The following is a 144,179-nucleotide window of genomic DNA, read 5'->3' as shown; positions in this document are numbered from 1 at the left end:
CGAATACGACCGTAAAAATCCTACCTTACTTATGGTACACAATGTAAATTATCTAATAAATGTGAAAGGACGGGAAACTCCCAACCCTGAAAACCTTATTTGATACAATTGCGGATGACACTGCGGGAGAGGTAGTGATCAGTCTAATAAACCTTTTACAAGCAGACTGCACGTGGTCAGCCCGGCCCATATTTGGCGTCTGTACGTCCACACCATCCCCAGGGCAGATACAACGTTAAACCGCCATATTGATCGTTTGTTCTAAGAGTGCGGTGGCGGAGAGTGAATCAGCTAACTGCGATGGACGCGGCACTCCTTTCCCAGATAGGTACAAGCCTGGCACTCCCGTAGGAAACGAGCACCATCTACTCGTTTGCTTGGAACACTACTATTCTTGTTCAGCCACTGCTAAAAGAACACCGGAGTTCTGGCTCCATGTTCCCGGGGTCCGGTGGTGGCTTTGTACGCAAACGGCCTGTGTTAGATCACCTATTATTCATTCCTAGACCACGTGATTTTTTTACTTGTTACGAGACGACATAGAAGCGACAAGTACAAGATTACTCTTAGTTTAAGCCTCCGACGACGAAGCTGCGGGTGGGAACAGCCAGCGACAGATTTGCCATGAACTCCATGTCAATGTTCTTTTTGAATCATGGTTCCTCTCAAGTTTTCCCTGCCCCCCCCCCCCCCACCCCTCGTAATATCTTTAGTGTAGGTGCTGGGTAATCCCTACACTGTTTCCACGTCCGTCCCGTCACGGTTCCAGAGGCGATTGTATCAAGGCTTACGGATTGTGAAGCAGCAAGGTCTCATTTTTCTTGTCCTCTCATCTCGCACCTACACTGCCCCTGTACATTACGGGGACCTTAACAGTGAAAGTCGACCTCGATAATGGGGCAATGTTACGAGACGACGTAGAAGCGACCAGTGGGACATTCTTGTTGGTTCGTGCCCCCGACTACGATTAATCTGAGAGTGGGCACAGCCAGCGCATGATATGGCATGGTCTCGCTCATTATTTTGCATCATGGTTCCTCCCATCTTTGACCTGGCGTAATGTAACAATCATAAATTTTGTCGCAAGAAACACTCTAGGCAATATTTCTCAGAATAAAGGTGGTAGCATTTCATCTAGGTAGGTTTAGGAGCGGGACATAACCGATCAACACGTTTTCCTAGCGTTGGGCATACACACAAAGTGCTTAGCTTGTAGTTATCGTGGAGCAGAGAATCTCACAACGGAGGTGAAGCTTCCTGTGGCGGATAGATCTTGTTCTCAGCTTTAAGGCGAAAGACTCCAGAACACCACTATAAGAAAATCCGTGTCTTTGCCAACCGGAAAAAAAATGCCGCCGCCGTAAGGCTCCGTTCAGACTACCGACCAACAGCCATATCGTGAGCTATGGACGTAAACAAACGGCGTTTCACGCAGCTCGGTTGGCTGCGACGTGAAATGACATCATTCTTGAAAGATATTACGACAGTGGCGGCAACAGTCGGCACCCGGCCTAAAGTGTAAATAAAACCCGGGCGTTGAAGCAGGGTCTCTGAGTAGCACCAGTATGCGCTTCTGCTGTGCTATCTGCACACGTTGGCAGCAGTACAACGAAAGTAGCTGTTCTATTTTTCATGGTACAGAACAATTGGGGGATTACCGTAAAAACCCGCGTATAATACGAGGTTTTTTTCCAAATTTTACTATGTAAAATTTTTGCCTCGTATTATATGTGGATCCCAAAGTTTTCAGCAGAAAATTTGCACTTTCGGTTTCGGTTTCAGCGGAGGGTGGGCCTTCTTGCGGTGGCGTTAGCCGGCTGCTGCTTCTGTCAGCCGGCGCCATTTTGATTGTTTTGACCGCGCGAAGGATCGGCACGTTCCCCGCAACTCTATCACGATGTCGGGTGCACGAAGGCAGTATTCAACGGCAATACAAAGAAAAGTTATTTTATGCGCCGAGACCATCAGTTTAATTGCGCCGCAGGACGGCAGTTCGGCGTCACCGAAGGCAGCATTCGCGGGTGGAGAAAGCAACTGGTGCTTGACTGGATAAAGTCTGTGTGGTGTCGGCGGCCTGGAGCACTGTTGGGGGTTCCCGTCAGCGCTCATGTTGGACGCCTTTCGCTGCCACCTGGACGATGCCGTGAATAAGTTGTTGCGCGAACCCCGCATCGAACTCATTGTCATTCCAGGAGGAATGACATCCCAGCTGCAACCGCTAGACGTTTGCATCAACAAGCCTTTCAAAGACTGCATCAGGTCCTGCTACCAAGAGTGGATGAGGTCAGGAGACCCGTAAGTGACAGCTACCGGATGGCTGACGCGGGCTTTTCCAGCAGTGCTTTGTGTCTGGATCGCGGATGCGTGGGCCACCATCCCAGAGGAGCTCGTCAGTCGCTCTTTTAAGAAATGCGGCATCTCGAACGCCCTTGATGGCACTGAGGACCACTTTCTGTGGGAAGGCATTTCCAACAAGGCGACTTCAGAAGACAGCGGCAGTGAACCTGACGATGACTGAACGGACGTCGGGAGACAGTGCCAGTGAAAACTGACAATGACTGAAGGATAACTGCAGTGCAAATAAATGTTTTCTGTGCTCTTTACCTCGTATTATATGCGGATGAAAACTTTTTTTTCTGATTTTGCTGTCCCCGAATTACACCTCGTATTATACGCGGGTCCGTATTATACGCGGGTTTTTACGGTAGTGAGGAATCGTGAGCTTTCAGCGGCAGATGCGCCCGCTTCACAAAAATCACAAAACGAGTATTTCGAAATGTAAACTTTGCAGAATAGTGCGTACTGCTCCGCACCTGTACGTGATAGGCCATGAGTAAAACAAGAGCACACAAGCCACGCAGATTTACAACGAAAGCTCTGCTGTGCGCCAGTCTGCTTGCTGATTTATCAAAGCTTCAAGACGAAGAAACGAAAGCGAAGATGGAGTGTCTTAACCGGTGCAGCAGAAAAGAAGCGGGTGGGCGTTTTTTCACCAAAAACAAAGAAACAAAAACGAAGCAACAGACGCAAATGCGACGTTTTAATACAAAACGTAATGGGGATTACCGAGCTTTCGACATTAAATAACGCAAGCAGACAAGTGCTCTGAAAAATTTGTGTGTCCGACCGGTGCACACAGACGTTACGGTAGGGGCGTGGTGCTAAGTAGTTTCACTGGAGGATGCAGTTACGGCCAAGGGGGGATACATAACTCGCGGCACTAATGGTCATTCGCTCGGTATGCTCTTATAAGTTGTACTTGGAAGCCGTTCGTTGAGGTACCAACTTCATGAATATGCAAAAATATTACTTTCCTGTAACGCAGCCGCAATAGTGTGTACTGTAGGTTCACTCGTTGAAAAATTGCGTCCTGCCCTCAGGCAATGAGCGAAAGGGCATGGTGGTTCACTCAAAATAATGTCTTCGTGTTTTATTTTCGGTGCTCCAAATGCATAGTTAACTGTCGAAACTGTTCAACACAATGGATACGCCCACTTACGCTTGCTCGTCGCCGTAGGTGACGCTGCACGTGGCGGCCCCATTTTGGTAGGGACCCGCTTCGTTGATTTTTATGCAGACAGGCTCACCCCCAAAGTAAGGATCATATGCGTAGTTTCTATATATGACATACCATGTCTCAGTAAAAGGGAAACACTAAAACAGAAATGGGGATCAGTTCAGCGACACATTATTTATTTATTTATTTATTTATTTATTTATTTATTTATTTATTTATTTATTTATTTACAGGTACCCTTAGGAGAGAAGCAATATAGAGGGGAGTGGGTTTTAGCATTCTTGAATAGTACTCCTTACAGTTCATACCAAGCAATCATGCAAAAAGGAAGAATCGCGTGAGAGCACAGCATTAAAAAATTGCACAAATTCTGTGCACAAAAGGTCAGGGATGACAAGAAGACAACAATGCTTTTACACCAAAGATCAAGTCAGCACAAGATGAAATTGGTATGCATTCATGGCTATTGGAGTGGTTTTCATTACCAATAACTCATCGGAAAGCATCCTTGTTTACCATACTCGCAATTGCTGCCGGGAGGCCGTTCCAGTCACGGGATGTTCGTGGAATAAATGAACATGCGTATGAACGCGTTTTACTCATAGGGATGCGTGATCACGACGTGATGATACGTAGTTTAGGGGAGACATCGGGTTATTGCTTACTTCTGGAATATAAAATATTTTGTGGAGTAAGCACAACCGGTTTAATTTGCGCCGGGTAACTAAATCAGGTAAATTGAAGATAGCTTTCACATATGATATCCGGGCGGTGCAATGGAACTTGGAGGGAATAAAACGAGTAGAGTTATTTTGAACCATTTTAAGTCAATTGGTTAAGTGTGCTTGGTCTGGGTCCCATATCACAACTCCGTATTGATGTTTGGTTCTAACTAGTGTTTTATAATGAAGTAACTTCATGAAGCACTATGGGAGGGAGTGGTCAGAGCAGAGTTTCGCCTAATATATCCCAAGGTCTGGTTTGCGTGATTTATAATGTGATCAATGTGGAAATCCCTGGTTAAGTTGTCGGATATATGGACCCCAAGATATTTATAATTGTTTACTACTCCCAATTATAGGCATTTAATGAAGTAAGAAAGTATGGTGCTCGATGTACGTGTTATCCTGATTGCCTTACATTTCGCTGTATTTAAATTCATAAGCCAATTTTCGAACCAAGTGGGAATGTTATCTAGGTCTCATTGTAGTGCATGCATGTCATTTTTATTGGTAATTTCTCGAAAAAGAACGCAGTCGTCAGCGCACAAGTAAATGTTGGATTTAACGCAGTTGGGTAGAAGGTTAACATGTATAGAGAATATTAATGGGCCAAACACGCGGCCTTGCGTAACTCCAGAAGTGACAGTAATTGAGGGAGAGTCACGGTAACAAACTGCTACAGTTATGAAATACCGTAATGAACTACACGTAATGAAGTATCGGGGACTCATTTTTATACAAGGAATTTATATAAGGCACTATGGACTACGTAAAACATGTGTACTAAGATATAAGGGACATTGCAGGCTTATAATCCTCTTCTAGTACAAAAGATTTTCCTTGAATCAGTGGCAGTTTGGAGGGATACGAACTGAAATGTTTCGCTCTGATTAGTCAAGAATCACGAATGGAAATACTAAAGACAAGCACTCAAGACCTGCTTTCAAATAAGGTAATTTACGCGTTTAGGGCAAGTGCACGTCGCACGGCTCGGTACATTGACTCCCAATGTTCCGGCAACACTTTCCAGTTTCCTTCAGACTCAAAGGTAAATTCAGAGCTCAGGCACAGACACCGATTTATAATTACGTTCGTACCACCGGTGCCGGAATGGACGCGGATGTTTGCAGCAAAAGAAATAAGAGCTGTAACTTTAATTTTGACAGAAAATATTTGTTTTAATGTTCATCATTCCACAGTGCACAGGAATACCAGAACGACGAATGCGTAGCAGGCATCCTGAAGCCCAAACAAAAAGAATAGTAAAAGACTCGGTTTGGTCATCGCTACGGACAATCATAAAATAATCAAGGACACTAACTCTTTGGCTCAATATTTGTTGGGCGAGCTCTTTTTTAACTCCCTCCGATTGGACTAACAATTTACTCACGTCAGTTTCATCCTGGTATGGTCCCAGCGCCGGGTTATTGTCAGGGTATTTGTGGCTTGAGCCACGACGTCCTGAAGTTGACGCAATAGAAAGCAAAACAAATGTTAAAACGGAACCCCAGCTTCTTGCCATCCCTCTGCTCATGTTGTTGACAGAGATTTGAGTGCGGGATTGTTCGATATGATTCTACTCGGGGAACATTCTGTCTTATGTAGCTGACTGATTGGTCTATTTTTCTTTCTGCCTACCCGCACGTGGCTAAGTGCACCTATACATGATAACATCGACACTAAATCTGGCACATCGGTTAACCAAAACATAATTTGATAAGGGCACTTGTTCCCTCAACAGGGTTGTTTGAGCAGGTTTGTAATACGACGGGGCAATTTCATCTGACACTACGTTTCCGACCCTTCCAAAAACAGGAAACTAGCTTTAGAGATAACAATCGCACCTTCCTAAATAACGCTGAGGAAGTAATTTCCGTATTTAAATCATCCGCCTGTCTGTACGCTGTTGTAATTTCTAACATGTTTCATCAGGGAAAATGCGATGCCGGATGTCCTGCGAGTACCTTTTGAAAAGTATGAATAACGGGCATTGCTTGGTTCCTTTCACTCTAAACGGAAATGTTTATATTGTGACACCCTATCTTCTTGCAGTTTTGTCGGGGCATTGGCAGGCCAATGTGTTTTCGTTTCTGACTGAAGACGTTTGATTGTTAACTATAAAATCTACCTTTGGACTCCACCTATTCGGTCCCAAAGTTGCTGTTTTAGATGCTGGTAACTGAACCAGTGGAACTTTTCTTTTCTTACAATTGTAAGAAAAGTTGTCTATAGACATTAAAATGCCATAAACATGAAAAGTTCGGCTGGCGAAATATTCACCCCTCACCACAAGCCACAGCAGTATTGTGCACCAATCAGCACAAAACTGCTGGGTGCTCAATACTGTGCACCCATCAATATTGTTGAATACAAAACTCCCCGTGTACTGAGGTTCAAGGACCCAGCGGCTCAGTCCTACTGGAATCGTCATGCAGGCAGCGGTGCCGCATTGAAGAGGATATTAGAACCACTGTGGCATGATTACTCTGCAGCCTTCAAAAGCGCGATTTTTCGTAGAATATCTATTTCACTGCTAACTGCTTTTTGCTACTTTGGCTATGCAACGGCCTCAATCTAAGGTGTAGATCTCTGAGAAGACATATTGAGTGGGCGAATTTTTCTTCAGCTTAGAAGTTTTTGAGAAATGTGTATAGCTTCTGTTTGCCGCCGTGCGGATGTACTTCGGGCGGATGTCAGTATTTGCTTTGCCGAAACGTACTTGCCTATGCGTTTTCGCGAAACGTTTTGAATAACTTTAATGGCTTATCCAGGTATTGTGTCTGGCCAGAGGCTTGTTTTCTGTTCCACGTGCTATTTCATGAAAGCAGTATGCAGGTATTTCTCACCGCTTGCACCCAGCGAAAGCGCAACCACAACCTTTCCCCTACCATAAGCTTTGTTACTTACACAGAGGGGCCCCTTATTGATAGATTTTTCTGCAAGACTATTGGTCAGCCTGAAAGCTCTTAAATGCTTCCAGACACCCTTTACTACTGCAACAAATCCCACCACCCAAGATGGCCATCACAACAGTTGGCACCCAAGAAAGCCACACTACAGAATTGAACATCCTATGATGTTCAGCTGTAAAATTTGTCCCACAACTTACAGTTCACATGTTGTATTTCAGTAATAAAAGTAGGTTGAAATCTGCTTCTGTTGCATGATCCTCCTTGTCCACACATTACATGATGGGATCCAGTAACCAAGACCGTCGTCTGAGCACATTTTAGCCAAATAAAGCTGCAAAACCTGCGAATAATGAAAATAGAAGGCGGTGCCGGCAACACGATGTGAAAATGTACGTTTTTGATGACGTCAGTGAAACGCGGCCTACCATAAGGACGGGGCTCGATCTCTCCTATGGCGTCTGTTTTTCTGATGGCGACAAAAAAACCACCGAAGGCCACGATTCCGCGTTAACAGCCACCTAAAGCGAGTAAATTGACCCTAGCCTTTCACTGGGGGGCGCCCTTAAGACCACGTCGAGCTTCCCCGTGCAAATACCTATAATTTGTTAAAACCAAGATTGCTTCCTAGCCGTTTTCTTAAACAACTGACCACCCTTACATGTCTTTTATTGTCGTTATTACGTAATAAAATTTTGTGTTTACGGTGAAGCGCACTGCACAAGCAGGTTTCCGTCGTCTCTTTCTACATTTGGCAAATACTGGTAACACACGCTTCTGAACACTTGCGGACTTGACGCCGATGAAAGCGCTTGGGCTTGTTGCCGGTATGGTACCACAAGCACACCTCCGGATACGGAAGCGTGGAACGCAATAAATGTTTCAGTCACAAAAAAATAAAAAAACGAAATGAGCTCCTGAAAAGACCACATAGAGGAGCAAATTTTTTTTCGAATTCTCAATTTTATACTTGAGGAGCGAAATTCATTTAGCAAATGGTAAACCTAGCTCAAACTTGTAAATTACTTCCTGACTGACCGAATACCTTTCGTGCCCAGAGCACCAGAACCCCACGCGCACAGTGAAAAGATGCCATGCATATCGAATGCCTTACCGAATTAGCGGGACATCTGGACTGTCCTTCGATTTATTCTTGAGGTTACTGTTAAACCTCCCAGTTTTTATGTGAATTTGGTAGGTATTGTTTTGAACAATTTCAGCTATGTCCCAACCATGACAAAGCAAAACACCTTGCGTGAAATAGAAGTGTGCGGTATTCCCGCTGACATGGACCGAACACTTGCTTGGATGCCGTTTACCTTGTGAAACACTGTGAAGACGACTACATATAAACCCGCCAAATACACTCTACTGCACAAGCACACGTTTTTCTGTATAAAGTGAAGGGTCCCACAACAATGTTGTCAACAGTGCTCCGATGAATTCAGATTTTTGCCACCAGCGCCGACATCATTCAAACTGACTTGGCTTAAAAGTTCCAGTTTGCGACACACGGCTGTAGTTTCTCTACTGTTCGTTTCTTACAGCTGCACCTGCCTGCAGTTTTTCCTTCGTTTCACGGTTTCGAAGGGAAAATCTCTTCTAAAGTGTTTCGTTTACTTTGTTTCAATGGGTTTTGTTTTAGCTCGTTTCTTCCGTTGAATATAAAACACTATTCTTAGGAGGAAAATCACTCTTTTTGACCGTTGTTCCTCCATTTATGCAGGAAAAAGGCTTTAATCATGCTTCGTCATTTGACAAGTATAACACCGTCATGCGTTTGACGCTCTAGAAGGAAACACGGTTGCGAATTGTGTCGACGACAGCGGACACACGAAGCGGGGCACACGTTACTGAAATAATGTACGCGAATACAATAACGATCACTTCACAGTAAAAATTAGCCCATTTCAGTTCAAGTTCAATTACGACATCAAAACAGAAATAGAAATAACTAGATAACTAGAAATAAATAGAAATAGAAATTCCCACGTATTTCTACACCTGCTTTCGTTACGACTTCACATATATACAGAGTAGCGTGGCATAAATAGCAAGGCCTTCATTAAATAGGACTAGAAAAAATTGCCGCAGGTCCGTACGTGCCTCGAATTATATAAACAATTTTAGTTTTTTGTTTTTTTAATACCAACCACAATTTTTTCACAATACGGACAAGAATGTGTATAAAGTCATTTTTTACCCGGAGGTAGTTTCTTGTGTACAAAAAAAATATGTGTGCACCATAACATACAAGGGCTGGCTGATCCTTCGAATTTCGTGTTCCCTTCTCTCTCGCAAAAAACAGTCACACCCGCCGCGGTGGCTCAGTGGATAAGATGTTGCGCGGCGGAGCACGAGGTCGCGGGTTCAATTCCCGGCCGCGGCGGCCGCTTTTCTGATGGAGGCCAATAGCAAAAACGCCCGCGTGTACGAGATATCCGCGCTCGTTAAAGATCCCTAAGTGGTCAACATTAATCCGGAGCCCTCCACTACGGCACGCCTAATCGCCTGCGTTGGGTCGACGCGTTAAACCCCACAATCAAAATAAAAAATAACTGTCGCTGCCACTTTTCGCTGGTGGTGAGCGACAGACAAACAAAGTCGAAAACACCCCGGTACAAAAAAAGAAAAGAAAAATCTACATTCCTCCGAAGAGGCATGTCTGGGCCCACTTCTTCTACCCGGACATAGCCTCTGGTGCACCAGGAAAGTAACCCAGGAAGCGAAGCGTAGGAATTTAGTTTAGTAATAATCTAGGATCCGTGCTTAGTATTATCACATAAGAAACGAAGAAAAACTACGTTTTTACCCAGAGCTCATTGATTCTAACGCATTTAACGTTTCGCCATAGCCAAGCAGAGATGAGGCGCCAAAATGCTAGCGTGCCATGAACCCAAACTAGAGTAACCATTTATTTTCGCTAATTTCTTGCACCTAACTAGCGTCGCGTGGTCAGCATTCATCGATGATGGCTCAGGGCCACCACCGTCTCCCCTGATGATTTCCCGTGAACGACAGCACAAGGCTGTAGTTTGGGGGGTGCCGCACATAGAACCCTCCCTTTGAGACGAAGGCCTGACGAGGAGCCCGCGTAGGATGGCGCAATGCAAAGTGTACTCCCTTTTAGTTGCGATAACGACGGGTGGTGGTGTTGAGGCTGGAATAGTTGTTCGGTGTGTAGATGGGCCGCAGGGCAGAACGGATGAAAGCGGGCTTAAGGCGATCGATGGAATGGAGTGACACGGCCGTTAACTCGAAGTGCGAACGTCTTGTGGGAGCGTAAAATTACCAGATTGCGGCCGGTGTACGTTGATTTGGGTGGCCGGTGGGCACTTTTGACGCGAATGAACACAAATTGGATGTCAGATAGGCTTGCCTAATTAAAGTGGGTATAGAAAAACCCACAATGCCGACGTCCGCAGGAACACATCCTGCGTGTCCCGGCTCATATGGGCTTGTGCCATAACGAGCACGCTTTCTACGCAAGGATCAGCCACAGGCGAAGCATTAAAGGAGCCATGTAGACAAACCACAAGTTTGGTTCATTCGAGAGATTGCCTCCTTAAATCATACTGACACCACTTTTATTGCACACTTCACTCAAATAGGCTATATAATTAGGAAGAAAGGGAATGGCAATGCGACCCACTAGCTCATTTCCGCAACAGAACCTATGATGTCTTATGCGCCCAGTTGTGGAATTCGCTGTTACGAGTTAGGCACGGCTTATAAGCTTGCCGAGCGAGCTATTTGGGCTTAAATGCAATGCATATTCATTTTACAGCAGTACGAATGGTGCGGTAAACAATGAAAGTTATGAAAATACACGTAAGCAATGAGTACCGATGCGCCCTGCTGTTGGAAGTCGGCGCACTATGCGGGTTTCAGCTGCACAGAAGTCCGCCGCATTGGAATTGTCTTACATGACACTGGCCGATTGGCGTAAGCGACGTTGTCGTACGTGACCCTGTTTGTTGAGGATACCCCATGTTTCACGAAACGAATACTTTATAACAAAAACAATCCAGGTGCAAATACAGTAAAAAACAAAGCAATGGCGGACAACGGTCCATGGATGACTATGGTAGCGCCATCTGGGAGGACTGACGGCGAGCACGGCTGCAGGGCCGAATGACGCAGTAGAAGTTCGTTGGAATACGCGCACTTAGGACTTCACTGCTGATGTCCCGAAAACACACGATTTGGAGGGAGAATCAAACTTTAACCAAAATTGATTAATTTCTCATTGAATGTGGCATTATTTGCTGCCGGATAAAAGCTATGTGCCCTACAAAAAACAAAATCTTTCGAATAAAACAAACTTGCTTTTTATCCGCATGGTCCCTTTAAAAGCGCACTGCGCCCCTCCAGTACCAGCCACCGCAAGCTTACCGAAGCGGTATTAGGTCACGATAACCATCACTTCGCGGCACTGGAGCCATTTGTGTTACGTTTGCACACAACTGTAGAGGTCGTACCATGCCACACATCTCACAGAATGTACAGTCATGGACAACTGAAATACAAACCGCGGAACGCACGGCCGAAGATACCGGTGCGGTCACCTGGCAGCGGCCGTGGAGGAGACACGGACATGCATAGTTCAGATGTCGGGAGCGAGGGTGCATGTCCCACCGCGATATGTTGCCTCGCTCGCATTCTTTCCTTGTCGCCATGCCGCAAGAGTAGTCTACTGAAAGTACTATCGCCGCCGTATTTGAAGGTGTTGGTCGTGCGGCGAGCAATGCGGCCGATAATGGCTCGCAGCTGCGGCCAGTGTTCGCGTGAGAAACACATGCACGCTCTCGGAAGGCGTACTGTAGAGTTAATCATGCTTTCCTGAAGAAAACCAGTGCACAGAAATAGAGAAAAAATGTGGTTGATCCTTCTTTCATAGGAATCGGTAAAACACGAAAGTGAAATGTCGCTTCACAGGAGCATTTCAATGTTTATTGTGCATCGATATGAACTTGCACTTCGCTATTTGTTTTTCGTTGGTATGGCACCGTTAGACGCATCAACATTATACCGTGGATTACACGCGCCTGAGCATTGCGTAAAGCCGATTGAAGCCCCAGGCGCTCGCCAAGCGTGCGAACAAAACCGAACGGGTTGTCACCGAATCGTTTGGGGAAGTCACAGTACCCTACAGCGAAAGGAGCTTGAATTGCGTGTCGGCAGCAGTCTTGTGGGTCTGCTTGGCGAGCGACGTCCTGCTGGCGGGTCGCTCAGTCAAAGGTGCGACCGCATTGGTCCTGCTCCGTTGAATGTACGACAGACACTTCCGTTGCGATGAGCTCAGCTTTGGAACGCGGCGGCGGCGTGCCGCAAGCTGAGCGGCGTTCCACATAGGCTGTGGACAGATAAACATAGCAGCTTCCGCTGCTACACGCTGCCCTATCGAGGCGTCAACTATCGGCGCTCATTAGCGTCATGACGTTGTAGTACTTCGCTTCAGCTCTCCTAGACGGCAGCACCATCGGAAAGGACAAGTTGAAGGGAAGGGCATAAGGCGCGTTCGTACAGCCATCCGGGCATGACTTCATGGCTCAGCCAGCGTTTCACACCTCCCGTTGCGGCCAGACGGATCGTGGGCTCGAAACCTAGTGCCGCCGCGCCAATGGAACCCTGTCCAGTGATGTCATTTCCGTGACGGATATAAATTCAGTTAAGTTCGTGTACACCGGAATAAAACACTTTCGGGTTACAAAAAGCATGCCGCCTAACGTCTGATGGCACTGTATTGTTTTGCGTTTATGGTGCATGGGCTGGAGAATTGAACAATGAGCTGGCCACCAAGCTGACGCCTGTGTAGACGCAATCATGGTAAGTCATTTCGCGGATTCAGTGCTTGTAGGAAACAATTATTATACCACCAGAATTCGTTCCAAGAATAGATGTTAATGGCAAGAATTGTGTGGGCTGGATAATTACTGGCAGAATTCTAATGTTCACAATAATTAAGACGTTAGGCAGCTCCAAACATTCTAGAGGACAGTTGTCCTTGAACCACAATGTATCTCCCGGGATTCGTTCGTGTTTTTTTTTGCGGGCACCTCATTACTTGTAGAACCAGTGGGCGTGACCCAGGTGTGCACATGGCTGTTTGCTCAAACTACTGCACCACACATGCAACGCAATATATGTGACACAGGCACAGACGGGAGCGGGCGGTCTTGTGCGCCGAGCACGCAGTGCCCGCACTGATCTCGCGCCGCATAGAGAAAAGTTGTTTTCACCGCTCTTGCGGCATGATGCCAAGGCAAGCATGCGGGCGACAAGACGGCGACATATCGCAGTGGCACACACATCCTCGCTCCCGACATCTCAACTGCGCATGTCCGTGTCTTTTCCACGGCTACTGCCAGGTGACTGCACCTGTATCTTCGGCCATGCGTTCAGCGATTCACATTTCAATTGTCCATTACTGTACTTAAGTATTTCCTAGTTTGAATTTAGAAATCGCGACTCTCATAGAATGTGCATGACCTTAGGTTATTTTGAAGCAATGTCTGCCAGCCTACACATTCTTCATTTGAAAAAAAGCATGAAACTACATGTGGTTGAAACAACATGAACAGACACTCCAAGGATATTTTTATGCACTCTGCGTGGCTTTGTTCCTACCTAATAGACCAGGCTAATATTACTGTTGCTTTCTAGCTTCTACATGTTTCTTATCTGGAGTTCATGAAAGTGTGACAAAATAAATTTTCTTGGGTTTTATGCACTGAAGCTACATCTGAGCAATGCGATGCACAGTAAAGAGGGCTCTCGAATATTTCAAACTTCTAAATTTAAGGAAATTGCAAGATTCATAATTCAACATGTTTTCGGTACAAATAAATTTTATATTTGTGTTTTTCAGGCACTAAGGTTGTGAGTTTTACCATATTAGAGGAGTGCAGGTTAATATAAAACGCGTGCGAATTATTTACGGGGTAAAATCACGAGAGATGGTCATTTCGGTTCTTCCTCGTTATCAAAAAATCTCCCAGCGTTTGGATAGAACCTGTAAACTGCAGCACAACGCCTCAGCCGCTTAGCTACACCGATGCAGCCCGCATTACAGCCACAGACCTAATTCCGGGGAGAAATAACCGCTTTGTATTGTTTAATATTTTGAGATGTGCTGATTCGCAACCCACTACAAAATTCCACCCTGAATATCATCCTATAGAAACCTTCGATCTGGGACTGAATTAAAGCAATGCGGCAAGTTTCGATTTGAATATTCCAGTTAGATTGTGTTTCACTTTAGGAAAAGTATTTTTGTGAAGGAACGAATCATTCCTAAAACTGACATTATACTTAAGCATTTCTTTAGCCTGACAGAAAGATAATTGAACGTTATGTTCTTTGAGCAGAATCATTATGAACTAAAATGTCGTTTTTGTCTATTCCACAGTAAATATCAAATTCTTTGCCAGCACGCGTCATGCTTCCGAAACATGCTCGCAATGATACATTTTACCGAGTGCAATTCCGTGTCGACTTCACGAAATTAGTCAGTTTTGGTTCGAAGGGAATGGGCACTAAGGGATCTTTGAGTGAAGTGAATAGAAATCACCTCAAGTAACTGGAGCACGGCCTCCATATTCTAAAAGTCATGCAGTCTTACCTTTGATTTTACCCCCTACATTTGGCACATGCGCACAATGCTGACTGTAGAGATTCAGCTTACAGAGTTGAAGGCTCCGAAACTCAGGAATGATGTCAATGGTCCGCCGCTTGCCTTGCCCTTCGGGTGGGTTGAATTTACCCATGTGCCTACAAAAATGATAATGGCCGATTAACTTCACTTGCACGGAACTACCTCACCTGGTTCTATATATGTAGTGCCAACAAAATTGGAGCACTACACTTAATTTAGTGAGGCGGTATGCTCAACAGCTCAGTGCGATTATTGAACTAAGAAATATTGGTTTACTTGGTAAACTTAAAAAAACCTCCCAGAGAACCTTGGGTGGTAGAGCAGCCAACTCTACCTGCGTTCGTTACTGCAGTTAGACCACTGCGACTACAGTACAAGCTTTTTAGTTCGAACTCCGCACGTATATTTCATTGTAATTTAGCAGTCGGTCAAAATCGGTCACGTATAATGGTCCGGGGAAACGAATATAAAATGTCTGGAGTTACTAAGAGCTTTACGATGACACTGAAACTTTTCAAGAATACTGTGCAACAGTAAAATGGGAAAAGTTTTATATATCTAGCATGCGCATAAACTCAGTGCCAAGAAGGTGTAAAATAAAAAGCACAGTCCACAATGCCACATGGTGCCGTTTCTAGGAACCCATACTGCCAACGTATCTTTGGACACATGAGTGTATTTAAGTGCGAGCGTCGATGCAGTCCGACCGGCGTATCTTGTGGATCTCGCGCGCCATGATGTCATCGCGCGATTACCCCTGCGCAGAACTATGCGCGGTGGAAAAGACATTTCGTTATAACGAGTGTGTGCACCGGCCCAGAGGCCCTTCTTTGTGCGTGCTGGCAGAGACAGCTACTGACAACTGAGCCGGACACCACCCCTTCCAGAGCGAGCCATGGCACGCTTGGGCCTTCTAGAAGGACCCTCTGGTATTAGGAGGCCATCTGTGGCGCCTGTCTACCGCCACACGGGCTGAGCCGTGGGAGCCCCTGTGGACGGAACCCGCCTTCACGCACGGATCCAGAAGAGAGCACCGGCGACTGCAGCTGACAGCAGCCAGCGCCGGCCATGAATGCACCACCCCAAATAATTCGGGAAGGACCACCCGGTCTTCGAAGAGCGTCCCAAGCACCGAACTGCCACAGTCAAGCATCAAGTGTTGTGAGCGGCAAATAAAGCGTTGTTTTGTTGAAGCACTGCTTCACCGTATGCTCCTTGCCGGTAGCAGTGAGGTGAACTGCTACACGTTTTACCACCGGTCTACACAAGCTCGAGGTACCGGCCGTTTTCTTTCGTACACGGCCACTACAATAAACCACTTAATCAATTTTCAACCGTTACCAAAGGGTGAATATTCCACACTCACTTAACTCTCCAAATTCTATAGTGAGCCAGAGGGCAGCCGGGTCAGTAACACATGTTGAGTGCGATGAAAAATCCACCATAAGTGCTAACAGTGCCTGCCACATAGTGGTTGCGGTGATACTGTCATGCCCGCTGAACACCCGCTACACCCTCCAAGAAGGACCGCTAAGAAGATCGGCGTATATCACACATCTCGGAGGCTCCACGATGACAAAATTACTGCACTTGCGTACCAGTTCAAAGGGCGATGCAACGATTTCAAGTTTCAACATTAGGAGCTTTATGCACTTCCCGGTGACACCCGAGACAAAGTCTCGAAAAGTAGACGAGCTTTAGAGGCTTTTAGTATGTCAGGTTGGTTCGCCCTGTGACCCATCAGGACGAATTGGAAAAGTGTACACCCCCCATCCCTGCGTCATACCTGAAAATAGCGTAGCGGCTTGCATAGGCGACAATTGAGTTCCTCATATCGAATCTCGGTGGGTGCGCGGGCACGATCTAAAGCAATTTTATGCGCACAAATATATTCAGCTAATCTATACACGGTTTGCAGAGCGGCGGCCTAGGCGCAGCCACGTTGAACGATGTGATGTCACTCGACATTGCTGGCCTTTTGGTACGCATTTCTCGCCGTGACGTCCAGTGAGCCGGGACGCATCAGGCAAGTGCCGGGACAGCTTTATGGGAGGAATCGTGCAGTTAGTTTGAAGCGTCGCTGTGAATGAGGACTTACTTGGCGTGTAGATATTGTGTGCCTACCTTCAGAGACTACTCGGTGCCGAAAAAAGGCCCGTTAATATTCCTAAACTGCTGTCGTCCATGGCGCTCATCCCCAGGCTCCTGTTCAAGCGTTTCATAGTTGTTTGACGGCATTTTCTTATTTCTACGTACACAGCAACCATGAATACGAGAGGCGGCAGCATGCCGCCTCCGGCACGACGTGAAAACCCCTCCCCTTACCACTTATAAAGGCTGACCTGGAAACTCCAACCTCAAGTGAGGTTAGACTGGAAGAAAGCAAGATCGCTTCCACTTGGCATTGCTTCCCATCTTCCCACTTATACAGATAACGTCTTCACGTCCCTTTGCATCGGTCAAACAAAATGACGGAAGCTCGCACGAACGCGTGAGGCTAGAAGGTAGTGAAACCGTACACAACCTGCAACGTTCATGGAAGTCCCCTATTGCAGCCGCTTTCCTTCTCCATCGCGCCGCAACGGCCTTTACTCCATCATTGTTTCTGTAAGTCTGAGCTGCCTTCATTTCCTGGAAGGGATAATCATTGGACATCACCTTGGAGGGGCGTACGCTATGACGTGTCGTTCTTCTTCCTAGCAAGTGTTGCCACGATTTCTGCGAACGCTGGAGGTTGTTTTCGACAATCTTGGCCAATATTCCCGAGGGGTATTCTTGGCTTTACAAACGTGCGCCGGGGACGCTGGGCGGTCACCATGACTCCAGCGCTCATGTACGCAAGCTCGGCGATTTCTTGGTATTTTTTTAACAGCGGAGACGAAAAATTAAGATTACCTAAACAGCCTCGAGCTAAAATAGCCCCGCCTCCTAACGCTCCTTTATAACCGGCCCCACTTTGCCGCCCGGCCCTTGCCGTGTCGCGTTCACGCAAGTCAGTCCTCCACTTCAACAGGCTGACGACCGCTGATATTCGAGAACCGGCTTTGAGCACCTGGTTGCCAAACATTTATCTCATAAGCAAGTTCGGAGTCGTACGCACACGAATTATTAACAGCTTTGGGAATGCCGTCGAAGCTGCAGCCTCCGGCGCAACGCAACTGCCGCTACGGCTTAGCTGTGGTTGCGCCAACGTGCATAATACAGGCCTGCAGTGTAACGACACATATGCAATGCTCACTGAAGCCAGGGTCATGACCTCGCCCCGACTTGTAAGAATGGACTAACGGAAGTACCGAATGGCGGGGCTGCCGTCTTTCCATCCCGAGTCGCAGTGCCGTTTACAGCATAAAATTAATTGTCTCCTACCTGGACCAATGACACTGAGGCTATTACTTTGACCATGGCCCTCTCCCTCAGCTCAAGGCAAAGCCCTGTCGGCACTATTCGACTTTCACTAGGACATTGATCTGTCTACCACGTTGTAGTCTTCCCGTTATTACAAGAAACTTTTAGCCCAATGCCCTGAAGCAGGACTTTATTTTTATTTTTTTCTCTTCTCCTACTATTCTTAAGTACGCCTACTACATTTTCTCTCCCCTCCTTCTCCTGAAGAGTAGCATGTCCGCGACTCAATCGGCAAACCTCTCTGCGGTTTCCTCTTAAGTAAAAAGTATCTCTCTCTCTCCCTTCCCCTCTCTCTCTCTCTCTCTCTTGACGAGCGCGTCCACGAGTACATTGATTTCGGAGAATTAGAAGCAGACTTCTTCAGGAGCTATGAGTTGGACGAAAAAGTCGTCTTAATCTGCAAGCAGGTCTACTAGGCCACCTTGTCAGACTCCAGTATACTTGCTGTCACCGGGGGGGGCGCAGCCGTCTTGCCACGCTGGATGACGGCGAAATCAGGGCTTGGCGCTCCTGTGCTCTGAGCAGCATCTAGTGAAGGAACCATGGAGGGTGATATAGCGGAGAATGGTATAAAAGTGAAGACATTCCGCAGTTCTCAACTATTGCCCACATGGGGCGTCTGACAAACCTAAAGGATTAACATGATGCAGAGATGGGGAAACAAGTCTAGATATGTATGTCTTTACAAAATTTTGAGGGGCGTGAATAAAACGGGCTTTGTCGTTTTTTTAACAAAAATATAAAAAAATTGGAAAAAGAGGATTCCGCACAGATCAGTAAAATATTCGACATGCTTCCTACAACAGAAGCCCTGTATGTTTCTTTAAACGCGAAAAGTGACAGGAGTTGCTGGCGACTACAGTAACGAAACCAAATTAAGGCGGCCCTGAAAGGAAAATGAGTAAACACATTACACATAGAAACTTATTTGGGTTGGACTGGGATTTGAACCCAGATCGCCTGAACCCCAGCCAAGTGCGGTAGCTACAGCTCTAACCCAGTACCGCGCCAGCATGGAACAAGAATTATCCGGATGCGTGCCGCCTCAAGGGTGAACTTGACGGAACCGCAAAAATGGCCCAGCAGTCAAGAAGTCTTCAATATTCGCTGGGTGTCACCTTTAAGCCGCCTAAAGAGCCAAGTACCCGATGGATTTTTTTTTTGTTTACACTGAAAGGAACATTGCGCTGCTTCACAAAATTTTCACCAGAGCTTCCCCTCTCCAATGTGCGCAATATTCTACGTCCATTATTGATTTCAGGAAGCGTTTCATCACTGCAGATTGGTCGTATTACAACAAATTTTCCCGGAGAAATGTCTTTGTTAAGTTACCCTGGTAAAAAACATTAAACCGTGTTTTTTTATAATGTCTTCTTTATTTTCTTTTGTTCTTTTTCCAAATACTCTCATCTGCAGGAACCACTCAAGGCTGAAGCCTACATCGAGCGCCCAACTGCAACAATAAAAAAACGACGGTCTTGTGATTCACTGAAACTTTGCCTGATCTGATGGCCAGGACTGGCTTGTTTTAGATGAAGAACGCTTGCTAACAAGTGCACCGGCGGGTCTGACACAGTACACCACAGCTGCATCAGTGTCTCCACACGTTAATCGCAGAGGTGCTAACTAAAACTTCAAATGGTTTAGCATCACAGGGAGATGACTGTTCAGCCGGAAAACATTTTTTGTAACTATTTTCTTGCATCTTGTCCTAGCAACGTTTGGTGTAACGTCAAAGATCCATTTTGATACATTTTTACCCTCGTGTGAAACCATGCAATCTCCACCACTACTGGCCGCCGACTCATTTTAAGGCGACAGCATTGGTTAACTATTCTGGTCGACAATATCATGTCTACAGAACCAAACTATAGCCAACGGATACTGCAACAAAATTACACCATCTTCCCGTGGGGAACCATGAGGAAGATGCGAAGTATCATGGGGGTTCTGTGTAGGTTCCTTTATGTTGCCGTTATGTTATTTTATTTATCGGAGCACGAATGGGAACGTAGTGTGAACCCCCATGTAGAGACATAGAAATGTAGAGAAATGCAGAGAAATATGGAGACAGCGAAGAGACCGACACACGCGTTACCTGATCGAACACCTCCTGGTTCTCGTCTTTCTTCATTGCGTACTGACGCTCCTACCCCACTGCCCGCCCTCTTATTCATCTTATCTGGTTGAGCTGCAAGGCGCGTGGCGCTTCCCGCCACAGCTTTCCCGTGGGAAATTCAACATCCTCCTTTAAAGTTTTCAGTTCGTCATTTCCGTTCATGTTCAGCTTCACGTGCCTTCGTTGTATCAGTAGCTTGTTGATGTAGTTTGAAGGAGTGAAGAACATAAGGCGCGTTCGTAGCACATGCTCCCGTTTCCCTATTGTAGCGCAGTGGGAAGAGCGACACGTACCTCCCTTACGGCCAGAGAGTCGTGGGGTCGGGTGCCGCTTATTTGTTTTTATAGTGAACTGCGCTGACGTCAGGTCAAACGCTGACGGGGCTGAAGAGGCGCGCCTGTGCAGTAGAGTGCGGACGGCGGACAACTACAACTACAAAGGAGGGAGGTACACAGCCCCGAGCCTGAGATGCTTCGCATCTAAAAATTGTCAAAGCACGCCACACTAAATATACCCGACTCCTCAAAGGCTCGGTGTTGTCTGCATGTTAAAAGTCTTCTCCAACGATGTTTCTTTCAGGTGCCTTTTCTGTCCAGGCAACCGGACACTACCTACGGTCGCCCCTCTATGCGTGTGGTATCGGGGCGGCCAAGCGTGAGCAGGAATTCCACGCTCACGAAAGTCGGGCCTCTTCACGTATTCTGGGTGAACAAAATGCAAGGAAACTCCCACTAACGCGTAAGGCTTGAAAGTAGTGAAGCTGTACGCAACCTTCACGATCATTAGAACGGTTTAGGTCTCCGATGGCAGCCGCTTTGCTTCTTCATCGCACCAGGAACGACCTATACTCCTTCATTATTGCTGTAAGTGCGACCTTTCTTCATTTTTTGAAAGTGATAATCTTTGAACATCACCTGGAATGGCGTACGCTATCACGTGTTTTCTCGTTTCAGGCAAGTGTTGCCACGATTACGGCATACGCTAGTCTTCTTTGTACCGTGCAAGTGTTCCACGCTTACGGGGAACGCTAGAGTTCTTTCGCCAAGCTTGGCCAATCTCCTGTAGCAGCGGCGGTCCGCGACGCCGAGACGACGACGACGACGAAGGTGGAACTCCCGTGCGCCTCGTGGGATAAAAATCAGTTCGAGCTAAAGGCTGTCGCGGCTGGTTGTCTCTGCGCCGGTCGCTACATGAATTGGTGACGTGGACGGAACTCGCCTATTCTGACCGCGCCATGTCGGACCCTTAGGCCTCACCAAATAATGCGGGCCAACTACAGCCCGGCGGTGGCCACGAAGCAGCTCCGCCTGCTCACGCTACAACCGCGGCTGTGCACAGCACTACTCTAACCCCGTTTTGGACTCGAAACCCGCAAACATAGTTCAGGCAAGTCGAAGCGTGCTTTCGTCTGCATCGCATCATTAGCCAGGAGACCAAATACAACAGCGTCACGACCTCCTTGCCAGGCAGCATCACGGATTACTGTGCTGACATCCTGGATGCCCCATATCCTGGTCAAGTCTACGACCACCTCAAGGCTTCGATTATCCAACGCAAGTGTGAGTCGGAGGGCAGCAGGCTGCAGCAGCTTCTGAACACCGAGGAGCTCGGTGACAGGCGACCCTCGCAGTTGCTACATCGCATGCGGCAGCTATTGGGCGATCGTGGCCAGGACCTCAACAATCCACTTCTTCGGGAGCTCTTCCTTCAACGCCTCCCCCAGAACATGGTATTGGTACTTGCGGAAGCCGCTGACATGCCACTCGACCAACTCGCGTAACTGGCTGACCGCATCGCGGACTATTCCCGGTCCCCAAGCATCGCCGCAGTCGCCGATACGCCCTCCACCTCAAGGGACTACTCTAGGCTTGGTCGACTTGAGAGCCGCATTGATGAAATCAGCCATTAGCGGTCATCCCTCGCACACCTCTTGCACCGACGCCGACGTGCATCCCGCGACTGATGGTGCTCCCTATCCACATCCCGTTCTCAACACCGCTCCTCCGTAACGCTCGGTGAGCCTGGCCCTTCGGGCGTCTGTTGGTATATTCGTGCATTTACCGCTGCCACCCAGCAGTGCAGCCAGCCTTGCTCATAGACGATTAAACTAGGAGACCGGGCACTGGCGGCAGCAAGTGAACCCGGTCACGCAGTAAGGTGCCTCACCTTACGTCACCGTACGTTACGGTGACACACCTTACAGTAAGGTACGTCACCGACAAGATTGCCGGCCACCGCCTCTTGGTCGATACGGGAACAGAGGTCAGCGCCATACCGGCCGCTTCTCTAGACCGACGACGGCGAGAAATGGCGTCTCCGTTAATCGCCGTCAACAACTCGCCGATCAATACCTACGGCCAGAAGTCGTTCACAGTCAATTTTGGCCTACGTCGCACCTTCCGGTGGCTTTTCAAAATTGCCCACGTCAAGCAGCTCATTCTCGGGGCTGATTTCCTGGCTTTGTACAATGTAGCCATGGACGTGCACTCTGGACGCGTCGTGGACATGATGACGATCCTTTCGATACATGGCGTTCTCTCCTCTGCCACGGGGACCGGACTTCAAACTTTTATGCGATATTCCGTGCACGAAAAGATGCTTGCAGATTTTCCGGCGATCACAAGACCCCACACGGGAGAGTCCCCGGTGAACCACACCATCACCCACCACATCGTCACAAACGGTTTGTCCCGACCTCCTTTGCCCGCTGCGCAAACAATTAGGCTCGACAACACTTATTTATTTATTTTTGCAGGGTGGCAGGCCCGTGCGTGTGCACGTGTACCGCAGTTACTGAAGTGACTGAGACTTCACAGGGGTGCACGAGTACGTTTTACACTAAATATATTTACGGCATCAACAGGACGAGATTACATGGAGACAGACCAATCTTGACAAAAACAGACAAGAAAAAAAACTCTATACGGACATCGGCTTTGTGCGCGGAGGCACTAAGTGGGGGACGCCGTACAATTGGCGCACGTGCAGGCTTGGCGGCTAACGCACGGCATTAACTATACTAGCCACGAAAAACAAATACACAATAGGGGGATACAGAGACCTCCTCTCTGGGGAGGCATACACATTAACCCTAGGCAACAATAACAAAAAAAAAACCCGCCCGCATCTTCGCACGGGGGGGAATCGAGTAAATGCGTCGCAGAGTGGTGGGGGTATCGCGTGAATGTTGCGTAATTGGGTATGGTTTGGGAATGCTTAATTGTTATTTCGTCTTAATTATTCTTATTTATTGAATGAAGGAGAAGCGAAGGCAAGGAGTATAAAGTTAAAGTCTGTCTTTATTGCTTGGTGCCGTCAAGCAAAGCGTCAAGTCAAGCGAAAGCCAAGCAAAGACGCCCTCGACTGAATTCCGAACGCGCACTCCGCCGCTTATATACACACCGCCCGCGTTCGAGGGAGAGGAGCACGGGGGAGAGACGGGCATGCGCACACTTCCGTACACAAGCGCGCGAACTTTCGACGCACCCACCACGCCGTTATCACGTGTACACGCCCTGCCCCCGTTACTGTTAAGCGCGACGCAGCGCACGGGTAGCAACGACGCATGCGCGCACAGACGCGCTCCCCCCGCACCGCCGCAGCTGTTGTTGAGAGCGACGGAGTGCACGGGGTACACGCGCTCCTCCCGCACCGCCGCACCTGTTGTTGAGAGCGAGGAGGGTACGGGGGAGAGACGTGCACCTGCGCCTCAACGCGACGCGCATGCGCAGTGAGCGTGTCGACGGCGCCGACAACATCGTCGAGTGACATCGCGAGCCTAAGAAATGCTCCGCATTTAAAACATACCAAGTACACAGGCTGTAAGCGACACAAGGAACACCCTAGGAGGAGGCAGACACCTTAACCATAGGCGTGCGTATGGATAACTGCACGTTCAATGACCGAAAGCCATGGCAAAGTCGAGTCGGCTTCGCCGGGCAGCCGCTTACGCTTTTCGGAACCCAGGGTGCGGAGTCTCGTCGGCCTTCTGACCTGCGACGACAAGGCGAACTCGATCCCGTCTACGAGGCGCTAGGTTGCCGCAAGCCTACCGACGGACGTCCGCTAAAACCGCGTCACCCCCGGACCCGGCCTGGCCGAACGTTGGCGACAGGGACCCCCTGTCTTCGCTCGAGCGCATCGTCTCACCGGAACGCGTTGCGCCATTGCTCGTCGAGTGTTCGAGCACATGCTAGAACTAGGCATTGTCCGTCCATCATCAAGCAACTACGCGTCAGTCGGGATATGGTACGAAAAAAGACCCCGGTGAATGGGGGCCATGCGGGACTACCGTGCCCTCAACGCGATCACTGTGCCGTGCCGGTACCCGCTCCCGCATTTTCAAGACTTCACCGCGAATTTGCAGGCTGCAAGAAATTCAGCAAGGTGGACTTGGTCAGCGCCTATCAGCAGATACCTGTGGAGGCAGCAGCCATCCCGAAGACTACCATCGTTACCCCATTCTGTCTCTTCGAATATGTCCGCATGCCATTCGGCTTGCGTACCACCGCCCAGACCTTTCAACGTGCCATCGACGAGGTTACCCACGGTTCAGATTTTGTCTTTGCCTACCTCAACGACCTCTTTATCGCAATCACATCACATTCGAGCACAATGTGCACTTGCGAGCCCTTTTCACTCGCCTTTACGAATATGGGCTCGTCATAAACCCCGAAAAGTGCGTCTTTGGCGTGCAGACCATTGACTTCTGGGGCCACTTGGTCATTCCACAGAGCATCAGACCTCTCGACCGGAAGGTTAATGCAATTTAGGGCTTTCCTTAGCCCACCTCGATTAAGAAGCTTAGAGAATTCTTCGGTCTGCTAAACTTCTCTACCGATGGTTCATTACCAAATGTGCCGAACTGCTCCAGCCCCTCACTGATCTAGTGACCACCAAAACATGACCTTCAGAGCACCTCGAGTAGAGCGATAAAGCACCATCCCCCTTTTATGCCGCGAAAAATGCCCTCTCCGACACCGCTATGCCTTTAAACGCCGTTGCTGACTCTCAAATTTTCCTTATCACCGACACCTCAAGCGTCGCTTTCGGCGCTGTGGTTGAGCAGTTCGTCCCCATTTGGCAACCGCTTGGTTTCTACTCCCAGAAGCTGAAACCTGCTGAGACAAGGTACAGCACTCTCGGGCGCGAGCTACTGGCTCTCTATCTTGCCATCAAACATTTCCGGCATTTCCTGAAAGGCAGGAACTTCGACATCCCTACGAATCACAAGCACGTGACGTTGGCCTTCCCCCGCAACCACAGCTCATACTCGTCGCGTGAGATCCGACACCTCTCCTTCGTCTCAGAGTTTACTTTCAATCTCCGCCTTGTCAGCGGCCCGATCAACACTGCGGCTGACGTGCTGTCTCGCGTCAAACCCCATTCGTCGTCACCCCAACCAATTTCCATTGAAGAGCTTGTTTCTGCACACAAAACAAGACAATGAGCTCCCGCAACACCGCTCTGACTGTTCCAAACTGAGTTTCACAGATGTGCCGTTGCCGTTTACCGAAGGCACAATCACATGTGAGACATCAAACAGCATCTCCCCACCTTATGTTCCACCGGCGTTTCGTCGAGCCGTTTTCGACGTCCTGCACGGAACGAGTTTTCCCGGCATCCGAGCAACTCAAAACCTCGTCACAGCTTGGTGGTTCTGGCCCTCCATGAATGCCGATGTATGCCGGTGGGCACGATCCGGCCTCCAGTGCCATCGCGTCAAGGTAACAAGGCGCACAGTCACTCTTACGTCGTCATTTCATCCACCGGTCAGCCGTTTCGCGCACGCGCACATTGGCCAGTCAGCCCCCTGCCATCGTCACGATGCGCCACCTACTTGTTGATGGGCGTGGACCGCTTCACGTGCTAGCCTGAGACAATCCCCATCTCTGATATCAGAGGCGAAACAGTCGCCAAAGCCTTTGTCGGTGGAAGGGGGTTCGTTTCGGCTGCCCTGCTGTTGTCACCACTAATCGTGGGCGTCAGTTCCAATCCGCCCTGTTCAGCGCTCTGGCTGCCATCTTGGGAGTATGCCACATTCACACACACCTCCTACCAACCGTCTGCTAACGGGATGGTGGAGCGTTTACACCAGCAACTCAAGGTAGCTCTCACCACCTATGAGCCAACAGAACATTGTGCCGACCACCTTCGCCTCATCGGACTCGGACACTCGGCTTTGAAGACTAACCTGCGTTGCACATCAGCTGAGCTGGTGTACAGCTGCCCTCTTGGTCTCCCAGGTGACTTCCTCACACCTCCGCCTACCAATGGACCTTCGGACCCCGTCGGTTACGTGGCTGATCTCTGTCGCCTTTCCGAGCAATCCGACCCGTGCTTCTTGGACAGCCCAGCGACCACTCCGTCTTCGTAAGCCAGGACCTTTAGTCCTGCACTCATGTGTTTGTGTGTCACGACGCTGCCTATCGTCCTCTCACTCCCGCTTTCGATGGCCCGGGCCATACCGCGTCATCGAGCGGCACCCGAAGACTTTTACCCTCGGCATCACCGGCCGTCAAGGCGTCGTCGCCGCCGACCGAGCAAAGCCCGCATACGTGACCTCTCCCCGACCCAGCCAGACCTTTCCCGCCTCACCTACCATGCCCAGGAACTTACAACTTTAACCGTCGAAAACTGTCACGTGGGCATAAGCAACAGCTTGTGGCTCTACGGGGGGGGGAGAGCCCTGTAGAGGCCCGGGTCCACTGCTCCGCGACAACTACGACGACAAAGGCGGAACCACGAGGCGCACGCTCACGTGCGCTCGGGCTGGGGGAATAGAACGACGTGCCCTAATATTGTGCCTCGGCCTCCCAAGGTGCGCGGCCAATAACATCTTGTATCTGGAGGCACGCATGCCTTGTCTAGAGTCGCGGTTTCAACTCTTAACTGTGCTGACTGTTATGAGGGTTTTTGAATCGCCACAAAGCCGATTTATTTCTTTCGTTGCTGGTAGCTCGGCCGGCACTGTTTTTCAACTCTTGGTGGCCTCGGCACATTCGTCCTCAGTGTGGTTACGCCCATGCAGTATTTTGTCTATTGAAAATCAACATTCCGGCAACAATGCAAATTCCCTGTGAGGTCCCTCCAGCGCCTTTAACTTTTCTAACAATCTTACCAATAACGCCAAAATGCTTTCGTCAAGGCTACTTACACGAATCCTGAACGACCATTTGGCAAGATTGAATGGTTACGTAATTGTGGCAACTGATGCATCGCAACGTGAGGAGAGGGCAGGTGTGGGCATTGTTAGTCCACAGCTTAACTGGGCAGTCTCGCTGCGGTTACCAGACTTCACTCCAATATTTCAAGCCTAATTTCGAGCGGTAGTACTGGCTTTGAAAGAAGTTCCTCTGCAGCCCTCGAGTATAGTTATAATTACTGACTCTCTATCGGACTGTTCTGCCTTGGCATCGTCTGAAAATTCACTCCTGATACGTGCATTCAACGTTCTGGTGTCTTCCCATTTGCGGGACATCTGCCTCATTTGTGTTCACGGGCACAAATGTTTATTCCTTAATGAAGAGGCTGATTCCTTGGCGCGATCGTCGATAGATGGCCCTTCGGTTGATCTTTGCCCTCTTCCGGCTAGTGTAGCAGGAGTAAGGTTATGTAGATATCAGCGCCTAGTGAGTACGCAGGAATAGGCCATCATTATTTTCAAGATTATTTCCATTTAAAACATAATTGCAATCCCCGTTTTTGTGAATCTGGTCAATGCGAGGTCACATTACCAACCTCAGTTGTAGGGTCCCCCAGCTTAACTTCTATATGCACAGGTCTGGCCTCGCCTCCTGCACCCTATGTGCTATTTGCGGTGGACAATAGACACCAGATCACTTCTTATTACATTTCCGAAGTTCCTCAATGATCAGACAACGTCACCTTATCAGGCCATTACAACGAATTTGGCTTCCTACCTTCATGCCCGTACTACTTTCGCTAGAGGCCACATCACTTTGATATTGTCACAGAGGGGTGGCTGCAGCCATTCATGAATATGTTTCCGAGACCAGGCGTCTGCACTGCTATCCTTTATTATTAGGGTATATTTTATCAAATTCACCGCAACTTTCCATTTTTAGCCAATTCCTCCTCCTAATCTCGCGCTGTCACTGGATGACAACGGATAGGTACCTACTTTTAAGTTGTGAGCGGGCTAATTAGTCCCCTTTTTGCTCGATTCCTGGTTAATCCCCCGCGTGAGTAAGCGCCATAAGACGTGGAACAACAACAACAACAACAAATGAGGTCGAGCCCGAACGCTGTCACGGGGTGGTTGTCCCTGCGGCGGTCGCGACTCTCCCTCAGTGGGTACTGTTCGCTTGCAAACGTGCGCCGGGGACGGTGGGCAGTCGTCGTGAGGCACGCACGAACGAGCGCTCGGTAATTTCTTCTTTTTTTTTTACTGCCAGGCGTTTGCCACAATATAGGCTAATCTCCCGAAGTGGGTATGCCTGGCTTGAAAACCGTGCGGGGAGGGACGCTTGGCGGTCGTCGCGAGCCAGCACACACTACCACTCGGATTTTTCGTGCTCTTTCTACCAGCACCACGGTAGCTGCAATCTTGGCCAATCACCCTAAATGGGCATGCCTGGCTTGACAAACGTGCGCCGGGGACCCTGGGCGTACGTCGTGAGAAAAGAACAGACGAGCGCTCGGCATTTTCTTGGTTGTTTTAACTGCCGCGTGGTAGCCGCCATGTTGGCCAACCTCGCCAAGCGGGCATGCTTGCTTAGACAAGCGCGCGCTGGGGACGCCTGATTGTCGTCATAAGGCACGCTCACACGAGCGCTCAACGTTTCTAAAGTTTTTTACCTGCCGTGCATTAGTCGCAATCTTCTGCCAATATTCCTGAGTCGGCACGCTGCGCTTGACGAGCGTGCGCCGGGGACGCTTGGCAGTCGTCGCGAGGCATTCCCACACAAGCGCTCGGCTTTTTCATTATTTTTCTAACAGCCGGCCGCTCGCCGCGTCGCACGCGCTCCTATGCACGCGCTCGGCATTTTCTATGTATTTTAAGTGCACGCCGGAAATATTACGATTTGCTCAACAGCTTCGCTGTTACAATACAGGATGTTGCGGCCTGCAGGTGGCAACATCACAGGAGTCTGCCAGTTCCACAATTACAACAAGGCTAGTAGCAATGTCGCCGCGAAATGTCACCTTTACTTTTTGATTCCAATGAGGGTGTATACGGAGTCGTAGTAACGAAAAAAAGGAACAGACACATAGGTGAGATATATGGATAGTAATAGAAAGGATACCAGTGGCTTCCGCAATTGGACACTGATGCTTCCGAAGTCGCTGGATTCTAAGGAGTGCTTGGGTGTCTTCGTATCTTTATTTCCAGACATTGGCGTTTCCTCTACACGTATTGCTCCGAATGACACTTGATCCTTGTTCTATATTTGGGAAAGTGGTTCCCTCTAGTTTTTACTGGTGTGTTTTTCACTTTAAACGTGGTTACCTTATAAACATGCACGAGTTTTCAAGTAATGTGTTACCATTTCTCAAAAAGGATCCCAAAACTGCAATCGTCGACATGCATAACCCTGTGCATGTAATTATGTCATAGTGTTCGGGCTACATTTGGCCCTCAGCGAACAACCAATGGTAAACTAAATTCATTCTTAGCTCTTAGTAAACCAGATACTAAACACCTCCAATGTACCCTCGTCCCGTTGAACTCTAGTTTGACAGAGGAGGATGTTTTTGAGTATCACTTCCAATCAAGAGTCTCTACTCTGGCCAAAGGTTAGTGAGATTGTTATCTAGGCTGCTGTTAATCAGATGTTACTAATCTCTTTGGTTCACAGGGTTCCGGTAAATGGCCCTGTCAAAGTGTCAGCAGTTGCTTTGGCATGCCGGTGCTCTGAACTTCACTCAAAGGTGTGCGACGTTTGATGTGACATGTGTTGGAAAACAAGTCGTAGATTGATGGAGCGCCCTGTTTATTTTTACCGCAGATACGCCAAACCATAGGTGCGCTGTCACGAGATGCTGTTCGTTTATCACATGACATCGTGCAGCGCATCCCGCTTGTTTAACGTGTAGGCGGAGTACTTATTGCACAAGGGGTACGTCATTAAACGCAACACGCAGTCAGGTTTTACTACAGCTGCTACGCTCTACACCAAGCGCATGCCGACCCAGTCCCAGTTTTAGGCTCATGCTGTCCCAGTTTTACGCTCAGTAGCGTGCAGTGCCGGTAGGGGAATGCTGTTAGAGTGTGAGTGCTGGCGCAAAAAAAGTAGGGAGCCATATGGTGGATTAGCGAAAGTACTAGCCTCTATGACATAATGTTTCAACGGCGTACCACACATGAGTGACGGGAAACAGATATCGGTGAGCTGTTCAACTTGCATTGATTATATTTCTATGCTTTGTTTCAATGTTTTTTTCCTGTTACCGAAATGATACGTACGGATATAAACCAGGGTGCCGAACCAAAACTGAACCAAACAAGAAAACCGGAACCGAAGCGGTATTGTTGCCAGAACTGAGCCCTAACCCGAACCGTTATATTTTTAGCACGCTGAACCCGAACCGGAGCTGAACCGAAAGAAGAAATAACGGTTATCGGTTCACGATGAAGCGTTTCAACCATGTGCTTTTGACGATGGGCGGTAAACGCCATTCGGGGCGTTTCACTTTCACGCACGATTACCTTTCTAACTTCACACGCACTTTCCTTTTCTTATAACTTACACTATCAACGCTCTCTTCGTCATTACAACACGACAAAAGATATGTGCACCAATGCTGCAATGGTGTGCTACTGCTGAGGGCGCTAGCAGAATGCATGGCTGATCAAACGAGCTGTCACACTCTCGGCAGCCTGCAGGCGATATGAAACATAGACTTTGCCCTTCCCTCGCTGCGTCTGGTTAGGAACAATCGAGCAGCAGGATTCCTGCACTGTGGAACGGCTAAGGGCAACACCGAAAATTCGCAGGGTTGTGGCATTTCTCAATTTGTTTTAAAAATCCGGAAAGGGCAAATACTTGATAAATGCGACACTCAAGAGTTGCTCGGTGGCTGAGCCATTGGTTCGTGGCAAAAATGATGCAAGTAAGATCATCGCACCGGGCTGCTTTTTACCTGACGTAGTCGAAAGCGAAAACTTCCATGTGTCCAGATTTCGACGCGCGTTAAAAATTCCCAGGCGGTCTAAACTGCTCCGCCGCCCTGCAACATATGGTTTGCCTTTTGGCACATTAGTATCTTCGAGGCATCAAACGCGTCATCATTTTTGAGAGGAATTTTTCCACGGGAAAACAAAAAGCAAGAGCCCCTCTTGTGGTTTTAAATTATTCTGAGCTGACTTCCCGCCTGAATCATTTCTCCTCTCTTTTGTTGCGTGCACCCATTTAATAAGCAAAACACCAAAAGGTAGGGTCGGCTCAAGACATCATTTCTATGTCCAATATTTATCATATCCAAACGTGTGATCCTGGCGAAGGCAGCGGGCACCATGGGGACTGACCTAACAGTCAGTTTTATAGAGGATAGTCTTTACTAGGCTACTTAAACGCAAAAATTGTGGTCTGTATGTCTGTGTCTCCGTCGATTCAGCCGTCCAGCTAAAAGTTGAGAAAATTCTTGAACGAGACAAATAAATCGGCAAAACAATTTTCGATGTACTGAAGCTGGAACAATGATTTATACTGACTGCATTTAACTAGAGAACCCAAGCACGAGGCAAAGAAGACACACACATGACACTCGCTAGACTTCCTTGTTTTCCTAGTGAAATGCACGGAGTTAATAACCAACTAGCCCAACTTTCTGCATCAATGCTTCATACTTGTCCGCATTTTTCAGCAAAGAGAAAATTTTAGGATATTTGAAGCAAAACAGCAATAGGTAACTGGTACTTGAGGTGTTGTTTTAATTAGAGAAGACATGGTCGTAATTTTAGCGAAAACAAACGAGAAATTACCGTCAAAACAATATTTTGATTATGACATACCAAAATGGGTGGCGCTGTTGCCTTGGGTTCCAGGGGCGCAACAGTAAGAAAAGGTCACAAGTGCGAACACGGAAAATTTGAATTCCATTCAACAAATCGTAATTAGGTTTATCAAGGCAGGACCGAGGGCAACAGTGCTAGAGGTAAGCGGGGAAGAGAGGAGAGTTTGTACAGGAGCGGCGTATGACTATCGTCTTTCGGTGAAATTTCCAACGAAGGTATGAGATACATGGTCAATTTTTCGGGATGCGTAGAGTGGACAACTGTGCAGTTCTTCATATATGGAGTTACGGTAACACATATAGACATAGACATGTTTGCCTATGGCACCCTCTTTCGCCGTTTGTCCGAAACTGCACCCCCCGACCTTGCAGATGCTACGTACTTCGTGTTGGACAAAAAACGGTAGTAAAGAAGGTAATGACCCATGCATAAATTCGGGCCGCTCCCGCACTATCACCTTTACCCAGCGTTTTTACATTGTGATTGTCCTCTTCTTTAGACTTTTTCGGCGCTGCTTTGTTTTCGGAAATGCGTTTTCACTGACTAGTCTGGCTCTGCTCTGCTGCTACGGCTACTGGGTTCCGGAGGGGAAATATCGGTGTCGACTAATTGAAGAGTGCCTTCCCAAAACAGTTCTCTCTCGTGCTTCACGCTTCCAATCACTGTTTCAGTTTGCAATCGCATAAGCTGTAATGAGATTCCGCACTGTACGTTAAGAACAAGTGTTGTTGTCTGCTGGAACGTGACGTATTCATTGTGATTCATAACAGCTTTGTATTAGCTAAAATGTATTATAGTGATTAGAGGAGCAATGAGTAAATGAACGCTAACTAAATCTTAACTTGACCAAAGGTTTGGCTCACATTCTCGAAAAGGCGACTGCAAGCCAATTATCTTAAGCGTACAAACAATCGAATTCATAGGTACCATTGACTCGGCTGCGGTAGGAATTCTTTTCTTATGCTACAACTGAAGAAAAAATATACACCACTGGTATTTAAACACGTCCTCTGCTAAGATACTGAGGTGACGCGGCGGTGAGCACGCGTGACACTAGGGGTTTTATGTTCAAGGCGATGGACCCTGAGAGGAGGGCGTTTTAAAAACAAACAGATGAAGCGGAAGGACGTATACCCCACAGACAGTCATTACCCTTGGTGCTATTTTTTAGCCCCAAGGAAAACATGAGGGTAGGGCGGGGATCCAGCTTGTAAATCGTCAGTCCGTTTTCTGTTATATCTGGCATAATGGCTTGCTGTTGAATTTAAAAATGCACAGCTTTTACAGAATAATACCGGTATTTTAGATTTACCAGGCTTGAATTTATTTGTGGTCGCTTTAAACAACGATACCTTTTTCCCGAACCGGTTCTCGAACCGGTTCAAACTTGCTTACCGGTTCGAAAACTGGTTCGGGTTGCGATTTAGTCGAAGCGGAACTGAATCGGAACGAAATAAATTCACCCAAACCCGAACCGTAACCTGACCGGTATTTTTTGGGTTTGACGCACTGATATAAACAAAATATTTTCTTTTCGATTGTTTGACACAAAGGTAGCGTAAGAGCAACCTGTTAATATCTTTTTCGGGCATCGTTTTTGCGTGAAAAGTTTCTTATTTATTTGGTGATTATCATGGTCCCAATTTTGCATTTCGAGTTTCAAAAAAAGTGTAAAAAGTTTAGCTTCAAAACAAGTGTGCTGCCTTGTTCGCATTGAGCTCTTCCGACTTCAATCGTGCAAAACGTTGCGTGACACAGTTATATAGTTAAGTGACTGTGCTTTCAGGAATTTTGAGCAATTCGTCGGAGACCGTTGTTTTTGAAGCGAGATTTCATTGCGCATTTTCGAACCATTTTTTGCTATGTTTATAACTGTTCCGCATAAAGGTAACCTTTGGTACATAGGACAAAGAGGCGTAAGTTTGATTGATTGTGGGGTTTAACGCGCCGACGCAACGCAGGCGATGAGGCGCGCCGTAGTGGAGGGCTCCGGATTAATTTTGACCACCTGGGGATCTTTATCGTGCGCCGAAATCTCGTACACACGGGCGTTTTTGCTTTTCGCCTCCATCAGAAAAGCGGCCGCCGCGGCCGGGAATCGAACCCGCGACCTCGTGCTCAGCAGCGCAACGCCTTAGCCACTGAGCCACCGCGGCGGGTAAAGAGGCGTAAGTTTAAGTACTAATGTTCTGGTTGCGCTTATACGTGCCGCTTAAACGTCGCTTAGAGCACTAAATTCGACCGGAGACTAAAGATTCTCTGCAAAGGGCGATTGCTTATTCCAAAGGCCAGATCTAGAATTTTTAGGGCCACGTCTTGGCCGCTTTGAATAGTTATTGTACTTACATTAGGGTGCAGTTTATATTACCTTTTTTTTTTAACTCGTTCGCCTTCCTTAAGTACTATCTAGCCATGACTTTTGTTCTCCTCTCACGATGGCGTAACTTCCGTGGGTTGTGTGATATTCTAAATATGATGCATTTTCCTAGTTCTTTGAAATTCAATCCAGTGTTTCACTTTTTGCGGCTGAACAGGACATGTTAGCTGTAGTACAACTGTGGTTCCGGTTAGCATATAAAGTTAAACTGAAAGGCAGAACGCTGAAGAGAACGTTAGAGCACGAGACGTTGTGCGCTTTGGTAGCGGCAGCAGCATGTGTTTATAAGAAATCATACGAACTGAGAAAACTGCAAAGAAGCACCAATAATTAAAATCCGACGCAGCGAACATTTCTCACATTGAAGCGAAAAATAAAACATCACACGTGCTGATTTTTTCAGCGCGTGTGAGAGGTTCCCAAGGGTAGAAATATATCAAAAGCACACCACCACGGAGCACTTTATAGGCCACATGTACCTTGGCTGTGTAACCCCGTTTCCTCTTTAAAAAATATAGCGCCCTTACGGAAAGAAATGAGACTCTTCTTGATTATGCAAGATATATGAATCATTTGTCATATTGCCAAGTGTAGGGGGAAAGTGTTTATTCTATCGCTCACTACGGGAGTCATTGTGTGCTCCGCAGGTTTCCCGAGCACGGCCTTCCGTGTGTCCCTCTGGTATTTACTAATTTGGGATTTATAGTTATTCGCTTTTTTTAAGTTTTTACAACGCTACGCTGAGGCAGGAGCACAAGGTTAATAGCGACAGCTGTAAATCTTACTGCCAGTGGGGTTGCAGGGCGGTTAACTACACATGTTTTAGTGACGCTTGCGATGGATCGCCGCGTCTGTGCATGCCAAGCAACAATAGTGGCTCGGCATAAATCGAGGCAGACGGATGTGTTTTGATGTCGTTACAATGCTCAATGAAAAATTGTACGCCCGCACTAGACGTCGTCCGCTACCGTGCTTCTCAGTTGCCAGCGTAATGGCTTTTAAACCACGAAGCGGCAAACGTGACGTACGCAACGAGAAGTTCCCGCACGTCTCCAGCTAGAACTCGCTTCACCGTGAAGTGGGAGGTAGAAGGGGAAACCGTGCTGGTAGACTCGCTAACGACAATAGTGAAGTGCTAAGTCTACTCTATTGCCAATTCTTACGGCATGTCAAGTAGCTGCAGACTGAATGGATCAAACGGAGAGCCAAAATACAACTGGACAGTTCTTGAAAAGCGAAAACTCCCGTGTGTTCGAGATTTCAGCCTACGTTAAATATTCTCAGGGGTGCCAACTTAATCTGGAGAACTTTCCTACGATGCCCCTCATCGCCTTTGTAGCGTCGGCGCGTTAAAGCTCACGGTCAGAACTGGACATGTGCGGTTTACCAATTTAGCATATATTAAAAGAAGTGTCACCTTACACACCAATGGAATAAAAATATAAATATAAATGCATCCTCATAAATACACCGCGTCACATCAAGTGCGTTTTAGCACATCGCACATACTTCACAGATGAAAGATTGCACATATTCAATTTCCAAATGACGAACATCACGTGTTTGTTAAGAATCTAATATTTTTATAGGAAAAAGTAATAGGCACCTTGCTAACGGACTGGCTGTACAACCGAGCACTCTCATGCATTTCTATAATATTATGTGGAAGAGTTACCGCGTCTTTATGATATACTGGGTGATCAAAGTTAAATCTATATGTATTTTTTTTAAATCAGGCACTTAGATTTACTTGAAGACCACCTCTACATTACGGTTATAAGCCCAGGGGGAGACAGTATGAGGTGGTAATTATTGATGTCGGTCTCTTCATTACTAAAATATTATAACTTTTTAGTGGCTGCAGTAAGCAGGCATGTTTGTATTGAAAAGTACGACGCAATCGTGTTTCCCTGCAGTTTCATTTGGCTTAATTCTTCTAGCGCATCCGTACTCCGAGCTATTGAACTGCGAAGTTTTTGAACTGCGAAGATTTCGCATGCTAGACAGCGACGACCGGCGCAAAGTTCCACCTCCCTTTGACGTGCCGGCCGTGTACTGTATTAAGTTTCACAACGAGGTGGAGGCATAGGCAAAAGTGATAGCTAGCACACTTTAAGTCTTAGCTGGCGTTATCGCAATCTCCAGTACTCGGAACTTAAACAAATAACAAAAGGCAGGAGTTTTGCGCCGGTCTTTACTGTCTAACATGCGTAATCATGCGAACGGCAATTAAACTGCGCAGTTATGCTTCCAGTTAAAATTGCCGAACCGCAGTATAATCTTCTTAAAGGCATGAGGGCGTTAAATAATGGCGGGCAAGAATTACCCTATGAGGGTGTACAATTCAATGTGAACAAGTTATACACATTACAGTAATAAATACGCATACGGTAGTTTGGTCAAGAATGACAAAAAAACAAACGAACAAAAAAAAATGCTTGAATTGGGAATTTGAGGTTTAGGAGAACAAACAACTTGGCAAAAAATATACATACAGTACGCTGGCAGAACACATCTACAGTCACGGGTTATTAGATGGAATGAAGTGGGGACTCCAGTTTTACGCAGAATTATGTGCAGTCTGGTGTGCAACAAGGGTCTCGGGAGGTGATTCCTAAGTGTAATTGCATGGGGAAAAATGAATCGTTCATTGCGGAAGTACGACCACTGATTTGTGCAGTGGGATTGGAATGTTTAATGCGGGAAGAAGTTCTGTTTTGGGGATTTAGAAGTTCGTGTCTTAAATGCGGGCCGAAACAACAACTGAGCAGAAGGCATAGGCATGAGTTCAAGTGGCGTGACGCAAGAGATGGCAGTTGGACTGAGTGGTTGAGTGCGGTGACGTTCATTTCTCTAGAGAACTGCGAGTTTATAAAGCGAGGTGCGCGCTTTAGGGCTGATTCTAGTTCATTAGCGATATATGCCGGGGATAGAGTGTCCAAATGGACGAGCGTATTCGAGCTTTTGACGTACATCTGTTACGAATGCTAGTTTTCAAACGTCAGGAAATGCACATTTCATGTGTAAAACAACAGCTCTTCACCTGCCTCGTCCGTATTCTCTCACATACAGTTGCCGAAGTCTTCACAGATGCCACCGCAGTAAACGAGGTGCTCGAAAGTCGGTGGAGGTAGTATAATCACCCAGAGTGTTGGCTAGTGATGGCTGAAGTGCAGCACGAGAAAGGCCCCGCACATGTAAAGCGTGAGTTGCAGAGCTCTTTCCAACCCCGTCGCAACCTGAAGTCCCATCCCCAGCATGCGCTGTCCGAGACTTTCCGTGTGCAACAAGCGGTGGCGCACGACACTGCGGTTCGTCGTCCATTATTGCCACTTCCCGGTACGAGACCTTACGCTGACCTTTCCCTCCATTCGCGGCCGACAAATACCAGAGCAACGTCCACCCCAAGGAAGACCGACGTGCGGGAATGTGCGGAGTGTCTTCTGGCATGTGAACCTGCAAGACGTTGGCAGTGCCTACCGTAGGTGCCTTACAAAACGACACACAAAACCATGTTTGCAACAGCATCTTCGCAAAAACGAATGGACCGTGTGTGAGATTATGAACACCACGAAGGCGGATTAATACCTCGAGGCTTAAAATGAACATCACACTCAAACAATAGAGGACGTGTGGTGGGCCGAAAAGGGGCGTTACTTTCAGGCAACATCACCAAAGGATCTTAATCAGAGAAGGATTACGCCAGCTTAAGAATACCGCACCGCAGACTAGGGAACATCATCCGCTATACATTCAGGTGAAAGTCACAGATGGCGATTGATAGTAAAGGCCATTGACGGAGTTCAGTAACCCTGCGTAGCATTTAAATGCAAGGTATAAATTTACAGATATACTTCCTACGCTTTATATGAAGTGTTAATGCTATGAAAACGGTTTCATGTGCTTTCATAAACAAGCTATAACCCACATGTTTATTTTATCGATGACTGGCGGCATATTATCTTTTAGTCCCGTAGAGGTTGTTGTCTACTCGTCAGTGAAGCTTTCCAGCACATGGTATAGAGGTGACAGAGACTTTAGGCGACACTTAGGAAGAAAGATTATTTCTCTCGAGCGTGAACGGTGTCTGTCTCAAAAAAAAATTTGCCGTCTCCCAGAGGACTCGGCGTCTCCCACTTGCGTCTCCCACTTGGCGTCTCCCACTTGCGCCTGCCGCACTTCGGCTTCTCAAATGAGACATCGGCAGTGGCACCATAACACTAGGCAAAGCTTCCTCGGCCGTGACCGAAGTGACGACAACCAGCTTCAAAGCGGCGCAGGATACGGTTACATATGTGTAAAAAATTTGAAACTTTTGTCTGTATTACCTGACATACAAATTATCCACTCACTTACGTTATCCCAGCGTGCATACTTATATTATGGATAACAATTACTTAGTGTAAGTCGAGACGGGTGTGTATCGCCAGCCGTAATAAGACAAAACATTTTACTACGCTGTTCGCGGGGACATGTTGTATCGAACTGAACATTCTCAAGTCCCAATTTTAGTTGAGCGAGCAGAATATTTGGGTGCCTATCACTTTAAGACAGCAAACCAGCCGCAATCTTGCCAACTTCAAAGTTGCTGCCATGTTGAAACACACGCCGCTCGCTTTAGTTGCCTAAGGTTGGAGAAGCTACTATTGGTATAATCTTTGTTAATTCTTGCCGACAGAGCTACTCATCCGAACAGCTGACGCGTGGCGGCACCCCAAGCGACCATGCATGCAGTGCGAGGTGATTTTTGGAGTCTCAGTTCTTTACCAGCGAAATGAAGCCCAATGAATTTTGTGCTACGCGATGTGAGAGCCAAAGAGAAATGGAGAAACTTTATTGTACACCACCGCGAGCTGTGTCACAAGGTCTGAGCTGGCCAAAGCCAGCTCTCAGCGATAGTGGTAGGGTATGAGGGGACGAATTGAGTGGACAATATTACAGAGAGTGATATTAAGTGTCAGTGGTGACGCAGGCATGGCATCGTTGAGAGACGTGTTAAAAAGGGAGATAAAAATATACGAACAGGGCGAGCATGCGGGAGAGTTCAGACGCGGGCCACTGAACCCGAGAAAATGTGCCGAGAACATTTCTGTCTGAGGATGCGGTAATATTTTACAATAGCTGAAGAAGCCAACATTAATGACAAAAAAGCATAAGAGGCCCTTCTGAGGAAGGTTTCTGGCAACCCATTGTGTGTTGGGGCGGGAAGAGGAGGAGCACAAGCGGGGAGCGGTGAGAAGACTATAACGGACAATGGTACAAATGTTCAGAGTTTCCACTGTTCTGAAGCTATGCCTACTGGAGGCGTCTGACGAACGTTAGATGACTGACATGATGCGAAGTTGGGTGCACAACTCATGTCTGAAGCGTACATCAACGTACAATTGCAACGTTACAAATCGACACTCTTTTGATTGCTTCAAAACTTACCAGACAGTTACGTGAGCTTCAGTCAACGTTGGGAAGAGTAACAGAAGGGATCGCTTGAGTGGTCCGTTCCAGATATACCCTGTTCACCGTTTTATTGTCACATTTGCTCTAATGGGTCAGAACTCACCCCGAAGGCCACGGTGTTAGCGGGGTTTCTTTAGAACAATTTCGCAGAAACAGGATATATTTGATCAGCCTTGAAGGGTAACAAACAGTGTAGCAATTCAATCAACTTGTTTGAAGGGTGGAAGTTTCGGTGATGGCTAAGGCTCTGTCCTTCTCTTTCACCGCAAATGGGTGCTCAGGTCAGATGATGAGGAAGCAGCGAGGGGCGGAAGTAATAAACCAATGACAGTTGTCGCGTACAAGTTAGTTTCCATAGCTTGCTGCGTCCGCGAACATAGTTTGCCTAGAGATGGTCTATATTTTGCTAGAATTACCAGCCCGAGATATGCGCCGCTATAGGTGATAAATAGGGTGTATGAAAGGATATATTCACATTCCTGTGATGAGTTGCCGTTGATCGCTCCATTGCATGAGTGGCCGGGGGGCGTATTCCCAAACCATATCCCGTAAGGGCCCAGGCCGACCACACCCCCTTAGCAGGGGCGCAGCCAAAGAGATTAGAAAATTGCAATTTTTTAACCTCCTTGGACGCAGCACCGTGACGTCTCTACCTATATGTGCGCGACTTCATGCGAGGTGGATTTTTTTCTTTTTTCCCCCTCCCCTCGTTTCGACTGCTTGGCAGGCGGCCGATGGTTTCGCTCCGTGGGCGGGGCTGGTATGCGGCGCTGGGGAAGCTGACGCACATGTGGTAGAAGCGAACCTTTTGCACCTTTGCCCCTGATCTCTCCGCGCTCTTCTTGCGCACCTGCAAGTTGACGCTGACCTTCGATCGTGCTCCTAAATAAGCGCTCGACACGGTGCTCGAAGTGCACGCGCGCGGATGGACGCTTTCACGCGCATGTGGCAATTATACACGGTCCGGAAAGCAAACAGCCTCATTGAAAGTTCATTCTACAGAACACAGAAGGGTATACAATTGAGTTGGGTGCTCTTTCACTATATACACAGCTCAAAACACGATTCGGTGCTGCAGGTAAGGATTACAAGAAAGGCAGCCAATTACCCATGACTACATTTACAAACTGTCCTACTCTTGCGAAATATTACAGCTGCATGAGCCGCTACATTTTGGCACTTTCATGAGCACTATTACCTTGAATATCGTTAACATTAACTTCATTGCATTATTCTTTATCAGGAACAGTGCCACTAAGGAAAACATTGACATTTTGTTAACAGCAATGGAAGGTGTGAATCGTTCTTGCAAGGGTGATACATTGATAAGAAAGACACCAGCTGAAACGTACACGTTTTACACTCGGTCATGAATTCTGCATAATTTACACTGTTGGTCATAACAATTTAGGCAAACAATATCGAAAATATATACCAACCAAGGGCTAAGTAATACTTGGATTGTACAGCAACTGAAGTACTCGAGGAGTTTGATATGTCTTCTGTACAGGGCTATTGACCACAGTCTCTTCACTGAAGCCACCAGGCCGAGTTTGACATCAGTAATCATGCGTGCTACCACTCACGCTGTCGCCAATGTCGATTAGTTATTTTTAACAATTTTTGCTTCATGCACACAGATTTTGCTTGCATAAGTTACGTTATTTATAAATAGACAGCTCCAGCAGGATCCCAATGGCGCTGATGCCCTTCCTGTAATCGGGAAGGCACACTAAATCGTTACCACTTAATTTGGCTATGTCCATTATTCGACCGTAATCGCCACCAGCTTTTAACTCTAGGTCCCGCCCCTGCGACTGAACAGGAACATATTAGTCGGGTCCGTGACGATCCCACCGCACTAGAAGCAATTACCGAGTACGCCCTTGAAAACAGACTCTACAAATTGGTGTAGCAGCCTGGCCGACTTTCCCGTTCGGTATACAATGTGAACTGTCTGCAGCGTGCACTGTTTTCAGTGTGAACCGCATTGCCCACAGTGTGAACTGTACATTTAAGTGTGAACTGTGCGTTTTGCTGCCACTGACTGACTTTAATGTGTTCATTTTGCGATTAGGACCCCAAGACTGCAACTGTGTTCATTGTGCGAATTGTGACCCTCCCCTTTTCTCCTCATCCTTGCTCCCCCAGGGCCCCATGGCCTCTCATTTAATGCAGTGTTACACTCACTCAGATACGTATATTCTTTTCGCTGGGACTAATTAGTAGTTGCCCGTGAGCTTGAAGTCACGGTAGTCGCAGCAGAGATAAAACTAAGAAAAAAAGTTATCTCATTGGCGCACTATTTTTACGATAGTGATCTCGGAGTCCAAATAGCGGCAAAAAATTGTCACTTTTAGAGATCCACTAATGGGTATAGATGAGCAGTTTGTGTCTGTTTCCTGCGACGCATTTTTAGCTACCACATATATATATTTCTGTACGGTCTGGCCTTTTAATTCGCCAGCATTGTGTCTCAGCTCGTGCCTCAACTGTAAACCACACACACGCAAAAAAGTATACAAATGTATAAACAAGAAATAGCGGGAATAAAAATATAAATAGTACAACACAATTTGCCCGCGGAGCGAAACCATCGGCCACCCGCAAAGCAGCCGAAACGAGGGGAGGGGGAAAAAAGAAAAAATCCACCTCGGATGAAGTCGCGCACATATAGGTAGAGACGTCACGGTGCTGCGTCCAAGGAGGTTAAAACATGCAATTTTTCAACCTCATTGGCTGCGCCCCTGCTTAGGGGGTGTGGTCGGCCTGGGCCCCTACGGGATATGGTTTGGGAATACGTGGCCGGGAGTTGCACCAGCAGCAACAGAATGAGACAAGAGTGGTGTGCTCCACTCATCGTGCTTGAGTAAGGAAGTATCCTGGAGTGTGATGTGCCTGCATGAGCTCTTCCGAAGCATTGTGAAGACGCTGTGCCAATAGCCTATGCATTGGGGAATTGAAGGGAAGAATCAGGCCGGCCATTACCCTTTTAGAATGACGCTCCTCACCTTGCTGAGGGTTTGCTTCATGTGAGGTGGTATGTGGTAAGAGAAATATCTAATACATGGAGCAAGCGTACCCGTTCATGCTTAGGAAGATTTGCACAGCTTCGTTTATTTCCATTTCTGTCTTTTCGGGGGTCTTATCCCAGGACTGACTTGTTTTAGTTGAAGAACTCTGTGTAACAAGTGCGTTGCCGTAACTGAAACAGGACACTACAGCTGCTTGAGTATCTTCTCGCGTTATTCGCCGAGGTGCTAACTAAAGTTTTTGTGTCTTTAGCATGGTTTTTAGACAACAGTTTAGTCGGAAACCTTTTTTTTTGTAAATTTGTCTTTTGACATCTTCTCTGGGTAAGGTTTAATATAACGTCTAGGACGCCTTTTTTTGCGTTTTTGGCATATATGTCTAACGGCAAACTCTGCCACTGCTGGAGACCGACTGATAATAATTCCAAAGGGTTAGTTATGTGTTGGTCGACAACCCGACGTCTACAGAACAATAATATGGCAACCGAATGCCACGAAAAATAGTAGTCGAAAATGGCAGGCTAAATACATCGAACTTCTCAAAGGCTCGCTGTTGCCTTCATTTTGAAAGCTTCCTAGAGCGATGTTTCTTTCAGGCGCCCTTTTGATCAAGGCAACCCGACATCGACTACGGTCGCTGCTTTATGCACGTGGGGTGGGGGCGGGCAAGCGAGAGCACGAATCAAATGCTCAGCAACATTCAGGCCTGTTCGCTTCTTCTGGAAGAAGCATGCAGGCTTGCTGTCTGCAGGTGGCGCAACACCTGCAGACAATTACCGCTAAGCGACATCCGCGCCGCGTTCCAGCAACGTCCCCGCAACGTCTCAAAATCGTTCCCGAGAATGTTAAGTTCACTTGTTGGTGCCGGTCACAGGTATGTGCTGAGTCGTAGTAACGGAAAAACGAAACAGACACAATAGGTGAAATATGATTGCGATATTCAAAGGATATGTGCCGGTTCCGCACTCGGAGACTCATGTTACCCAAAACGCTGGATTCTCAGGACCGTTTAGGTGTCCTCATATTTTTTGCTAGACATCGCTGTTTTCTTGGTAATATATTTCTCCGACAGACACCTGATCATGGTTCCATATTTGGAAAAGTGGTCCTCTTGGGTATTTGTTTTGTGTGTTCCTAACCTTCAACATAATTTTCTTATAAAAATAAAGGTATTTCCTTCGAATATGTTGAACTTTCTGAAAAAAATATGACAATACTGCAGGCGGCAATGTACACGAACATTTGGGTGTAATTATGTAATACCGTTCCGCCTACATTCCGTACACAGCAAATATTCCAAGGTGGCCTAAATTAATTCGCCCTTCTTAGCAACTAGGCTACTAAACCCCTCAAATATACCTTCGTCCCGTTGAACTCTAGTTTGACCGAAGAGGACGTTTGGTAAATATCGCTTCTAATGAAGAGTCCCTACTCCGAACAAAGGTTAGAGAGATTGTTATCTAGGCTGCAGTTAATTAGAAATTCTTATTCTTTCTGGCTAACAGAGTTTTGTGCATGGCACTGTAAATCATCCGCCATTGCTTTGGCATGCGATGATCAGAACGCCGCTCAAAGTTTTACGACATTTCAGAGCACATGTGTTGAAAAACAAGTCGCATATTGATGGCACGCGATGTTCAATTTTTACCAAAGATTCACCAGCCCCTAGGTTCGCTGTCACGAGATGCTGTTCGTTTATCATATGACATCCTGTAGCGCCACCTGCGTGTTTAAGGCACGTACGGAGTGCTTTCCGCAGACGTTCTTCAGCATTAGATGCAACTGCCAGTCAGATTTTACTACAGCTGCTTCGCTGTGCATCAAGCGCCTGCCGAGCAGAGTCATTCCCAGTTTAGCGCTCAGTGGCGTGCAGTACGGATCAGAAATGCTGTTGGAATGTGAGTGCATGCGTAAAATAAATAGTAGCGAACCATTCATTTATTTGGCGAACGTAGTAGCCTTTAGTACATATAATGTTTCAGCCGCGCACAACACATGACTGACGGGAATCAGATATCGGTAAGCTGTTCAATTTGATTTGTTTTTACTTTTGTGCTTTCTTTGAATGCTTTCTGTTCGTACCGAAAGCATGCATGTGGATATAAAAAATATTTTTATCTCGGTGATCTGACACTAGGATAGCGCAAGAGAGCAGTTAGTCATTTCAGGCCATTGTTTTTGCGTGTGACGTTCCTTATTTATTTGTGGATCATCATGGTCCTAATTTGGCCTGTTAAGTTTCACGAAAGTTTTTCAAAACTTTAGCTTTAAAACCAGTGTGCTCCCAAGCCCGCATTGCGTGCCTCAGGACTCAAACACGAAGCTTTCCAACACAGTGAACTGGCTATTGCTTTAGGAATCTTGAGGTAATTCGTCGGGGAGCTTTGTTTAGAAGCGGTAATATGTATTGCGCGCTTTGGGAACACTTTTTGTTATGTTTGTAACTATACCGCATAAATGGTGAAAATTAGTACATGGGGCTGTTTCATCAGAAGGCGTGCGTTGCGCTTACAGGCCGCTTCAATGGGATGCGTGGCACCACTGAATTGTAAAGGAGCCGAACGGTTTTATGCCTGGCCGATAGCTTATTCAAGAGGCCAGATCTAGAATGTTTGGTGCGCAGTATCACCCGCTTTGAAATGTTATTCTACTACCATTACCTGTGCAGTTTGTTACCAAATTTGCGATATTTGGTCGCGTTCGTTAAGTACTCCATAACTGTGTCATTTTCTATCCTCTCAATACCCAGAAACCTATTTATTCTACGATAACGTATCTTCCGTAGATTTACAGGACTGCCCAATAACAAACAAACACAGAGAACAACTTCTTGATATCCATAGAAATTATCTCGTAAGAAGGAAACCAGAGCTAATAAAACATACAAAAGCATTAAAAATTTTAGAAGAAATGACAATACTACTTAACTCTAATATTCAACAATACTAACCCCTCAAATATTTTGTCACAATTTCACACACACGCAGAAACAAAGTCAGCGGCCAATAACGCGATAATACCTTTTATATCTTTTGTATTTATCATTGTTCTGTAGTGAGTCATTTTCTGCGTAATTGTTTTGTTTAATTACCTTTTTACATATTTTTTAATTTTAAATCTAAACATCCATTTTTAATGTATTTAATATTCAGTTTATGAGCCCGTTTAATAAAGTAAGGTTGTGGGATATTTTAACTATGATACATTCTCCCATTTATTATAAATTCAGTCTAGTGCTGCACTTTTTCCGGCTGAACAGGACGTTGTAGTTGTAGTACAACTGTGGTTCCGGTTAGTATATAAGTTTATACTGAAATGTAGAAGGCCGAAGAGAACGTATGAGCACAAGACTTGTTGCGCTTTGGTAGCGGCCGCTGCATGTGTTTATGAGAAATTAAAAGAACTGAATCAAATTGCAAAGAACCCTTATTAACTTGACTCCGGCGCGAAGAACATTTCTCAAATAGAAGCGAAAAATAAAAACTCGCACGTCCCGATATTTGAACCCGTGTCAAGATTCCTAAGGCATCAAAATATAATCCCAGCACAAAACCACAGAGAGTCTTGTAAGCAACATGTAGATTCGGTGTGATACCCCATTTTCTCTTAAAAATATGCAGCGCGCCTGAGGAAAGAAATAAGGCTCTTTTTGATTATGCAAGATATCTGAATCATTTCTCATATTGCCAGTGGTAGGAGGAAAGTGGTTAGTCTCCCGTACACTACGGTAGGCATTGTGTGTTCTTTACGTGTCGCGAGCAAGGCCTTCCATTCGACCTCTGGTATTTCACAATTTGTAATTTATAGTTTTTCGCTTTTTGCATTTTAGTTTTTACACCACTACGTTGAGGCCGGACCACATGGTTAATAGCGAGAGCTGTAAATCTTCTCACTGAAACTAGGCTTGCAGGGCGGTGCAATGCACACGTGTCTTGGGAGGCTAGCGATAAACAACCATGTCTATGCATACCGCGAATAATAGTGACTCAGCATGAATCCAGGCAAACGAATGTTTTTTTGATATCGTTACAAGGGTTAATGAAAAATGGTACGTCCGCACTAGACGTCTACTGCTGCCGTGCGCCTCAGTCGCACGCCGGTCGCTGTAAAAACCGCCAAGCAACTAACGTGACATACGCAACGAGAATTTCGCGCACGTCTGCAGCACCGATCCGCCGCACCTTCAAGTGGGTGGTAGAATGTGGTAAGCATGCTGATAGGCTCGCCAGCAACGATAAAACAGTGCAAAATAGACTGTTCGACCAGTTTTTATGTCGTGTCTGGTAGTCAAAGCCTGAATGTATCGAACGGAGAGGCAAAATACAGCAGGACAAGCGCTTGAAAAGCGAAAAGCGGAAACGCCCGTGTGTTCCAGATTTCAGCCCACGTTAAAGATCCCCAGGTGGTTAAAATTAATCCGAAGCCCTCCACTACGGTGCGCCCCATCGCCTGTGTTGCTTGGGCACGTTGAATCTCACAGTCAGAACTGTACAAGCGCTGACTTACAATTTTTTTATTGTAAAAATGGTGCCACCTTATACGCCAATCAAATAAAAATGTAAATATAAATACGCCATCATGAATAGGCTCAGCCATTTAAAATGGTTCCCCGCACTTCGCACATCATATAGAAATGAAAGATTGCACAATTTATTCAACTCCCAAAAGACCGACATCACATATTGGATATGAATTTATTCTTTTTCTAGCACAACGTAATAGTCACCTTGCTGACGGACTGGCTGCCCCATAGAGCAATGTTATGGGTTTCTGTAATGTAATGTGAAAGTGTGACGACACTGCTACAATATATATATATATATATGTATATATATATATATATATATATATATATATATATATATATATATATATATATATATATATATATATATATATATATATATATATATATATATATATATATATATATATATATATATATTGTAGGACAGAGACGTACGGGACGAGGGATTCCGTAAGGACACATATCACAGTTGCAGTCCTTATTGCCAGTGCTGTTTGGCGTTTTAACAGTGTTTTATAGTGCTGAATGAGGTATTTTTCTGTCTTATATATATATATATATATATATATAAGACAGAAAAAAAGTTTGGCAGTCAAGAATACCTCGGAAAGCAAAGAGGAGGATGTAGTAGGTCATTGAAACACATAAAGAATTTGGAAAGAAAGAAAGAAAGTGGAGAAAAAATGCCCCCCAGGTGGGATCCCAACCCACGACCTCCAGAATACCGGTCAGGTGCGATAACCACTACGCTACCGGCGGGGCTATTTTTCCCCTCCACTTTCTGGGGTATTTATATCAATGTAATTTTTTCCTGTGCTTGGGGGTGGTAGCCAGCGCTACTCCGACTTCTCGGCGTGAAGGGGACCTTCTTTTTTAACCCCCGGGCCATGACTCGAGTGTCTACGACATGTCGAGAGTGGTCGACCAGCGTTGAACCCTCTTAAGCTTCCTATGGCACCAAGACTGCCAGAACAGAGGCCCTCGCTATGCATGTAGCGAATCAGAATACGAAATGAGGGGCGCGTTGAAAATAAGACAGAAATAAAGTTTGGCAGTCAAGAAAACCTCGGAAAGCAAAGGGGAGGATGTAGTAGGTCATTGAAACATACAGAATTTGGAAAGAAATAAAGAAAGTGGAGAAAAAATGCCCGCCAGGCGGGATCCGAACCCACCACCTCCAGAATACCGGTCTGGTGCGATAACCACTACGCTACCGGCGGGGCTATTTTTCCCCTCTACTTTCTGGGGTATTAATGTCAATGTAATTTTTTCTTGTGCTTGGGGGTGGTAGTCAGCGCTACTCCGACTTCTCGGGGTGAAGGGGACCTTCTTTTTTACCCCCGAGCTGTGACTCGAGTGTGTACGACATGTCGAGAGTGGTCGACCAGGTTTTCTTGACTGCCAAACTTTATTTCAGTCCTATTTTCAACGAGCCCCTCATTTCCTATTTTGATTTATTTTTCCTTATTTTTCCCAAGCGGTGCGCTGGTTGTCAGATTCCATTAATTACCTGAGCCGACGGGTATGCGTTCTAATTTTTGTCGCCGGCACTCCCTTTGAAAAATACCGAGGCAGTCGTCGTCACACTACCTCCCTCCACGCAGAGGAAAGCCCTGAGGCTTGAAGAAAATATGTGAACAGCCACCGGCATCCAAAAATGGTAATGTAAGGTTGAGGCCGAGGGATCCGGGGAGGTTGTGGACGGTTTACGCGAACAGTGCAAGGAATTGCATCTCCTCAAAGAGGACGTATGACGGCTTCATTGGGCATACGAAGACGCGGAAGTCATTCCCGTTGATTTCCAGGGTCACGTTTTTGTCGTTGCGACTAATGACTTCCTATGGTTTGGAGCAAGGTGATTGGAGAGGCGCACGTAAATTGTCGTCACTGAGAAAGGCATGTGTGAATGTTGCCATGTACATAAACGCGAACGGAGTCGGCTTAGCGCGATGTACTGCTGTCGACGGGCGCAGTGCGGTCAAAGTGCGTCGGAGCAGAGCGGCGAAGTCTAGTATCGAAGCTTGGGATGTCGGAAGCTGGCTGGAGAGAAATTCCCGTTGTACGCGAAGCAGTTTCCCGTAGACGGGCTCTCAGGGCGCTGCCTTAATGTTCATATTAAAGGCGGCGCGAAGACCGAGAGCTACGACCGGCAGTCTCGAGCCAGGTCTAGTGAAGGTGGCACATGATGGCTGCTTTGAGCTGTCGATAGAAGCGCTTGACCATCCCATTGGCGCAAGGGTGGTAACGTGTGGTACGCAAACGATCAAATCCATTGTAGAGCCCGAGGAGATCGAATAGCTGAGGTTCAAACGGCCGTCCTTGACTGGACACGAAGAAATGAGGTGTTCCTAAGCGGAATATCCAGCAGGAGAAGAAAGCAGGGCAACGTATTCTGCGGTAATTCTTCCGCCGTGCCATGCCTCAGGGCATCGAGTGTAAGATTCACTGGTGGTGAGGCAATAACGGTAAGGTCAGAGAGGTGAAAGGGGGCCAATAATGTTCATTCGGACGTCTTGAAACCATTCCGACGGCACGGGGAATACCCAGGGTGGTGAAGTGACGTGCCGGGTGATTTTGGCGAGTTGGCATTGGATGCAAGTACTTGCCCAAGTGCGGCAGTCACGCTGAATTGCTGCCCAAACGTAGCGGTCAGTCACAAGGCGTGCAGAAGCGCGAATGTCGGGATGGATGACTTTCTGATACTGGTTGAAAAGGCTGTGGCGATGCATCGAAGGTGCGTATGGCCTCATTCGTCCGGTGGATATGTCGCGGTAGATACTGTCTGTCGACCCAGGGGCAGTAACTTCCTGAAGCTGAAGAGCCATTCTCAAGAAGCTGCTGGAGTTCGGCGTCCGTTTTCTGGGTGTCGGCAAGGAAGTCAGTCCTCACGAGTATGAACTCGACAGCGGAAACACGGGAGAGCGTGTCGGCGACAACATTTGTCCTTCCCGCTGATGGGCTAGATGTCTGTGGTAAACTTGCTAACAAAAGGCCGTCGGTTCTACTGCACCAGTGGTAGCTTATTACGGCGTTGAGGGACGCCATATGGGGAAGGATTGGGTCCCTAGATAAGTGCGGTGCTCTGCCTTGAGGCTGTGGGATAAGTGCGGCATCGCCTCGTAGGGGGCAAGCAGCTCTCGAGTTACCTGGCTAGGTCGTGTCCGCGAGGCCGAAGTTTTATTGGTGAAGCAGCCACACGACCAGGGCGGCGTATTTTGGGCAACAGATTTTCATTTAAAAGAACGCTAACGGTCACCAGGTTTTGTCGAGGCCCTGCATGAGAAATGTGCTGACGGCACACATAAACTTCGCGAATGACCCTATCCGAGGAGTTCCGTTTTGTGGCTTTCAAACGATATCTTCGTTCTGTCTCGAGGCTGAAAGACAACGTTTGCTAACATTCATGTAAGATCCCTGCGCTTGTAAGCGCTAATGTGCTCGTACACGCTGATCCACTCATCAATGTCCCCCTCGTCAGTACCGGAGAAATGACGGGGGTCACAGTGCTAAGATAAAATTACGAATAGCGAAGTCCGTACTCTTTCTTCATCGGGAGCCATGGCAGAAGAACCGATGGAACATGTACTACGCACTTCCACCGCTTGTAAAGCGTTACCCCCCGCATCATCAAATTGCTACAGGGAAGGGAATGTAAATGCGAGGTTCGCAGTACAACACTGCTGACACCATGCAAGGCGAGCTATGCCAAAGTCAAGATACATACGATTGTAATGAGTGGTAATGAAGATGGGGCAAATCCCAGCGAATTGTGTCAGATTTTCAAAATCTGTCTTGATGTCCTTCTCACATAACTCATAAGCCCACCCAGTAAAACAAACTCACTAAAATCTTTGCACTACACGTTTGTATGTACGTATATACTACGGGTAATATACAGCCACAGCCGGGTGTCTTCCTGTTTCGGACAATTTCTGAAATTAGTTATACGCATTGATAAGTGTTAGCCGTCGAGCAAAGACAATGCGTATACATGAATGTTCCTGTGACATAATATCGGATGTCTGCAAAAAAATTTCTCCCCCTTCGAGTGAAACGATTGCGCACTGCTTCTGTAGAGATAATCAGAAAGATATGCTTTTCTAGAGATAATCAGAAAGAAACGGTCTGCACCTTCACTTTAATGGGGCCCCCTTTCTACTTTCTGGAGGTTTCAAAAAATTTAAGGAAGCTTAGTTCCATAGCATAGGAGGCAAGGCAGCTCTCCGTCAGCAGAAGCCCACAGTAGGAGAGCCAGCTGTGACATGCTGGTCGAAAACATCGTTCAATGTCACACACATTGGATGCCATTTCGTTTCAAGGGCAATGACAGTTATCCGGCCCATTTGATATTGGCGACATAGAGATTCTAAGACAAAACTTGTACACGAATCAGCCGACAAACGGTCATATCCGACCAAAAGAATAGAATAGGCACAAGGCTCACACACCAAACTCACCTTGTACATTTATACAGCCCTACGGGCACGTATTTTTAACGCAATGGTGGAAGAAAGGCTTTATTTTCCGTGAGCGAAGACGTTGCCGCGATGAGATAAGTGCTGGTGTTTTCTTCAGTTTGCATCGCGGTGACTATTTCTTGCGCAAGCGTCTATCTGCTTTGGTGCGCGGTAATGACGTGATAACAGGGCACGTGGAAATTGCAGCGGTCTCCGTAGTGTGTGGCGAGGAATCCTGATTCTCATTTCTCTATTTTGGCTCCGTACTCACCCATCCGGTCGTTTCAACTTCGGCCGGTCTGAAGGATCTTGCTTTTACAACACAATATTCGTATCCTATTAACCAGCGCGTGCTCGGAAACTGCGTACTTAGTACCGTGGTATTTGATGCACCTGTTTGCTTTCAGTGGCAGATTAACACGCAAGCACAAGGCGTGCCCTTTATTTTCTATGGTGCACACAACTAGCACCCTTTGGTTTGCCGCTATCTTCTGTGTGTTGCGCATTACGCCGTGCAAGTAGGGCACAACCACCAGCTTTCATATTTCCATGGCCTCCTTTGGATCCTTTGGTCTCTTTTGATTTATGTATGAAATCACGGATTTGTAGATCGACACTAGGCCCGTATTCGCCTAGCCTGCTAGGCGAACCATCAAGATTTCGTCGGGGAAACTTTTTCCCATCTTGTGACCCCATGGCCGGCTTAACGATGAGTTGAGCACGCGGCTTGCTAACCTAAGATTTACACTCTTCAAATGAGCCGAGTCAAAGGGCAAAAGGACCTTGCCTTACCGAGTTTCTTGTCTTCAGCCCCTGCGATCAGGTCTAAGCAGCTGTGCTAGGTCGACACACCAAATGTTTGGTTCTACTAGTCACTCCAGCCGACCAAGTGCTGGCAATCTGGTGGTACTTGGCGGACTTTATAGTTTGGTGCACGCGAAGCTGAGCAGCGAAATAAGAAGAGGGTGTGAAAGTAGGATTCCAACACGTTTCAACGCGGGTTTCTGGCATTGTCTCTTACTGACGAGTCACCAGTGGGACAATAAATGAGGTTTCTCGACCAAGCGCTACATTTCAGTACCGATCATACGTGCTGCACCCATGCACTTCACGAAGGCAACTACGTTTGCCTTTTCACTAACCGCATTCGAAGGATGTTGAACGTGGGTTAGGCATCAGTTCCCTGAACTCAGCAGTAAGTCGGTCATGCAGTCATTACATGGTAAGAAGTTTTACTTACTAAATTGGGAATCTCCGCCATGAAGGCTATCTGAACGTGGTCGAGGTGCCCATCTGCGAGACCTTGCTTCACATAATAAAGCGAGAGCAACCGAGGCATCCAAAAGAGGCCACGGAAAAATGCCAGCTGGCGGTTGTGCCCTATCTGCATGCGATAATATACAACATAAAGACAGCGGCCACAAAGCAGATCCGACTTGTGTGCTCTGCCTCAGATAAAGAGTACGTGATGTGCTGCCGGGTTAATTGGCCAATGAAAGAGAACAGCTGCTCAACGAACCACCGTAGCAAGTAGGCAGCTTGCGAGCAGGAGGAGGTTTATCGGATACCACAACCGTAAGTTAAAAGCCACGTTGGTTAGAGCGAATGATGTAGAAACGACCGCGTCAGACAGCACGCGGCCAAATGGAGAACCTGAAATCAGTCCACCTAGCCATTCGCAACCGAAACTGCCACGATTGTCAAGAGCACTTCTATTGCAGAATTTCCAGTAAAAAAACCGACAGACTTGCTTGCTTGCGATACATATGATGACGGATGAATATTAATGGCGATCCTGCTGATGCTGCTGGACGAGAAGCACTGAAAGGAAAATGTGGGAGGAGTGTCGAGTAGCCCAGTCATCATTAAAAAAACTGTACGTGGAAGACGAAATATACGTGCAAGCTAAAATCTTTATATGAGTCAACCCTGGTGCGCAACACTTCTGGCCTGTGCTTCTAAACCTGGGACACTTGTTACCTAAAAAGCCTTGTATTTCACCACACTACCCAAATTAGTTCTAGTCGTGTACCAAGCACCAGAGGATACATCCGCGTCCAGTTGCCGCGCCGGCGACAGGCAGTGTGCCCAAAAGTCACGGATTTTCCTTTCAGACCACTTTTTCTGAGCGGCACGCCCTATAAATCATTGATTGATTGTAGGGTTTCACGCGCAGACGCAACGCACGCGGTCAGGCCCGCCATAGTGAAGAGCTCCGGATTGCATTTGTACACATGAGGATCTTTAACTTCCGCAGAAATAATGTACACACGGCGTTTTTGCTTTCCGCCGCCATCAGAAAAGCGGCCCCCGCGGCCAGAAATTCAACCCGCGTTCTCGTGCTCAGCAGCACAACGCCTTAGACACTGAGCCACCGCGGCAGGTGCCCTATAAATCAGTACTTCAGTTTCTGAAATATTCAAGTGTGTTGCAGGTACAGAAAATAGCAAAAAGAAATAAAGCACATGCGCGATTCAGAAATGTTCAGCCTGTCTTCCTGTTTTTGACGAAACTAAAACTTCTCGCACACGCCAATAAAAAGATTTGCAATAACTGCAATAAACGCAGTATGTGGGAAACGAGAGGCGAGTGTGTATTTTTTTGTCCCGAATAAAGTGCTGGACCTCACTACTACCTCAACCGAGAGCTGGCATAAAGCAATTCGAAGCGACAACATACCTGCCTTACTGAAAAATCACGCACTAACTGCAAATACCTTTGTCGGCTTATCTGCTTTCTTTACTAAATATGTCGCTGGAAGACGATAGTCGTCTGTCACCGGTGCGACATAACTCCTCTTCTGCTCTGCTCTCCCAACATTCGTCCTCTTCTCCTCCCCTCCCGTTCATCTACGGATTATTTGAAGTGTGGTTCGCTTTCCACTTTACATTCCATTTTCCCTTATCCCGCCGTCGCAGTGCTCGCTTGCCATCTGGTAGGACACGCGCATCATTTTATCTTTTCTTCCTTTTTCTGGTTGGAAGCGCATGAGCGAGAGCTTTCTTCTTTTTATGTTTTGTTTCATCTCGCCTCTGGTGGAGGCATTATCACCTCTTGTTAAGGCGCCATATTTTTCCATTGCCATCATAAAAACACGTTCGACGTGCATTCCAAATAAGATGATAGCGCGGACAGCAGTGTATGTATGTACCTACACTTTGCCTTGAATGTGCCTGAGGTTTTCCTTACGCTAAATGATGGGGACATGTATGCCTTACGCTGATTGATCGTAGGGTTTAACGCGCCGACTCGACGCAGGCGATTAGGCGTGCCGTAGGGGATGCCTCCGGATTTAATGTTGACCACCAGGGGATCTTTAGCGTGCACCGGAGTATCGTACACACAGGCGTTTTCGCCTCCATCAGAAAAACGGCCGCGCGGCCGGCAATTGAACCCGCGACCTCGTGCTCAGCAGTGCAACGTCTTAACCACTGAGCCACCGCGGCGGGTATGTATGCCTTATGCAAGCATGTTGAGTATCCTAGAAAGGTTGTGCCTATAGAGAGAGAGACAGAGAGAGAAAGCAGTTTAATGATGCTGGCGAGTTCTGTCCAATAGATAGCCGAACATGCTACGTCAAGCGAATAATGACACAAATTAAAAAAAAAAAAACGACGTGAGGTCTCTAGACAGAGTTCAGTAGTTCGAGGTAAAAAAGAAGGAAGTGTTAAAACACACTGGAGGAATGTTCGCTTTGAATTTTAGCAGATATCAGGAAACCGCGAAGCGAGTATACACGTGGTCACGAGTTCCCTAGGTCAGGTTAAAAATAAAAGAAGTGGTAAACACGCACTGGAGAAAGGTTCACGATCAATTTGAGCACAGTTCAGGAAACCGCGGAGCGACCACAAGAGATCATGGCACGTCGACAGCCAACCTAGCAGTCACGGTGATCACCCACTTCATTTGGATGAATTGTTTCAACTTTTGGGTTATAAATTGTTTTAACTTAATTGAGGGACAGGAATACGGACAGACTAGACGTTTTGTTTTTCAGTTACTCCAAGAAAGGCTACTGCCTTGAACCTTCTCCTCTACAACATTGCATTATTATTATTACGCATGTTACGCCCAAAGACATGCGGTTAAAGCTCAGCCAGCGTGCTACACCCCAATAAAAAGTTCCAGTTATCAAGTATTCCCCATGTCCCTCTAATTGGCGTCATAAACGTTAGCTTCATGCCTAATTCTAGGTAACAAAAAGTTCCGTACGCCCAAAATTATTAGATGTGAAGCATCTCATGGTCGGGGCTATGTCCCTCCCTTGTTGTTGTTTCACCATCCACACCCCCACTGCGCATGCTCGGGTTGCTGAACGCCCGGTGGTGTCTTACCCTTTAATGTGTCCTGGAGCGACAGTGTTGCCGGTGTCTTCCTGGGCTGCAACGAGACGAGCACGCTTCCCTCTCCTCCTCACAGCCGTATAAACTAGGTGTGCACACGCGCTGCGCGCTACTCCACTGCGCGTGCCCGTCTCTCCTCCATTCTCCTGGTGTGCACGCGCGCTGCGTACTACTCCACTGCGCATGCGCGTCTCTACTCCATTCTCCTCCTCACAGCCGTATAAACAGCCGTGTAAATCAGGTGTGCGCACGCACTGCGTGCTACTCCACTGCGCATGCGCGTCTATCCTCCATTATCCTGGTGTGCACACGCGCTGCGCACTACTCCACTGGACATGCGCGTCTCTCCTCCATTCTCCTCCTACCAGCCGTATGAACCAGGTGCACTCGCGCTGCGCGCCGTTCGGTCTGCTTCCAACCGCCTTCTTCGCCGTTGCTGCTACGCTGCTGCCACACCAACCAACCCCCTGTGCTGCTTCGCATCCTCCTCAGGGTTCCTCCCACGGGAAAATGGCGTAATTTTATAAATATTTATCGTGTTAACGCTCGCTCCGCCTATTTATCGCGTGTTAGGAAGAAGCGAAGGACCGAAACACTAACCTGATCGCGCCAACGTATTGTTTGTATTTTCACTCAATCATCAAGGCGCACTCAACATTTCAAATGAAAAGTCAGGACTCTGCAATGAAAAGTATATTTTTTAAAGGAAACCTTCGTATGTCTCACTGATGGCGATGTAGTTGCACCAAAACGCAATGCTGGATAGCCTAATTTACGCAAGAGGTTTTCACAAAGGGCACAGGATTATGACGATGAAATCTCAGCAGGACAGTCAACAAGAAAAAACCAACTCCCGTGGTCAGAATGGCGCCCGGGTTCATCGCGTTATGAAGCCGACGTCTATCCGATTCCGCAATAATGGCATCCGGGTCCCTCCGCATTTCCTTTGGATTCGTTGCGCGAGCGTTCCTGCAGCTTCCATTTTGCCCTTTAAGAGCGCAAGTTTTGGACTTTTATTTCACACGTTCTGCACCGAGGACGCGTTGAGTTTTAAACATCTTCCTCTAAAGAAATGGGCTTTGACATTTTATTTGTACAGGGGCTATATATTTCCCCACTAAACTAAGGGATAACCAACATTCACACACGCCGGAACACGCAAGCCCGTCAAAAAAGCTTGAGCTATTGACAACAAAGTATACGTCAAAAAGTTCGGTCGTCAAGGTCAACATCGCGAAATTACACGACTTTTTGTGATCTGTACTGCAACCTTCACGCGGTGTACATAGCAGCATCACAAGCATCCGGCCTAGCAGTTCTACTTCAACACGGGTCAACTTCTGCCGCATCAGTTTCTCGCCGCTCCGCATTATGGTTCCCGTTCTTGTCACAGTGACAACATGGTGGGCCTACGTACTAGAATTGGGGCCAGATAGTAGGCAGAATATTGAATACAGTTTACTTGGCATGGCGCATGCGCCTGCTTCTACTCCACCAACCTACCAGCGCCTTCTCGAACCAGTTCGCAACCTACCTCCCTTACTCGCGTTCAGCACACGGGCTGAAGCCCCGTCTTCAAACCCTTGCATCTTTGCGTAGCTAGTATACAAAAATGTGAGGGAGTAGACCGGTAGAAAAACCCCTCTGCCACTCTAAACAAAGCTGTTCATTCCTTTGCCCGTCACTTTGTAGTCTTAACTACCACAGTTGTAAAAACGGGGATTCCTTTCGTGTTCATTTGATATTTTTTCTGATAATTATCTCTTCATTATTCCGCGGTGTTAGGAAGGAGCTGAAGCAACATTTGCCTCTTAACCAACGAAAAGAAACACTTCTCCCGGCTTTAGAGGGACCCTGCAACACTTTCTTAAACTTTTTTAGCAATTTTAAATGCTTGCAAAAAGAAGTAAACCAACACATCCGGCACTTATATTTGAAGGTCGCAAACTACCTGAGCCAGGAAATGCTGCTTTACGGCCATCAGATCATTTAAAAATATTTTCAAGAGATTTTTTCTCCCTTACCCGGTCTTGGCGTTCTCCGACCGCTGTAATTGTGTCATTACTGCGGCGTAGATGTTATCGGCCGGCTTTCCTTCAGGTGTAGTACTGAACGCATTCCATATCCAATTTAAAACACAAGTCATTAAACAAAGCAGAAACGGAAGACGTATCCTCCGGGACAAGCAAATCACACAGTGCCGCTCCTTGCTGGCAATATCTATAGTTTTCGCAGTGCGTCGAGACGCGAAGGAAAGAGTGAAAGGGTATCGGAAGTGTTGCAGGGGTTCTCAAAAATTACCACCCTTTGTAATATTTGATGCATGCTTTCATTACCCTATACTTCAAACTTCATTACAAGTGGCCGACCTGTATGTGGTCCTTTAAACACGCCGGCATTTTGCTCCGGCAGTGCCTTCTTCATTACGAATCTTATTCTTGTTTCAGAATAGTATAGCGCGCCTTGCCTGGCGAGCTGGTTTGTGGTTAAGCCTAAAAAAGAGCGCCAAACAGACATCTGCACAATTCAAAGCAGAAAAGGAGGTGCTGCGCTACATATACAACAGTTCTCCGCCACTTCAATTACAAGCATCTGATACGAGTCGATATCCCTTATCTCTATTCTTGAAATCTTATATAAAAAACTCTTATCGCGACTGACGTTTCGCTCTTAAACATTGCTGATGCAATTTCATTTTCTTCGCCGCACGGACCATAGTGAAAAATAAAAATGTTCCCGGCACATCGCAGTTGTACTAAACGCAACGAAAATTTTCCTGTTCCTAGAAAGGTTTTAAATTTGAAATAAGCGCCATACTGCAAGCTCTCCCTTCACCTTTAGGTTCGTTCAAGTCACCCCTCAATCTGCTTTTCACCATAACTCGTTGATTGATTGTAGGGTTTAACGCGCCGCCGCAACGCAGGCCATGAAGCGCGCCGTAATGGAGGGCTCCGAATCAATTTTGACCACCTGGGGATCTTTCACGTGCGCCGAAATCTTGTACACACACAGGAATTTTCGCTTTCCGCCTCCATCAGAAAAGCGGCCGCCGTGGCCAAGAATCGAACCCGTAACCTCGTGCTCAGCAGCGCAATTCCTTAGCCACTGAGCAAACCACGGCGGGTACGATAACTCGTGTATTATTGTAATATCTATGTAGTGCCTGCTGCAATGCTTTTGTAGCCCGGCACGAACTAAATCAATACAGCTATACAACACATCGAAATTGTTGCCACTGTAATTTATTTATAATGCTTATAACTCTCCTGCCAAATCCTTGGCAGGGAAGGCAGTACATAGTGAAAAATGATAAATAACTGCTAGAATGGGCACCGAGAAAACAAAGACAAAAGATGCGCTCACGCAAAACTAATTCATAAAAAACGTGACCTAGTAAATTGCCGTGTCGAACACGGGGACGCCTACGCGCACACTACACACGTGAAAACACCCAGCCACGTGCTATACCATTTTTCACGGCGAACTATCCTAAGCTCCCTCTGTTGTAAGCAAACCCACGCTGCACTCACACAAGCTGCACGTCTTTTTTGGGTAAAATGCCATCAATAGTCCACATGCTACAGTTTCCCTGGTATAACCTTAGACCCAAAACACAGGTAACATGTGTGGAACAGCCACAAATCTCACAGTGGTAGGCACGTGCGAACGTACGTTATTTGTCAGCGTCAACTAAGTTCCCGGGTCGAGTCATCGACACACCAGCAGCTTACGTCAGTATACGATATGTAGCAGCTGGGAACTGTACAAGCATCCGCACAAATGTGTAGCACCGGGTGTGCTCTATTTCCCAATCTCGTCTTTTTTGGGTCATCACCTGGAGTAGGCATGCGGTTCCAAAGTTTGCTGAGAATTAGCGGCATTTTATACATCGAGCGGGGGGGGAGGGGGTGGCAGGGGCGAGTAATCTTTGCGGAAAATATTGTCTTCTCATAGCTACTTCTCGTGATAAAGCGCAATCTACGTAGACACCAGCCTGCTTGTATTATCAAAAGCAACAAATATTAGGTGATAAGCTGCCGACTTCTCGGATGGATTGCATCTGGGGTACGGTGCAATAACAACAGCGAGAAAATAATAAGAATACATCAGCGTCGGACCTGTACGCAGCCGATCAAGCTGTATAAATGATCAAAACAAAATGAGGCCCGACGCACCCTGTATAATTATAAGATGCGAAGCATCTCATGCTCGTGGCTGTGTCCCACCCAGCCTCGTTGTCGTCGTCCGCACTCTACTGCGCATGCGCGTCTCTTCAGCCCCGTCAGCTTTCGGGCTGACGTCAGCGCAGTGTACTGTAAAAAGAAATTCTTAGACGGCGCCCGGTTTCGATCCCGCGACTCCCTGGCCGCAACGGGAGGTACGTGGCGCTCTTCCCACTGCGCTACAAACCGAGACGGGAGCATGTGCTACACACGCGCCTTATGTCCTTCACTCATTCAAACTACGTCAAGAAGCTACTGATACAACGAAGGCACGTGAAGCTGAACGTCAACGGAAACGACGAACTTAACTATAATGGGAACTTTAGTCGACCCCATGGCTGCTTCGCATACTACTCAGGGTTCTCTAAGGGAAGATGGTGTAATTATTTTTGTCACCGTCTTCTGCGAACCGTCTCGCCACTGTGGGGCCACAGCACATCAACCAGCTGGATTGCAACTGGTAAAGACAATTCACTCGTTTTGGTTAGCCTTAGCGTCTTCTTCACACGTTTTTACAGGAATCGTGGTGCGCTCTCAAACGCTTTCTCAAAAAGGAGGCTTTTTTGCTCTCCAATTTGTAGAATTTTCGTGGCGCTCAAATGGGTATGCGCCCCTTTTGCACCATTGCCACATTTTTCGGTAGTGCATCACCCTGTGGTTTTGTGCAATTTAGTGCCTGGTATTGCAGTTATCACAAACTGTGACTTTCACCACGCCTTCTTTTTCGATCACGGTCTTCGTAGTGTCCTCTAGAAATGTTTGGGTATACCCGAACCCCCACGGCCTTTAACTTGGTTCATGAGAGCAAACGCAGCAGACAGCGGATTCTAGACTCAGGTGAATATTGCCCCCCTTACATGATTAAGTGTCATTTTCGATGGTGGTAAGGGTGCATGAAAACACAACCTGAAAGCCAAGGAAACATCGTTATGTGATATTGCAAGGTGAACATCTGAAAAGGTATGCGAGAGAAAACAAGTCTCTGTGCGGTAGCTTAAAATTTTTAAATCCTTATAGAAAATTTACTACAACTGAAATACCCCTTCTTATAAAGGGCCTGAGTGAGAAACTTTATTGAGGGGAGATTCAAAACTAAAATTTGTTTACGTTACACTTCACCTAAGATATTCAATTAGGCAAAGCTTCCTGACATCTGAATTCAAGAAGAAAAATTTGATATTACGTTACCCTGTGGCTGTAGCGGCAGACCTTTTGCATTAGCTCAGCCATTTCCGTAGTTCGTGATGGGGACTCGAGGCCTTTCATATGCTTCAGAACTTGGTGAACGAAGAATTTGATGGCTTAGTTTGGGTGATGGCTCGCCACGCTGATGGCTGGCCACGATGGCTGGCCTTCGTAAACACAAACAGCCCTTGGAACGAGTGGATGTTTCTGCGTGGCGCATGAGGTGCCCGATGCTGCTACGATCCGCCTGTTCTCAAATACTGGCCTCGGAAAGGATCTTGAAAGGTAAATTTCGATCAGCTGGAAGGCTGTTCCTGCTGCAGCGATAGAATAGGGACGTTGGCTGGTTCTGTCATAGGCGTTTTCCCTCACTGGCGTAGTGGGCGACATAAGATCTAAGAGATGTTCAGTAGTACTTCAATTTTATTTTAACTAGTTTTACGTGCTGGGCCGAACTGCCCAAGAGACAGAACTTCAGAACATGTTTTCAAAGTTTTGCCTTGCAGGTATGCGAATATAACGCGTAGGTGATGTTCCCTTGGCGAGGTTGCAGTTTCTTCTCACATTCACGGGGTGCTTGTAAGCCCTAGCCGCGGCGACGGCATGGCTTCTCAGGTCGCGCAGACCTCATTGGCGAGGCATCTGAGAGGATAGGCAATTTTGTCTCTCTGTGCCGAAAATGTTGTTATTCTCACCAGGATGGCAGTCACTGCTTTCGTGGTGCGGCGATGGACAGATCGTCTTGCACTGTTTTCCACAGGATATGAGAATTAGCGTCAACTTCCCGAATGGACAGGCTCCGTCCCTCGAGTTGGTAACAAAGTACTTCCAAGTTTTGGGCTCACACAGGACATCATGCCCGTTAGCGTATCGCTGGTCGCCGGTTTGAGGATGAGCAAAATTTATAAGTGCTCATGCAATTATTGATGCCCTCTTTCTCGGAGGATAAATAGCTTTTTTTATTTTTCGATTAACTGAAGCAAGCCTTATATAATACTCTATTTATTGCATCCCGAGAGATTCTGTGCGAGAACGTACACGAGCCTACGTACTTGCGTGTCGCTTCATTTCTGTTTCGCGTGTTCATCCAAGTGCGCAAGCACTGGCGGGCGCCCCCGATGTTGAAGCTCGCACGAAGCTTTCTGGTGAAGCTTTCTGCACGAAGTCTTCGCATGCCTTGTAGCCTTTCGGCATAAGACATATGCTATCCCCACCCTCGTCTGCAGGTCCGGCAAATGGCCTTCCGGCCTGATGACGTGTGCCCACGTTTTGTGTTCGTGAAGCGACATTTTTAATAGAACATGCTCAGCTCTCGCTTGCGACACACACGCAGAGCTCTGTAACAAAGGCTTCATAATGTTCGGGAGAAAATGTAGCGGCTGCTTATCCGTGATCACCCAGTAATGACACAGGACAAGTAACTGCCATTGTTCATGGGAGCCGTAAGACAATATTTTGCCACCTGATTCATTCGAAACGCTCAAGCCGGCTGCTTAGTTAGCCTGGTTCTGCTACAGTGAAGATTGATATTCAGGAAAAAAGGCTTTGATGGCCCACTAAACAGGCAGGTTACGGCGAATACCGCCGATGGTGCTTCCTGCTCTTGCAGGCTTATGTCACGATCCGTTCGGCGGTCAGGTGGAAGCTGCAGAAACTGTTCCCATCTTTGTTAAACCTTTGAGTCATGTTACTAAGCGATGTGATCAGCGTAGTAATCCAACAAGCGCTGCGCACTTTACCCCATGTAGGGGCAATCCAGGAGCCAGAAGCGATAATGTACGGCCCTGCCGTCTGCCATTTCAGCTGTTCTGCCACTCGTGCCCAGGAGGTCCTGCATAACGTCGTCCATTGCCGCCTTGCTGGAAATTTTGGCACATCAACCAGTTGCGGCGAACGGCCGATCCCCCACCTACTGGAGTAAAACTGCGAAAAATCCGGCATAGTCTAGCGCCGCTGTCAACAAGATGGTGCACAATTGACTGAAAAACTTTTTCTAAAAATAGGGAGACCAGAGGTCCGAGCCCGGGTGAGGGAAGGAAGGATGGTAATAAAGCATATCACTGCAGCATTTGTTCACATTTAGGCCTCCTTAAGGCTCAATAGTACGGGTACAATTGAGTCTATTAGTACAATAAGTACAATTGAGTCTATTTAGCACTCGCAGCACAAGATGCACCGATGGCGCCATCATACGAGTCACTTTTCAGCGAATATGTCGCTATTTGCGCGGCTAAGGACGTGTCCAGTAGAGTTTGGTTGGGTTGAGTGTGCAGGGCGGTGAACGTACGGCGCTGATTGAAGGTTTAACATGTCGAGACCAAGTGTTGGAGGTGGGCTGGTAGGCTTCAGCGACAATAAAGGCATCGAGGAGGACGGTCAGGCGTGTACCATTTACGAATTGTCTCCGGTGTGAAGGCAGTGTTAGTGATAACTGTGTTGGTGAAGATCTGGTCACTACGTGGTAAGTGCGGAAAGTTACCAAGGTAGTGTCATGAGCAAACCCCCGAAGGTTTTTGTGCTGAAACCCCCGAACGAGTATGTGCCAAATCACCCGGGGGAGTATGTGTCAAACAGAAAGGTATGAAATGGCCAACATTGAAATGAACAGGGGGACAACAAGAAGAAGAGGATATAGGCAAGCGTTTGGAGAGGGGGAGGACCAGGCTACGCTCCTGGAAATGACCCCAACGTCACCGTCGTCCCTCGGCCGTCGACCCTTGATTTAACTGGGAGAATGAGAAGGACATCGAAGAGAGGGCGAGGAAGACATTGCAGTAGAAGGTTATGGCACAATAGTAAAGAATAAAGTGAAGTGCCGCAAATGCCACACAAGGCGTGCTCAGAGGCTATGACCGGCTACGAGGTAACGCCAGTGTAGCGCGGCCGTCGTGTGATCACCGATGACACGATCACTTCTTGATGCGAAGTGCGTGCTTCGTCTGCCCCTGCAGCTAAACGAGCTGCCCGAGCAGAGGCTCAGCTGCGCTGACGCCACTATCCACAGTCGCGCGCCATCGAAGCAGCAGCAATTCGCCGTCATCGAGAAGACTGCAGTTCATCGAGAAAACTAAATGTCAACGACCCATTTAGGGTAAGAAATTTAACCACGGCCATCGACTACTTAAAGGTCCAGCCTGCCGGTATTCGAGGGGCATTCAGTATAGACTTCATGCTGAATTTTTGCGCAGCGTAAGACTAGGACAGATAGAACAAGGGACACGAAGACCAGCGCAGACTAACAACTGAAAATTTATTTCTTAGACACACATATATATACACACTATCTAACACCCTTGATCACCGCGCATGAGCAGGTTAGTACACTCTCCATCAAAATGCAAAGCATGATAACCGTACATTCAAACTGACTTGATAAGGCGAACTGCCGCCTCGTAACAATATTATACTATCTTGTATTGGTCAGCAACTGTATTTCTTTATCTGACAAAGCTACTGACGGGTGGCTCACGCATGCTCCCTTTATCGCAGCCATGTGCCAAGCTTCTACAATTTCCCTGGTAGTCTGATTAGGGTGACAGAACACAATAGTAGTTTGGTTCAACAAAGGTTCGCACTTGTCTACAGTACATTGCTCACCGTGCTTTGCCAAATGCGTATATGGCCTTCCTTTCAAGCTAGACAAGTGTTCCCTAAGCCTAATATTTACACATCTGCCTGTCTGACCGACATAATGCTGCCCGCAAGTGAAAGGAATCTTGTAAACTACGTTCTTTTTGCATTCTAAAAACCTGGGTTTGTGATTCATCGTGCACTTCCCAGTTTCAGGTCTTTTTCTTCCTTCGTACAATTTATTCACTGCAGGGCACACACTCCCCACTTTGTTCTTTGCTGCGAAAACGACATTTACGTTATACTTGGCTGCAACTTTAAGTTTGTGCGACAGTCCGTGCACGTACGGGATTACTGAAAACTTACTATCTGGGCTATTTTCTTTCGCCTTGCACTCCGACTTTATTCTTTTCAATAGCCTTTCACTCGCAGTCAGCAACACCGATGTCGGGTACCCCGCCTTTTTGAGGCGATGCTCTTGCTCAAGGTATGCTTCACCCATTTTGTGCTTGCAGGTCTTGGTGAGAGCGGCTTTGAAACATCCCATGGCGATACCGTTTTTCACAATCCTTGAATGCCCAGACGTGTAATTCAGGAGTGGTTTTTCCGTGCGTGGAGAGTATTGCCAGCAGACATGGTGCTCTCCAAACATGAACTTCACATCCAGGAACTGTAGCCTGTTTTCCTTCGGCACCTCATACGTGAAGCTTAACCCTTCGCCTCTCACTCTGAAGACGTCCAACACTTGTGCCTTGAACATCTCCAACTCTGTACCCTGGCCCAGTACTAAATAATCGTCTACATATCTGAAGATTCTCAGCACCCTTCCTTCTAAATCAAATTCAGCATGATTTAGCATGATTCAGCAAAAATTCAGCATGAATTCTGAGTACCAACTAGCCCGCCTAACGGTGCTATTCAGTATAGACGTTGAAGACCTATACTTCTCTATCCCACACGATCAGGTCTTATCCTCTGTGAAGGAGTGCATAAATGAGCACAAGGACAACCAAGTCTTTAGGAATGGTTGTGGCATCTCTGTAGAAGCTTTCTGGGAACTGTTGGCCTTTTATTTGAAAACTACTGTTGTGTCTTGTGGGGGTCAGTCGTATGTACAACGCTCAGGGTTTTTTTTAGAATTATCTGTAGCAACCGCATTGAGTGAAAGTCTCTTAGCTCGGGTGGACAGACGTTTGGAGAGTAACCTTACCAGTTCAGTGTTCCGCATATTTCGGTACATGGAGGATTTTTTGGTAGTACGTAACCAAGAAGTCTCCCCTTCCGTAGTCAATGCTTTTAGACCTCTTTGAGAAGGTTTGGCTAGGCCAGGAATTCACCATTGAGGCCCCTTGTGAAAACGTGTCAGTACGTGGATTTGAATGTGAACCTTGAGAATGAACATTTGTGCTGGTGTAATCAGCCTAGGTCCGTAAAGTCGTTATGCGTCGGGGCATTCTGAGTTATGCGTCGGGGCATTCCAAGTTGGTAAAACGAGGAAATGCAAAGCATATGTTGGGGGCTGCTTTGGATAGGTCCTATGTCCATTGCTCAGAACAGGCCTTTGATGGTCAAGTGCGTCGCCTCCGAGATGCCGGTTTCCGAAGCAATGTTTTGTGGTCAGTGTATGAAAAAATGATTCGAGAACTAAAAAGAAGGAAGGATGACGTTCGCATGGTGCAGTTTTGAACGGTAGGAATAAGAGGCGAGCCGTAATTCCCTATCGGCACAAGGTGTCGAATGCGCTGAAAAAAGTTGGTTCCAGGTACAATGTGAAGGTCCTGTTTACAGCACAAAACAAAGTTGGCAGGGTTTGTTCTTTGCTTGAAAAAAGATTGTCCGGTGACCATCACGGAGGCAGGAATGACTGCAGTGTGAAATATGAAACGCGGTATGCCAAGTGCAATGTTGGCTCAACTTGGCTGTGTTGATGAACAGCCTCCCAAAGTTTCCCATATATAGCGGGCGCGGCGTCTGACCGGCATGTCAGCGCCTTATCACAGTGTTCAGCAGCGAAATGGTCGAGAGTACGAGCACACGCACAGGGCTATCTGCTGTATAAGTGTCGTCTGCTATGCTGTTTCCTTGAGAGTGCTACACCCCCTGCAATTGAGTCTGAATGACTTTGCGCCCCACGCTACTTAGCTTCCTTTGGCAGTAGCGAAACGGCCTAGCAAGACAAGAAAAACGGGGCGTGTGTTGCCCTGAGAAGAAAAGCGAAGCAGACGACGCTCCCACAACAGATAGTTATACGCGCGTGCGCGTACCCTCGCCTATTTTCCGGTAAACACCGTGATAAGGCATTGACATGCGGATTGGTCGTCGCTGCCGCTATATAATTAAAAATTTGGGAGGCTGTACTTCCACTGTCTTGCGGTAAGGAATAAGTCGGTCAAACTGGCAGATGCATAAACGTGCGTCTCAGAGGGCATGAACTGTCCCTGAAAGGTGCTATATCGTCGCATTTTGCGGAACATTGCAGCAAATGCCGGCATCGTCGTGGTTGCAGGCCACTTTTCTGTGATACAAAGATTGTGTTCAGGCATGTGCGGCAGTTGACGAGGAAAGTAGCTGAAGCGTTCCAGATAACCCAGAGAGGGGATGATTGTATTAGTCAGGCCTCTGTTGCTTTACACAAGAAATATTTTGCGTATCTTGGTTGTCATTGAGGTGTACACCCAGTGGCAATTGATGATGTAGGTGTTAGGTTTTGTTTTTGTGGGTTCTTTATTGTTCTTTGTGGTTTTTGGTTTGTTCCCATCTGATTATGGGAGCCGCATGCGTGGTCTGATAACTTGGAGGGTATATATTCTGCATCTTTTCTGATTAAACTTTAGTTGTGAGTCAGCACTCGTCCTGTGTTCCCTTCCTTCGTCTCGTCTTTTTTCAGTGTTGCGGATTCTGAAGGTTTCAAAATTCAATTTCACCAACTAGCCCAACTCGCCATTCTGCTGCAACATTAATGCCTTTGGTGAGAACCTTCGCAAGCTCAACTTTGCCCTAGGAAACAGTTCCGGTAGAATGCCCACGCTGCAAAAGCTTCAATGGTAAGTTGGAATCAGTAAAGATAACTTGCTGAGGCCTGCATGACTTCAGCTTTTGAAATGCAGCCCCGATGGCAAGACACCTGCTCCCGGTAAATGAAACCACTTGGTCTTGTCGAGCAATCCTATAGCCTAACCTCATTGCCAATATTCAGTCGGTTTGGCATCGAATTTGTGTGTAAAGCTTTATTTTGCCTAGCCATGCGAAGGTAAGCTGGAAGAAGCCTGCCTTATAGCGCACACGATGAACAGATGAGGCCCAGCGCATCAAGCTAGTCGAAACGTTGCATGTGTACATTTCTGCATTGAACGTATGGATTATGGTAATGACTTCAATTACAAAACTAAGAGACGTTTTAGTTTTGGCAAGCATAGGATATTCTCTGTGCATGTCACTCCTCATTGCGCGTATGTGTTAGCCTTTTGGTGTAACGTTTTGCTATTTTTCAGAGCATACAGGATGTATCTATCCATCAAAAATTATTTGTGAGCAACCCTCCAAGTTTATGCTCTAGGGTATAGTATTGATTGATGGGTGTATTTATTTATTTATTTATTTATTTATTTATTTATTTATTTATTTATTTATTTATTTATTTATTTATTTATTTATTTATTTATTTATTTATTTATTTATTTATTTATTTATTTATTTATTTATTTATTTATTGTACATTATCTCTCAGCGTATGCAACGAAGCCGACTGCAGCAGCATACCATTTTTCGTAACTCACTGCCTATAAATCAAACTCTGCGGCAGCGCGCCACTCAACGACAAAACAGGCTGTCTTTTGCCGGACGGCCGTGGCGATGGCGGGAGTGAATATGGCGCAAAATATTGTTCATCTTTCGTAAACTATCACCAATTCTTCGTCTTCATCGCTTGCGCAACAACGTACGTAGCAGTCGACAATAATGTGCGGTTAGTCGAGTACGTAAAGCATGTCCAAATGTCAATTTTCGCAAAACAGTGCAAGCGGCTACGCCGTCGCGAACAGAACGAAGGCACCCTCCAATCTCAAATTCAAGGGTGCAAGAGCGTATATTACGCGAATTGCCAAAACTACATCTGACATGTTTACACCCCAAAGAAAACCGAAGACCAAAGCTGTCGCGAATTTGTTCATGAAAGACTCGACGGCTTGAAGTTGACTGCCACGGTAAATGGCATGAACTCTGGCGCGCTTCCCGGCTACTCAACTTGAGATAATATCTACCCCCGCAGCCCATTTCTTTGCAAAGCACGAAACATCTAGTTGCGTTTTGCACTAAAAATCAGACGTTCTACTGCCAAGCCCCAACGGAAACCCCGCAGGGAACATCCAAGTGTATAGATCTCAAATTATGCTTTGTACGGGTGATTTTATCGGAACATGACACTGGTTTTGTCATTTTCGGTTATGGACTCTTTTGGGTTGCATGAACTCGTGTTCCCCGCACTTACTGCCCTTTCGGAAGCGTGAACGCACACCAGAAGCATGGAATATACGCAAAAACAGGTCGCGCTTTTGTGCAACTTTGTTACAGAGGGCTGGAAAACAAAAGGGAGATAACCCACTAAACAATAGAGCTTATCACCCAACTGCACACAAAACGCAGCACACGGAGACACGCCTGAGTAAAAAAAACAGTGTGGTCGGCCAGTGAACCGCTGCATCTATCTCCTTTCTGTCATTCTCGGCGCAGCGAATTGCGACAGCGTAAACATCACAGTAAAATCATCAAAAAGCATGAATTCCAGAGCGAAACCCGTAAACAAAAACGCATCCACAACGCCATAACTATCCACCTGTGCGAACTTCACAGAATCGCCACCATACCGCGACGCCTCACACTTATTAGTGTAGTATTCGTTTGTCGCGGGAATATTTTGTAGTTTTTTAACCCAATTTTCCATTCGAAAGCATTGGCCAAAAATAAATCGATACTTCCCTTTTACATTTTTTAGGTATACAAGAGTGAGCTGTTTTATCATTTTTTTATGGCAATTTCGAAATCCATGCTCACCAGTCTACTCCCTTGGAAAGCAGGCGGTGGTAAAGTGTATTCTGTCAACAAGGCGTTACTGCTCTTAAAGCCAAACAGTCACGTAGTGGTTGCCCGATTGCGCAAAAGCGCTTGCGCTCAGCAGCTAACGCACGGCTGTGTTGCGTTTGAGCAATCACCAGCACAAACTTTTCTTCAAGAAATTAGGCCTGCTTCCATGGCTTAAAGACAAAGGTTTTGTGGCTTTAATGAACAACAGATATTTAAGTCTGTTGCAACGATTGGCGAGACGTCTGTTGAGCGACGAGACCTGTGAAATAACAGCAAGCTCTGAGAGTTTTACTCTCTTGACCGCATTCTTCATCCCTTTCCACGGGCCTTGTGGGAATACTTGCGTGTTGAACAACGATTCCCCATTGTAGAAATCCGCAGTGCAGACCACGACGTAGTATTTTAAGAGATGATGATTAAGGAAAAATGGTCAAAGAGGCGCCAGCTAAGCTTTGAACAACCATTACCTCAAATGCCTTAAACGCTATTACTCCCAGCATAAACAATCACTACGCATCTGTTGCTACTAGATTCTCCAATACTGTTAATAATCACTGGAAAACCCTTTTTTGAAAAGAATATATAGAAAAACCTATATTCTACCAGTTGCAAACATTCCGTCTAGTATAACATTTCCAAGAACATGAAAGTGTAATATTTACCCGCTTGATCAGTTTAGAGGAATAATAATAAAATGAACCAATAACTGCCTTATGCATTTCTCAAACGATACTTCGAGTGGTCTTAATGATTTCTTGTAGTTATTTTAATACACCCACATAATCAGGTACCTGGCATCATGAATGGAGACTTTCCAAGTAAAGCCACTTTTTAAACATGTTGAGAAGCAACTTTGAGAAATTGATCTTGAACATTTATAAGATTTCCAAACAATAATTTTGAACTCACTAGAAACGTTTGCATTTTTCGTGTAAATTCATTTTTTGTGTTTTCGCCTTGTGTTGATTGCTCCGTGCGAAGAATTCTTCATTCTACTGTTCCCATCCTGCAATATACCTAAATAGGCGGTTGATGATGATGACCGTTCCTTTGTTTGTTCGCCATGTACCTCACTCTGCTATGGCCTAAATTAGCGGCATCAAGTAGCCTCAACTAGAAGCATGCAGATCTCATTTTGTTCCTGTCTTTTGGCGCACGTCAAACAGCCCTAGGGGGCCTAAAATATGACGAAGCACACAATGACAGCACCACTGATGGCCGAGAGTACCTCCGGTGCGTGAACCCACTATTTGACAAATCAAGATTGATTAGCTTATTAACTCGACGTCTCTTTTCTGGGCATGTGCTATGACGGATGCTACCCAGGCAAGCCATTCCTAATGTCTTCGTTTCAGTTTCAGTTTCAGTTTATTCACCTCGTATTTACAGAAATATTGAATACAGCGTTTGGACCATTGCCAATAGGCTAGTACCGGGTCCAATGTAAAATCCGCAATATTTGCAGACAGCAACAAGTACATGTTAAAAAAAAGAAGTTAACGGAAGATATCATAGCGTGCAATAACACAACAAACCATAACGTATCATGTCACAAACCATATCACCAAATAACAATACACAGTCGTAATAATCTATACATTCAAACATAAAAAAACGTAATGATCATGATATATACGAATTTTACAAATAGTGTTTTAAAGCCACAGAAAAGTTTTTTTTTCACGTTATTAGGTATGAAATTTCACATATGGGCGTCATTAAACTGAATTCATCTTTCTCCGTAGGTATTACAGCACACCTGCCGATTAAATTCGTTATTAGTTGCAGCTCAGGTGTTTCCTCTAGGGCTAACAAATGTACTCGATGGCAACGCATCGTTGTTATGTACTATGGTTTAAATTGTTCGCGCAATTTTTTGCTTGTGCACCAAGGTAACCAGCAGTATTTGTGTGAACTGGAAAAAAGGTCTGGTCCGTTCTGTACATTTAGAAAAGTTGGTAATTCTTATAACGAACTTCTGCAGCATAGCAACCGGTTCCGGAGATGTCGTGTACGTACTGCAGCAGGACTCCAGATAATAACTGAGGTGGCTATGAACAAAACGCAATTATAATATCCAGAGTATGCCCAGATCAAAACATTCGCGCGCTTTTAGTAAGATATGAAATCCCCAGGCAGCTTGGAGTAGACGTGCTGAATTTGCGTCTTCCAGTGCACATCTGATTCGAAAATGGTACCCAGATACTTGTGCAAAGGGACATGCTGAAGGTTGTTGTTTAAAGACATGGAAAACCAGTTGCAACCTTATTTGTTTATCCTTGAGTGGAAAATGGTCTATGTGGTTTTATCAAAATTGAGGGAGTGATAATTGTTGCTGAACAACGCTACTACACTTCCGAGATCGGGATTTATTCTAGGTTCAATTTCATTGATTGTTTCGCCTGTGAATATAAGACCCGTGTCATCAGCGTACTTTAATGCCTGTGAATGTTTCAAAATTGATGAAAAATTGTTTATGCACAAGCAGAATAGAATCTGGCCCAAGACTGAGCTCTGTGGTACCCCGGACAACACGGTTTGCGGGTCAGATATGAAGTCCCTAATTTAACTTAAACAATTTATGCGTCTTACCTCTAAACCCACAGTAGGGGATTTTACTCAATAATTAGGGTATGATCAGCTGTTTCCAATGGCGCTTTTGTCTAAATATACTACTACGGCTATATGGTTGTAGTGAAGAGCAGTGTTAAGAATTTGGCTGAAAACGAGTACTACTGTAGATGTAGACATTTTCGGAGTAAACCCATGCTGACTAGGGCCTATAATGTCCTACATCTATACATCGCATCTAATATGGCTGCTGTAAATTTTCCTGAATAATGCATTTATAACAATAAAACAAAAATGGGTCTATAACTGCGAGGTTCCAGTTTGTCGCCTCCCTTGAAAACAGGAACTGGTTTGGCGATTTTAAGTTGATGAGGGTACATTCACGTTCTGTCCAGTGGCTCAAAAGATGCTGGAGATGAGGAGCGAGAATATCGATGTTACCTTTGTATAACTTGAAGAGAATCCTGTCTTTCCCTGTAGATTTTCTTGCCAGAAGCACGTGAACTACGGTTGATTTCATGAAATACAATACCATTCATTAGGTAACTCTTTGAAATGGCGTGCAGTGGTGGCTTGCAGTGGTGGACATATTGGTAAACATTTAGAAGAAATGGGTGTGGGCAGGGCATGTAATACGAAGGCTAGATAACCATTGGTCATTAATTGTAACAGAGTGGATCCCCAGAGAACGCAAGCGTTGCAGGGGGCGGCAGAAAGTTAGGTGGGCAGATGAGATCAAGAAGTTCGCGGGAATAAATTTGCCGCATTTAGCACAGGACCGGGATAATTGGAGATCTATGCAAGAGGCATTTTCCCTGCAGTGGGCGTAGATAGGCTGATGAATGATAACGATGATGATGATGATCTGTTTGGCCAGCTCCGGGCCCACTTTTGTAAAATAGTCATTAAGAGTATTGTATTCAGGTATACTAGACCCAGCTGTATTTATGGTTTTAATTTCAGGTCAACGGCATCATTCCCAATGTCCCAAATTTTTTTTCTATCTCCATCTGCTTGTTCAATGAGAGATGAATAGAATTTGTGCTTTATTTTCGTCATCATAGAAACCAAGCTGTTTCTTTGGTGCTTGTGTTGGTTTTGGTAATATATATTAGAGCCTTCAGTTACACGGCCCTGTCAAAGCGACCGCAGTTTTTCCGGAACGCACGTTATCAGAACTTCGTTCGGGGCTGCACGACATTTCAAGTCATGTGGCCTCGCCAGCAAGCCGTAAATTATTTCCCTCCGCTCTTGAAGCAGGTCTCATTTTGTGACCAACCCCTGCTTGTGCTGCCATGAGATGCTGTTCGTTTTGCACATGACATCAACTAGCGCCTACCGCGCGTCAAACATAAATGGAGCGCATGCCAAGTGCATTGTCCGGCGGTACAGACCACGGTCGGTTACATATCACCACAGCTGCAGCTCGGTGCTTCTAGACCATGCCGCAGGAAACCTGCCGCAGTTGTTGATTAGTAGATAGCCTAACGGATGCACATGATAATGCCAGTGAGGTGTAAGTTCAGGGGTAAAATAAATAGTAAGACACATAAAGTAGGCGTGCCCGAGGTACCGGCCTTTATCACATGTGATGATTCAGCAGTGCGCAGCAATTGAGGGATGAGAAAGTGATATCGGTAAACATTTCAGCCCGCCTCATTTATAAACCTATATATTGTTAGTATATATTTCTTGCGTTATTAAAACTGTGCCTACATGTATATCAATCAATATGTTTCGCTCGATGTCCTGATTCAAAGATAGTCTAAGAGCAGCATATTACGGTATTTTTCAGGAGTGGCTTTTTCGACTAAAAAGTTTATGATTTATTGGGTGGCCAGATGGTAGTAATTTTATCGTTCATAGTTCAAGAATATTTGCAGAAACTGTAGCTTTAGAGCCCGTGGTCGAAATGAGCCGCTTGAGTGCTTCAGAGGTAACACAGCAAACCATATAATTATTCGCTACCATAATTAGGCTTCAAGATTGTTTAAACCACTACTCCCTTTTGTTTTTCTAGAGTAACTTTTATTGTGCATTATACACGGTTTGTTCGGCTGACAGCTATTCTTTATCAACTGTAACAACCTAGCTCACTGGTCTCTTTTGTAGGTTCATGTTTCTCGACGATATTGTCTCTGTTGTGTTACACGCTGCTTGTGCGGGTTTCCGAACGACCGTTTTTTTCTTTTTTCAGTTTCTTCTTGTATTCTACCTTATAAAATTGTCGAAAATGTTGCTTGGCCCCATAGCCGTTTATCGAGTACAGGGTCCAATAGAAAACACGCCCTACTTGCGCACACAGATAACAAAAAAAATGTTCACAGTAAACTCAAACAGCACATCGAAACGTAACCTGAAACACGATCATAAGATATCGACACAAAAAGAAAACGGGCCAACATTCGTAACGACTCACCAAAGTGTGTATGAAGAGCAAGCTTGGGAGCAGTTGGTTAAATTTCTGGTATAATTCCATATACTATTCTAGGTTTGGGCGAAAGAAATACTATTATACCTTGTCTGTACTCACTATAACAACCCGCAATTCAAATTGGTTATTTGTTGCAGCTATATTGCTTATTCCAGGGAAGAGCAATGCACGGGACAGAAACAGATCCCTATGTAGTTTTATGTTAAAAATTGACTATGAAATTTTCAGCTTATGCTTCGTGGTAATGATAGTAGTTGTGTTACGTGTAATAGAAGGCTGTTTGGTTCTATAATATAGGAAAAGATAATTATCCTTAGACCCGTCTTCTGCAATTGAGTATTTCGTTCCAGGTATGTAGTATGCGTACCTTCCTAAAACTACAAAAAAGATTTAGATAACTGCGCACAAAAGCCAAACAAACTGTGCGAAGTATGCCGCAATCACAGCATTCATCCGCTTGCAGTCAAACATGAAACCCACGGGCCTGCTTAGAACAAACATGTTATATTTGTGATACAAAGTGGTTATACGCTTCGAAGATGATATTCAAATCTTTGTGAGAAGCTACATGTGCGACTTATTTGCTATTTAAAGATATATACAAGCAAATGGAGCCGTATTATTGCCATCTTCAGTTAAAAATAATATGTTTGATTTTATTGAGTTCACGAATGATTTACTTTGTAGTAAAGCACGTTTGAACACTTATAGTATAGCTTTTTTTCAGGTTGCACATTTTCGATCGTCTCGCAGGCGAGAGTAAGAGCGTGCGTAGTATCCGTAAATATTTCAAAGTAAATGGAAAGTCGTTACGTAAAATAACCAGAATGGACCAGTAGACCAGACTGTGCGGTACTAGCTAACCATGTGGATCCGACATAAAATCTCTAAATATTGCGCCTTTCTGTAATCTGATATACAACTACTTGACACATCCGGCCCTTACCATGAAAATAAAATTATCATAAATATGTTTTGCTAGTGCGCTCATTAGTTTCACACGGTAATGCCAGTCAAACGTCTTTTCCTGCTTTAATACAAAAATATGGCTATATCGTGGTTAAGAAGGACAGTCTCATGAATTTTCCTTTGTCGACTTTCCTGCAATTTTAGATCTATTGTACGGTAAGACATTGGTCCTAGAAACTTTTATAGACAAATATTTAGGTAGAATTTCATTTCTCTTAAAGTACAGTATGAGACACGACGGAATTGAGAAACCTGAGAGGTGCAGCTTTAAAACCCCTTATAAAGTAACCCTCGGGCTTATCTTTTGTTATACGACTATTGCGAATTATTTTTAATAGGGTTTTTGGCTCCTAAAAACCAATAAGAGACTATGACTGTTGGCTTCTGATTAATCCCCGTCCTTAAAAGTAAGGTCCACTTTACTGATCCTACGTTACTGAGGGTTAAACAGATGCTGAAGGTGGGAACCGAGAATGTTAATATTATCTTTAAACATCTTTACTTGAACTCTGCGTATCATAGAACTTGTTTTGTATGAAGCATTTTAACTATGGCTGTAGATTCTCATGGTTCACTACCGTTAAGCCACACTGTTTGACACTGGTTCATATGAAGCCGCTGCAATATTTACAGAACACAGTTATTTGGCCTCCTCTCCTATCTTTCGAAAGAAGTTCTTAAAATATTTTCTTGATTCGATCAGCTCCCTAATGCAGGGCTTTATAACTTTAATTATTACCATACGGAATAATTCACGTAGTTCTAATTTTTAGTGGCGTAACCCCGTAGGTCTGGCGCTTTTGGCGTCTCCTGTTACCGTCATCATAACCTTCGTCTCATGTAGTCACGGTACTCAAACACTGGGAAACTAGTCTACGCCTCCCGCTAGAATGTAACCTGCACCAGAAAAACACCGTGGCGCTCGCTTCCGCCTCGCGCTAGAGAGCTTCGTGCTTCAAAGAAAAGAGACTTTTACAGCCAAGCTGCATACCTCTACTCCCCAACGATTTCATCTAGATTGGCAAAAACGCCAAGGTGCCAAGAATACACTTATACACTGCATGCTTCGCCCATCCCCAGGTATCACGTTAGTGGATATGGCCCCGCATTTTTTTATTATTACTATCAGATTCCTAAATCAGGGATGATTAGGGCCCCCGATTTATCTTTCTTATTATAAAAGCAAAGGCATTCCTAGTGCCCTGAACCAAATCTTGTGGTGTGTATTATATTTTTCGTGCTGTCATCCCAGGGCATGTCGGTGTAAAACTGCGAGTTTTCATAATTATAAAACATTGGCTTACTATAATATTCGAAAGTAAGTAGAATTCTAGCATTCAATATCAACGTTATTTTTCACAGGAACCAATGGAATCTCTCTAATTTATTAAGTAATGAAGTTGAGTAATCAACCTGGTGTTTGACGTACTACCATACTACTTCACATTATTCACAACTTGTTTTCAAACGGAATGCAAATAGGCGAATTGCCAGCAAGAAACGCAAGCGTAATGTCATTAAAGCAATAGTACCATCGTTAGCAAGGGCATGGTCAATTAACGTACTATTGTAGTCATAGGGGTTACCGCTATGGTTACGTAAATTGAACGACTCAGAATCCAAGGAGTAAATATTGTAAAATGCACATGCCAGACCGCTATAGATATTCCCAATGATTACAATACGAGTCCAATAACTGGGGAAGAGTCCAAATAGAGGCTAGAATATTTCTGCAGCGCTGATGATTATTAAGAAGTCATATGTAGCTTTTGCATTGCTCTTACTCATTGGCGCTTTGTTGGTGTCTTGAACTTACATGGCATCTGTTTATGCCATCGAAGTTCTGAAGCTTAAACAAGTGCATCTTTCCAGGGGGTATTCTTCTTATTCACATGCCAAGAAGCGCTCTTTTCTAATACCCAAAATACACTGCAAGTAGTGGGATATTGGAAGGTACATATTACCCCACCGTTTTCTATTTATTACATGCTAAGTAGTCATCCTAGCATTTCGTCATCCATAGTGGGAGACCCTGTGATTGTCCTTGATACAAACTTCATTCGGCGACGCCGCCAGCAAGCCGCTGGCCTCATCGTGCAAAAACGATAAAGCAAACAAAAAACAACACAAAACATCCCGCGCAAGTTTTTATCAAGACGCGAGTAGCACTTGCACCAAATCCGGCGTAATCGTCTCAACATTTGGCCCAAAATGCGCAACTGGGAGGAACGAATGCTACAAAGGCGTCGCTTTGTGGTTCTTCGGTGACCGCCCCAGCACCGCTTCAGGAAGCGAAAAAATCACTGTGGCGGCGAGTAAAAAAGGACGCGCATACGCGCCACGCCGGTCTCGACAACAGGCGCCAAGCCTCCAGTGTGCGCATCGGTGGCTTTTGCCACGCACTCACGTGGTCCGGAATATTAAGTCCCCGCCTCTAGATCTACTTACTGTGCGTGACGCTGACGAGTGGTTCCAGAGCACAAGTCTGCGCGACCGCGAAAGTATAACTGCGGTATTAACTCAGCGAGACGGATGTATTTTATCGCCGCCTCAAGGCCATTTAGTGATTTTTGGTGTGCAGATTCCGCAGCTGCCATGTTTCTCGGACGTTTGCCAGAAGGCTTTATTACGACCAACAAGAAACTAAGACGCCATCAACGGGAAACTAGCACCAACCTGCAGCTGGAATAGGAGACAGCGACTACTGGGTGAAAACGAATACGCTTGCTGGTAGGCTCCATGACTGCAGAAAATACCAATTGGAGCACGCGGAACTTTGCAAGTGTACCCCAACACAGTAGCGCTAGTCCTGCCTACCTGCGCCTACTATAGTGTACACTCGCGGTCACCATATATCTGACTCCGCTAGCGCGTAACAGAAAACGCTCCCTGCGCCCTCTGGGTGTAAGGCGCCTGCTATCGAAACCGACGCGGTGCACATGCGCGACCTTGCTTGCTCGCTTCCGCGAAAGTTTTCTCGATTCTGACACTGCGCTTCGAAACAAACATAAAAAACTAAAACTCAGAATGATGGCCCGCCAGATTTATGCATATGTTCGCATAGAGATCAACTCATTAGGTCTTAAGATATTAGTCTTAACGATGAAGGGAGTCATCATCGTCATCAACCTGTCTACGCCCACTGCAGGGCAAAAACATCTCCCGTAGATCTTCAATTATTCCCGTCCTGTGCTAACTGCGACCAATTAATCCCCGCAATCGCCTTGATCTCATCCGCCCATCTAACTTTCTACCGCTCCCTGTCATGCTTGCCATCTCTAGGAACACACTCCGTTACCCATTATGGTCAAGGGTTATCTTTTCTTTGCATTACATTCCCTGTCCCCGTTCATTTCTTTCTCTTAATTTCTGCAAACGTGTCCTTAACACACGTTTGTTCCCTGACCCACTCCGCTCTTTTCTTGTCCCTTAATCTTACACCTATCATCTTCCGTTCCCTTGCTCGCTGCATCGTCCTCAATTTAAGTTGAACCCTAATAGTGAGCCTCGAAGTTTCTGTCTTGTAGGTCAGTACCGGTAAGACGCAGCTGTCATACACTTTCTTCTTCAGGAACAACAGTTGGCTGTCATTCATTATCTGAGAATGCCTGCCGAATGCACTCCGCCCCATTCCCATCCTTCGAATTATCTCTGCCTGATGGTTGGGATCCAGGGTCACTATTTGGCCTAAGTAGGCATATCAGTCCACCACTTCCACTGTTTTGCAACCTATCTCAAACCTCTGTGCTCTCCCGAGGCTAATTCAGGCTTATCCACGTCCGCCTCCGGCTTTCCCGTTTCCGAAATAAGGTATTCATAATTCGCAGATTATTAGGTTCTGCGACTACTGTTATTCCTACAACCACGCAGTTAACAGAATTAGAGCTATTCCGTTCAGCTTTCGTTGGCATTGCTGTATATCCTCTTTTGTAACTTGAACGAACCAACAAGACCTTGATTTTTAATATAAATAGGTGTGTGTTCGTGCATGCGCGCTCGCGTGCGCCGGTGTGTTGGGGGAGGCACGACAGTAGAAAAAGTGGGATGATATTTAGACTTGCTACGGTATTTATTTTAACTTAGGTGTGTTTGCTCGAAAAAAGCTGCGTAATAATAATGACATCCTTTAAATCTTAGCGTTGCATTGGCTGACTGAAAAGTTTATTCACTGTTCGCCGTCACCTCTTCACAAAAATTATTGTAGACAAGCCGACAAGAAACATAGCGGACCAACGCAAATATAGGACCTCACGTGTGGTTAGATTATAGCGTCTGCGTATGCCATATGAGCTCTAAATACATAGTGTTCCGTGTAATGCTACACGTGTAGGTATTACACGCAAGGATAAATAAATATATGCTTGTTTGTATATACGTCCGCATGTATGGCTGTATGTATATAAGAGAAGAAAACTTCGAACAAAACAGCGACCGCGATTTTTGCCAGAAAGAGTTTTGCCTTCGTCGGGCCCTGACGATGGCAAGTCTCTAGCTGAAACGTCGGCAACAATCATAGTCGCTACCTTCTTCGAAGTTTGTTTTCTTGCGTTTCCTACCATTTTTCAACTTTTATTGGTCCCTGTATGCTTATGTATGTATGTGTGTATGTAAAATGTGCTCCTGCCTTAGAAACAGTATTTATTCATTTGAATGTTTGTAACCTAATTTTTACACACGAAAACAAAGTTTTCTGTGCTTTTTGTAAACATAACAAACCTTCGGCACATCCGACAGTTTTCTTTGTTGCAATATTGTCCATAACAGTAGTCATTTCTTTTGCTCTGCTCAAGAAATGGAATTAAACCAACAAACGAAGACAGCGAGCTCTGAAGCGGCAAAGAAAGAGCGCTTCTGCTGGCCAACGGAACCTGAAGTCAAACGCTTCTTAGGCGCCGCTTGTATTGCCATCACATTCCTCACGGGCTTGACGCTTCGGACGACCGGCCTTTTCTTCTTCATTTTTATCGAAGGATTAGGAATTACCAGGCAGCAGGCAGCATGGCCGCTGAGTCTCACATCAGCATCTGTGGCATTTTCAGGTACTCTACTCCTGTTCTTTTTTGTACACTAGCCTTAAACAACGTATTAAGATGTAACCATTTGCAGAATCAAGGAAGTCAGGCATTCCGCGAAAGTTGTTCCGTCTGCAAAAGAATGATCTATTCGGTACGGCACGTTGGTGAACTCTTTTTGCAGGACAGGAATGGAACTTTCCAATTACCCAACTGCGGAAATTAGAGTGAGAAACCATTTCACATTAAAACTGGCAGCCAGAAGAGTATCAACATTTCTAGAATACCTCTTGGCATCAGGCTCTATCGAGCATGTCTTTGTGCTAATTGGGGTTGCGTATCTCTAGGAAAGGCTGCGCATAAATTATGAGACGGTAAAGCCTGCGGGCACAGATAAAAAACAAAGGCACCAAAAAGGCGGTCAAAAATACATACTCGACTACACAGCACGCAAACGTACACCCATGTATGAAACAAAATACCAGCTTATAAATTCATATTCTCTTCCATACAGAGTAATCCATAGCTAATAATATAATAAGGGCGATTCCAGCATTTTTGAGGCCTTAACCAGTTCTCTTGCCATCTGTTCTGTGCTTCTACTCCCTACTTAATTTTGATTCCGCCGCAGTTTGCGTGTTTTTTTTTTCCTCAAGCCAAACGATGAAACGGGTGTAGCGAGAATGTTTTGCTCCTCATTGACAGCTGCGTTTCCTTAGGCGGTTAGGTAAACAGCGGCCCTTATGCCCCATGTATACCTTCCCGCATACGAGCCGAATCACGTACACAACTTCGGCTGCGTGAACCGCATGTGGTGTAGAATGCCCCTTTTGGCAAGTTGATGGGGTCCGATGGTTCACGCCGTTGCGATGCTCTAGTGTTGGGTCGTGAGTTTTACCGACTCTCCTATTGCCGTACGAAATCCCAAGTAGCTATTGCAAAACTCCTTGTGCACAAGAACTGCATCACGCTGGCAAGCAGACACGCTGGCAAGCAGGGACTGTTCGAGTGTGCTTGCTTATGCAAAGGCACTTGGGTAAGCATGAAGGGCTTGCATTTCTCGGTCTCTTGTTCATTGTACGATGACAAAAACAAGTTTTATTTGAAAAATCTGCTTCTTGAATTCGAAAGAAAGCTTGTTTTCTTTCTATTTCCCTCTGTTTCTTTCTTTAATTGAATGTTTGGTGCAATGAAACGCGTGTTGTAACATACGTGCACTGAAACGCTTAAAAATTCAAACATGCCCAGACCTTCGGCATTTCTATTTGAAATTTTTTTGCACATAGAGAACATGTTTCTACAACAACCCATCATCCACAATTCTGCTGCACAGACAATTAAAGATGCCATTCTCTTCTCGAGCACACTAGAGCTAGCAATTACAGGAGGAACATTGTTGGGTCATGGCCACACGATCTGTTATCGACACTTCCCGCAAAGTTGTGGCAGGCCACTTGGCACAAATACTCAGAAGTGACCATTGGTTACACATGCAAGCAGATGCAGCTTCAAATGAAGAGCAACTCAGCCACCTAGTTAGCTCACTGGACAACCGATAGGGTTTGTAATTTTTATGCTGTGGCCGGGTTCTCTCGAGGGGCCATGTTTTTCTGTATTTTATTATTCTCCTAATATTTCCATCGTTTTCACACGCAAGCAACATTATGTTTTCACTAAGTCCTGCATAATGTTTCGATTGCTCGCGTTTTTCCGCGCTGGGGCAACTATCCCCTTATTTCAAATTTTAAACTTCGCAGATGTATTTAGGATTCCCTACGTGCAGGAATGCGACAGACCAAAAATGGCGCCAGAACACAACCTCACTCCTCGACAGCGCAGTTACCTCCGCTGATGTCATGTGGCTTTTTGGACCATCCACGTGAATGCCGACTACCAAAAAAATCATCAGTCATTCCATTGTGTGAAGGCGCAAACAAAGGAGCTTTTCAGCACACGCCAGAGAGGTGACACAAAATATAGGTGTAACGTTACACTTTTTTAACACGGGAAAATGAAGTTTGTCGACCGAAGATTCGCGCCTACAGCGCGCATGAATGCGCGTACAATTTCAACACAAGACGAAATGGAGATGCTGCTCGGCGCAGTAAACGCTGTATCCTCAAACCCGCTGTAAACTTCGATTCATCCAGCGCCTCCTTGCATCATTGCCAGACGGCACGCTTCCTCACTCTTTCCCCATCTTTCCGACTCTGCGCCGCTGCACTTGGAACATATGAGCAAATAAACACTCGTTTTCTGTTTTTTTTCCCGGGTTCTAAGGTGTTTATGGGATGTTGGAGGCAATAATTAAGCTTTCGCTCTAAACATTGTGTGCGAGGTGGATGGCGCGATTGTTGAATGTGAAGCAAAAGCCCATGCAAACAACGTTTTCAGTCAGCGCCCTATGGTCTATAATGGTAACCCGCGGGACTTTTTAGACTGATATGTTAGCGTGCACACATCTTGGAGTCACCACTGCATCCCTAGGTCGAACAAGCACGCGAAGCAGGTTATAGCATAGAAAGAAAAAAAAGCATTTTGTCATCTACGAAATAATAATTCATGATGTTTTGGGTTATCAGTGAGTAATCTATGTAGACTACTTTCAGAACGGCAAAACAGCAAAACAAAAAAAAACAATAACAATTTTATTCATGCTTGTGAGAGAAAATAGAAGGAATGGTTCAGACTGGCTAACTATAAAGTCCTTTTTCACAAATGAGGGTCAATCGATTTGATTGGGGGAGGTCTAACGAGCCGACGCAGCGCTGGCGATAAGGCGCGCCGTAGTGGAGGGCTCCGGATCGATTTTGACCACGTGGATATCTTTAACGTGCGCTGAAATCTCGTACACACGGGCGTTTTTGCTTTTCTCCTCCATCAGAAAAGCTGCCGCCGCGGCCGGAAGTCCAACCCGCGACCTCGTGCTCAGCAGCGCAACGCCTTAGCCCCTGAGCCACCGCGGCTGGTAGAACTTGAAAATCAGACTTTGTGGTACAAATTTTTACATGAATATGCTTTCACATCGTTAAGCTTTTACTGGACAAAGCATATGACAATCACTAGATTGTGGAAGGCGTCGGAAATTTCGAAGCTGTATCAACCTAGAGGAGATCTGTAGTGAATGATATGATATTTTTAAGAAAGGTTGCCTCACCATGCATGATAATTATACTTATTTGAGCAACCTGCCATTTCACAATTTCACTTTATCGAGTGCTACACAAGCAGGATATGCAAAAAACAACAAAACAGCCTTGCGGAACATAGACCCAGAGGAGAACACCTGCTCCGGGGTACTAACGAGTAGGTTGCTTCTGCGACAGTACGGAGAACAAGTAAAATTGGCGACTTCATTGTTTTAAGCCGCATGTTTTTTGATTAATTTAGCATAATATATTGCCCTTCTTTTGGTCTCCCTTCCATTCCTGCCTCGCTTTGTAGCACCGGCACATCGTAGCAACTGACCTGTCTCAACGTTATCGTAGTCCCGACCTTCTCTCAGGCCAGAACAAAGTATTGCTTTTACGCCTCCTGTCAGTTTGCTGGTACTCAGTGCCTTATTACCGCAAATCGTTTTGCCCCACCACCATATGCATCCCGCGAAAGCGTCCCCAGGGAGGGGGGTATTATCGCGGGCGACTCTCGTCCTGTCGGGGATACGTCTTTAGGCAAACGCAATTTTATCTCGAATTGTCTTGTGGAAGCGACTATAACTTTTGTTTTACGAAACTATCCGCAGGCAATATAAGCCAATTGGCCTCTGAAAGAACGCTATCATTAGGTCGAGTTTCATTTATATTCATAATTGGGTAGTTCACAAAGAAGAAGTAAAAGTGGAATTCTAGTATGCTGTAAATATAGGCTTCAACCAGAGGTGAACTGACAGCTCCGTGTTTGTTCGCTAGGACAAACTTCTACTCATGAGAATCTTTATTAGGTTAAATAGCTAAGACGTGTGCTCACTGGCAAATTGCGAACAAACTGTTCTCTTCTACGCGCTCATTGGACTGCGTCAGTCCCGTTTTGTTCAGTGCACTTGAGTGGCAGCCCCGTTCAGTCGTGTTCACATCATAATTTTGGTGCGAATTCTGTATCACAACAATAGCTTTGCTAGGATTGCACCTTCACAAATTGGATTAGCCCCAATTTTTGTGCGCTCATGTTGAGCTGTTGGACAGCACTCACGCAGCTTGTAATGCGTCAGGTTGCGGCGTAAACAAAGCTGACAGCGGATCGTTGCGGGACGCTTGCTGACTACTCGTTTCCCCCTCCCGTCGGTTTCTCGAATTCCTGCAGCGTAAACAAGAAAACAGTCCGCAGCTATCGCCCGTCATAGCACGCCTTTGCTAACGCCCATGCGCACACATCTGGAAAATTCCAATGTCAAGCGCCGCTCGAGCATAGATTGCGCAATATTCTGCCTGGATACAATGTGCGCAGCATTCACAAATGTTACCCTTAGCTTCTCACCATCACACAATTACCTTTAATTTTGGTCTGTCGTTTAAGGCGAAATTCTTGTATGCTCCAACAAACGCGAAAATTGAGGTTGTCGTTCAACTCCGTGTCAAGACAAATGTCACCGCCACAAAAAGAAAATAAAAAGAAACATGCCCAGCTTAACTGCCATAACGTCGCAATCGCTGATGTTAACAACGAAGTTGCCTGACTTTCCCTTATTGTATTGCTATTTCGCCCACCTGCGCTAGGCTCCTGCTCCCCTATAAGCTGAAGCTCTGCTTGGCGCTTGCCCTCCTTGTTGCTTGGGTGTGCCTTATTCAACTTGCTGCGCCCGCGTTCCAACCCCTCGCCACATGAAAGCATGGACCAAGAACGCCTTTACTATTAAAAGTCCGTTTCGTGTGTTTAAGATTTGAACCCGGGTCTTCATAGCTGTAGCCGAGGGCGTTACCTCTCGGCACCCTCTCAGATCGGGAACAATGGTGAACATGGTGAACATGGTGAGTGTGGCGTGCCAGGTGAACGTGACAGTGCCTAAGTAAAACAGCTGCACGGCCACCACACAGAGCTTCCACTGTGGGGACGCTGTCGGGTGAAGTGCGGCCGGCCTGCCCGTAGAAGTCATTCGCGCGCAGAGATGAAGAAACAAAAGCGAAAAAACAGACGCAAACACGATGTCGCAGTAAAACGTTCCTTGATAATAACTAGGCCATCTCCTTCAAAGCACGTAAGCACAATTAGGTGCTGAAAGAACTTTTTGTTCCCAGTGGTCGGTAGTAGTCGGTATGCTGCACAGCTGCCACTATCTGGAACTATTCACTTTCAGATGCTTCACAAAGAGGAGGTTTTATTCACAAAAACCGGAGGACACTGTTCTAACTAACGTGTAAAACTCCAAAGCTGAATGATTTTGACGTGGTTAACTTGGTAATCTTAAGGATTTGAGTTACAACTTCTTTCAGCATCAACTGTTTTCCGGGCGAATTTTTATTAGCTATGAAAGCACAGTTCCGGCTATGCACTCCGGGGCACTGGAGTTAAAGGTTGCGATATCACTGGGTGAAATAATGACTCTATTACCCTGGTACGCGTTTTAATCGGTGACACTAGTACCATGCACGTGAGTTCATGTTGTATTCCCTTCATGTTGTAAGCCCATTTTAAACTACTGTATTATCTTTGAACCAGCTCCTTGTATCAGTTTACCGAGATGCTTAGGGGACCACTGTGTCCGTGCTACTAGATTTGGTCACGTAAATTGCATGGCCTTGTAATTTAAACGCGCTAAGACGGGGACAGCTAAAGCACATAATTATTTCGCCAACGGTCATTGCTGGCTCTGCTTTAGCGTGGTATTTCACGTCACGCTGGCATGGAAGTGGACTGATTGATTGATTGCAGGGTTTAACGTGCCGCCACAACACACGCGATGAGGCGCACCGTGCTGCAGGGCTCAGGAGTAATTTTGACAACCGGGGGATATTTAACGTGCACCGAAATGTCGTACACACGGGTGTTTTTGCTTTTCTTCTCCATCCGAAAAGCGGCCGCCGCGGCCGGAAATCGAAACCGCGACCTCTTGCTCAGGAACACAGCGCCTTAGCCACTGAGCCACCGCGGCGGGTCTTGAAGTGGACTGAGTGCCCGGCCCTTGGCAGGGGTCTCCGCCTTGTGATGCCGGCCCTGTGCAGTCTGTTTATTTTTGCATATGGACAGTTTCTTGCAAACCAAGTCTCAAAAAGTTTCATTTGGGATTTCGCCTAATACAGCCTCATGACTGCCTACTAACCTGGGTTTATAAGCCTATGTCTTGCGTAGGTGCGTCCATCGCGAACATACAGCTGTAGGTGTTTCGTGTGGGGTAGCCTAAAAGGTGGACGCCAAGGAACAATCCAATGTAAAATGCTGCAGAAGATCCCTGTTTCGACGACCCTAAGAATATCAGTGAGTTGAATATTGGAGGTACATATGGCTTGTAATGTTAAATAATGCATTAAAACAGAAATATCCTTCTTTCATTTCAACAGCACCGGCTTGCATGACAGAAATAACGTCCTCGTCCTCATAAGAATGCCACATCAACTTGAACGTTTCAAATTAATTACGAGGCCAATCTAAACTTATCTTCCTAATATTGCTAAATTAACCACATATTTTTTTATTTTTTGTGGCCCTAAACATTCCCTAACTGACATGTAAAACATAGCTTATTATACCTTTTAGTGCGTTGCATTCAGGTCCGGCAACAAACTTTCGCTTTTTTTTAATTCTCTTTGGGTAAATTCGGCTCATTTAGAAAAAGCGCCTCAATTGGCGCAATAATCACGTACACTGCGCACAAGGTAGTCCGCACGGAAGTAAAAAAATGACGCCAATCCACTCTGTGAATGTGGTTGGAAAGCAAAGCTGTAAACGGCACCCACAACGATTACCCATGCGACATCACATAAATTCACTCACGTCGCTCTACAAATCGTGAAACCAGAGAGAAGTGAAATGTACTTAACCACACCCTGTATTGCTTCAAAGTGATATTCTTACTCAGGTTAAATTATTGCATGATGCATGAACGGTGGTTAGTTGAGTTGTATTGGTGTAGCACATGAGTGGAAACTTTTTTTATAAAATTAAAGCTCAAACCAGCTGTCAGGCGATCTCACTTCTCTGTCTAAGCCATCGCGGACGGAGGCAGTGAGATCGATGGTGGAGACGGTAGAGGGGGAGGAGAAGGAGAAGAAAGGAAAAAATTCTAATCAGATTTTTGAACGGCCCAGAGTGCGGTCCTGGGGAGTGGTTCCTTCTTCACTGTAGCCCATATTCAGTACGCGTCGCCTGTGCCCTCTCCACCAGCTGAAGTTGGGTAGGCAGAGAGGGGCTGGACAGCAGCATCTCCCATTGCTTTTGTTCGGTAGTTGACAGAAGGAGAGGGGGGTGCTCAGGGCTAAAGTCGCACACCCCGATTATGTGGCGGAGTGTTCCTACTTATGAGCAAAATTTACATTCAGCGTCGTAGCGATTAGGGTGCATTAACTGAAGACGCGTCCGGTGTGGGAAGGAGCCGGATTGTATGAGCCGTAGGGTAGTTCATTGTTTTATGGAAAGGTCAGGGTAAGGTGAAGGTAGGGTCTGCCTCAAAAGGCGATAATCCTGGGTAATGTACCTGAACGAGACAAGCGGGTGACTGTCCTCGTGCAGCTACATAGCACGGGGGGTGCAAGTGCAGGCTTGGGGAGGGGGCGTATTCTTTGCCCTCCATGGAAGCGTGAGCGGATGTCCAGATGACCTGAATGGAATCATTTGGGGAGTGGTTTTTTAGCACGCGCAGTGAAAATCGCGACACCAAACCCGACAGCTAGTTCCGGTAGGCTTATTGGGAATTGGTGACTACCTTACGAACCCCTGGTTGAGAGCCAAGGCGATGGCTGCCTCTTCTGCTGCCATCATGTCTTCGGTCTTGAGTGAGGCACAAGCAAGGAGGTTGGTTCTGGGGGTAGCCACGATGATGGCGTACTGCTGCCCTAGATGTTGGAATGCGTCTGTTTAGATAACTGCATGATCCCCACAGAGGGTGGTGTTGAGCGCTTGAGCGTGTGCTTGTCGGCGACCCTAGTCGTTTGAGGGGTTCATATTTCTAAGCAAAGGGAGCATATTTATTTCTTGTCGCCAAAAGCCCAGGAGTACATCCAGCGGAGTGACATTCTGTGCTAGCCAGCCAATCTCGGTGAAAGATGCGGCGACCATATTGATGCTGTGTTTCAGGCACTGCAAGGATACGTTACTCATGGTGTTGATCTGAAGATGTAGGCCCAGGATTTTGATGCTGGGGCTTGGAGTGATGGCTATGGCTATCAAGGATTATTTGAATGTGTTCCTTGAGTTATCGTCTGGCGTGAGGGCGGACTACAAGAAACTGAGATTTTTTACGCGAACACTGGAACCCACAGGCCCATTGGCGTACTATAAGTGAGATACCATGGGTTGGTGTGAGCTTCGTTTAATCGCTATCGCGTAGCATTTAGCGAGAATGTAGTGGTTGAACCCGTAGATGAGCTTGGTCAGTGCACCACTTGTCTTGCCTGTCTCCGCGTGGGCTCGTAGCTAAATCGGTAAGACTATGGGCTCTTGCTTTGTTACTCTGTTAGTTCCAGGTTCGATTCCTGGCGGTGAAAAAAATTCTTTTATTTGTTTGCGGGAGTTTCCTGATGACACCAACGGTCGCGAAAGAACCCGTTGGGGGTAGAGGTAAAAAGCTTTGCTTTAAAAAGCGCAAAGGCGCCAGTACACATGCGAACATGTACTAGTACGCAGTTTTGTGATAAATAATGCCGGTACATTTGGTTGCAGAATAATGCGAGGTGAGTGATTGAAAAGAAATGTGCTGAGAAGATCTTTTCATATTGTTACCGCTGTAGGCAGTGCCGTTAAGTTAAAGGCTTGGGTGTGGCTGTAATTGCGTTTGATACAGCACAGATTGTATCCATGGTACATGCGCGCGAGAGCTTCAAGGTGAACTCGTAAAAGATAAGAGCACTTTACATACTTCTGAAGTAAAGAAACGATAACCATAGAACGACGTATTTTTTTATTCGAGAGTGTCATCAGTCTTTGTTTGGCATACGCCAGGATGATTGCTGCATATTTGAGAAATGAAACTTGCAGCATAGGTTTTAGATGCGACTGCATCTCATTCACTCGCCTTGTCCCTCCATACGGCGTTGTTGTCCGTCCACACCCCTCCCCCTACACTATAAAAAAATAATAGTTAGCGGCGCCCGGTTTCGATCCACGAACCTGTGGGTGGAACGCGAGGTACATGGTGCTCTTCCCACTGCGCTACAAAACCGAGACAGAATCAAATGCTACGAACGCGCCTTATATCCTTGACTCATTCAAACTACGTCAAGAAGCTACTGATACAACGCATGATGGGGCAATGATTAACACTTGCAATGAAAGAAAAGAAGCTCCCACTTACAGCAACAATGATGGAGTAAAGGTCGTTGCGACAGCGAAGCCCCAAGCATACCACTTAGAGAGATTGACCAAGATTGGCCAATAAAACATAATAATCATCATAAAACATAATATTCCTACGTGTTCCCGACACGTTTCACGCGATTTAAGAATCAATCTAACGGAAACACCAAGTGAACCCCACGATGCGTTGCATCTACACAGGGTTCTCCTCGCGGGGAGGTGGGCGCAATTTTGTACTGCTTCAATCAATTAAGTGTTTTTGATAAGCAACCAAGACAGATGAAGCAAACTCAAGTTGAGGGCCGACGTAGTTTAGGTAGGCAAGCTTAGAAACTTTTGTTGGGCAGTGTTATAAATTACGACGCAAGTATCCTAAGGTTCTCGAGGCTTCGGCGCAAATAGTGGTGATGTCCAAGGACGAGGAAAGACTGCGTGTGAGCTGCACGCCCAAACACTTATATGATGGTGCTTGGGAGATAGGTGGGTTGTTAAGGACACATTTAAAGCTAGAACTGTTACGCATGTGCCTGAAAGATACAACCTTGCATTGGGTAGGTTGAGGGATGTATGCCGGATTTCACACCATGGGTAAATAATGTTATGTCATTTGCGAGAGCTATGTGGACATCAGCGTCAGGGATGGTGCGGTATACGATACAACTATCTCTAAATAAGCGAATTCTGGATGATATATGATGTCGTAAGTCATAATGTAAATAACAAATAGAAAGGGTCCGAGAACACTGCCCTGCCGAGGCAGAGGCAACGTATCCTTCAACAACTGCGTTAAATTTCTCCGGCTGGCAAAATTAAGAGGCATACGCCAGAGAGACAGATAGAGAGTCGATGTCTCCTTGTACAAGTAGCCCAAGAAAGACTACCGTCTTTACAAATCACCTGCAGCTGTACAAAGAGTCAGTAAAACGTTGTTTTGATGACATTGTGAAGGTAGTGCAACGCCACTGATGTTTACAAGTTTTCTTCCAGGTGTACTTTCTCAAGCACTGCTATGCTGGTTTCCCCCGTGGCCACTGATGATGACAGCCAGCTTGTTACAATTGGCTGGATTGGTTGGGACGTACTTTGCACCAGGGCTCATAACACTCTCAGTGGCCTTTGGGCTAATACATGGTACGTAAAGAGGTTGAAAGCACAGCCGCAGTCGGCATTTGTTAGGCCTAGAATAAAAATGGCGCGTTGCAAAATACCTGCCACTAACTCTTTATCGTAGTATTGTCATGTCTTCTGTAGGACAACAGCCTTTTTATACACGTCTGGCTGCCGTATCCAGTATCTCCCACTACCTAACTTTCCCTACATATAGAGAAGATTTGGTAGAGTTTGCAGTAAATAACTTGAAACATTTTTTAATACAAATACTTCGCATACTCCCTGCAGTAATCTTGTAGAGCGATGGAAATTGTAGGGAAGTGGATACGTCTGAGAGTGTGAGACTGCTACGTAGCTTAAAGTGCAATATTAGGTGAGCCTATTGAATAACAATTTCAAACTTCTTTGCCTTACTATATTTGTTGCATAAGTATGATAATCGTGTTTGAATAGCAACAACATTAGAACAAAGCTTCGATAGAGGTTCTTATTTCTAAGTACATATAAAGGAGTGCCAATTTTTAAGCGGGATTTTAAAAAGATACAATTATAATAAAAGACGGTTTCACTGAATTAACCGGTATTTAACCACAAAGCCAACCTCAAGAACACGCTTCTCCTTTTTTTTCCTCTAATTTTTTACCATTTATAATGTTGTCTAGCAAATTCAAATTAATTGATTCTGCAATCAGCTGTTGTAGTTCCTTTAAAGACAAAACAATTGCGCTTAACATTAGACAACATTGGTCCACCACCTATTCACTCGGATCTACCACTGTTGCTATGTGTCGCCGAGAATGTTTGACCCGGGCTTAACCTTTAGCAATGCCTCCTTTATCGGTGCACTCAAACGGGTCTCAACGGTGCTTTTGTTGCATCTGCACACTTCAAGTCAGAGATTTAGCTGCAACACCACGAAAAGCACCAGTTCCTTTTTTTCAAAACGGCCATGCCGCGACTATCGCATTGCCCGATACTCACAGCCGTCTAACTTTAGGCCGCCTAGCCTAGAAGCACTGATCTCGTTGCTCCGCCGACTTTGTTTTGACTGGTCATGGTATTACCTGCTCAGGAGGATCGCCACATCCCTTTTAACAGCGCAGCTGTTCAGGTATTCGTAGATTCCGGTGTTTCACAAGACTCAGCATAACAGTATAAGAGAAGAAATCAGCGGCACCGGCAGGATTCGAGCGTATGTCTGGAATTCCAATGGAGTTGGAGTCAGTCGTCTTACCTACTCGTCTATGAACGTGAGTTAGCACCCGAGAGTCAAACCTCTTACTCACTCGGCTGTGACTGTGGGGACAGGAATCACGCCACTTGCTCGACGCATAACACGTGATATGGTACAGGATGCACCTGCGGACACCCAGTTTAATTGTACGCATTTTGTTCACTCGTTCAGATTTTTCGATGTATTCTTTCTTCGCCGGAATATCAACAATATGGAGTAAACGTCGTCACGTCAGCGAAGACAGCAAATCGGCTACAATGGTGATCTTAAACCGTCGTGATGGTCGCGAAGGTTGCGTATAGCTTCGCCACATTCAGGTCTTGCGCTTCGGTGCGAGTTTCTTTCATTTTCAAGCTGTGTTCCACTCGGTGGTACACTGGAGATGTGTAACTCGAGTGTACCTGCAATCACTTGGAATCCAGCTTAAGTAAAGTGATGAACTGCAAATGGGGCGACTCATTTTTTTACACCTGTCCTCCAGCATAGCGATTCATCTGTCTAGTGCTCAGTTGTAAAAATACCTAAAAACATTTCACCATCTTCCAGTAAAGGAACGCTAAGTAGTATGCGAAGCAGCCATGGGGTCGACTCAAGTTCCGATTAGTTTTCAGTTCCATCGCGGCGTTACGGGAGGAGAATGAGGGGAGCGCACCGCGCGCGCGTGTCATTTATACCGCAGAGCTACAGTGGCGCCCCCGGCGAAGTATGCAGCGGCTACCGTCGCGTCTCTAACCCTAAGCTGTTTCGCATTATCACGCGTGGTGCCGCAGGTGTTGCCATTCGTTGCGCAATCCCAGAGAGGAGAGGAGCTTCGGAGAGGAGAGGAGGAATGCCGGAGAGAAGAGGAGTGTCGGGGAGGAGAGAAGGAATGCCTCGCATACTACTTAGGGTTCCTATACGGGAAGGTGACGATGGTGGTTGAACGCGAAGCTATCTTGTGATGGATTCTTTGGTTGGCCAATCCCTAGGGGCATCCTGCCACAATCATCATCAGCGGTGTCTGGCGAAGCATGGGCAGGGGGGGTGTGGACGCCGCACAACGGCGGAGGGAACAGGCTCGACCATAAGCTGCTTCGCATCTAATATTTCACTGTCTTCTCATTCGCCTTCTCTAAAGACAACACGGCAAACATTGGCGTTAGCCTTCGCGCTCTCCCATCCACGGCAGTAATATCTTAACGCTAACGCCTAATATAAAATGGAGCTGCGCAACCACCTCGGAAACAATGACTCTCACTTCTCCTAAGTTGTCGCCGATGCCAAGTTCTCTGTTCCACAGCACGTTGTCACTACCGCTGTCCACTTATGATGATAAGAGAAAATAAAATCAAGAGAGAGCAACTACACAAAAAGTGCTGGAAATCAAATTTGCCAAACTCGCGTAAGACATTTCCTGCATAAGAAGGAGAAAGCATAACTGCGTCTCCGGTGACATTATTCGGAGCGTAGTGCCGACGTGTACTAATGTTGTTTCTGAAGGTATTCAGGCGGGCCATCAAGTGAGATATCGGGCTCGCTTTTTCGCCGGCGTCTTTTGCATCAAAGCAAGCTCATATCACCTGTTGCTGGTTCATTTGTGCACAGATAAGTGTAAAAGGATGCGTACACGCGCACCTAGTATTTACGGCCTCACCGATGACGTGTCCGCTGGCCTTCGTTGGAAATTTAAATCTGGTCATTTCGCGGCTCGTGGTTGAGCAGTTTGGTTCGAAGGTTTCCAAAGACAATAAGCTGTCCAATACGTGAAAGGAAATCGGAGACCATCATGTTTGCCCGGTACAATAGAGCTCGATTCTTCCCACTCTCATTCCGCTATTCGGCAAAGAAGAATGTTCGCTCACAAATTGCAGATGTGTTTTGTATTGCGTGTTCCTTGTACTGCGCCCAAATTCATAGTCATCCTTCTTCACAAAGTGAAAAAAGGCACTGGATTTTTGTTTGATACAATTCTCAATACTCTTTCTTCCACTGCTACATGCCCAGGTATTAGCACATAACCACCGACTTGTAGTTAAAAGGTTTTTCTCGGGATTAGTTGTCTTTACGCCTTGCGATTTAGCGTGGTTAATAAGTTCATGCAGATGGACGTGCAAAAAAATTCATATTGCTAAGTACGCCGCCAGATCTGACCGTTGGGCCCCATACTATTACGCCCAGCATGATCGTAGTCCTTCAACGCAGCAGGTAATTGATGAATACTTACCCCAGAACTTTTGTGCTTTGTGTAAGCCCGAATATTCTCGCAGTGAGGCCAATAAACTCTGAGGTGCTTTGGGAAACCCTCCCTCACAACTATTACGTACCGTGCGAGTCGCAAAAACTCAGACAGCTGTACATTCCCCAAGATAGATACCATACAAATCCATCTTAATCCATCTCATTTCACTTACATCTCACCTGACCAATCATTACTATCAATCGCTTAAAAATCATTACTCAATCCTAATTTATCTTAATCTACCTTAAATTCTCTTTATTTCTTCGCCCACTTCAATCTGTTCTGACCCGCTAATCACACCTAATCACCATTGTTTTTTAAGATTACAATCAATCAATAATCAATCAATATTTGGCCTACGTGATTGTCCTTTATTGCCATAATTGTCATTGATTGCTTTTCACTTGCCAATAATTGTGATTACTCGTCGCTGCGTCGCCGCGAAACATAAGTGACCACGTGGGCCATGTGACTTCGGAACCATTCGAGTGGACGCCTGAATGACGGTCCCTGTTTTCGTTTTATGACGCATACAACGCTTTTTAGCTTCGTTTAAAATACGGGATAGGATGGGCGCGCACGTCCCGCTGCTAGTAAAAACACATAAATAAGCAAAGCTTCAGGCATGGTTTACGGCAATATCCAAGTGCTACTAAGGCAACTAGAACACCATTTTTCTCATGAGACCACAAAGCCAATAATTATACTACCCAAAATTCTTTTTTTATTGAATTTGATTTTGTTAAAAAACCTGGAAAGAAAAAACGGGCGAAGGACTAACTGCTTCTTTACCTTTCAGGCACCGGCTCCGGAATGGTGTTTGTACTGACAGGCTCGTTACTAGATAGAACATTCGTCACAAAACGCCGTCACGCGATGAACGTCAACATTGCTGCGTTCTGCGGAGCTGGCGTGGTATTTCCGGGAATCATCGCCTACGTGGAGGCTAAATTTGGTGCCGCCATGGTTCTTCTGTTCTGCGTGGGGCTTCTTCTTCCTGTGCCATTTCTATGCGCATTTATCGGGTAAGAAATGCAGAACTAGCATAATGAATACAATGTACGTTTCTAGTTGTGTATTTTATTCTTGCGTGTCTTAAGATGAATAACAGAACCGAGGACTGCCATACGTACAGTTTGATCGAACGTGCGACTTTGTATCAGGTTAATGAAGATCTAATAAAAATGAGAAGGAGAACAGCAAACAAAAAGGCCGAGACGTTATCCAGGCGTGGAGCCTGGTTTACTGCTCTGCACCGGGGGAGGGGAGTTCAGGGGATGAAAGAGAATGCAGTCGAAATAGAGGAGATAGGAGCGGACACGCACAAGCACTTTAGCCTTTTTTGGTCATCATAGTCATTCAACTAAGCTAGTGTCGTTCAGAAATCGTAAACGGGTGCATTTCGCTTTGTGGGAAATAGAACGCAGGCGTCAATGTCCTAAGAGAATCTCTACTTTGAACGGTTGATTTTCCAATCAGCTGAGTTCGTTGGCGAGCACGCGTCTTTCCAATGAATATTAAAAAATTCTGTATTTATTAAACGAGGGCAATTTATTACTTGAAAGAATGGTCATTCCACAAAAAAATTCATGTTTGAAGATGATACAATATAAACGCCAGTTGGGCACACCTGCCGAAACAGGTTTCGTCTCATAGGCGTTCAACTAGGGCACATTGTAATTATATGCGACTGAATATATCAGCATGGAGAGCAACTGGAATCAAGTAAGAAGAGGTTTTCTATGAGCCATAGGAGGGGTAATAGTTTTTTTTGCCTGAAATTTATACTCACATTACCCGTTGTAAATTGTGATGCAAATTATCACTTGGTATTAGTAAACAATCATTCACCGTCGTGACTGTTTAGTTCAGTCTAAACGTCTACGCTGTGCCCGCACTGAGCTCATTTTTTCACTATCCCATGAGCGAGAATAGGCGTCGGCAGTGCATGTTCCAAGGCCGCCTGCGGTGCTGACCATGTTAACAAGATAATATCATTGGGGCTGGCTATATTTCTCTGTGCCGATGCACACCTCTACAGTTCTTCGCCCTCTTTCCATACAGCTACAGTACGCGCCTTGTTTTTCAGATTGCGGATATTTTAAGTTTACCTTAAAACGTAACGTACATCCAGCGGCCCTCTGATAGCGTTCCGCTTCGGGAAAATGCACTGTTAAGGTTTATGAATTGCGGATAATCAATTCGCAGTACGAAGCCTTAGACCTCACCAAGAGATGCAGTGCTGTTTAGTGGTTATATATTACATCGTCATCATCATAACCATCATTACCATCATCATCAGCCTACTCAAGTCTACTGCAATATAGATATTGCAAGGCCCTTATACTGCGGGGGAACTATGACTTTATTAGGCGATTTAATCGGTTCCGAACACCAAAATCAGAGCGATGATGATAATGCACGAGTGAAGAGGACGGAGTAATGTAATAAGAATGATCATTTTACGGCTAGGAGGGAATGCGGGAGATTGTCGAGGCTGCATAAACAAGTTCTTGCACCGGTCTTCGATGCCCAGGCCGTGGTGACGTGACATACGCGCTCACAATAGCTTTCCTCTCCGAGCGGAGGCAGGTGCCTGACCAGCAATGTTCATGAACTGCTGCGCAAAAAGGCTTCAGGCGTGACACGTGCACGATTTCTGTGCAGCGGTAGCGAAGGTCCAAATGAGTTTGACTAGGCGTGACACGATAGCTCGCAGGGGAGCTTTCCTCAAGGACTGTATACGGGCTTGTGAAACGGTGAAGAAACTTTTCACATAGTCCTGGTCTTCGAGTGGACGTCCAAAGTAGGACGTCGTCACCAGGGCAGAACCGAACAGTACAGTGGGTGGCGTCATACCGGTCCTTGCGGTAGTGCTGACTGGCTTCAGCTTGCAGACGAACCCCTCGATGGCAGGAGTTGACACAGGAGACGAACTGTTCTGAGAACTGGCTTGGGGTCGACACGGGAGTCGATAAAAATGTGGTGTCCAGCATGAACGAGGGGTAGCGGCAGCATACGAGGATATATGGAGAATAGTCGGTAGTCCGTCAAATTGCAGTATTAAAGGCAAACGTAACAAATCGAATACTTGTGTCCCAGTTGGTGTGATCAGACCAAATGTACACAGAAAGCATGTCCGAGAGTGTCCAGTGAAATCTTTTAGTGAGGCTGCTCGTTTGCGGGTGGCAGGGGGAAGTGGTTTTGTGGACTGCTTTCGAAGCACGAAGAATTTCTTTGACGATACTGGACAGAACCACTCTGCCACGATCACTCAAAAAAGCACGAGGGCCCCATGGCACAGCAGTAGGCGCGCAGGAAGTATGCTACCTCTGCTCGTAGCCAGAGCCAATTGGTGCCGTTTCTGCATAACGTGCTCGGTGTTGAACTTCTGCCACCCCGATATCTTAAAGCCGTGCCAGGAAGAGGCCCGTAAGGATCTATACCAACCGCTTGTAAAGCCATGGACGGAGAAGGGATGGGCTGCAAGAGTCCGGTAGGCGGGGATGTGGATCTCCTGCGCTGCTGACACGGTCGACACGACGCAATGTAATGGGCAACGCAGGAGGACATGCCAGGCCAAAAAAAACCATCACGGACGCGACCGTAGGTTTTGTTGCTTTCTAGGTGGCGCGCTGTGGCATTGTCCTCAAGAGCTTTTAGTATCTGCGCGCGGATGGAGGGCGGCGTCACGGGCACACATTGGTGGTCCGATGAGAGATGAGTGTACAACATGCAACCCAAAAAAGTATTGAAGCTAGTGACGGCACTACTGTTTGGAGGATGCGATGAGCCAGTAAGCTGGTCGATCATGATGAGTCAGTACAGACCCACACAAAAAATGTGAGTACGATAACGAGTGAATACAGACCTGAGTGCATGCACTCGCGAGTAGCACTCACGAGTGGTGCTCATGAGTATAGTACTCGTGATTGCATCCACCTGCGAGTAGTACTCACAAGTACCGTAATCATGAGTATAGCACTCGCCGGCACAAATTTGTGAGTTTTATCACACACTTGAATCGCGACGTGACTGCAGGAAGTCTCGCGCGTTTCGTGGCGCCGCAGCGCTCCTTTTAAGGAGTTTAAACCGAGGTGATAAGGGGGAAAACCGCCTATTTAGTCATTCCCTCTGCCGCTGATCTCGGCACTTGCTTGTCACGTGGTTGCCATATCAAAAGCAACGGCAGGGATGTTGTCCTCACTGGACTAGCTCCGTTCAAACTATAGGTGAATAGACCTAGTTAAGCGCATGAATTCAACCTATCGGCCGTTTGTGAGAACAAATTGTGGAAACACTTTGGAATATGAGTAAATGTGAGTACTATTGGGAGTACCAGAATAATACCTAACGATACAATAGTTCAGGGGAGGTAGACATCCCACCACTAACGACAGAAGAAGTAAACAAGGCTTTGAAAGAAATGCAAGGGGCCAAAGCTCCTGGTCAGGATCAGATATCAACATGGATATTGAAGGACAGCGTGCAGATTGTGCTAGATAAACTGACCAGCCTGTATCCGCAATGCCTAAAGATCGCGAGTGTACCGCAATCCTAGAACAACGTGAACATCCCCTTAATTCATAAGAAAGTGACATGAAGGACTTGAAAAATTACAGGCCGATTAGCTTACAGTCAGTCGTCCATACTGTACTTAGCAAGGTAGTCACCAACAACTTCTACCATCTTAAATTTCAGTCAAGCCATTGAACAAGCAGGGATCTGACAAAGGCTATTCAACAATACACCATATTCACAAGACCAATCAGGTGATAAAAAATGCGCCGAGCTTACGAGCCCCTCAATATAGCCTTCACAGATTATGAGAAATCATTTGACTCGGTCGAAACCTCGGCAGTCATAGAGGCATTGCGGTATGAGGGTGTAAACGAGCATTACGTAAGAAACCCTGAGGACATCAACAATGGGTCCACAGCTACCATAGTCCTCCATAAGGTGAGCAATAAAATACCTACAAGGAAGAGCGTCAGATAAAGAGACAGAATCTCTACAATGTTATTCACAGAATGTTTACAAGAAGTATTCAGAACATTGAATGGGCAACAGGTGGGCGTAAAGGTTAATACAGAATACCTTAGTAACGTCATATTGGCTGATGACGTCGCCTTGCTCAGTTACTCGGTAGAATAATTGCAAAGCATGATTATTGCACTGGGCACGCAAAGTATACTTCTTCGCGGCTGAAAATTCACCCACTGAAACCTAAAGTTACACTCGATAGCCTGGGGAGAGTGCTGCGGTTTTATATAGGTGGCGAGGCAGTGGAAGTGGTAAATGAATATATCTACTTAGGCCAAGTAGTGACCCTGGATCCAAACCATGAGGCAGAGATAATTAGAAGTAAGATAATGGGGTGCAGTGCATTTGGCAGGAATTATTCGATAGTGAACACCAGCATACCGATGTTCCTGAAGAAGAAAGTGTATAACAGCTGCATCTTATCGCTACTAACCTACGGGGCAGAAACTTGGAGGCTCAATAAAAAGTTCACCTTAAATTCAGGACGACTTAGTGAGCAATGGAACGAATGATGATGTGTGTAAAAAAGGAATAAAAAGAGCGCGAAGTGTGTCAGTGAACAGAGGCCTGTTAAGGACTACTTAGTAGAAATGAAGAAGAAGAAATGGATTGGGGCAGGGTATGTAATATGCAGGCAAGATAATCGTTGGTCATTAAGGGTAACAGAGTGGATTCCTAGACAAGGCAAGCGTTGCAGGGCGCGGCTGAAAGTTAGATGGGCAAATGAGATCGAGCCGTTTGCGGGGATAAATTGGTCGCACTTAGCACAGGACCGGGATCATTGGGATCAATGGGAAAGGCGTTTGCCCTGCTGTAAGCGTAGACAGGCTGATGATGATTTTGATGATGAAGGGTGAGTACAGAAACTGAGTACCGATTGAGAGCGAGTGAGTACAGATTGACTACGAGTGTGAGGGAGTACAGATTGAATATGAGTACTAGTGAGTACACATGAGTTAGAGTGATACGGATTTAGTACGAGTAATTCTGAGGACTAATGAGTTTGAGTGCAGATTGAGTATGAGTACAACTGAATACAGATGAGTGGAGTACGAGTGAGCACAGATTGAGTACTACTACTCGTGAGGAATAATGATGTTGAGTACAGATGAGTACGATTACAAATGAGTATGTGGTGAGTGAGTACGAGTGATTTTGAAAACAGACGAGCTTTTTGAGTCTGAGTTTTAGCGAGTTCTTTATGTTTTGCCGACTTATGAACACGTGACTTCCACTATATTTCGTTCCAGGATAGTTACAAGCCCGGCATTTCTGGTGCAATGCAGAACGCTAAACTTGTTTACATTGCCTCGAACATTGCATTTGGTTTGTTTGTTTTGTGTTTACCGCCCGATTGCGCTGGCCTGCGCTGGTCAGATAACATGTCCGGCATAAAAATAGAGAATAGAACAAGGGCTTGACTTGGCACACAGCTAACACAGACCACCGCAGCTCGGCCCTAAGAAAAAACCTAAACAAACAAACCCAATGCAAGTTTCGCGGCAATATGCTGCGCCTGGCTTATAAACTGACATACCCCGCCACCCTTATTTAGTATAAAAATGCCCATAATAACGAAAGGAGACCTTTCAAACTAAAATATCATGGGTTGTTGGGGCTCGTACTCAGGCCGTTTGCCCTAAAAACCGAGCTTCTGACAGTAGGCTATCGCGGCCGAACAGCGGAGACCTTTTAAGCCCTTCTCAAAAAAGATCCCGGGTCACCTCTACCAACGTGCAACCTGGGGAAGGGAGAAGCATGCAGTGTATAAGTGTATTCTTGGCACTTTTGCGTTTTGGCTCACAGAGATGAAACCGCTGGGTGTAGAGGTATAAAGCTTTGCTTTAAAATTCTCATGTCTTTGAAGCAGGATGCGTTCTAGAGCAAGGCGTTGGAAAACGAGTGTCCCGGTGTTTTAGTAGCATGACTACTTGAAACGGCGACGGCGATAGGAGACGCCAACAACCCCAGCCCTTAAGGGTCTTCGTTCCTAACAAATCAGCTGTTCCAAGTGAACCAGTAGGTGGCGCTGGGTGTGTGCAGGACGTGCCTGGCTTGTACCCACAGGGAAACGGAAAGGCGCGTGCGTACCAGCAGACGAGTGCCGGCGTGAGCCCCACATCGTAGCCTACATATAATAAATACGCTGCCTCAAACACTCTGTCTGTCCGGCTGGTTCCATCGGTGCAGTGTACGCGGCAATGGAATAAACACCCTCTACGTGTTCTGCTGCTGTAAATCAATGCCGGCCTAATCCTTTCCGCAATTCAATATTCATGCTTTCGCACTCTCGGCAGTGTAAATAAGTCTTAGGTGTGTTAGAATTTTAACAAAGACACAGACAAACAGGGAAATCAACTTGTTTGTGTCTTACGCCGTACTAAAGTGTGAGGTGTCTACGAGAATCTTTCAGGTGCAGAAAGGGCACCATTGCCGGTTACTGCCTTTGTAAGCTGCTGCTTTTATTCCCGTTCTGACATCAATCACTGCGATGAGCAAACAATCTTAAGTGCCGTAGTGGCAACAACAGACAGTAGCCTTCCAATGGCAAGAAAATTGTAATGTCAGTAAGACAGGTTGGTTTTCGATAGTCTGACACACTATGTTTCGCGTTTTCATGTTAAAGCATGCAGACTTCTTGGCCATCTAAATAGAACAATACATTTTATAGTTCCTATTAAGCTGTTTAAAATTGCTGTTTGATCAAGCGTTAACCTACCTTGAAGTAGCTGTAGCTGCACGCCACTGTTACTATAAACAACTGTGAAATCATTACTCCTTATTGACTATTTTCGCGCGTCTCACAGCGCCTGTATATATGTTGCCACTTTAGCCAAAGACTAGAACACGCAGTACTTCGCCCCGATGAGCCCGACGTCCACCTGGTTTCAGTGTTTTCGGTAAATAACTTTTATTATCTTTCGGGTAACCTTCAGTTTTCATGTTGAATGCATATTTTCGTATCTTATAAGTGTGGTTAACTGCAGATGAGCTCATTTAAAATTTTTCCTACTAATATTTATCCCGCTTGTGGCATTGCTGTTGGCGTAAAACGCCGCAGAATACCAAACACAAAACGGTCAGCTTATTCATTAAAGTAGGACAGAAACGAAGAATCCCGTATTTAGAAATAAAGCGAGTCATACATCAAATTACATAAAAGCTATACATAGAAGTTCTAATCAATTCACGCTAGTTTAGTTTGAAGAATCCGCACACGTGCACTTGATTATCTTACCCGTCTTGACGATTGTGTTTGCAATTGCTCCTACAAACCGTGATACCCAAATGGTATATATGCCCCCCTAATAAAACGAGAGCTGACCACAGGGGCAATGGAAGCAGTTAGGACCTGTTTAGGTACCCCTCGCTGTACACAGTGTGCGCAAGGTGCGTGAAAACCAATACACTAATTGCAGCCACTGAGTGTCAAATAATACTCAGCCAAGCAAAGAGACAATAAAAACTTTGTAGAGTTAGAACAATAATGTCCTGATGTAATTCTGCGATACTGACGATTCCTAAACTTACAAGGTGATACCCACGAATCGGCATCAAAAGAGAGCTTGAATAAAAAGCATGGCGGCTAACCGGCAATCAACGATACATCTCGTGCACCCACAGATATAACAAACAGGCTTCGATTAGAACAACTATTTCCACCAAAAAAACTTTGCTCATCGTTATCAGTGTTATTCGAACTTATACCCCATTCACGCACGGAGAGATGGTGTGTGAACATAATCTACCAAGCGAAATCTTACATATGCGCAATGGATTGTTCAAAACTCCAGCGAAAATTATTCTTTTCTCGTCTACGACATGGATGAGAAAACGTGACAGTAATTATGTCGTACCGGTCAACCCCTGCATGTTTTCTCCGCAAGCATCTGAGCGGCATATCTGACAATTAAAGGTCTCATTTCACGGGAACTGAATTTCATCAAAACATTCTCTACGCTACTCCTCTGAAATGTAGGACACGTTCACTATGTTCAGATTTTAAAGACGATAGTCTTTCTTCGGCTACTTTTACCCAGATATTTTGGTCTGTCTGTATGTCTGTCCGTCTGTCTGTCTCTGACCCGATTCAGCCACCCGGCCAAACTCAAACAAGGCCTGCGCAATAGCCTTATTTAGTCACAGCTAAATGTGCCCGTCTAAGTCCGGTGTAATGTTTATACTTGTCAATATTGGTGAAGAACAACAAGATATTACGCAAATATAAGACCACAAAGTTATACAGAAATGAAATTTGCAGCGTTCATTTATAAAAAATCGTACATGTTCGATTTCTGCGAGATTAAATACATCAAATGCCGAAAAAAGAATCCCTCCGCCGTCGCCTGCTGTCGCCCGCGCCACTATAGCTTCTGGCGCCATTTTAAGAAATCAACCGGCAACAGTTACGCAAGGTTCCACTAGATAGATTCCACGCTCTGCTTGCAACGCACGTGGAGTAGATAAGCGCGGTTCTATAAACGTTGAAGTAGGGCGCCTCGATTCACGCGCGTCTTCGCCGTACGGCAGCGTTGGCATCAGGACACCCGGTTTGGAGCAGTGGAACGCAGGAAATTTAAAATGATTTCAGCAAACCTTTGGCGTCTCTACCTTGGGAGGAGCGCGACGCAAGAGGAACAACATGAGAGATGAGCGGGAAAGCTAAGGGAGGCATTTACTTGACAAAAGTCGATAAAGACTATCGTCTTTTGACGATATTTGCAACGAAAGGAGCAGATACGCGGCCAGTTTTTTTTCCGTAGAAAACGGGCGGCTATTTAAAACGAAACTTGCGTTTGTTGGCAAGTTTTCTCTTGTAAGATCCCCGTCCCTTATATGATGTCGTCGTCGACGACAACGCACAACTGGCGAGTCCTTCGGACATATTTAGCGAATTCGTACATTTTACCTTTTATAGCCTTCGTGTGAACGATATTTGATAATAACCATCTAATTTGTGAAAAAAACGGGAATGGTTTAACTCTTTCGGGACCGCCGGAAAAAGTGATGAAAAAGGGAGGTCTCGGTAAAAAAATTTTATTACATGAAGCAAAGATACCATCCTGCTTTAGCATATACCAAAATGCAGCTAATTATATGTTCTTTGACATACAATACCGTGTTTTACTTCAACACTGACGATAGCACCATGAAAAAATCAGAAAGTAAGAACTTCGCAAAAAAACTACTGAAAAAGATAGAAAAAAGCGTAAATCTAAGAATAATTAAAAAGAATAAAATTATTTCAGGATATACAAAATCTAACACAATGCTTTGATTATTCATCACGAAAGTTTGATGCGGCTAGGTGTAACTGGTTTTTTGTTTTGTGTGTGATTTCTTTGGCACTAGGGCCATGGCTACGTCGTCGCCCAGGTACACGCCGGGCTCTCGGCTCGGCGAAAACGTGATCCGTTTCTGCGCTGGTGGCAGGAGATCACCACAATAGGTAGTTAACACCTTAGCGAACAGATATAAACTAGCCAGAACATATTTCAAGCGCACATACCTACTCCAGAGCCAATTGAAACCGAAACCAACACCCACCTTTGAGCGCGATTCATGTTCCAGGCTGATCGACACCCGAATCCTCACTTGAGCTGAAATGCGATCTCTAAAGTCGCATTTCGACTCTTCACTGCCACTCTCATCGTCAAAATCCACAGTAGAAGGCGAAGATATGCGAGACGAGACGACGCGGATCTCTTATCGCGCTCGCGCGTGAGTATGTTTACATTCGGAACCACCGCCCGTCAGAATAAAATATCTGATGCGTTGCCGCCTGGCGATAAAAAAAGAAACTTCACAAAAGAGAAAACTCTAGTTTTCAAACTATCTCCTAGATGTCGCTAGGTGTTCCATCGAGCGAAAATTTTTATTCTGCAGGCTCGCGAAACCATCGATCATATGTGACCGATGGCCTATAGGAGCGGTCCCGAAAGAGTTAACACTTCTATACCTAGTCATCACCAGTGAAAACTGTCTTTGGCTTCACGTTGCGAAGACTATGCGCACAGGGTTTCATAAAATTTAGTTCACCGCTACCACACTTCCGCTACGGCGTCAGCGCGCTGCCATGGCGAGACTGAGCGACCATGCCGCCGCGAAGCAGCCGTTATACCCTCGCCTAGTAGGGTGGTACCAAATCGGAGAGGCCCCGAGCGAGGGCCCCTGCAATGCCCCACGTGCGGAGGATCACGTGCTGGACGTCACACCTGCGAATATAGGCATCGGTAGCTTAAGGTTATTGTGACGCGATGTCATACATGCTATTAGCTTGCCATAAATGGCGTAGTAATTGGTTGTACTACCGTAGTAATTTAAGCAATTGGGTTGGTGATCAAAGTGCAAGATGCTTTATCTTCGGCCACACGCGAGAGCCCATAGAGTGTCACTTTACAAACTAAGGCTTTCATGTAGCTTAAACAACTGAATGGAGGCGCATATAGGGCTTTTAACAACTCCTTTCTCTTTCCTTGAGCAGCCGTGTTTATAGCATTGCTCAGAAAAGCCCTCGCATGCTGTTTTGAAAGCTCAGTATTCGGATTGAAAATAACGATGTTCGTCTGGAAGATGAAAAGCTGATTTTTGAAAAACTTCTTGCCGGTATGAACAAAAATAGCGCAGAAGAACAGTCTGCCGCTTATAGATGTGGGATAGCCAGTTTTGTAACGGCAAGGTTGGCACGGCCGCTGCATAGTTAAACGTACTGCTGTGTGCGCACATTTTTGTCGCACGTACATGAACACACCTTTTATTTTTCTTGCAGAATCCAGGAATACTGCCGACCACCGCCGAACGATAAATGTGGAAAGTCTCCCCTGGAAGTGACGTGTAAAAGTGAGACGCCTTTAGTGAAAAGTACTCAGACTTGCGGAGCTGAGTCCATCTTCAGGAAGCCGCTATTCTTCGTCACAGCTGTAACACACCTGTTCTTCTTTTACATCCTCAATGTTATCGCAAGCATCGCCATCGATGTCGTTTTGGGCAAGGACATTCCCATGAAACAAACAGTGACCATCGCCCCGGTCGCTTCAGTGCTGGACTGCGTCGGACGTGTGTTCGTGCCCATGGCGACAGATGCAGGTTACATTGACCGCTCGACACTGATCACGATCGACTACACCGTGATCGCCATAGGGCTTCTCATCCTGTCCTTCGTACGAGATTTCCCCAGAGTATTTTTGACCGGTGTTGTCATGGGCCTCTTCAACGGACATGCAGCCTCGGTGCACAGTGCGCTGATGGCGGACGCCGTCGGCGTTGACCAACTTCCCCGCAGCAACCACATTGTGATCGCTACAGCATCGCTCGCCTTTCTCACCAAGCCATTCCTGATAGGTACAGCGCATTACTTTCCCAATCCTTGGTTCCTTTGAGCTAAGATTAAAACTCAGCTCATCAATTTGTTTATTTATTGTTAATATCAATTAAACTCTTTATTTAAGTTCAATATAAGAACAATAAATACGCATTTCCTCAGCACTGTAACCCAACTTAGTGCCCACGTCAAATTTAAGGTTAACTGTATTTTTCTTCACGAGTAGGATTAAAAAATTACTAAATTAATTTTGGATCTCAGCTGAAGGCATTACTTTATAGTATTCTTTTTATATATTGACATGCGCGCTCCTTTGCACATCCTTATTTTGTTCCACTCTTGAAAGATATTTATGATTTTAATACTTCTGATCCAGGGTATAATTAAGAGTTCAAAGTTTTGCTGAACCACCTTGGCAAGCTCTGCCAATGGCCTTGTACTTTGTAAAGTTATTTAAAATGAGCCACAGACGGAAAAGAGGAATGAAAGTTTCGTTTTAAATCATTCGTTTCCCAAAACTGAAATTTCTGTCAGAGCGATCAAATGTTCGTTTATAACATTTGCGCACCTGTGGTCGCAACCAACGAAGGCTGCATGGGCAGACCAGGCACAGCGCATACTCATAAAATTTGTTGCCGTGCTCTGTACCACGCTCATAACCACTCAGTGTATGTTTCTACAAAAACCTTAAGCCTTATAAAGTGATTTGAACGAATCGTTTAAACATTTCCCAATTCTTTCTTGCGTTTCATTGAGTGAGACGAACGTCCTAAATGCACATAACTGCTTCTATTTTGACATAGAAAATGAAGAAAATATTTCTGAGAACCAATACATTCGGCACTTCGTTTGTTTGCTACAATGAGTGATAAAACTGTAGAATTAAAATTTCGGAAGGGTGCAAAGTAGCCATCAGAACATTTTCAACTTATTTGCATCCGCCGCAGGTGGACTTGACCACACCACACCACGGCCAATCCGCGTGTGCAAATCGGCAAATTTGGCGAGCGAATAGGCCTAAATGTGCCTTTGCGCTGTTTCCCCTGGGCAGATTACATTTTTATGGCGCAGCCCTGTGGCGGCTTTCTCTTGGCTTACCGGGGTGTCGGCTTCACCGAGTGAACAATGGCAAGTCCGATGGGTGAAAGAGAAAGCGAACGATGACAGAAAACAAAGGAGGAAAATGTCGCGAAATTCAGGGAGGATGGCGGTTTGTCGTGGTGGCGTGAGCTAGCGCTCTCCGAAAGTGGGTGGGGTGGGGGTAAGGAGGGGGCAGCATGCTGTGCCCGCACGAGGCGCTCGATCGCGTGACGCTCGCCGAAAACGTGAGGGGTGCGTGCGCGTGACTACAATTTGCGTTCGCTTAAGAGGCAGTTCGCGGTCCCTTCCTGAGACGCACTTCGCACCGCCGACGCAGAGGCTCATCATCGCTGCCGTCGAGAGAACCCACGAGTGAGTGCTGCCTCAGCGCACTGCTGCTGCGCCCAAATATCGCTTTAGGGAGAATGGTAATCGCCAGCTAATATTTTTTTCTGTAATCGCACGCTGGACCTTCCCATTCGCCAAATTCGCTCGTTTGGTCACACTGATAGGTCATTCTATTGTATCGTGGTCACTGCCATGCGTTGTGATTTTTTAGATTATAGAGTTCCGAAAACTGATGCTGAGCATGCATCCTTTTTTTTTCAGGGTACTTCAAGGACGAGCTCGACAGCTACAGCAAGCTTTACCAACTCACGAGTGGTCTAATGTTCTTCAGTGCCCTTGTGTGGTTCGTCGTCGACTTGATCTCTTTCTACAAGAAGCGAGGAACGTGGACGGCGACTGACACAACCAAAGAAAGCGACGGGGACGCACCTGCTCTGATAACCTATCGATCCATAGACCTTACTTCATTATTGGCATAATACATGCCGTGACTTAAAGACAGCGGAATATTAGTTACACTCCTAAGACATCAAAACAACCATGCAATTGCAGCGTTTAAGACACGCTCTGACTCCAAAGCGCAATCCATACTTTACTTTCCTAGCTTCACTTAAGGTGTACAAAAATTTATTTGGGTTGTTCGTCCTGCATAAAAACGGCATTGTTTAAAGCTCACTTTCTCGCCTTTACTCTAACGAAATCTTTCTATAATTGATTTAACAAGAAATATCTGGGCCTCTTTTTTATGTTCAACTTTTCTAAACGTATTGCCTAGTTCCCTGGACTTGATGTTTTTACACGCCGAGTGCGCTGTCACGAAGGTGTTACAAGCAGTAGTTACGTAATTACAGATCTTTCATAAAAATATTCAGCCCAGCCTGCCACGCGGTCACGTGGCGGTCGTCGGTAAGCGATTCTGCGACAATAGTTCGATGGAGCGTAATACAATGTTTTGGTTAGTTCTTCAGCGGAAAGGCAAGTCAGGAATTGAACGTCCGACCTGAGTGTTGTAACCTTGCTTCTCCTACGTGATGAGCGTAACCGGAAGCGCTTCCCCAAAAAAGGAATAAATAGCAGCTGTTCCCTGCTAGGATGATAAGACAATACTGAGGGGACACAATGGCTTCTTCCCTGTTTCACTGGTGGAGACTATTTGGACAATGGTGGTTCCTGAAGTGAAAGCCTTGAAATGTCATCGAGCAAAACTGCTGTCGTCTGGGGCTCATGACAGAAATGGCTCCTTCACCAGCATTCCATACCTCGAGGCATGCCATAATACGCGAGCGGCAAGCCGGCTGGGCAAGTGGGGTGGCGGTGCCTTCGGAAGCATTTCACACTGCTGGCCCAAACTCTTCCAGTAAACCGCAGATTGATGGGACAATGTACAGCACCGAACAACCAAGAAAAAAGTTTACGAGGGAGTGTCACGTGACAACCGTGAAGCCTAGCCATAAAAAAGCAGGAAAACTCATGGTGAGTACCCCTCACGTGACAAGCAAGCGGTGACAAGCAAGGTTCTTCGCACCTCGCGCGGGCTCCCGGTCGCTCAGTCCGATGACGCGCGCTACGATCGCTACAATCACAATATGTAAAACGCTCAGCCAGCTCATAAGGCGGACAAAGTGCTGGGACAGAGCGGTAGAAATTTATCGCTCCGCGACCGTACCTAAATGCGGTGTGCCGCCGTGAAAAAGTGGCAATGACAGCGTACGACATCCCCGCATTTTACTTTATTTTACAAAACGCACCACGGTTCTTCTGGTTGTTCAAGATTAACTTTTCATCGTAACGATTATTTAACTGTGCCACTTAGGACCTCTTCTATCCCCATTTAAGATAGCGGGCAATCTGGAACTCATCATGAACCCTCCCGGGCACAAATTCGCATTCGTTTTTTCCATTTATTCCTACCGCACAGGCGAAAAGTTGTCTTCGAGCATCCAGCCGTCGTACTTGACTGCCCTGAGCCGAGAATGGTACGTCGTTCTCCCTCCCGCCCACGAAATTCGTGCTCCTGCGCATTTTTGTGCCCCATTGCAATGAAGAGAATAAAAACGTTTCAAAAACGTTCTCACAGCAGTGTAGAACAAAATATGCCATCACGCAAGAGCATCGATAGAGCTAAAGTATATAAGCAAAGGTACTTATGGCAGTGTGCACGCAAGCGAAGCCTCGCAGCTTCGCGCGCCAAAAGAACATCTTTCAGCTGATAGAACCCTACCGTAACACCTCTACACGACGTCCACGGAAGATAGCGCGATAACTCCCGGAAAATGCCAAACGCATTCGTCATAGCAAACCCGTCAAACACCACGGAGCCGTAGGCCGCTCGGTGCTTGTGAATGTTTACGGCCGCGCGTTCGAGCGAGCCAACGTCAGAACCCGAATTCTGCTCGAAGCTCTTGAGGCTTCTTCCTGCGCTGTGGTCAGTGGCAGTACTTCCAGGATCCCAGGTTGTGGTCGCAACTATGGCGAAGAATCTCCACTTCCGTTCCACTTCCACTGGCGGCCTAGCGCAGCCCCTAAATGCTACCACGAGCCTGGGGGTGTAGGAACTCCAAGGATGCTATACGCCGGGGGAGCCCTATGGGAGGAGGATGCGGCGTCATGTGGCTTGGAAAATCTGGGATGGCTGTCGTCATGCTTCCTACCAATTTTGTTTTCCTCCGTGCAACAAGCGAGCAAAATACCGGCGGATAATTCACCATCATCATCATCTCCACTGTTACACGGCGGCATGAAGGAGCAGCGGTGCAACGCGAGAAGACAGATCCGATCCCTTCGACAGCATTAACGCGGATTTAGAAGGAATGGTTTCCAAGCCGCAAGATCACAAAAGTCTCCGGCAACGAGAGGCGGAAGCAATGGCTATCTGCCGTTCAAGTGGACATCCAGGCTTTCCTCTTCACCACACATAAGAAGTGTACCACTGTCCGCGGACCTTTTACGCTAACATGCACATCACCTTTAAAAAAGCAATTAATGACAGCCATCATTGCTTCCCAAATACATGGGTTTCTTATACCTGGCATTCTGTTTCCAAAATTGCAAAACACTGACATTTAATACGGAGATTTTGTTACCAGCAGCGCTGTTGTACAAGCCTTAAGTTCGGTGTGGCAGGAAAGAATACCGAGAAAATGCGGAACACTCGTGAGCGCGTAACTCCGGCGACCGCCGAGCGTTCCCGGGACGCGCAGATGCTGAAGCAAATAGAAAACTGGCAAAACCAAAAGGAGCGCCAAAATGTCGAACGCTCGTGACCGCGTGCCTCGCGGCTACCGCCGAGTCCCCGGCTCGCGCCGTGGCTTTAGCAAAAACACACTCCAGCGCTGTCGTCAAGAGCTAACGGGCATGTAATGCTTGGCATGAGGAACACAACGATATCGATGCGTATGGCGATGACTATTAGTGGCACAGTGCAAAGCAACCACCGAACACGGAAATAAACTATTTACGTGTTACCACCGAACACGTAAATAAACGTATAAAGAAATCCTGCAGCTTCGGTGTGGTTTAAGGCTTGCGCGACTTGGTGCAAGATTCGCCAGTCGAGCTGGTGAAAGTCTACAATGCTGAGGATGACTTTTTCAAACACCACTCCCCGAGAAGAAGACAGCGACCTCTTCGATGCATAGGAAGACGATTACTACCACCACTTCTATGCAAATAAACAATGATACTAAGGCTTAACTATGTATCCGGCAATGCTCACCTGCAAAAGCTTCGCTATTCAAGACTTGCGCGTGAGTGCACACTTCCCGGAATTTTTGCAATGCAATAGTTAATCGTGATTGGCTTTTTTTCCTCAGTTCACAATGCCGGTGTACGGTTTCTTGGTTAGAACAGAAGGTGTGTATCGGTCCTTCCTCCCGAGGCCGTCGTATGGTTAATATACTCGAGTTCGCTGTTATGTCTCCGGTTTATTTACCGTAATTTACAGACAGTCCTGTCTGCGTTAAACTATACATACATACATACATACATACATACATACATACATACATACATACATACATACATACATACATACATACATACATACATACATACATACATACACACATACATACATACATACATACAGCGAATCAGAAAATGGGAAATGAGGGTCTCCGTGAAATAAGACACAAAATAAGGGTTGGCAGTCAAGAAAACCTCGGAAAGCAAGGAGGAGGTTGTGGTGGGTCATAGAAAGAGATGAAGAATTTTTTGAGTCGAAAAGAACGTGGTGAAAAAATGCCCGCCGGGTGGGATCCGAACCCACGACCTCCAGAACACCGGTCTGGTGCGATAACCACTACGCTACCGGCGGGGCTGTTTCCCCACGACTTTCTTGGGTATTTATGCTAAGGTATTTTTGTTTCCTGCACTTGGGGGTGGTAGCCAGCGACACTCGGACTACTCGGAGTGAAGGGGACCTTCTTTTTAACCCCCGGGCCGTGACTCAATTGTCTACGACATGTCGAGAGTGGTCGACCAGCGTTGAACCCTCATAAGCTCCCTTTGGCCCCAAGACTGCCAGAACAGAGGCCCTCGCTAAGCATGTAGCGAATCAGAAAATGGGAAATGAGGGGCTCCGTGAAATAAGACACAAAATAAGGATTGGCAGTCAAGAAAACCTCGGAAAGCAAAGGGGAGGTTGTGGCGGGTCATAGAAAGAGATGAAGAATTTTTTTGAGTCGAAAAGAAAGTGGTGAAAAAATGCCCGCCGGGTGGGATCCGAGCCCACGACCTCCAGAATACCGGTCTGGTGCGATAACCACTACGCTACCGGCGGGGCTGCTTCCCCAGCACTTTCTCGGGTATTTATGTTAAGGTATTTTTGTTTCCCGCACTTGGGGATGGTAGCCATACATACATACATACATACATACATACATACATACATACATACATACATACGTACATACGTACATACGTACATACGTACATACATACATACATACATACATACATACATACATACATACATACATACATACATACATACATACATACATACATACATACATACATACTGTTGCGCTAGGATCGTGCAGAACCCAATGAGACGAATGCCGGACGCACACGCAGGACGGAATGTATTTACAGCATATTTAGCCACTCAAGGAAATGAAGGTAACTCAAAAAAGAAATGTTCGCAAAGCGGGTTCGGTTGGCTTTCCACGGCAGTGGCTGTCGCTAGGCCCGCAAAACAGTTGCGTTGAGCACGGCTCACAGGTATGTCTTGTTGGGGCGCAGTGGTCGTTGAGGGTGAGGGTCGCAAACTTGGCTGCCCGGCCGCTTCACGGACAGGTCGCCAACGAGCTGGTGTGGGACGCTCCGGAACACCTCCTCGACCAAGCACACCAGGCCCGGAAGTCGTGGCCAGGACTTTGCAACCCTGCGGTCCGAGCTGGAGCATGGGGCCGCGGACGCACCACGAACGTCGGCCTCGCAGCAGCAGACACCCTGGCTCGAGCCGGAACGGGACGACGCGGCAGAGCCTTGCGGTCACTCGTGCCCGAGCCGCAGCCAGACGAAAGCTCGCCGTGGTGACCGATGGCGACGGTCTCGTAGCGGACGGCACGTCGACCGGACGTCTGACGTGGGAATGCCAATCCAGCCGTGACCTGTCTCGGTCGCCCTGCGCTTCCCGGGTTCACAGCTCTTGCTCGCACTACGCCCTCGTCTTCTTCTTCTCCGTGGCGTCCTTTTCCCAGCGGCCGCTTGGTGTCTGGTGCGAGTGAAATCTTCTTCCACTATTTTCCCCGTGCCCCCTCCGACCCACTCATCATACATACATACATACATACATACATACATTCATACATACATGCATGCATGCATGCATGCATGCATGCATACCATGCATACATACATACATACATGCATACAAACATACCTACATACATACATACATACAGAAATAAGGGTTGGCAGTCGAGAAAACCTCGGAAAGCAAAGGGAAGGATGTGGTAGATCATTGAAACAGATTAAGAATTTGGAAAGAAAGAAAGAAAGTGAAGAAAAAATGCCCGCCAGGTGGGATCCGAACCCACGACCTCCAGAATACCGGTCTGGTGCGATAACCACTACGCTACCGGCGGGGCGATTTTCCCATTCACTTTCTGGGGTATTTATGTTAGGTATGTTTGTTTCCTGTGCTTGGGGGTGGTAGCCAGCGCCATTCGGACTAATCGGGGTGAAGGGGACCTTCTTTTTAACCCCCGGGTCGTGACTCGAGTGTCTACGACATGTCCAGAGTGGTCGACCAGCTTTGAACCCTCTTAAGCTCCCTTTGGCAACAAGACTGCCAGAACAGAGGCCCTCGCTATGCATGTAGCGAATTTTTTTTTCTTCGCTTTCTTTCTTTCTTTCCAAATTCTTAATCTGTTTCAATGATCTACCACATCCTTCCCTTTGCTTTCCGAGGTTTTCTCGACTGCCAACCCTTATTTCTGTGTTATTTTCAACGAGCCCCTCATTTCCTATTCTGATTCGCTACATGCATAGCGAGGGCCTCTGTTCTGGCAGTCTTGTTGCCAAAGGGAGCTTAAGAGGGTTCAAAGCTGGTCGACCACTCTGGACATGTCGTAGACACTCGAGTCACGACCCGGGGGTTAAAAAGAAGGTCCCCTTCACCCCGATTAGTCCGAATGGCGCTGGCTACAACCCCCAAGCACAGGAAACAAACATACCTAACATAAATACCCCAGAAAGTGAATGGGAAAATCGCCCCGCCGGTAGCGTAGTGGTTATCGCACCAGACCGGTATTCTGGAGGTCGTGGGTTCGGATCCCACCTGGCGGGCATTTTTTCTTCACTTTCTTTCTTTCTTTCCAAATTCTTAATCTGTTTCAATGATCTACCACATCCTTCCCTTTGCTTTCCGAGGTTTTCTCGACTGCCAACCCTTATTTCTGTGTTATTTTCAACGAGCCCCTCATTTCCTATTCTGATTCGCTACATGCATAGCGAGGGCCTCTGTTCTGGCAGTCTTGTTGCCAAAGGGAGCTTAAGAGGGTTCAAAGCTGGTCGACCACTCTGGACATGTCGTAGACACTCGAGTCACGACCCGGGGGTTAAAAAGAAGGTCCCCTTCACCCCGATTAGTCCGAATGGCGCTGGCTACCACCCCCAAGCACAGGAAACAAACATACCTAACATAAATACCCCAGAAAGTGAATGGGAAAATCGCCCCGCCGGTAGCGTAGTGGTTATCGCACCAGACCGGTATTCTGGAGGTCGTGGGTTCGGATCCCACCTGGCGGGCATTTTTTCTTCACTTTCTTTCTTTCTTTCCAAATTCTTAATCTGTTTCAATGATCTACCACATCCTTCCCTTTGCTTTCCGAGGTTTTCTCGACTGCCAACCCTTATTTCTACATACATACATACCAATACAAGCAAACGTTTTTTTCCATCCGATTTCAGATCGCCTGCTGTGCTAAGTTACCCAGCTTCACAAAATCAGACTCGGACAGCTTCTTGATAGTTTTTTCTCGTTCTACTTTTATTGCGTGCGCCCCTGTCTGCCTGTGAGGTGTCGTTATTAGATCGTTCACTGCATACGAACATGCTGCCTTCTCCTCTGCGGTGAACAATGTAATGTTGACATGGTACAAGCTCAGACGTGGACGTACACAACAAAAGTAGAACGAGAACACACCATCAAGGAAGAAGTTCGATTTTGGAAAGCTTTATCATGGCAAATCAGGCGACAGACGATCCAAACGCACTTAAAAAGAAAAACAACCTTTTATTACTATTTGGTAAGGAGGAACCACGGGAACATGTTTTGATCCGCATGAACTCTTAGATAAATATTTGTGAGCACACTGAACGAGCGTCGAAAAGAGTTTTCCGATCTGCTGCCGCCACGTTTTGCTGGTTCCTTGCCTGAACCGCCATCGCGTCTTTCCTTCTGCATACGACAGGTGGCGCTGCCGTTCCAGTTCCGAACTTAGCATGAGCTAAGAGTTGTGTGACCGCCCGCCATCTTTTTCTACCGATTGCTGTGGGAAAGCCACCCTTCGCGCGTGTTGGAGCCACACCACCACCCTTTCGTTGCCTGGCGCATAGAGTTTCTCAATATCACCTAGAGCGGAAAAGTGTCGCTGCGATCGCACGCCGACATGGGAATTGTGGGTAGTGTGGGAATCGGATTGGCAGAAAGTGGCTAGTACAAATGGCTATGGATTAGGCTTCGCGGCTCAGAAGTAATTGTTAGTTGTTTTTGGTATGCTTTTCCGTTTTCAAGGTGCCACTTTCTGGCATTCAATGGATATCACAATTATGTCTAAATAACAGCGCGAGTAGCACTTAACCGGTGTGCTCGCGTTAGCGGCGAGTTTCTTAAGATGAAGAGGTGACCACATGCAGTGACGGCGACAGGCGACGCCGAAAACGTAACTCAAGAGGTACAACAGCAGAGTGCACTGGGTGACAGCGACAAGCGAAAAAAAATTGGGCCCATCTCCCCGCGAGGGGGACTCGAGTAAATGCGTCGCATAGGGGGTGGGTGTATTGCGTTAACGTTTAGTGTTTGGGGAGTTGGTGGTAGGGAATGCGTTGTATCAGCAGCTTCTTGACGTAGTTTGAATGAGTCAAGCATATAAGGCGCGTTCGTAGCCTCCCATTCTGTGTCGGCTTTGTGGCGGAGTGGGTAGAGCACCATGTACATTGCGTTCCGCCCGCAGGGTCGAGGGATCGAAACCAGGCGCCGTATAATATTTTTTTTTTATATAGTGTAGGGGGAGGGGTGCGGACTACGACTACGGACGTCAACGCGGGTGACATCGTGAGTTACTGAAATGCTCTGCATTTAAAAAATAATATACTGCCGCCAATGTCCTCTGCCGTCGTCGCCACAGTTCACTGTATCGCCGCTGCCGCTCGCTTGTGGGCTGCTTCTGGCAAAAAGCGAGTGAGGGTCCCAGCGGCCTGTTATATATCGCATCATACCGCTTGCCGCCGCCGCCGCCGCCCACACTACAGCCACAAAATAAACTACGCTAGCCCACACTATCCGTTTTCTGCACACATTCAGTTACGATTTTCGCATCGCTCGTCGCCGCCGCTGCGTTTACTTACTCCTTGAAGCATGCACTGCCTTGGGCAGGCGCAATCAGGCAACACACATAGATACTCGACAGACCATGGACATGGATTTTATGAGGCAAAGTAAAAAGAACATAAAATATTAAATGCCTCCGCCTTTGCCACTAAGTATAACAGGATTAACCTAATATTAATATAAAAGAATTGGCCGAGGGGCAAAAACTGTTTTTAACCACCGAACTGGAAATAAATAAAAGGGGGCCAGTATTTATTTGCCATTTAACGCATTCATGAAATTTCATAATGCTTTCGCGCGTGCTTGAAGACTTACTTGCGGTAATAGGCTCCGCCTCCAAGTTTATTTATATCTGCCTGGAGAAAGCAAATAAATACGACGCGATTGCATCATTCTTGCATCATTCTTGCATCTACTTTGCCTGCCAAAACGCGTAGCATACGATAATTATACCTATTGAGAGGAAGCAAGAACAACGTTTAGGACAACCTAAATATCTTTTATCAGCTTCATATTACAAGAACCCAAACAACACCTCATCCAGTTTGGAGTACCGTATAAACCGGAATATAGGTCGAGTTTTTTTCCAAAAAAATCCGCACAAAAGTCACCCCTCGTCTTATATAGCGGTCATTGGCAGAATGTAAATCGTTGTCTGGCAACAATGTGCAAGCGCAGTCCGTCGCCATTGCCATTCGTGTTGGACTGCTCTCTCGCACTATCAGGCTTTTATTTGATTTCGCTTTTCTCTAGTTTTTCGTCTTTTACTCGTTTATTGTGCGTGCGTGCGTACATTTCTGTACGTCTCTGTTCCGAGATGAGTGGCGGCAGTTGATGCCAGTTCACCGCGGCGTTTAAGCTGACGGCGATTGAGTCACCGAGTAGAATGGGAATATGGCGGCGCAACGCCAGTTAGGCGTTTCGGAGAAAAGTGTGCGGTACTGGCGGAGCCAGAAAGTTAAGCTGTGCGCGTGCAACCCCCGAAACTGATCGTTCCGTGGACGACGAGCGGTCCACCCCGAGTTGGAGAACAAAGTGGCGGACTTAGTTCGGGAACTTCGCTCACGATCGCTCCGGAGGCCATGCGCGGACCGGCTCCGCGAACTGTACAAAGAGTGTATAGCCGGCGACAACAAAAAGACCTATACATGCCGGTTGCGACCGTGTCAAGCTGGGTGTCCTCCTCTGGGCAGTCGCTGCCCGACGACATGGTTACACGAGCGTTGAGGAAGTGCTTCATCAGCAACGCGCCTGATGGCATGGAAGATGACTGCGAAGCAGTCATCCTTGGACGACTCTGATAGCTCAGGCGAGTGACTTCGGCAGGCATAGTGAGTGGCAGTGACGGACGGGCGTCGAAAATAAATATAGACATTGTGATTGCGCTTCTGTGCCGAATTATTTTTTTTGTGAACTTTTCCCACCTCAGGGTAGGGGGTCGACCTATATTCCCACTCGACCTATAATCCGGTTTATACGGTATGTAATAATTTAAAAATATATCCGGGAACGCCCGCTGTACCTGGTGGCGTGAGCCATATGCAGGACTCTTGTTTTCTTTTTCTTTCTAAGCCTCAAATTCAGTTCTTAATTTAAGAACTTGAACACAGCATTTTATACAAAGTAAAATGCGTTAACAGCGGCACTTTTGGCAGCAATGTTTTAAACAAAAACTCAATTTCCGTAGCCACAAAGTCGTTGCCGGCCATGCCACGCCGAACTTCCGGCCGAACTACACATTGTGGCTAAAGAGAAACTCTATGGCCTGGCGAAATGCGCGGGTGGGGGGGAGGGGGCGCTTTGGTCGGTGGTGCCTTACGGCGGCTGCGCAAGATTCCTGCGATCTCGCTTAGGCTTCTGCTGCTGCTGCTCCTGCGCGGGGAACGCTATCGCCCAAAGTTTGTACCCCCGATTCGGTGGCTGCACCGCGGCCGTAGACGGGGCTTTAATCTGCGGCATGGATAACCAGACGACGTCATCACGGTGGCGCGTGTTAAATAATCCCGCAGCTCTTGGCTCCCTCTGGGAGCTGCATATAGAAACCCTAAAGTTAGGCAGGAACGTTCAAATTGACCGCCGTTTTACCACAGACGAAAATATTTTTTTTCATTTATTTTTAGGTTTCCTACTTGTTCTTGGCATTAAAGAAAAAGGTCCCTAAAATGCGACCTTCGTGCAAATGTGCAAAAATTTGGACGCAAACTAAGCAGCGGTTCCTCAGCGCTTTTAAGACCATTAAATCAGATACCTACATCTGCAGAGGACAATCGCACAGAGGGTCGCTGTGGTGTGAAACAAAGACAAAGATTTGTTCCGTGCTAGACGGATATAGTTTATCGGCTTCCTCTGTCTTGTGGCAAAAGCTACATAGGTCAGAGTGGCCGATGTGTCAACACTCGCCTAGGTGAGCATAGAAGGTCGCTAAAAGCTACCACCTACTCTCGGCGAGCAGACCACTGCCGCGCATGCGGCTGCTATCCTCTGCTAAAAGAAACAACCGTTCTTTCCAGACACGCCAGGCATACAGGCCGGGAGATTATTGAAGCGTTTCACATACATACATACATACATACATACATACAGCGAATCAGAATAGGAAAATGAGGGGCTCGTTGAAAATAACACAGAAATAAGGGTTGGCAGTCGAGAAAACCTCGGAAAGCAAAGGGGAGGATGTGGTAGATCATTGAAACAGATTAAGAATTTGGAAAGAAAGAAAGAAAGTGAAGAAAAAATGCCCGCCAGGTGGGATCCGAACCCACGACCTCCAGAATACCGGTCTGGTGCGATAACCACTACGCTACCGGCGGGGCGATTTTCCCATTCACTTTCTGGGGTATTTATGTTAGGTATGTTTGTTTCCTGTGCTTGGGGGTGGTAGCCAGCGCCATTCGGACTAATCGGGGTGAAGGGGACCTTCTTTTTAACCCCCGGGTCGTGACTCGAGTGTCTACGACATGTCCAGAGTGGTCGACCAGCTTTGAACCCTCTTAAGCTCCCTTTGGCAACAAGACATACATACATACATACATACATACATACATACATACATACATACATACATACATACATACATACATACATACATACATACATACATACTTATACAAATAATACTTTGGAGAAGGTAGCGGCCTCAGACCTCTGCCAACGTTTCCACAAGGAGAGTTGTCTTTTTGAAAAAGGCAAGTCTCCTTGTCGATACGTTGGCAGAGGTCTGAGGCCGCTGCCTTCCCCAAAGTATTATTTCTATCTGGAGACCATCTTCAAAGCCCTCTCGTTCCCTACATATACATACATACATACATACATACATACATACATACATACATACATACATACATACATACATACATACATACATACATACGCACGTACACCCTGTGTCAAAATTTTGTGGGCCAATCCTAAGCCTTCTCCACCACAAATAATTCATAAATCGGATTTACCTTTAAATGTGACAAAAATATTTTAAGGCAGTAAGAAAGCAAGATGTTTTTTTTTAGCTTTCCTCCATAAAATGTTTCAGCCTCGCTCGGGGCGTAAGCTTGTACAATGAATTTTTTCCAGCCTGTCCGTTTCCGGCTTGGCCCACAAAATTTCGAGAAAGACTGTACATACATATATTCATGCATACATACATAAATGAAGGCCCGGATTCTGGTCAAGAGATTAAGGTGCACCACTTTTTCAGAGTTTTAAATTCATAAAAGGAGTAAAAATTGGTCGTTAGTTCCCAGGCACCGACGCGTTTGCGGGCCTAAGGAGAGAAAACGCATCACCTGTTTTCCGATTTATCTTTAAAGTGGCGTGCTGCTCGCAAAAGACAAAAAATGACACCGAGCGACAACGACAGAACGTCAGAGCAGCCTGTGAAGCATAGAATATTATCGCGGCCAGAGGGCTCCTTCGAAGGCAGACTGCTGATAGCAGCCGTGACATTCTCAACCATTATTCAGCGCGGAAATACGACATCACCTTGCGGCACAAATTCAAGTGGGTAGCCGTTACCGCGGGATTTGGAATGCCCATACGAGAAGTATCTCGTGAATAGCTCGCATATGTGACCCGCGTTGGAAACGATGTTATCACCTCCTAGCAGAGTTATCCGCTCAGGTTCCTGTTTTTAAGTTGCGCCGGATGTCGCCCCGAAACTGGTAAGCGAAGATTCTGCCACGTCCGAAAAAATGTTTTTCGTTGCGAGCGGGGAGTACTTTCACCAATAAGCGCTATTCTTTAGATCTCATGACGGCGGACATCGCGTTGGTAGCTTTCATTACCGTGTAAAGGTGACGGTTTTACCAAATTCGTTGCAGTGTTCTTTGCTAAGCCAGAAGAGAAATAGGCGACAGCACCTATTTTCTTCCGTGAGTGGTAATGCGTTGCCGGTTAACTGTTGCACCGCTGCGTCTGCACTAGGCGATTTGTAGACTGGCTTCCAGTCCGTCTCGCTAAGCGTACTTCTCCGCTCCCATAGCGCGGGTTCTCCAGCTCCCCTCCCGCTCGTCTCGTGATGTATTGAATTGAGGTTTATTCAATGCAATTGAATTTTTCCACCCATCGCGCGGTTCGTGCACCGGCTGTCCTGTTTTTCTATATTTGTTCTGGTTCTGCCTGAAACAGCACGCTCAGGAGCTCTGTTTTTCGTTCTTAATGTTCTCGCACGATTTGCAGCCTTTCTGCGTCATTTTTAGCGGTAGTTTACATGCTATCTCAAAAACTCAAACAGCTTGTATTCCTAACTAAGTGAACGCGGTACTCATCGGTTTAGTACCTACATTTTGCCTCAAGTGTTCCCGGTGTTTTCTTTGTGGTAAGCAATGGGGACACGAAGAAATTGAGCCAGTAGTTTCTTAAGCTTGGAACGGTTTTTTCTGAATATATACTTCGTTTTCGCGGATTGTTTCAACTTATGGCCTGAAGGCTCAATGAGCGGCAGTCAGACTGACACAAACAATTCCCGTTTAAGCAGCCCCAAAAAGACTATCGTATTAAAACCTAAAGCAACTTGTAATCTATCTCAGAAAACCAATGAGCGTGTCCAGAAGCGTGGTATTATGAAATACTCAGGAAACAAGAAGCAAATCAAATTGTTACTTCAGAACTGGAACTTCAGAACTGTACTTCAGAACGAAACATTTACAGCGATATTTGTGCCTAAACCATGGTAATAAAATAAACATTCATGAGATGTGGTAACTTAGGGGCAGCGAAAATTAAGCTTGCGATTGTAAGAGGCAATATGCTCCGGAAGAGACAAAACAACATAAATGGCCACTGAAACTGAAGAGGTAGTAACGTAGCGGGATGGTTTTCTGCATATTTATGCTTCCACTTGTTAGCCTCGGATGCCTAGGTTTTAGGAAAACTGAAAGGCAAGGTGGCAAATCCACACAAGGGAATTAAAAGAAGGAAAGCCGGAGGTGTAGACAAAAAGCTACGGAACTGCAAGCAGATTATGGTAATCCGGTATTGGAAAAGATAGAAAACTTTTCCTCAACGCCTCTTGACTAGAGAGACATAGACTAAACTTTTTTTCCCATCCGTTGAGATTCCAGCCACACCGGGCCAGTAAGGAGTGTCCTCAGTCGAAGACTCCCTAGCTGTAGCCTGCCGGCCATACCCTATTTACCAATCGTGGCTGGGAGCAGGAGTCGGTGCTGGCCAGCGTCGGCGCCCACTGTGAAGGGGTGTGGTTGAAATTGGGAAGGACGCCTGCGGTGTTCTGGCTTGCCCACAGCATTTCGTATACTGTTCCTGATTTGGGCCAGAAGATGCGTTGAGGTGAGCATTGGGTGGGGAATATTTTGGGCCAGAGCGTATACCACTAGCAAAAAAAGACACCAACTGAACTTTATTTCGGGACGAGAGTTAAGTCAAACCGTTTAATAATTATAAGCCCATGAGACTACCGTCGATTGAATAAAAATTGCTCACCAAGCTGACCGTTTACAGCACCAACTTATATCTTCAGCAAACAAAATAAAATAACTGATTGAATTTAAGAAATGTTGCTAAACAATTGATTACAATAAGGTTTCTAGCCTAACATTAAAAAAATTCGCAATTGTATATTACTATGTTTCAATGTAAGTTATAGGGCACAGAACAAGCTTCTGGCTATGTTGCCCTCCTCAATGACGGAAGTATTTGCAGAACAGAGTGCAAAGAAGACCTACTTAGGACTCTCAGAGGACATTCAAAAAAACGTGCAAAGAAGATAAATGTCCCTTTGAAAATTGACAAGTAGCCTATTATGAATAGCGTTAGACATGAAAACAATATTTCACCGAAATTATGCACAGCATGTCTGAATGGGTGGAAAAAGGAATAACAGTGAACGGGGAATATTTGACCCAATTTTGGCTTGCGGATTACAATGTGTTGTTCACTAAATAGAAAAACACTTGTAAAGTACACTTTTTACTTTGCAAGCTTAGTTCGGGTTAAGGATAAAAATAATGCGCAAAACGTAACCTTGAAGTGGCATGCAGAAGCACTCCTTTTAGATTAGGCTTTGATCAAATAGCTTGCGTTAATATAACTAATTGAGACAAGCTGTCAGTTATAATGCAAGAGGGGAAATAGAAACAGGCGTATAATACAACATGGTGGAGAAGGGGGGGGGGGGCATTCGGCAAGCAGTGGGATGCAATGAAAAGTAGAGTCCCGCCCACAATAAAAAGAATAGGTAAAAAGCAGCGCGTAGTTCCGGTGATCCCATTTGGTGCAAAAACTTTGGCAGTTACTGAGCCCACCGAAGCAAGTCTCGGGTCGTCCTAATGAGCCATGGAAGTGAGAATGCTAGGTGCAATGCTTACCGAAAGGAAACAAGCGCCTTATATTGAGGAGCATACTCATTTAAAAGGCATTACAGCCGAAATAGAGGTTGATTGATTGATTGATTCATTCGTGTATTTATTTGTTGATTGATTGATTGATTGATTGATTGATTGATTGATTGATTGATTGATTGATTGATTGATTGATTGATTGATTGATTGATTGATTGATTGATTGATTGATTGATTGATTGATTGATTGATTGTAGGGTTTAACGCGCCGACGCAAGGCCGGCGATGAGGCGCGCCATAGTGGAGGGCTGCGGATTCATTTTGACCACCTGGGGATCTTTAACGTGCGCCGAAATCTCGTACACACGGGCGTCTTGGCTTTTAGTATCCATCAGAAATGCGGCCGCCGTGGAAGGGAATCAAACCCGCGACCTCGGGCTCAGCGAAATAGAGGAAAGGAGGGGAGCTGGGTTGGACTTGTATACGGAGGGCTGATAGTATACGTTCCTGCTGCAATACACTGGCCACAAGACCGGACGACTTGAAATCAAATATCGAAAAAGGTTGACTTACAACTACTAAATCATTGTTTCTTAGCGCTGCACCCATGGCCCTGAACTCTACAGAACGCCTACGCTTGCAGGCAGTTGGAGCTTTCAAACAGCAATGGAACTATAACAGCTGAATTGGACTCACACACGGCTCGGCAATGTGTTACTTAGCCGTGTAATAAGCAAATGGCATTATGTAGCATACTAGTCTTTAAGGTGGTTTGGAACGCTTAAGATATCTCGCCTGGACCAACGCAAATTGGCCCCTTCTTCTTCCCTACGATACCTCGCAATTACTCCCGCTTCGCAGGAATTAGGTAGTCCCTTTTTGCGGTTTCAGTTTTCAAGTATAATCGATGTCTCGTCTCAACCCGCTTGATTCTACCTCCGTACTCTCCTACCTTCACACTTTTATAGCGCGAAGATTTGCCCTCTGGCTTATGTAGATACCTCACCTACATTATCAGGCAACCGCAGCACTGTACAACTGACAGGCCGCATTGCCGTATTGGGCTACGTAGTAGGCAGTGTTCCATGCCGCCAAACAAAAAAAAACCACTAAGGTTTCTTTTCAAGACGTTGTGTTCCCCGATCTCATGATTTAAAAAGGGTGGCTTTTGTGACTTTTGGAGGCGATAACGTTGATTCACTGATGTTTCGTCAGCAGCAGCGTTCGCCGCACGAGTCATTCTTCTCTGCTCATCCAGAAGGGCGTTGTCCCTGCCTACACGAAAGGACGACACAGCCACAAAGATCGTTCGACCACCTGAAGCTCTAATTCGGCGTAGCGAATAAAAAGACGACAAAAGGATAAGTACGGATAGACTCGCCGACAGTGACACTGGGTCGACGAAAGAAAGGATAAGTCGCACCTGTGCAAATACAGTTTGGTCCTCCGCTGTTGCAGGCCATGCCCAGAAGTCATTGTTTTAATCCGCCGCTGATGATAAATCAGGGGGGATAGCAGGGCCCAATTTCAGACTTATGGGCATTGGGTGGCCGCTGGCGAAGTCATCAGGCGAAGTCATCAGTCATCAGACGCTGTTACAAGAGGTTTAAGAATGCATTTATGCATGAACCCCCCAAAAAAACGCTTTCGAAATCTCGTTCCCTCAGTACACCTTCAGTGATTGGAGAGCACGAAGGGTGACTGGTCAGTTCCAAAACACTCCCTACAGGACAAAGAACGTCACATCTGAAGATATAAACTTAAATGCTCCCTGAACCTTTTTTTCAACTAGAGGAAACCGTAAAGTGGGCCAGGGCATATGAAACAAACCCCTATAATTAACTTTCTACAATGAGGCTTCTATGTCTTCCTCGTGTCGCCAAAATGCCTACGAGCAAAATGCAACCTTCATAAAGAGCGAGAAAACAAGGACGTGTGGAGTTGCTTATCAAATTTAGACCTTGACCAGTACAATAAACGACAAGAAATGTTGTTTGTGCTTCATACAGTTTTCTTTATCACCCAGATACAATCGGCAACACCTCAGTATGGGGTACGGATGTATTAAGGGGCATACTGTGTATTTCAGGACACTCTGAAACTGTGACAGGAACAAATAATTGAACTTCACATAAACAATAACTGGCCACACCAGAAATAAGTTCCTTATTTAGGAGCCTGTTGCAATATTTTGGAAGGTGGCGTTAGTTAGTGGCCATTTGCTAAAGTCCGTTGCACAAGCAGAATTCCACAGCAAAGTCTATAATACCGCCGCAAGCTCACTAAGGCAGACCAAGTCTGCCGCGTCAAAGGGTGAGTGCCAAAGGTCCATGAAGGCAACGCACACGCTGTGACTACTTCGATAAGTCTCACAGCTCAAACTGGCTGCGAAGCAACCCGCTTCTGACAGCCATCAGTGGTATGGAGCATTCTACAACAATGCATGAAGATCAGACTAAACTGCTCGACGTTAGAGACGCCGAAAGAACACATTACAGTTAGATATCACATGTGACAGATATAAATAAATATTTTGGATCACTGAACCACACAAAGTACCAGCGACGCAGTCAAAATTGTTCTCTCACTTTCGGCTTCACTCCTAAGCTATTTCAGCTTTTTGGTAGCACATAAATAGCTTTAGCAAATACAGGATTCTATTAGGACATTTTAAAGGTAATAGTGCGGTCATCGAAAATAATTATTTCAATGGAGTGCGTCTTCAGGAAAGCGCATCACGACTTTTCCCTTAAAGGAGCCATGAAGACAAATCACAAGTTCATGTTATTCAATAGATTTCGTGTTTTATAGTTTCCCCAGGGCTCGTGCGAATGCAAACGATTCTTTATTTACTGAGAAATGAATTATTTAAATTAAAGTTTTGATTTTCCCGCCAAATCGTGCGTTTTAGTGGTCTGCAATGACATTTTAGTGCCTTGTTTACCGTTAGTGAACCAAGACGGCGCCACCACACCGCGGCAAGGGGCTTTCAGCCTTTTATTTTTTGTGAAAGTATTTGTACCTTTCATGTTTTGATCATGGAGACCATCGTTTTATTAAACATGGTGCTCGCTAGACAAATACGGTGACGTAAGACATCGTCGCTTGCGTTAATCAGCCAATGTCCTCTGAAACAACCCCAAAGCCCCTCAGTCCTGTGCAGCTAAACCAAGCATGCTGTGCGCAGTACCAACAGCAGTACGCATTGGTACTTTTATGTTTACCTGTGCTTTCGTAACTTCCACTGTTTTTCCCATCGTTCTTAGGGCTTTAAAACGAATGGGCCCTATATTTAAGGGCACCTAGCTCGTTCGGCACGCTTATAAGCTCTGCCTAATTTTCGTTTGCCGGCCTCCGCCAATCGCAGAGCCGTGTGGTATGACATCATAGGTTCTGTTGCGGGAAATGAGCTAGTGCGTCGCATGGACATTCCATTTTTGTCTTGTTATGTTGCTTATTTGAGCGAAGTTTACGTTAAAAGTGGTGTCAATATGATTCTAACGAGGGAATCTTTTGAATAAACCAAACTTTGCGTTTCGCTTCTCGACTAATATTGTTACGTGGTGGCAGGACAGAGATGAGACGAACGATGAGACCTGGTAAAGTGATCTATTAACATTATTAAAGACGATAGTCGTTCTTGGGCTACTTAAACCAAGAAACTTTGGTCTGTCTGTCTGTCTGTCTTCCTGTCTGTCTGTGACTTGATTCAGCCACCCGGCCAAAGTATAGGGACCGGGCAGCTGGACGGGTGGCGCCACCACTCGGCGCTCCCCTCGTCAGTGGAATGAGCCGGTGCATTGGACTACACAGCCTCCCGTTGTTTTTGTCGTGTTTGCTTCGGTGCTTTGAATGTTTTGGTGGTGTTGCGAGCAGACATGTGAGATGAAACGATGTCTAAACAGATGTGTTGGGTTCTTAGATGCAGTAATGACTACGTAAACTTGTCGTACGCTTCTAAAGTTGGGTATCGGTTGCAATGGCATGAGCGCTTTTTGCAGCGATCTGCGCTTGGCTACACCCGTTGTGAGTACGAATAAAACTACTATTATTAGTATTATTTTCTTCTTGAATGCACTCACGGCTACGCAAACTTATTGGATGCTTGTAAGGTTGGGGAAGGACTACATTGACACGAGCGCTTTTTGCAGCGCTCTGCGCCTGGCTCCGCGCGATCTGATTAGGAATAAAAGTATTAGCAATATTAGAATTCATTTCTACCACTTTAAATTATCTTCACTGGTTTCAATGACTGTATACGGTTTCCACGCCAGCCTTAGCGCTGGGATACCTCGATACGTGTGCTTTAAATAGCAAGGCACCTGCATACGAGATGGATTACCGTGTAGCCATAGCAATGTTAAGGTAGTTTACACTTTCTGTAACCGTAAGCTTTGTACCTTCGGTTTTGGTGAGCGACACTGTGACAACATGGGAGCCTGAAAGCCGAAGTGGAAATCCCACGTTTGTGGTGGTCATTTTATTCACCGAAGCCAAAGTTATTCACCGACTCAACAGCGTAAGCTGCAAACCATCCCTCCTCCCCTTCCCGTTTTACCCTCTGCGTAGAATAAAGGCTGGCACCGATAGTTAAAAAATGTGGCAGTGTTAACGTCAGCCGGTGTTTTTTAATGCTTAAGTATTCTTTATAGAGTAGAGTACCTAAAAAAATCGTGTAATGCCTGGTGTAGACACCAAAAACGCACGATTAGTTGCCTCAAATATGGGTGCATCAGCCCGAATCCTCCAGCACAGACACATTTCCGACACGCTGGACAAAGTTTAGATTTGGAGAGGGGGCATGGAAGTTCAAAATTAAGCAGCAAAATCATCTAGCGCTCCGTCTAATGATTATGATGGTTGAACGCAAAGCTTTCTTTCTGCGAAATCAAATGTGAAATGGTCAAAGTCAAAGACGCTGCGATCAAAAGACCAAACTGCGTACTGATCAAATTCGACGCTCAATTAGTCAAAGTTTAAATCCAGAAGGCAACCAAGGAAACCCATATGATAGACCTTTGCGATAAACCCTCATCGTCGTTAGACGAAGGTGTGCATGATTTTTCAAGCGTAGGTGGCAGCTTGTAAACCGACCGCAGCATTCAGTTGTGAAGCTGAGTACAGGTTTCGGGCACCCTCCTGTCGTGCGCCCTTCAGCCACATAGGAATTGGTTTTTGAAAAACCATATACCAACTAGCTAGCAAATATTGCAATTCTTGTAAAGCAATGCTTCTCCACGACAAGCAATAGCGTTCTACTATCGTGTGGTATTTATTGTATCAACGATTCCCGATTACTGAGTAAGAGCATTTCTGTGAAATTAAACACGTTTAAGCCGTAGGTAATGAAGTTACGGAAGCGTCGTCCATCACAATTTCTGTTTTGAGGTAAATCTTAGAAGACATTCCCCAACTTTGTCTTTCGCTTGTGCACGACGTCGACGCCGTTTCGTCATCAACTGCCCAAGACCAGCGCCGCAGCGCCGCAGCAACTTTCATCCAGCTTGAATTCCAGCTTGGCGCATTGTGCGTCGTCTGCTATTTGTAAATATTGAGCATGGGCGTAAATCACACGCATGGCATGCCTCGTAAACGTCACATCCACGCTCAAGATTTACCGATCTGAAAAATGCACGTGGGGTTACGTTCGCTTTGCAAGCCGCACCGCAGAAAAACGACAGAAAGCCATGCACAACTACGTTGCGCTGACCGCCACCGGCATTCCACTGACGAGCGGTTCGCCACGGGCGGCGCTGTTCGCTGAAACGACGGTGGTGCCCTACAACGGCCGCCCGGTCCCTATAGCAGAAGCTACACAATAGCCTTATATACGCACAACCAAATCTAAACGTCTAAGTCCGGTTCATATGTTCATACTTGTAAACTTTGTAGAACAAGACTATGACATTGCCCAAATATAGGGCCGGAAATTGGTACACCAGGGATATTTACAGTGTTCCTTTACTACAAAATTTATGGATGCTTGGTGTTTCTATAGCACATAATATTCTACATCTACTGCAGAAAACCGCCGCCTGCTGTTGCCCGTGCCACCTCCTGGCGGCATATGTGAAATCAAGCGGCAACAGCATCGACAGGTTCCACTAGCTAGGTTCCACGTTCTGCTTGCAACGCACGTGGAGCCCGGCAACGCTGTTCTATAAACGTTGAAGTCGGCCGCCTCGATTCACGCGGCGCATCTCCACCGTACTGTAGCGCTGGCATCGAGGAACCCGGCCTGTAGCAGTGGAGCGCGGTAAATTCAAACCGCCTTAAGCAAACCTTTAGTGTGTTTACCTAGGGATGAGCGTGACGGAACAGGAACAGCATGAGAGGTGAGCGGGAAGGCAAAGGGGGGCATTTTCTTGGCAATGTCTACAAAGACTATCGTCTTTTGACGACATTTGCAACAAATTTAGCAGATACGCGGCCAATTTTTTACATAGGGACCGTTACCGCGCTCAGGCTGCGTGCCCAACATATGCCTCCTCGTCTTCAGCGTCGTAGATGGTGGGCAATGGCGTCACGGGGATTGACCGCAGCGTCCCCGGTGACGTCACTCCGCCTCCTCCCCCCCCCCCGGTCGAGGGCGACCGTCCTGGTCGAAGACGGGGCGAGGTGACAATTCATATGCGAATGCACAATGCGGTGGCAGTAGACATTGCGGAATGGCTTGCCGCCACGGATGACGATGCCGTGGTGATGTCTGGCCCCGTAACACGGATATCTTCAGCGGGGACGAAGCGTCGTAGGTAGTCAAAGCCACGTCGGACGAGAGGGCTGGGACGCATCGTCGGTTCATCTCGTCACGGCTGGCCTCGTCAGGTCTTCATCGGCGTCACCGGGGCTGGGGGCACGAGGCGGGGAACGTGGTCGATCTGCGGTCACGGAGAAGTTGGGGCTTCCCGGTATGGCCCACGTACCAGCGATGATCGCGTCCAGGCCGAGACGGCGCGAAGCGGTGGCCAGGACCTACATGATCGACCTGCACACTGCACCAAATGTTCCGTGGTGGCAGGACAAAGGAGCGATGCGATGGGGTGAAGCGATCTATTTACATTATATACACTGTGGCCTTTACAGAGCTTGCGCAGGCCACACCCCCCGCATCTTCCTCCTCGTCGTCATAATCATTGATGTTGGGCTATGGCGCCATGGTGATTGACAGCAGCGTTCCGTTACAATATATGTAGTCGCCAGCAGTCTTTTGCACCTTAAAGCTTTGATTCAGGACCACCTGGCTTATAACCAAGTTGTGCTAGTTATAAACATTTTTTGCTGTATGTACAGGAGCATTAGTATCTGGCGAGCTCATCACAACGTCTTCGTTGCGTATTTACCTGGATCCTTGGCTACCTCAGAGAAATTTTAGTCCCAGTAAAGAACCTCCTCAAGTATTTCTACTACTTGCTTATTTGAATGTCCAAAGTAGGCTTTAGGAATTCGCGCCGACAAACCCTCCGGATCCTTTTACTAACGCGTTAAACGCGACAGCACTAACGAGCACATGAACTCGAAAACCGACATCATCATCGGAACCCAAAAATCTTGACTGGTCTATTAGACAACGAAAGTTTACCTCCGAAACGATGTGGAGAGCCGGTCTTCATGTAATCATTTTCCTTCTGCGGGTAACCTATGCCGTGGTCTTCTGCGAGTGCAGATGGACAATCTACAACTGCTCCTATTGCACAAAAGTCTAAGCTTAAAAGCCTTTGAAGTTTATTGTCATCCGGAGCTTGAATCTAAAACAACATACAACTCATATTCATACATTGAGTTAGATATGGCTCGGTTGTTACTTGCTCTAGCTCGAGAATGCAATGCGCCAAGTTACTGCCATAAAAGATATCAGATCTCAGTTACCATGAAATGCCAGTAAACCCGTGATACCGTTTAATGATATTGATTACAAGCTTGTGCGAACATAAAAGTTGAAAGAAGAAAACAATCAATATAGGAAACAAATGCTTGGCATCTAAATATTATGTATATGCACGCTTTAGCGCGTAACTAGAATTCTAAACATGCATTTGGTACTTACATATAGCACACGGTATATTTTTGCAGCTCAGGGCACAAGATACAGTAAAGAATACAGCGCGCGGGTTAGCATACGTATGCTACACGGTATATATACAGCTCAGAGCAGAAGACAGAGGGAAGAATATAGTAAAAAATAACATTGAACATCAAGGCATCCAAGAATTAGGCTCTTACATATCAGCCGATATTGACGATCCTGCTTATGATTGCAATCACCCACAAGGCTGGGAAAGTCTGCAGTCAACAACGAAAGTGGTAGAACCAAGGCTGTATGCGGGTCAAGCATTTACAAAATCAGGCTTGACGGCGCTAGTAAACAGCTGACCCGTGATAATGTGCTACTAAATAGGAGTACAAAAATATTAGGGAGAATAATCGGTCGTAAAGCTCAGAAGGGCAGCTGCACACTCTTTTTCTCCACGCACAGGGGTAAAAATAAGGTTTCTAACTGGATAATAGGACGCAATAAACAAACAGCCCACAACGCACTTATTGTTAGCGTTCAGGAGGTGCACTCCAAGATCGAACGAATACTATCCAGCAGAGGCATAGCCAGCGAATGGGGGTGGACAGAGGGGTGGGGTCGAACACAACCATCTAAATTTATGCATGCTGAAAAAATACATATGTTTTGTTATATTGTTGGGGTCTCCGCCGCAGTCTCTCTTTTTATTTGTCCGGTGTTATAGAGAACCTCCCGAAACATATTTATCCCTGCGCTACTGCTCTCGGCTATAAATGTGGAAGGTCAAACAAGTTGGTGTTCTAACATTATTGCGAATCAGCGTGGTTTAACAAAGACACAAGAAGAAGGAATGAGACAGTACCAAGATGAGCTCTGATTCTCTACTGAGGTTTATTGAACAAGCTCATACGCCTTAATATCAAAATATTGATCCATTCTGCACATGCGCACACGTTATCTCCCTAGTGTCAAAAAACTGGAATTCGAAAATAGACAGACCGACGCTCATTCCTGCATTCAACTAGCAACCAAGACAAACTTTCTTTCGTGTAACTACACCCGTCCTGACTGACGCACTAACCACCAAGTCCGTTTGAGTTTAATGCCTCCGTTAACTTTCTGTAGCTGATTAGTGCGTTTACACAACATGACCGCTTGTTAAAAATGGGGCACACACATGCACAAACTGCACTGTGCACACAAATGGGGCGTGGGAGTTTCCAATAAATAGAAAGGCTCTCGTAAGTGCTTATTTAAACATCGGCCCTTCCCGCCAACTTTAGCACGACTACATGATAACAGTAGTTTGCAAATAAGGCACCTGCAACAAGGGACTTACTCAATGGACCATGTAGACACAATACGTTTGTTTTATTGGAAAGATTTTGTGTTTTATAGCGCCCCCAGCACTTGTCCGGTAGCAAACGATGTCGTATTCACTGAGAAATTTATCAATCTAGGTTAAATTTTTGATTTTCCCGCGAAAGCGTGTGTTTTCGTGACAACGGCCATGAAGTCATGAGGGCGGGTATACAAACGAACTTCCAGTACATCATTAGGCTTTCCAGCCTTGCTTACCGTGAGACGTCCCAGATGGCGCTCCCATTCTCAGCCGCGGGCCGTTGTCCACCGTTGTTTTTCCTCTGACCGTTTTTTCCCCGGGGTTGTTTTTGTTACTGCAGAAAGTAATCGTTTCGTGAAACATGAGGCATCCTGGACAAACAGGGTCACGTAAGACAACGTCCCCTACGCCAATCGTCCAGTGTCGCGTAATAGAACTCAAAAGCGGCGGACTCCTGTGCAGCTAAAACAAGCATAGCGCGCACAGTACCAAAAGCAGTGCGCATCGGTACTTCTAGGCTTACGTGTATTTTCGTAACTTTAAGTGTTTACAGAAAACTTCTCACTGCTGTAAAATGAATATTCATTACATTTAAATGCACATAGGGCGTTCGGCAAGCTTATAAGCCGTACCTAATATGCGGTTCCTTTTGCCGGCCTCAGCCAATCCCACATCTGGACACATACGACATCGTGGGTTCTGTTGCGGGAAATGAGCTATACTCGGTGACAACTTAAGAACGGCACCGGAAGTTGCCGCTGTGCCTTATCACCGTCGCCGGATGTTTCTCCGCGCGGCGCGAGTAGGGCATTACTGGGAATATTTTGAACATGGCGTGAGCCGTTCCCATGATTTTTTGGACTTAATATGCTTATAAACAACTCTAGTGACGACAAACAAACTGCATGAGACAAGGCAAGTGATATCTTGCATTCATAGCAAACCCCTTTCGACTTTAGTGACGACAAACAAACTGCGTGAGACAAGGCAAGCGATATCACGCATTCATAGCAAACCCCTTTCAAAACGCGCGCGCACTGACGTCACGGGTCCGGCGCTTTGGCGGAGTGATACACTACATGAGGTGGTGCCGTTCTTGAGTTGTAACCGAGTATAGTGGGTCGCATGGCCATTCCCATTTTTTCTTAATCATATAGTTTATTTGAGCCGCGCGTCTGCAAGGCCCCTTTAATGTCGCGGTTGAGTGAGCATTGATGGGGTAGACCGGAGTGTGTGCCTAGCTTTTTTATTTATTATGAGGTTTTAACGCGCCGAAGCAAATCAGGAGATGAGGCGCAGCCTAGTGTAAGGCTCCGGACTAATTTTGACCACCGGAGGATCTTTAAAAGGACCCTGCAGCGCTTACCATTCAGCACTCGGAATGTATTTTGGGGTAACGTCTATTGTCCAAGCAATCTTCTCCCGCAAGAATTATGACAATCCGTTCACTATCACCGAAACTACGCGCAATTAGATATCGCGCATAATTATTCCCTCTCAACTCGACCGGGGCCAACGCGACGAAAGCTGAGCGCTGTCTCCCGGAGAGGGGGGGCGGGTCGCTGGGATCTCTTCCGCGGCCTTCGATATATCGCAACGTGGAGGGGTCTATTTCCAGTCTGGTGCCACAAAAAAAGCAAGCAAGGCTGCGTTATCGCAAGCGCGCGCTAAGCCGGTAGGTGTTTTTAAAGCAATAAACGTTTCTTCTCGAATTGTCTAGTTGAAAGGAGAGTATTTTGTTCATCACTCGAACTCCGCGAGGGCTCAAAACACAAAAGAAACGCCAAACCTTTTCGTACAGTTTCAGGCATACAAGAGATTAGTACACACCGCCGACCACAGGGAATCATATGAAATGCTCGAAATAAGCCGCGAAGTTGACCAGCTACAGCCAATAGGGCTGTAGCTGGTCCATGGCCCCAATGACATCATTTCGGCCATGCCAGGGGTGCATAATGAGAAAAATTCAACAGAACGCCGTTGGTCTTTCCGCGTCTTTCACAGCGATTTGCGCGCTCACCTCTTTACGTGCACGTGTAATATCTGGCTCAGATATTCCTGGCAGTGTAATCTAAATGTCAAGCAGATTTACTTGCACTGCTCAGTGTGTTGCAGGGTCCCTTTGAAGAGCGCAGACATTTCTAACACCCGAGTGCTTCCGTTTTTCGCCTCCACAAGAAAAGCGGCCGCCGCGGCCGGGAATCAAATCCACGTCCTTGAGCTCAGCAGCATAACGCCTTGGCCTCTGAGCCACTGCCGCGGGTGTGACTCGCTGTTTCTGTCCGCAAGAGCAAAGGATCTACGTAATTTCTTCGGAGCCGCGATGGTGACATGCAACCCGTACCTGGCAGCTATCTTTATTTAATCTGTGAGTAGTCCTCTTTGGTGTGACATTTACACATAAATACACAAAAACTGAGAAGTTCCTTCCAAGTAGCTTGTGACCGCGTCGGGCTATTCCACAAAATCTGCGTCATGAGTGCTGAAAATAAATAACGATAATGTGTGTGTTTACAAACGAACGTAATAATTGTAGGTAAACTTGCAAAATAGGGTCCACTTCTTTATCTGGAGCCCTTCACAGATTCTTTCTGTGAAGGACACCTATGTATAACTACTTCCCACGTACTTTAAAAAGCTGTCTCAAAACGTTCACTTAAAAAAAGAATTGTCAGAGACGAATTCTATACGTTCTCGCAGATAGTTTTATAAAGAAGTTCTACCACTAAATAGTCCTTCGAATCTAATGTAGGTACGCCCTTATGCATAAACAGCAATCCGTATCTGTTGTATCGAAATAGTTCAAAAGAGATAGTGTTGACAACATGCGTAATGTAATTCTAATTGATATTCGATCTTATGACGTAACTTGGAACAAGAAAAGACCATACACAATTGCCCACGTTAACGCAGATTTCGCATACGTTTCTGGTAAAATATATTGAGAAGACTTGCTCGAGTCAATGGATTTCTGTAAGGAGGTTTCCTGAGCTGTACACGCTTTTTTCGTACCAATGAAACCAAATGGAAAGACGTTGCTAACTACGGCATCATACTGTCTCTAAGTAGGCGATATTAACGTTAGCTTTAAATCATGTAACTAATGTATTTATGACCAACAGATCCAAGTTGGGTTGATCACATTTTCAAATTCAGAGTTTGTAGCTCCGTCAGTAAACAACTACTGTCGTTTGTGCATTTGACAGGTCGACCAACATCATGACGACGCACCAAGCCAAGGAGTAATAAATCTCCGTCAAAACTGAACTCGCGTTGCCATATATTCGCTATGCCAAAGAACTGACATTTATTCCGTACATAAAATTCTAACATGTTAGATTTTCTCGACAATCTTAGAGTGCAGACAAACAACTTGTTTTGGCTATTTTATTTTTCTATGGAAGGTCACGCTTGCCATACAGGAGTGTTATGTGCCGATGTGGCTATTTCGTTGCGTTAGTTGAACATCAGAAAAAAACTGTGGAGATAGGCTGACGACAGAAGACGTGACACCCCAAGCGGTTTTCTCTCCTTTCCATAACGACGCGGTTTTCTCTGCGATGCCCCATTAAGCTTCAGAGACATACGGTACATTCTGGCTACACAAGCTGCACCAAGGACTTCACGACAGGAGCTTTACACATGAGTCGAGAAAAGCGTGTATGTTCTGTGTAATCAGTAGTTCCTTGAACTACTAGAAGTAGTACCTAGAACATAGAACAAAAAGTGCGTCTAGACACCTTACGTGTTGCGAGCGAAAATTACATCGCCGACAGATTATTACACTAGTACCGCTGTCCAGAAAAGAATGCGTCAAGGCTTATTTTTAACGGTTACTCAAGCCATCAACATCCTCTTTAAATATTACTGCACGCAAACAAGAACTGGAGTATGCTTTTAGTGACATTGATAAAACCGCTCCGGGGAGCTTGTTTTCTAATGCAGGGTTGTCCTAACACGATTAACAATTCGTTCAACAAACTACAACAGACAACCTTAGATAGTGACTTTCAACACTCTGTACCATGAAGGAAAGTTTGACATCCACCTGAATGCAGATATACGGCTACAAAGGAAATTTATACAGCTTCCTCAGAAACTTCGCACTTGAAAAAAAATTTGTCCTGGTCCAGGATTCAAACCCAGCACCACCGCTTAACCAAAGAAGTCGCTCTACCAACTGTGCTAACCAGGAGGCTAGTCGTTTGTAGCACGAGAGCGAATTGATCAACAACTCGAAGTAATGGACAGGTGTTAATCGACCAGGTTTAGGGGAACTCCCGAAGGTGGAGTAAGGTGGAGTACTCCCCAAGGTGCAGTACTCCACCTTGGCGATTTCCCCTAAATCTGGTCGATTAACAACACTCTGTACCCTCAATATAACTAAAAGAATTCAGTTGCCTTGCACCCTGCGAAGAATGGCAAGCGAAGTTTGGCGCACTCCTAGGACTACATGGGACAAAACACGTTTGTTTGTAAGTTGACATTGAGCACATTTCCTCGCTAATTAGCTGAATGAACCTAAAGGACGTCTAGCTTTATTCTAGCGGATAAACACGAGGCGGTCCGTTTCCATCCCGCTGCGTAGGCATCTTACTGTCTCTGTAACACGCCAACCCAAATCGCTTGACAGCGGAGCACAGCAGGCATGGACGATGAGACGTCAAAGCTTAAATCTCCAACCTTTACAAAGGGCATGTCATAGGCGAGATCATTAGGCCTAGGTGCGCGTGCACTCCCCCTCCCTTTAGCCTTCTCCGTGCACGGGTAAACCATCGAATGGTGATGTGCCCGTGCTTATACGTAAAGGATACTGGTAAAAACGTCGGTTCGAAGCTAAACATGAGTCAAAGAATTACGCGGCCGATTCAAGCGTTTCGGTTACTTTACATCTGGGACGGATTTGGAGCTGCTTGGCAAGGTGAACCTGGAGGCGGCAACGGGGGCGGGTGCACTTTCTGCGGCGGCGGCTTTCCGTTCTTTTCCACGACCATTCGCGTTTCCTTGCGCTCCGACGCCACTTCAATTTCCGCTCTTGTTTCACCGAGCGAGCGACACGTGTCTGTCCTATAGCGAGTCAAAAGTGCAGTTGCTGATAATGGAGCTAGCGGCGTTATCAACCGATCTGAAACTTGTGAAAGGGCCATCGCGATGGTGGCCGGAGATTTAATATTTGCGAAAGAGGCGTCTACGCTGGTGAGGGGAGAGGGGAAGGTTTGCCAAGTCAGGCGGCTTCACGGAAATGGAAACCCGGGGTGTTAGCCATACAGAGCTTGGCTGTAAAGCTCCCTGTATTCTACACAGCTATCCTCAAGGCCCCTCGCTATCATGGGGTGGGGGCTTCGACTTCTCTCTATCTAGAACTTCAAAGAAAAACCAACTAATTCTGCCAGAGTGCATGGCCTCGCAATTACTGAGTAGCAGGTCAAATGCTACACCTTATACGACGCATTTCACAAAAGTCTGGAGGCTCCTGCCTCAAAATGGCCCGACTCTAGGTCCGGTCAATACTTCAGCCTCGACTTGTCTACCAGGCTATATTTCAGCATATGACCCAAGCGGAGTGGGCCCGACTTGAAGCAATTAATAGAGCTGCAATGCGGACGATCACCTGCCTCCCTCAAATAACGCCTATACCAGCTCTTCAGGCCGAAGCTCAACTTAACATCCTGGATGAGCTTGTACATCAACGCCGCTCCGCACGCCAGAACAAACTTAGTTTTGTTCCGGAGGCAGCGGCATTGGCGATCTACATGGGCTGTTCTCTACCCGCCTTACCAGCCCACCCTGTAGCTAGGCCACCCTGGCTGTACCATCAAGTGACCGACAACCGGCCTCTCATTCGACTCCACAGTCTGTCGATGGGAAGCGCAGTCGAGCAATCCGCGGGCGTGCCATTACTAGCGACTGCGAACCTGCCCATGGTTGTAGAGGCATTTGTGGACGCTGGGGCCCGAGACGGCGTTTTAACTACAGCGATCGTATGCCTCTCTCATCCAGAAGCAAACCAAAACTGTGCTTATGAAACACTCCGCACCTGGCCTTCTATGCTGGCGGAGCTTACAGCCATCCGGGACGGACTGCAAGCTCTCCTACCGGCACTTCTTGAAGCTCCTGGAAGTTTTACGGCAAAAATTTACACGGACTCAACGGCGGCCATACGGGATTTGTAACGTGTAGCCTCCAACTCGTCTGTCTCAAGAGATATTCATGACCTCCTGGACACGTGGCCCTGCCCTCTCCGACTGTCGTGGATACGGCGTAATACTATCACCGCTCATATTGCGGCGGATAGTTTCTGTCACGTTACGTCGGTTCCACGGCCCCTGCCATTGCTGACAACTGACCCACATGACCAATTTGTCCAACTAAAGGAAGATCTGCCTCGCGCCACACGTGCTCTCATCCCACCGTGTGGAACACACCTTCCCAGTGTGCTCGCTCGCTGGGAGGAGGTCCTGCTGCGTAGACTACGAGTAGGGGTCGCCCTCTCTCCTGCGGTAACCCGGGCGTGGCCACCGCGATATCATGCCCCGTTTTCCACGACCTGCCCCTTCTGTACGGCTCCTGCCGAAGACGCCGACACCAACCACTTGTTATGGACGTGCTCTTCACTGCGTGCAGCGAGATCCCGACACCTTCGCGGCACAGGCCTGCATCCGGGGAGACCCCCCGATCTTGAGCGATGGCTGTGGGGGCCCCACCACCGCTGTCTTCTGGACTTCATCCGGGAAACGGGTGCAAACTTGTACCTGTAGGAACTTATTCCAAAGGGCATACTGTCGCAATTAAAAAAAATTACTGAGTAGCAAAGCAAAAACAAAAAAATGTAAACGGCTGCTTATAACTATCTAAGCAAATCGAATGTGAAAGTGCAGTTGGAGTTTCTTTTGATCTGCTCTTGACTTTGCTTTAATTTTGCGGCTGCGCCAGTGACCATATGACCAGGCCCCTCAGAAACTTTTCCACTTCCTCGCCATCGTCAGGAACCATCTGCTAATTACCTGTTTACCCTTGTGTTTGCGGCTGCCCCCGTTACCACTTCCGCAACCCACTGGACAGCAACTTGTGAAGATCGTTCCGCCCGTTAGCCATCGCCAGCATCACCCTGTGGACCCTCTTTGGTACAGCCACATTTCGAGATAACCTTAGCTTGTAATATTCTGGTTACTGGCTACAATCAACAGATTTCAATGCTTATTAACGCAAATGATTTATTTCCTACAAATAACCCACAACTTGAAATTTACTACTACATCGTCACTTGTGTAACTGCAATTCCTACGGGCCACTGTCCAGTTCGTTTTCATTCCAAAAAAAATAATGTGAGGAACAGCCCCCCTGTTGGGCGGTTTAATGCTTCAATAAGACTCCGAGCAGTTCCAGGAAATTTCTAGCTATGAAAAAGAATTCAAAGATTAAGAAAGACATACTTTAGCAAAAAAAGAACCTTTACCCCTAGATGACTTGAACCATAACGAGAGGAGTTGACGTGCAGGCATGCCATTTTGATTATTCAGCCAGCCTCAAGGCAGTATTTTGTAGTTTGCTGTACGTCCTAAAGTTACCGTCTAAAATGAAAAAAAAATGATAACTAAGCTACCCTAACATGGCTGCATATAAGGGAATAAGCTTCCTTCCGATGGCCCAAAAGATGCAGGAGTAAGGTATTGTCTTAGTCATTTGGTCGACCTTCCCTGTGTAGGGTTCATCGGCCCACTGGGACGTGTTTGCAGAAGTGACATCAGATATTTTCAGAATGTTCTAAAATTAACCCGCGCGGCGAGTTTGTCTTCTGCCGCGAGTACCAAAACAAGATGGCAAAGCTTGAATTTTTGCTGAGTTTCCCACAATTTGCTACCGACGAGGACTCGCGCCTGAGCAAATATGGTTCGACTCCTATTATCATCTAAACAGGTGATTATGTAGTTTAACGCGCTGGCGCTACACATGCGATTAGGCGCGCCGTTGTGGAGGGCCTCGGATGAATTTCGCCTACCTCGTGATCTTTAACATGCGCCAAAACCTCGAACACACGTACGTTTTCGCTCTTCACCTACATCAGAAAAGTGGTCGCCGCGGCCGGGAAACGAATCCGCGGCCTTTGGCTAATCTTCTCAATAATAAAAGCATCACATGTGTGCTCATGGACGCTTGCTCCGTGATAGCCGCGGCAGCCACGCAGGATTATCTTCGCACCTCGCCCTATACACGCCAACAAAAAACCTCCCGTAATACAGTGTTGTCAGGTTTCCCCATAAACGTCAGTTAAGAAAATGCACACAGTGACCAAAGCTTTGCGTTTTATCAAAGAAAAAATAACCTGTAAGGTTCATTCTTGTCTTTCTGTTTGCTTACTGCAAGCGTATGCTACAGATCACGAGACCTTTAGGGCTTGTGCATTCATGCTACGCTTACAGTGACCATTATTCTGTACAAATGCTGAAGGAGATTTCAACACAGTTTACCTCTTTTAGGCATGTTATTTTAGCAAACCATAAATGCCAACCGAGAAATATATTTGTTCTGTCACATCTCGTCTGTTTATCGGGATTCTGCCAAGTGTACTTGCCGAAGTGAATGAGGAGCTACTGTCTTGTGCTGGTGAGCGCAAAAATACGGGTTTGATCTTGACTGCTGTGGCCGTTCTTCTCATGAAGATGGTAAACGAAAAAGAATGTGTCGAAATTTCAGAGATTCTTATAAATCTGGAAGCGGTCTAAGTCTTTAACTCTCTCCTCACACGCTCATCCAATGACCGGTCCGCCTTCGATGCGTCAAACATTCAATTATTTTCGCTATACCTGCAAAAGTGCCGGAGTAGCATCATTTTATCTTTTCAACTTCGGTCATTTGGGTCCGTCCTGCGATAGCCGAACAGTTTTAAAGAGGAGCTACTTCCTTCATGATTGCCCCGTACAAAACAGACAGGGACAGTCACAGATTTTGTTAAGGGAGAACATACCAATACCAACATGAACCAATACCAACTCGCCCAGCTTGCCATCTTGGAGAACATACCTCTGCAAAATAATTTTGCATGTGTGACAAGGAATAACTTATTGGCTACAAGAGCTCCAACTAGCGCTCATCTATATTTGAACACCACAGAGATGCAATACAATCTTATAGTGCTAGTTCCCTAATACGCCGCGCCAGGCGGTGGAAACACTCTAGTCCAGCAAGGTCAGGAAAACACTTCGCCGGCGCAACGCCACCGCCTTAATGTATATTCTCACTAATTCACAGTGCAACAAATGATCCCGCTCATCCCCAGAGCTAAGGAACGTACTCAGACAGGGGATATTTCATTCATGGCATTTCTACAAAACGCATACGAGGCTTAGAACCTTCTGTGGCGTTGCTGTCGTGTTCGCAGAGATGTATATACTGTTTCGGAAGCCTGCAAAAAGTGTGATTCGAATGAATGATACTGATAACTTCTTGATTGTTCGGTCTAAGCATGTGAAGCAGCTTTTGCAAACATCGCTGGAAGCCACGAAGTGTCCAATTTGTGTCCCCACTTAAAGCATTACTAGCCGTGTTCGTCTCCTTGATAGAAATGTGGGCGGTTATCAGCGCACGTTGTTGCTACGTCTGTGGTCATTGCAGGCGCCATTTACAAATTTTATC

At 46.2% G+C, this 144,179-nt stretch overlaps 2 protein-coding genes across 5 annotated transcripts in view; one reads left to right on the top strand and one right to left on the bottom strand.

The window, feature by feature from the left end:
- LOC144144926 (uncharacterized) overlaps nucleotides 1–5,858 on the bottom strand; it is a 14,403-nt gene extending 8,545 nt beyond the window's left edge. The window contains exons 1-2 of one of the 2 annotated variants that reach the window (XM_077676431.1): nucleotides 5,630–5,858; nucleotides 3,500–3,616 (exon numbers count right to left, since the gene is read on the bottom strand). In XM_077676431.1, coding sequence (XP_077532557.1) covers nucleotides 3,500–3,616; nucleotides 5,630–5,640 — 128 coding nt within the window. In that variant the 5' untranslated portion in view covers nucleotides 5,641–5,858. Of the gene's footprint in view, nucleotides 1–3,499; nucleotides 3,655–5,629 lie in introns of both variants that reach the window. The other variant, XM_077676430.1, reaches the window with a different exon arrangement.
- A 24,520-nt stretch (nucleotides 5,859–30,378) lies between these two features.
- LOC144146856 (uncharacterized) lies at nucleotides 30,379–112,834 on the top strand. Of its 3 annotated transcripts, none has more exons than XM_077678815.1 (6): nucleotides 30,379–30,679; nucleotides 81,322–81,570; nucleotides 91,972–92,115; nucleotides 96,346–96,571; nucleotides 107,359–107,930; nucleotides 109,600–112,834. In XM_077678815.1, exons 2-6 carry the CDS (start codon nucleotides 81,324–81,326, stop codon nucleotides 109,815–109,817), a joined length of 1,407 nt encoding a protein of 468 aa, XP_077534941.1. In that variant the 5' UTR covers nucleotides 30,379–30,679; nucleotides 81,322–81,323; the 3' UTR covers nucleotides 109,818–112,834. The 3 variants fall into 3 exon arrangements, with proteins under 3 accessions (XP_077534941.1, XP_077534940.1, XP_077534939.1); XM_077678814.1 differs by lacking the exon at nucleotides 30,379–30,679 and adding an exon at nucleotides 68,284–68,522; XM_077678813.1 differs by lacking the exon at nucleotides 30,379–30,679 and adding an exon at nucleotides 74,475–74,765.
- Nucleotides 112,835–144,179: the final 31,345 nt, after the last annotated feature.

Source organism: Haemaphysalis longicornis, unplaced genomic scaffold (assembly GCF_048455015.1).
Source record: "Haemaphysalis longicornis isolate Haplotype H1 unplaced genomic scaffold, Haemaphysalis longicornis Haplotype H1 scaffold_7, whole genome shotgun sequence".
In the NCBI taxonomy this organism is placed as follows: Eukaryota; Metazoa; Arthropoda; class Arachnida; order Ixodida; family Ixodidae; genus Haemaphysalis; species Haemaphysalis longicornis.
The sequence above is the reverse complement of the archived record's forward strand: the minus strand, read 5'-3'. Positions and strand labels throughout refer to the sequence as shown.

Coding starts and splice junctions, on each gene's coding strand:
- LOC144146856 (XM_077678815.1), top strand. CDS start 81,324: ATGGAATTAAACCAACAAACGAAGACAGCGAGCTCTGAAGCGGCAAAG. Junction 92,116..96,345: donor GGCCTTTGGGCTAATACATG/GTACGTAAAGAG, acceptor TTTACCTTTCAG/GCACCGGCTCCGGAATGGTG. Junction 107,931..109,599: donor CACCAAGCCATTCCTGATAG/GTACAGCGCATT, acceptor TTTTTTTTTCAG/GGTACTTCAAGGACGAGCTC.